The sequence below is a fragment of the Pseudonaja textilis genome, chromosome Z, assembly GCF_049901715.1.
Source record: "Pseudonaja textilis isolate UNSWEBS1 chromosome Z, rPseTex1.2, whole genome shotgun sequence".
Lineage (NCBI taxonomy): Eukaryota > Metazoa > Chordata > Lepidosauria > Squamata > Elapidae > Pseudonaja > Pseudonaja textilis.
The window spans coordinates 57,690,394-57,834,572 of record NC_142008.1 but is presented as its reverse complement, the minus strand read 5'-3'; the positions used below and the strand labels follow the sequence as shown (position 1 = coordinate 57,834,572).

Here is a 144,179-nt window from a genome sequence, read left to right as displayed (position 1 = left end):
ATAACCCTGTGTTTTGGTTCCCTTGTACATGCCAGCCCAACAACAAATCAGATAGATTTTAGATATTAGTTCTGTTGAAATCCAAATCATATCTATTCTGGACCATGATAAATGTCTATTTGAGTAAAAAGTGTATTGTTTGGTTTTAGCATTTCTTTCTCTCCATATATCTTTTAAGTTTATTTCATCTGTCATTTTAAAAAAGGATTTAGGGAGAGTCTTTCTATTTTGCTTTGTTGTTGTTGCTGTATAATCCAATTTGTTGTCTACAATTCCATTGAAATATCCCATCATAATTATATTAACATAGTCCAGTTCAATTATTTTCATATGTAGTTTTTTATAGAATTCTTCTTGTTTATCATTCGGAGCATAAATTGCAATCAGGAGTGTTTTCATATTATTGTCCAATGTTAGAAAGCAAAATAACAATGATGAAATTAACTGAAGCATTTAAGAAGCAAAATAATGGAAAGGCACCAGGCCCAGATGGACTTCCAGCAGAATTTTATAAAACATTACAAGAATCGCTGAACGTTCCATTGCTAGAAGTCATGAATGAAGTTATGTCAAAGAAGATACCCAAATCCTGGTCAGAAGCCTATATCACACTTATTGCAAAAGAAGAGGCTGATCCATTGCAAATTAAGAATTATAGACCTATTTCTTTTCTAAATGCAGATTATAAAATTTTCGCTTCAATACTGGCAGAAAGACTTAAAAAATATTTAATAACTTTATCCATCCTGATCAAAATGGATTTCTGCCAAAGAGACAAATCAAAGATAATATGAGAGTAATTTTGGACACTTTGGAATATTATGAGGCACACCCCGAAAAACAAATGGCTTTGATATTTTTAGATGTACAAAAGGCATTTGATAACATGAATTGGAGATTCGTGCTATTATTATTGGAACAGATGGGTTTCGTCAGAAAATTCATTCAAGCAATAGAAACCATTTACCATAAGCAAACGGCAAAGGTAATGATAGAGGGAGAATTGACAGACTCCATCAATATAAGAAAAGGTACAAGACAAGGATGCCCACTGTCACCTTTGCTATTTGTATTAACTTTGGAAGTGTTAAATAGAAATATTAGAGATGAAAAGAGTATAAAAGGAATGAAAATCAAAAAGGAAGAATTTAAATTGCAAGCCTTTGTGGATGATTTGGCTTTTATTTTAGAATACCCCTAAGAAACAGCACCAAAATTATTGGAAAAGATAGAGGCATATGGCAAGGTGGCTGGTTTGAAAATAAATAAAGATAAAACAAAGATCTTGACAAAGAATATGCTACTGAGGCAAAAAGAAGAATTGGCAGACCTATTGAAAATTCAAGTCGTGAACAAGGTTAAGTATTTGGGGATATATTTGACAGAAAGATGTAGTACATTAAAAGAGAACAATTACATTAAACTTAAAGAGCAGATAGCATTGGACTTGACGAAATACGAAAATCTACAATTGTCATTAATAGGGAGAATTTCAACAATCAAGATGAATATTTTACCCAGAATTTTATATTTGTTTCAAACAATACCAATTAGGCTTGGAAAGGACTACTTTGAAGATTTAAATAAAATTGTGTTGAAATATATATGGCAAGGTAAGAAAGCGAGAATAAAGTTAAAACTGTTGCAAGATGCTAGAATTAGAGAAGGATTTGGTTTGCCTAATTGGGAGTTGTACTATCAAGCTACAAACTTGATGTGGGCTAAGGAATGGATAACACTAAGAAATACTAGATTGTTGACATGAGAAGGACATGATTTGTTGTTGGGCTGGCATGCTTTTTTATGGTACAAGGGAACCAAAACACAGGGCTATTTTAGAAGACATCATGTACGGGAGACAATGTTATTTGAAAATTCCAGTCTGGTTATCGACTATTGAAGCATTTTCCTATCCTATAATATATAAGAAGGACAAACAGTTAGATTTGGGGAAATTTTGAATGAAAAGGGTGAACTTAAATCTATGCTAAAACTAGAGGAACAAGGTATAAAGATGAATTGGTTTTCATATGCACAAATACACTCAAGGTATGATAAAGATCTCAAAACAGAAGGATTCTATGACAAATTGACTGACTTAGATAAGATCTTGACAGGTACCGATGAAAAGGTGATTAAAAAACTGTATGGATATCTATTAGAAATAGAAGACTAGAAGAACAAGTTAAAGAAACTATGATTGCTTGGGGGAAGAACTTTGGATATGGGATTGATTTAGAGAAATGGCAAAAACTGTGGTCTCAAAATTATAAAATGACAATGTCAACAGCATTTAAAGAAAATTTGTATAAGATGTTTTACAGGTGGCATTTTCCCCTGACAAGAATAGGAAGAATGTTTAAGAATAAATCCAAAAAATGTTGGAAATATCATCAGATACCTGGCTCATACTACCATATGTGGTGGACTTGTGCGGATGCGAGAAAATACTGGACTAAAATCCACACGTGATTGGAAAAAATGACAAAAAAACATATAGATTTGAAACCAGAGATATTTTTATTGGGAATTTTACCTGATACATACAGTAAAGATTTAAAATATTTGATTGTAAATGTATTAACAGCAGCTAGGATTGTATTTGCTAAAAATTGGAAAAATGAGAAAATACCATCGCAGGAGGAAACCATTAAGAACATATTGGAATGTGCTGAAATGAGTAGATTGACATTTGAAATTAGAGAACAAGAGGATAAACAATTTTACAAAATTTGGGACCTTTTCTATCAATGGTTAGATAATAAAATATAATATTAAAATATGTAGAATTTTAGAAAACAATGAATATATAAAGATGTATTTCTTTTCTTTTTTTATTATTATATTTATAAAATGTTTTTAGGATATATTTGGAAGGATTATATGAATTGTTATAAAATAAACTAAGTAAATTATAGTTTTCTCGGAAAATATGAATGAACAAAATTGTAATCAAATGATTGATTAATAATGATACGAGGGTATTTAATCTTTGATTGATAATATGAGTTATTATGCAATGTAACTATAATTGTGACTATGAAATGGATGCACAAAAAATTTGTAAACCAACCGACACACTGCTTGTACACTTATGGAAGAAAGTTGGATGTTTTTATGTTTTGCTTGTTTTTGTTTGTCTTTAAAAACCAATAAAATTTACAAAAAAAAAGATACTAGAACAGTGGTCGCCAACGCCAACCAGTGGGCCGGGGACCACTGGTGGTCCACAATAAAATGCTGGTGGCCCGCAGATAAATGTCATTCCCAACATACCCCCCAAACCAATTAATCCAGGCTGCACAGGAACACAAGGCTGTGCCGCCCATATGGCCTATGGGAACACAAGGTTGCATCGCTTGCATTGCGAACATGAGGTAGTGAGGGGGGAAAGGGTGGAGGGGGGAACTTGCCTGGCCACTAGGCTGCTTCTTTCCACTTCTTTCTTCTTCTTTTGGTTGCATGCAAGGAAAGTAGCAAATATTTCTTTCTCTCTCCCAAAATCCAGCAGAAATGAGTCCTTGGGACCCTGCAAGGCATCCTGCTTCAGGAGGCTGCATTGGTGTGACAAATCTTACAAAGACTCATTTATGGTGGAGTTTGGGGGAGAGAAAGAAAGACTTCTGCCTCCTTTGCTGCTTTCCTTGCATGAAACCAAAAGTTTCTCTCTCTCTCTCTCCCTCTAAGAACAGAACTGGAGATAGTATCCTGTGATCTTAAATAAAGAATGATCAATCGGTAGGAAAATGGGGTGAGGAATTTCCCTGCAGACTTTTTTAGGGACTTTCCCAAGGTCTCTGGTCTGCGGGATTTAAAATTATAAGTTTGGTGATCCCTGAGGTCCAAAAGTGTTTGGCGACCCCTGTACTAGAGTCTGCCGGAATGGATAAGTTAACCATGGAGATAAAGGACAGAGAGGAAATGGATTATTATTTGACATGGAATCTATTGTATGATTGGCTAAATAATAGATATAAAGATGAATAGAGAAGACGATAATAGGATTATAACAGTTATAGTGGACAAAGATTAAGGAATATAGATAAATGTATAGATAGCTAAGATTTATGTAAAAGTATGTATATCATCACGGAAGCATTGTAATGAATGGAAATGATGTTGTATATAAGTAAAATTGTTTAATAAAAATTATTTCAAAAAGAATGACTAAGTATAGCACAGGTATTTCCTTTAAGACTGGGGATTAAAGATCCCTTTAAGAGGTGTTTATATATTGCAGCCATTAGAGGGCGTGGTCCTCTCTCCTTGTGTCTGGTATTCATTGCAGAAGTCTCCATATAGAGTTAAGAAGAAAGTTAGCTTGCTTGTAAGTTACTTTGCTATGGGTGGGATTCTACCGGTTTGGACCAGTTCGGTAGAATCAGTTGTTATAATTCCCAGCAGTTCGGAGAACTGGTAAATCGGGCCTCTGGCTGACCCTGACCCTCTCTGCCTACTTCTCTGCTCCCTGCTCCCTGCTCCCTTTCAATTCTTATTGTGCATGGCCGACATTGCACACATGCGCAACCATGGCTGACTGCGCAGTCTGTCTTCGCTTGCCCTCCAGCCATCGCTGTCTGCTTTCTGCCATGATCTCCCTAGGTGAGTGAGGCTCTGCAAGCCCTGGTTGCCTACATGCCACTGTTGCTGTCAGCCCCAGTTGAGTCCCAACTCCTGGACCAGCCTAAGCTGCCACCCCTGCACTACCACTGCCGCCACAAACCCCAGTTGAGTTCCAACTCCCAGGCTGGCCTAGGCCGCCACCACCACCCTCAGAGCTCATGGCCAAGCTAGCTTCCCCCTCAACCATCCCTGTCTGGCTTGCTTAGCTATCAGCGCTGCAGCTTCATCCCATGTGGCATTTGCAGCGTAGCAAGCTTCCCCCCAAACTGTCCTGGAGAAAAGGCTTGCTTAGCTACCAGCACTGCGGCATGTGGCACTTGTGGCCTAGCAAGCTTCCACCCCACTGTCGCCAGCTTCCAGCTTACCTGGCTTTCTGGTGGCAGAGAGGAAGGTGAGCCAGAAGGTTGCTGCTCAGGTCCCCACCAGCCTGCATCTCGCCTGGATGTTCCGCAGCTGCTGGGCCTTGCCTGCTAGGGGTGTGTGGGAGGGTGACCAGGAAGCACAAGGCTACTCCACTCACATCACCTTCCCTGTGCCAGGGGCGATGCAGACGGCGTAGCCTCGTGCTTCCTGGTTGCCTCTTGCACTTGGCTAAAATGCTTGCCCCAGTGAGGGAGGGGCAGCTAGCATAGGCACAATGAGTGTGGCATAGCCTCATGCTTCCTGGTTGCCTCCCACACACCCCGGCAGCTGAGAGCCCCAGCAACTGTGGAGAATCCGAGCAGGGGACGAGATGTGGGTTGGTGGGGAGCTGAATGGTGACAGCTCTGCCTTGGCGGCTCATCTTTTCCTCTGCCACTAGCCGTGGGAGAAAGGTAAGTTTTGCAGGCAGTCAGGAAAGCCAAACCACTGCCTAGCCCAGAGCTGGCGGCAGGATGGGCGCTTGAAGTTCCCAGCCTTTTCCCAAAAAAAGGGAGGGGAGGAAGTCCTGCCCGCAGCCCCTTTATTGGATCCGGAACCTTGCCTGCCAGCTTTTCCGGATGGAAAGGACAGAAAGAAAGAAAGAAAGAAAGAAAGAAAGAAAGAAAGAAAGAAAGAAAGAAAGAAAGAAAGAAAGAAAGAAAGAAAGAAAGAAAGAAAAAGGAAGGAAGGAAGGAAGGAAGGAAGGAAGGAAGGAAGGAAGGAAGGAAGGAAGGGAGAGGAGAAAGTGAACGAGGTATATGGATGGATAGATAGATACATGGAAGGAGGGAGGGAGAGAGAAAAAAAGGAGAGGAAGGAAGGATACAAACCTTGGCTTCAGAAGACTCTCGGAGGCCATCTTCTAATCCAACCCCCTGCTCCAGCAGGGTTAGAAGGGAGTGTGTGTGTGTGTGTGTGCGTGCGTGCGTGCGTGCATGGCTGTCAAAACTCCAAAAACAGGTCTAGTAGCTCTGGGGAGATCAGTCATAAATTAGAACACTTGCTAAGCAACCAGCCATTAAGCTGTATTTGGTTTGCCAGTCACATGGCCACCTGGCCATGACCATCCAGTCACATGACCACCAAGCCACATCCACAAATTAAGCCACACCCACAGAACTGGTTGTTAAAAAATTTGTATCCCACCCTTGTGAAGCAGAACATAAAAGAAGAAATGTATTGCTTTTAGGGAGATATTAACATGATTCTGCTTGATAGTGAAATGTGTATATTAAAGAAATGAAAAATGCCAGATCATAGGTTCATCTGTTGGTCACTCATTCATATTTGTCAAGCAGGAAACCTTGTCTCGCTTGCAACAAAACCACAAATGGAGGTACAGGAAGCTAGAGGGTTTAGCAAGATGGGTTAGCAAAGAATTTGTGAAATCCAGCCACTCTAGCCCAGGAACAGGGGATGGGGGAAGCTGGAATTCAAAGTAACCAATGAATGATTGACAAGATATATTTCTGTGGTTTGTAGCTTTTGGAGTGTATAAATGTAGTGTCAAATCTATAGGAAGTTGTTCAGATGTCACTTTGGCTAAAATGCTCTGAACCTTTGCACAAATAAGAGCAATTATTCTTGACTCCAAGGTCTGAGTCTTGTCATTTCCTGCAACATCTATAGCGATCGCGGCAGGAGTCAGAGTGATATTTCACTGAGGACGGCATGGACTGACCTGTGCCCAGCCGGAGCCATCTTGCTGAACCTTCAGCCGGCACAGAAGATTTCTCCAGAAGGAAGGCAGACAGCACCCTAGGGGTATTAGGTGCACAACCGACCGATCCAAGAGCCTGAACGGAGTCAAAAATAAGTTACGAAATAAACACCGGCTGGGAAGAAGATGCCTGCAGGCAAGTATTGGGGAAGTTTAGACCCACTCATTTTGAGAATGGAAGAGGGGTCTAATCACCCCGCTGAGCCTGGGATCTGTGAATCCTAACGAGGCCCAAGTATTGTGTGGGTGTTTAAGCCATTGCAGTTCCTGTTAGTGACTGTTGGAATGTCCGGCACCGCAGATCAGTGGCAGTGTCTAGAAATGGGTGGTGGAGGAAGTGTCCTCGGACACCTCTTCAGTGTATGCTGAGGAATTTTAAGAAGGGTTTTAGTGGAGATTATGGCCAATCCAGATGACTTAAAAAAATTCTGTGAAAATGAATGGCCAACTTTTAAAGTAGGTTGGAAGCCAGAAGGAAGTTTTAATCTAGACATCATTTCAAAAGTCCACCAGATTGTTACTGACCCAGATTATGGTCACCCAGACCAATACCAGTAGTAGTAAAACAGAATCCTGAATGGCTTTGCAAATGCCAGGTTGAAATCATAAGGGTCTATGTGGCCCGAATTAATGGAAATCCCAGATCTCAGGTCAAGAAGGATCAGATTGAAACCAAACCTGTCTTGAAAACTAAACCCTATGAAGAAAATAATCCTCCTCCATACTCCCCCATGTATCATCCAATGCCCAAGGCAGGCAAGGACCAGTCCCCATTCAACCAGCAAATGTTGATGGTGACAATAATCAAGTTCCCAGGGCAGGAGCACAGGGAATATGAAAGGAAATGCCAAAAATAGACCAAGGGGCTAAGGAACCTCGTCAGCCTCCCCTTGCACCTACTTTTTCTCCCCCTTCCCATTGGACTTCTCCCATTGCTGGTTGCACTAGAGCCCAACTCTTGGACTCCCTTCACCAAATGGACCAAAGGGTCATGGATGCCCAGGGCCAGGTTGACATTCAGCCTCTGTTCCAATACGTCCCATTCACTATGACATACCTTTTAAACTGGAAGCAACATTATGGACCCCTGTCAGCCAAACCCCAAGAGGTTGTTGACCTCTTTGGAACCATTATCAAGATGCACAATCCTACGTGGCAGGACTTAGAACAATTAATGAATACCCTCCTCAATGGTGAAGAGAGAGAGAGGTTGAGTCACACCATCCATAAGATCTTAAAACCCGGGGATGGAGGAAACCTTTAGGCTGTACTAAATCAGCAGTTTCCAAGAAGGGATCCACAGTGGGATCCTTATCAAGACATGACAGACCTCCAAGATTATTAGAGACTCATCCTTCAGGGATTAGACCAAACCGCTAAACCTCCAGTGAATATGTCCAAGCATCTTTAATCATACAAGAGGCTGTTGAGAGTCCCGAAGCCTTTTTCCAAAGACTGATTGAGACCTATAGGACATATACACCAATTGACCCCCTGAGCCCTGAAAATGCCCATATGTTAGCCATGGCTTTCATATCACAGAGTGCCCCTGATATCAAAAAGAAACTTCAAAAGCAAGAAGGGGCATTGGGCATGAATATGAGTCAATTGATAGAAATTGCACGTAAAGTCTATGTGAATAGAGAGAAGGTGGAGGAGAAAAAGAAAGATAGTAAGATGCAATGTAAGGCAGAACTGCTGGCAGCTGCACTATCAGGCAACTCCAGGGCCCTAGGAAGGAATCAGTGTGTTTTGTGTAAGGAAGAGGGACATTGGCTTTGGGAATGCCCTAAAAGGTTAGAACATGGAAGAATAGAACAGGGACATGGACAAAATAGAGGAAGAGGCCATGGACATTTAAATTAAAGCCCCATTGTACAAGCAATTCAAGACCAAATTACCAAATTTCTCAAGGCAGGCATTTTAACTACTATTCAGTCTCCTTGGAATACTCCAATCTTAAAGCCTGATGGGTCTTTTCACCCAGCCCAGGATTTATGAATTGTCAATAACTCAACAATTACTGTCCATGTAGTGGTGCCTAACCCATATACCCTCCTGAGCTTGATTCTAGCATCAGCTGTCTGGTTCTCTGTAGTTGATTTGAAAGATGCATTCTTTACTATCCCAATACATAAGAACAGTCAGAAATTATTCACGTTTGAATGGGAAGATCCAATAACAGGCCAGAGAAGACAATATTCCTGGATCAGGCTTCCCCAGGGATTTAAAAATTCACCTACTCTGTTTGGCAATGCCTTGGCCTCAGACTTAGAAGATTTCCAGCCATATGAGGAAGAAGATATACTACTCCAATATGTTGATGATGTACTCATATCTGGGCAGACAAAAGAAACTTGTTGGGAAAACACTAACCAACTACTTCATTTATTGATAGATAAAGGGTATCGTGCTTCAAGGAAGAAAGCCCAATTAGTAAAACCACAAATTAAATACCTAGGTTACACTATAAGTCAAGGCCAGAGAGCTATAGGTTATGAAAGAAAGGAAGAAAATTGCAGAACCAACTACAGGGTTTTTTAGGAGATATCAAACTTTGCCCTGCTAGCCAAACCACTCTGTGAGTCCATAAAGGGCGGGGGGGAGAGAGAAAGGGATCTCTTTATTTGGATGTATGAACAAAAACAGGCTTTTGAGTCTTTAAAACTGGCATTATCCAGAGCTCCTGTTATGAGACTTCCCAACCTAGAGAAACCTTTCAATTTATATGTGGACTCAAAAAGTAATATGGCTCTTGGAGCCATGACACAAGAAAAGGGAAGTTGGCAACAACCAAAACTTATTTGCCAAAACAACTTGATGGAAAGGATGGCCACACTGTCTTAAAATTCTGGCAGCCACAGCTCTCCTGATAGATAGAGGAAGCTAATACATTGACTTTTGGACAACCAACTACCATTTATATCAGTCATGCAATTCGTGGAGTACTAGAGACGAAAGGACATTTATGGATCACTAACTCCAGAATTTATAAGTGTCAAGCTCTCCTCATTCAAAACCCTCAAGTGATATTAAAACAGACAAATGGCCTGAACCCGGCCACTTTATTGCCTATACCAGGTCCTAAAGTTGAACATAACTGCATGAAAGTGCCAATTCTCATGCAGGCCTGATTTAACTGATGTGCCGCTAAAAATGGTGGCCCATAATTGGTTTACTGATGGGTCCAGTTTCATCGCAGCAGGAGAATGATATGCAGGATATGCAGTTGTCTCACTTGATAAAGTTATAGAAAGTAGGCCACTCTCAAAAGGCACGAGCGCTCAGGCAGCAGAAATGTGGACTCTAATATGGGCACTAGAGAGAGCAAAGGATGAAAGCATAAACATCTGGACTGATTCTAAATATGCATTCCTCACATTACATGTCCATGCTGCAGTCTATAGGGAGAGAGGACTCATAATAGCAGCAGGGAAAGAAATTAAATATCCTCTTTTGATTGACAGGCTTATAACAGCTGTGAAGGGACCAAAGAAAGTAGCTGATGAACTGCAAAGGACATCAAAAGGGACAAGATGAAGTAGCCCAAGGCAATAGAGCAGCTGATAGAGAAGCAAGGTTATCAGCAACCTGAGATAATCAAGCTTATCCTGACATGACAGTTTATGTAGCATTGGAAACACCAAGAGGACTGAGCCCTAGATATACTAAAGCAGAGGAACTACAGGCAAAAGTAGATTTGCAAGAACATAAGCAGGAAGATCGCATGTGCTCCCAGACGGGAGGATTTTTGTACCTGAGAATTTAGCCTGGCCAGTGGTAAAAGAAGCTCATTCAACTACCCACATGGACAAGAGTGCACTAGCAGAAGCCCTCCACCATACTGTATACATTAACCGCCTTCACTTGCTACATGCCCATGCGACTGAGAGATGTAGCATTTGTGCCCAGGTTAATCCAAAACAAGGACCTATTCTTCCACCAGGAAGTCAGCCTAAGGGATACTACCCTATGAATTCATTGGTTGTTGATTTTACAGAAATGCCAAAGTGTGGACTATATAAAGCAATGCTAGTCCTAATGTGCAATTACTCTGGGTGGCCTGAATGTTTCCCCACCAAGACAAAACAGGCACAAGAAGTGGCCAGAATCTTACTCAAGGAAATTATTCCCCGATATGGAGTACTCTTGTTCATATCATCAGATAATGGATCTGAGTTTGCACATCAAATAAATCAGGTACTAGCTAAGTCTTCAGGGACTTACTGGAGGTTCCATTGTTCTCTTCATCCTCAGTCTGCAGGGAGGGCAGAGAGAATGAACAGGAAAATGTGACAAAGGTATGCCTTGAAACTCACCTTAAGTGGATGGACGCATTGCCACTAGCACTCTGCTCTGTATGGTGTAACCCCCCCCGAAAGGGAATTAGGTAATCTCCTTTTGAAATGAGGTTTGGAAGACCCCGTCATAAATAATAGTTTGAAAAATCATATAGGGGACTTAAGCTAATTAGGGGACTCATGGGTGAGCCTGATGGTGGGAGAATTAAATAAGCAAATACAAGAAATCCAACAATATTGTGTGTCCCTCAGTCCACCATTTTTGAGTGCCCCCAGTCATAATATTCAACTGGGAGACAAAGCATGGGTAAAATACTGAAAAGGGGAAAACTTGAAGCCTAGGTGGAAGGGCCCATATACCGTGGTCATGTGTTCTCCACTTGCAGTAAAGATGCTGGAATCCAAATCTTGGATTCACTGGATTCGAGTTAAACCTGCAGCTGATGAATATTGGAAGGCAGAGCAGGACGAGGCCCATCCTTTAGTGGTACGCTTGAAGAAGCGCCCCCTATAACTGCCCTACTGGCAATGGGCAGGCAACATATGGGGCAGAAGAGGCCTTACTGGTGTCACTCTGGAAGCTGACCCTCTATCTATGGCTGAAAATAAGAACAAGTAAAACAGAAGTTAATGTGTTAGAAATAGAGTGTGTGGTGAGGTTGGACCTGTTTCAAGGAACTGTAGTCCAACAAATAATAGCCATAAGTGCAGTGGGTCTGGCCTTAGTGATTCTGATCACCCTAGTCATGACCTGCTGTATTGGACACCTGTTCTTTTGGAAACACCCCAACCCCAAGGAGACAGGTGTTACATCTGGCTACTGAGTATAACCAAAGACTGTGTGCACCTCCTGGGGACACTTATGTTTGAGGAACCCTAGGAGTGGGTCCTCTAGGAGTCTTGGGAGTGTGGGCATTATATCTAGCAAATGAGGCTCGACTTTGTGGCTCACCCCAGATTGACATCGTCCCTTCTCAAATCACATTTAATCCCATCCATCTTCCTGATGTGGTAATTTCATAATTGCAATTATTCCTCTTGTTGTGACTATGAGTGTGAAACTGAGTGAGACTTTGAAATAATAAGACAGAGAAGGACAGGAAGTTAACATTGACTCATCTAAATTGTCAAACATGAGTCTTCTATGGCCTTGGTTACTAATTGTAAGCGTTCTGTTGATGAGACCTTGAATGGCAATCCCAGACGTTGTAAGAATGGTCAGTTAACTTCTCTCACACTTGGAGGAGGCTCTGGGGAAATTGAGGATCTTGAGGAGTGAGGCAGAAACGGAACCCTGGGTTTGGGGTCCTTGGAGACACTAGATGAAGGAGGACTGGAGCAAGCCCACACCCGCCATCACCGTCTCATTTCCTGGTGGGGATGCTACCACAAACCAACTTTAGGTCCTGAGCCTGAACGTGTTACCATTAAGTTAAAACGTGGGTTGGGTCAAAGACAGGACATTATTAAGACAAAAGGAGGGCCTCTGCAACAAATGAGAGAAGGAAGCTATCTACTAAGAATGCTGGTCAAGCTTTGGTTAACCAATCTGACCCTACTTTAGGCCAAAGAGGCTGGCTGTGTTTGTCAGCATCCCCAATGGCCTATCATGCAGTCCCAGTTTCACCAGATCTTTGGACAAAGACCAAATGCCTCTCTAGCTGTTGACAGACGTGGCAGGTGGGGAGTTATAACAGCAGAAGCAAAATTACATGGTGATCTGTATAGTACCTTAGAAGAGTTGGGAGTTAGTCATCTTCCCATTGTGGGCCCAGTGGCTGTTGGTGTGGACCTACTAGGGCCACCCTCTTTATGTGTTAAAAAGAGTCAGAAATCTGGGGAGGGCACTCTAGTGGGATCAGAGACAGAGAGGTACTGGAAAAAATGTCAATTAGAATTAGCCATAAGCCGAACTTCCAGTTGCAAGGCTTCGGTGGCGGCAGGAATCCGCTTCTCTGCGGGTCCCTGCTGCGCTCGCCGTCGAGGTACCCCCGATCCAACTGGATTTGGGGGTTGTCGCTGCCCTGAAGGGGCAGCGGAAGATAGAGGAGATCTGGGCAGGGGTCTGGGGATATCACACCCCCTTTCCCCAGCTGGCTAGACTCCTTTTTCCTGAGGCAGTGGAGCAGCTGTCAGTAATGGCAGCCACAAAGAAATCTTCAACCGGATAAGATTGCGCAGGAGGAAGAGCCAGAAGGAGAAGTTTTCTTGGCTGAACCGGGACATTAAGTTACTTTAAAACACCCTGGAATCCTGACTTTGGATTGATACATTTGTTTCAAAAGAATTTGTTACATCGGCGAAAGTGCTGAAGGAAAGCTCACTCCCCTTCCTTACGGAGAAAGCAAAGGAGCACAGAAAAACCTGCTTTTTAAAGGTAAAAATAAGCTCTTTGTTACAAGTGGGAAGGAGAGGACTAAAAATTTTTTTAAAAAACTTTGTTGGAGGAGACGCCTTGAAGATTACAAGACCATCAATTAATTGTAATACGGCTTTTAAAATACATTTGGGATTTTGACCCTGGAGGAAAAACTGTAAAGAGAAGAGGAAATAATTTTTGTTTGTTTGGATTGTTTGATAACTTTGACATTTGGAAATTACTTTAAGATTGAAAGCATCTGGGTTGTTTTTAAAAACCTATAATGGTACCATCTGTTGATGAACTGAAAATGGAATATGAAAATTAAAAGAAAGACAACAAAATGGCAAGGATTCCTTGGGAGCTGCCTTCCATTTTTTAGAAATGGTGGTTTCTACGTACCAGCAAATACTGGAGGAAGGAGAAGAAGAAGAAGAAAAGGAAGAAGCCATCTTTAATGGACTAGAAAAGTCTGATTAAGAAAGAAAATGAGAAGAGAGGAAGGAAAAATGAGAATTTAAGATTTAATAAAACAACCAAGAAAAAGAAAAATAGGGTGAAAATAGGGTACAATGTTAGAAAGCAATTGAAAAGAGAATTACAAGAGAGAGGAGAAGTTAAAAAGAGGGAGGCTGGGGGGGGGGGGCAAAAAGACCAGATTGGAGAAGAAAGGGAGGGAAAAAGAAAAAAAAAGCCATGGGCTAGAACAAGATTTTAATAAGAAATTTTTTTAGAGATGAAGGATAATGGATAGTGCATAATTAAAGAAGATTCTGCAAGAGTGCATAAGATAGTATTGTAGTATTTGCATTTGAAATAGTTTATTGGAATATTTAATAAAATATTAATGTTTAATAATGACATGTTAATATTTAATAAAATATTAAGGAGAATGTGTAAAATGATTAATGCTTAGTTATAGTTTAATTTGTTATTGTTTTAATGTTATTATAACCTTAGTATTTTATTTTCTTATTCTAAAACAATGTACTTATCAGAATTAGAATTAGAATGGAAATTATACATTTAACTATACTATAAGTTTACTATTCTTTTATTTTAAGATTTAATATGTAGAATGTACTAAGCAGAATCAGGATGGAAATTATGTATTATTTTAAGTTTTACTTTAGGGGAAGGCGTCATACTTTAAAAGTGATTACAGGGGAAATTTTTTGTTAAAGAGAAGAGATAAATAGATGTTTGGTAAAGAACGGACAAAAGATATAAGCATAATGATTTTGAAATAAGACGAAATAAATAAAACATAATTAAGAGAGTGAAAAGATGGGAGAAGTTATATAGAAAATATAAAATATAAAATAAGATATGAAGGTTATATAAGGTGAGCATGAATTTGATTTAGGTCTGTCAAAAAAGATGTAACCCGGGGCTAAGTCACTTTTCAAAAGAAGTTCTATGTTTTATATTTTGTGTGTTGATTAGTTATGTTTGATGCTAAATTAATAAAATCTTGGAGGAATGAAACCAAAGGGAGAGAAATTGGGAAAAGACATGTATAAATGACAACTAAGGAGGTTGTTTTTTTTTTTTTAATGTTTTGCTTTAGGTTATGTATTTTGTGTGCTTATGACTGATTGAGAATTACTAAAACTTTGATAGAAAGAAATATAATTGAACAAAAGTGGAGGGAGAAATAATGAGAAATTTGGAAAAGATATATATGTGTAAATGGAAATGTGATAATGTGGAACTATGTTTTAAAAAAATAATGCTTTATTTGCCTTGTTAAAATTTATACCGTATTTATCGGCGTATAACACGCACAGGCGTATAACACGCATTCCCTTTAAGAGGAAATTTCAGGAAAAAAATATGCGTGGCGCAGCGCTGACATCACGTCACGACGCTGCGCCGCCGCTAGGCACTATTGGGAGCAGGATCCCTTAAAGAGGATTCCGCTCCTGGACATCGGCGTATAACACGCATACATCATTTGCCCCTATTTTCAGGGGGAAAAGTGCGTGTTATATGCCGATAAATCTGGTAAGTAATTCTTAGAAAAGAGGTTTTATACTTTTATGTGTTATGTTTTGTTTGTCTTCAAAAATCAATAAAACTTGTTCTTAAAAGAATTAGCCATAAGCCCTCAAAATAGGCTTATGGATGTTAAATTAACTCCCAGCATTTCTCCTTCTGCACACTGCCTCTTCCAAAAGAAGGTCACCTTCTCGACTCCACCACAACTGAGGTTTACAAAATGGGAAAGAAATGTTACCATGATAAGGTGACCAAGTAAGTTTGAGCCACCCAGATTCCCACTCTGGCTTTATAGTAAGTCAGTGCAGGGATTCTGTATTCCATTTCCACTTGGAAATGAAAGCTCCCGTTACCTCCTTGAGGCTCCCTATATCAGGGACAAACAAAGAAACCCTCGTCAAAAAACCCGACTACAACCTTGAACTGGTATATTCATAGCAGGAACCTTAGGGGGTTGAAGCAATGAGAACAGCCATCAATCTCATGCCTTCTCCTTGAAATGACAGTATGCTTAGAAGGGAATGGGGTCTTTTTCTTATGTGGGGAAAAGGCATATGTATGTTTACCAACAAATTTGATTGGAACATGTACTTTGGTACACCTCATCCCAAAGATGGGTGTTGTTGATGGGGAACAAGCCCTCCCTGTTCCTCTAGTAGGACATATACAGAAAAGAGTTCCCATAGTAATACCATTATTAGCAATCCTAGGGATAGATACTGCAGTTGGTACAGGTGTAGGTGGCTTAACCCATTCTGTAGTACATTTTAAGCAACTGTCTGAAGAATTTCAACAAAGCCTAAGCCAGATTGCTGTGACCTTGATAGAAGTCCACGATCAGATTGACTCTTTGGCTGCAATGGTTTTACAAAACCAGCATGCTCTAGACCTCTTGACAACTGAGAAAGGACGTATGTGTCTATTCTTAGGAGAAGATTGTTGTTTTTACATGAATAAATCAGGTGTAGTCAGAGAAGTGGCAAGGGATTTGCAAGATAGAGCATCCAAAATTAGACAAGGAATACAAGGAACTGACCTGTGGTTCTTGTGGCTAACTGATTGGGTTAAACAAATGCTGTTTGTGTTATTATGTGGAATAGCAGGACTAGTTTTCATCCCATGTGTAATACCTTTACTCAGACAATTGGTTATGAGATCAGTGAAAGAAATGACAGTTGAAAAGGAATTAGTTATGATGGAAGAAATGCAGATAGGACCCTGGGGATTGGAGGACGTGCCTGAAGAAAATGAGCCCTGAAAATTGTTTTGTAAGACATCTTCACTTGCAGGGAAAAAGTATACGCTCTAGTTACAGGCTACTATGATAAAGGATTTTATGCAGCAAAAGGAGGTTGGACTAAATGACCTAATGGATCCCATATTTGCAAACTGTTATGTTTAAATGCTTGTCTCAGTTGGATCTACAAGAAACCACAACTTGATTTCTGCCCAGTTGCCTAGCTAAGAGTTTCCTGTTCAGTGTGGTTAAACTTTCCTGTCTCAATAGAATACCTAAACTGCAAATATGCTTCAAAAAGGAAACAAACTATAAATTGTATTGTTTAAAGGAAATTCTTCGCTCTTATGACTCCGATATTTGATCTCTCTCTACATACTATAATTTTAAATTTGATGTGGCATGGGTTGATTTTTATTTCTTGATTTTGAAATTCGAATTCTGGCTAATGTGGCATCCCAGAGGGATTATGCTTCAAGATGTCCAGGATGCTCCAGTATCCACTAAAAATTCAATTTTGCAATTTCTTGGTCCCACTTGCAATTTTATCCAGTGTTCTTGGTGGAACCTCAGATCCAATGACTCCTGACATATTTTATTTTTCTATCATCTAATTTTCTCTGTTCCTCCCTCTCTCTCTAGCTTTAGTAAATCACACACATTTCTCCATGAGAGCTTTCTCATTTCCTCGTACATGCAATTTCTTTATATGAAAGTACTCTCCTTTTAATCTGGGATGGGTTCAATACACAAACCAATGTTTTTTTTCTTCATCATCAACATACTCACACATTTATACTCTAATCAGACTGTTTGCATAACCAATTTCTCACACAAAAATTTCATTTCATTCTTTCATTCTTTCTCCAAGCAGATCAATAATTACTTACAATTCTTTTCTTAGAGCTTTTCCTCACAAGCCAATGAGCTCCATTTTTTTTACTGTTGTTAGAGGACCTCAGCCTCCAGGTTTGGAAATGATTACACACAGACACATTCACACACACATTTCCAGACCTGCAGGGTTTTTGTCCCTTTAAATCTCCACTTTTTCTTTCTTTAGCAATGGGTTGTTGCCACTTCCCTTTTTCTTGAGTCAGGACTCCGAGAGCCATATTATTCTTTGAGTCCACATTCAAATTGAAAGATTTCTTAAGGTTGGGAAGTCCCATAACAGGAGCTTGAGATGCTTTTTTTTTTTTAAGTCTCAAAAACCTGTTTTTGTTCACATGTCCAAACAAAGGGTTCCCTTTCTCCCCTCTTTGTGGACTCATAGAGTGATTTGGCTAGCAGGGCAAAATTTCTACAGTAGCCTGCTGCTTAAAAAACTCCTGTCAGTTGGTTCTGCAATTTGGCACACAGCTTCCTTTTTCTTATGTCCTAGAGCACTGTGGCCTTGACTTATAGTATAACCTAAGTATTTAACTTGGGGTTTCACTAATTGGGCTTTCTTTCTTATTGCTTTAATGAACTTTTTTTTTTTAATAAACAATTTTATTGTTTTTTTAACAAACAAACAAACAGACAAAACATAAAAACATCAGCTCTCCCGTATTTATATACAAGCAGTGAGTCGGTTGGTTCATCAGTTTTGTGCATTCATTTCGTAGTCACAATTACAATTACCTTATATAATAACTCTTATTATCAATCCAAACTTATATATCCTCACATCATTATTAAAGAAAAAAAAATTTGACTATACTTTTATTCAATCATGCCTTATGAGATAACTATAATTTAAGTAATTTATTCTGTAACAAATCAAATAGTTGTGCCAGTTCTATCCTAAATAAAAGAAAAAAAGAAAAGAAAAACCATTATATAAATATATCAAATACCGAAAAAGAAAAAAGAAAAGTGAAATCAACATTATTCCTTATTGTCTAACATTCTAAATATTCTATTTTTGTATTTCATCATTCAGCCATTGATAGAAAAGATCCCAAATTATATAAAATTGTTTATCTTCTTGCTCTCTAATTTCAAAAGTCAATCTACTCATCTCAGCACATTCCAATATTTTCTTTATAACTTCTTCCTGCAATGGAATTTTCTCATTTTTCCAATTTTTTGCAAATACAATCCTAGCCGCAGTCAATACATTTACAATCAAATATTTCAACTCTTTACTATAAACATCTGGTAAGATTCCCAATAAGAAAAGCTCCGGTTTCAAGTCTATATGTTTCTTTGTCATTTTTTCCAACCACATGCGGATTTTAGTCCAATATTTTCTAGCATCCTCACAAGTCCACCACATATGGTAGTATGAACCAGGTTTCTGATGACATTTCCAACATTTTTCCAATTTGTTCTTGAACATTCTTGCTATCCTTGTCGGGGGGAAATGCCACCTGTAAAACATCTTATACAAGTTTTCTTTATAGGCTGTAGACATTGTCATTTTATAGTTTTGCACCCATAATTTCTGCCATTTCTCTAAGTCAATCCCATATCCAAAATTCCTCCCCCAGGCAATCATAGTTTCTTTAACTTGTTCTTCCTCTAGCTTAATTTCCAGTAAGTAACCATGTAATTTTTTAATCACCTTTTCATCAGTACCCATCAAAATCTTATCTAAATCAGTCTGTTTATCATAAAATCCCTCTGTTTTGGAATCCTCATCATACCTTGAGTGTATTTGCAAATATGAAAACCAATTCATCTGTATACCTTGTTCCTCTAATTTTTGTATCGATTTAAGTTCACCCTTTTCATCTAGTAATTCCCCATAGCTAACTGTTTGTTCCTTTTTATAAATTATAGGGTAAGAAAATGCTTCTATTGTCGATAACCAAACTGGAATTTTCAAATAACATTGTTTTTTTGTCTTCTCCCAGTTTAACCACAAAGACTCCCGTATATAATGTCTTCTAAAATAACCCTGTGTTTTGGTTCCCTTATACCATAAAAAAGCATGCCAACCCAACAACAAATCATGACCTTCTAGTGTCAACAATCTAGTCTTCCTTAATGTTATCCATTCTTTAACCCACATCAAATTTGCAGCTTGATAATACAACTCCCAATTAAGCAGGCCAAACCCTCCTCTAGTTCTAGCATCCTGTAAGAGCTTTAGCTTTATCCTTGCTTTCTTGCCTTGCCATATATACTTCAAGACAATTTTATTTAAGTCCTCAAAATAATCTTTTCCAAGCCTAATTGGTATTGTTTGAAACAAAAATAAAATTCTGGGTAGAATATTCATCTTAATTGTTGAAATCCTCCCTATTAATGACAATTGTATGTTTTCCCATTTCTTCAGGTCTTGGGCTATCTGTTGTTTAAGTTTAATGTAATTGTTCTCTTTTAATGTACTACATCTTGACGTCAAATATATCCCCAAATACTTAACCTTGTTTGTAACTTGGATTTTTAACAATTCTGCCAATTCTTCTCTTTGTCTTAGTAACATATTCTTTGACAAGATCTTTGTTTTATCTTTATTTATTTTCAGACCGGCCACCTCCCCATATGCCTCTATCTTTTCCAACAGCTTCAAGGCTGTTTCTATAGGATCTTCCAAGATAAAGACTAGATCATCTGCAAAAGCTTGTAATTTAAATTCTTCCTTTTTAATTTTCATTCCTTTTATAGTTTTATCTTCTCTAATGTTTCTATTCAACACTTCCAGAGTCAATACAAATAGCAAAGGAGAAAGGGGACATCCTTGTCTTGTGCCTTTTCTTATGTTAATAGAGTCTGTAAATTCTCCCTCTATCATTACCTTTGCAGTTTGCTCATGATAAATTGCTTCTATTGCCTGGATAAATCTTCTAGCAAAACCCATCTGTTCCATTAAAAGTAACATAAATCTCCAATTCACGTTATCGAATGCTTTTTGGGCGTCTAAAAATATCAAAGCCATTTGCTTTTCAGGATGCGCCTCATAATATTCCAAAGTATCCAGAATTACTCTCATGTTGTCTCTAATTTGCCGCTTTGGCAAGAACCCATTTTGGTCTGGATGGATAAAATTATTCAAGTATTTTTTAAGTCTTTCTGCTAGTATTGAAGCAAAGATTTTATAATCTGCATTTAATAAAGAGATCGGTCTGTAATTCTTAATTTAAAGTGGATCCGCCTCCTCTTTTGGAATAAGTGTAATATAGGCCTCTGACCATGTTTTAGGTATCCTCTTTTTTGACAAAGCTTCATTCATAACTTCTAACAATGGAATACACAGTGATTCTTGAAAAGTTTTATAAAATTCTACAGGAAACCCGTCTGGACCTGGTGCTTTTCCGTTATTTTGTTTCTTAAGTGCTTGACTTAATTCCATCATTGTTATATTACTTTCCAACATTTCTTCAATCTCTTTAGGTATCTTAGGTAAATTTGCATTCTGCAGGTACTGTTTAACTTTCTCCTCATCAATATCTTCTTTCTTATATAAATGTTTATAAAAATCATGAATAATTTCTTATTTCTCTTTGCTGCCATGACAAATTTGACCTTGGTCATCTATTAACTGCAATATTTTCCTCGACTTTTTCTCCTTTCTCAACTTATATGCTAGCCATCTACCTGGCTTATTTGCATCTTCAAAATAATTCTGTTTAGCATTCCTAATTTTCTGTGCCAGCTCTTCTTTCTCTATTAAGTCCATTTTATGTTTAGTTATATCCAGTTTCAGTTTAACGTCTTTTTTCTGTGGCGTTTTCTGCAGTTCTTTTTCAAGTCTTTTATAGTCATCCTCCAAGGCTTTGAAAGCATGCCTTTTCCTAATATTCTTTTTTCTTGTATAGTCTATTATCAAACCTCTGGCATAAGCCTTCATTGTATCCCAAACATTCTGAATTGAAGTGTCTTCTTTTCTATTTTCTTTAAAAAAAAAAAAAGGCCAGTTCTTTCTCCATCCATTGTATAAATTCTTTCTCCTTTAAAATAGTATTATTTAACGTCCATCTTGATCTTTTTTTTTTTGTCCCTTCCATTTAATTGTCAATGGGTTATGATCAGCCCAAGTACTTGTTTCAATATTTACTTCTTGAACGCTAGATATTAAGTCTGTTGAGATCCAGATCATATCAAGTCTGGACCATGATAAATGTCTATTTGAATAGAAAGTATATTGCTTAAGTTTAACATTTCTTTCTCTCCATATGTCTTTTAAAGTTAATTCGTCTATCATTTTAAAAAAAGATTTAGGAAGAATTTTTCTATTATACTTTGCTGTTGTTGCAATATAATCAAGTTTATTGTCCACGATTCCATTGAAATCTCCCATCATAATTATATTAACATAGTCCAGTCCAGCCATTTTAATATGTAATTTTTTATAAAATTCTTCCTGTTTATCGTTCGGGGCATAAATTGCAGTCAAAAGTATCTTTCTATTGTTGTCCATTATTTCCACCATTAATATTCTCCCATCTTCATCAGCATAAATCAGTTTTGCTGGGGTAGCCTCTTTGATATATAAAACCACCCCTCTTTTCTTACATTGAGTCAAAGAAGTAAACAATTTCCCTAATTTTGGTTGCACTAACAGTTGTTCATGTTGCTTTTTAATATGTACTTCTTGTAAGCAAATATATATCAAACTTTAATTTCCCTAATTTATGGAAAATCTTCCTTCTCTTAGCAGCTGAGTTCAGTCCATTTATATTTATTGTAATCAGTTTTTTCTCTTCCATGGTTATATTTTATATTTAGATTTAACCACTCTCGTGGATCTTAATTCACGCTGATCTTTGATATCCACCTGTCCACCTACTGCGCCTTCTTCTTTTCCAATCTCCATTTGTTCCTCTTGAGGTTCAATTAATGAGACCTCCTTTTCTGCCTCTTCTTCTCTCCCTCCAAAAAATTCTGCGTGGAACAGTTCTGCTTTCTCATTTGAATCAGTTCTATGTCTCTGTTCTTGCCATGTAAACATCAATCCTTCTGGCATCAGCCATCTGTAAGTCACCTCCTTTTTCAATAACATTTTGGTCAGGAATCGATATTCTCTTCTCATCTCTCTCACTCTTCTAGGTATTTGTTTTAAGACCAAAATTTCTTTACCTTTATATTTCAACGTCTTCTCTCTTGCCGCTTGTAAAATTTGTGTCTTCATAGATTTTTTAGTAAATCTAATATGAACTTCTCTGGGCAGATTATTTCTCATCGCGTATCTTGTAAAAACTCGATATATCTCATCTATTCTATCCATCATCTTCTCTTCTGTTATTTCCAAGGCATCCGCCAAGATTCCTATCATTATCGCAGCCAAATCTTGCCCTTTTTCTTCTTCTATATTTTGAAATCTAAGATAAAATTCTGACCTCTCCATCTCCCACTTCAGCATCCCACTTTTTTCTTGTTCAATCACTGTTAATCTGTTATCAATATTTCCAATCTTCTCCTCTCTTCGTTTACCCCCTTCTTCAACTTTTTGAAGTCTCTCCTCATACTTTGCCATCATCTGTTGGATATTTTCCACTTTTTCCTCCATCCTCCCTGTTCTTTGTTCAATGGTATCTGTTTTTATCTTAAGATCTTGAATTCCTTGCATAATCATCTGTAAAGTTACTTTTTCTTGTTCTTTTTCTTTATCTTGCTTTAACATTGCCTGAATTGAACGTTGTCCAGATGGTGGGGAGGCAGAGGTGGACACAGAGGCACCCGAAGGTATAAGTTTCCTACTCATTTTAGATGGTTCCAGATCTTCAAATTCTTTCAAATTTTAATCCAATTAAAAAAAGAGTGGCCAATTATAATCCAAAATGAAAAAAGCCAATAATAAAAAACCCAATAATAAGGGAAAAAGAAGAAAAAAGAGAAAGAGGAACAGAAAAAAAAATAAAAAGAAATTCTTCAAGTTCTTCCTGACCTTAATCCAATTGTAGAGTAATCCACAAAAAATAATAATAATAATAATAATAATAATAATAATAATAATAATAATAATAATAATAAAACCCAGTAAAAATAATAATAAACAAGACTAAAGCCAAAAAGAAGAAAAAGAAAAAGGAACAAAAGGAATAAATTTCTTCAAATTCCACACCTTAATCCAGCCAGGAAAATCTCAGTTGAGAAAAGAAAAAAGAGATAGTCCACTGGTATATATTAAAAAGAAAAGCAAAAGTCCCAATGGAAAGGAAAAAAAAATCAAAATAAAATAAAAATGAAAAATTCAAAGGCTTCCCCTTGCAAATAAATAAAACTTAAAAATAAAAACCTTACTAGAATAAAAATATAGAGTAATGCTGATGGAGGGGTGGCGGAACTAAAAAAAGATTAGAAAGAGAAAGTAGAAAACAATACACTGCACTCTGCTTAGTTGTCCAAGGCTCTAATTATGACTCCCTTCTCTTTCCCACAAGCTTCAAAGCTAAACCATAAATATTTAATTATAGACAAAAATCCAGAAAGGCACCTGTAATAATATTCTACAGGGCTCTTCCCTCTATCTTATCAGGAAATGTCCTTGAGAAGGAGTCTTTCACATCTCTCTCCAGTTCAAGTAAAATATTTCCAAGCCTCTAGTTGGCAGTGTTACAAAGTTTCTTAGTTCTCACTTTCCCCCCTCCTCTCAGGACAGCATAATTAAAATAAAAAAAAAGCCCACGGGAAATATATACATATATATAAAAAGCAAAAAAGGAGAAAAAAAGAAAAAATAACCAAAGGGAGCCTCTAGCCTTAAAAAATTAGAATATAAAAAATCCAAAGGGAGAATAAAATATATATATATAAAAAGGAACAGTCCAGTTATCCAGTAAATAACAATAAAGTCCGGTAGCAAAGAAAAAAAAAAAACACCTCGCTTTGACGTCTCCTTGGAAAAAATGCCGCTTAATCAGTTTTGTCAAAAAAAATCACACAGGTTTCTTCTAATAATCAGAGTGACCTTTCAAACCTCAAAGAATTAGAAAAAAAAAAGTTTCTCACCCAACCGACAGACTTTCATTCAGACCCGTTCTTTCTGGAGCTGCCCCGACTTCAGCAGCATGGGGGCTGCCTCTCCGCTGCCAGCAAAAAGAGCTTCTCCCGGGTCATCCAGCGACTTTGCGGTGTCCCTGGAGTCCACAGGGTACGCTCTTCACGATAGCCGTCCCTACGGGACAGTTTAGGTCCGTTTGGACCGGCCAGAAAGCGAAGATATTGGCTGCAATCGAAGAGCTCGATTGCAAGCCGTATCGTCACGGCGCCAGCTCCTCCCTTCTTCCACTTTTACTTGAACTCATTGTTAAGCACTAGATTTTTACTACCTGTCTCTGCCCTGGGTGTTCTGTCCCTTATCTTTCTAGTTTGGATCTCCCAGCTGACGCTGGCTTATTTTTAAAGATACAAATTGTTATCTATCTTATCTTAGAATCTCCCAGACCACACTGGCTTATTTTTAAAGATCAAGATCTATAGAAACCTTCTTTCACACATTATTTGCAGCTGGCCAGGGCTCTCATGAGCAAGTTTGAACTCCACTTTTCTTTTTAAAGACAACTTTTACTGTTTAACATGTCCCCATGGGCTCCATGGAGAACACGGCCCTAATCTTACCAGTTCCAGATAGACACTCCTATGCTTGTTTCCAAATATAACACCAACCTTACTTATTTCTCAGTCCTTAAGGAGTTTCATGTTTCCTCTTCTTTAGCCAAAAGTATTTTACTATCTGCAGGGGGCTCAGGTATTTCCCAATTTATGAAATACCAGGATTTAAGATACGGTATTTCAATTTTTTTTAAAGGTAGGTCTCTTGATTAAGTATTATTCTACTTTACCCAACCAACATTTGCTTGTTTCCCCCAGATGATCCTACCTGTATTGTGGTTCCTCAATTATGTATTTTGCCATTTTTCAATGCACAAAATTATCATTCTGTTTTTACTTAAACTTTTAGTCCAGGGGAGTAGGTTTTCCTCACTCCACTGGCTCAATAACTGCTCTAAAGCAGCAGTCGCCAACCAGTGGGCCTTTTCACTTTTACCTGAAGTTACACTCATTGTTAAGCACTAGTTATGAGGCATTCTCCAAATGAGATGTGGCAAGTAATGGTGGCCCAAGATGTTTGAGTCTATGGGGTTCAGGTCAGGTAAGTTTGCTGGCCAATCAAGCACAGTAATCCCATGGTCATTGAACCAGGTTTTGGTCCTTTTGGCAGTGTGGGCAGGTGCCAAGTCCTGCTGGAAAATGAAGTCAGCATCCCCATAAAGCTCGTCTGTGGAAGGAAGCATGAAGTTCTCCAAAATCTCCTGGTAGATGGCTGCGTTGACCCTGGACTTAATGAAGCACAGTGGACCAACACCAGCAGATAACATGGCTCCCCAAATCAACAGAGACTGTGGAAACGTCACACTGGACTTCAAGCATCTTGCAGTGTGTGCCTCTCCATTCTTCCTCCAGACTCTGGGTTCTTGGTTTCCAAATGAGATGCAAAAGTTGCTCTCAGGCTGCTCTCCTCTCCAGGCTGCGGTCATCCCTGCTGCTTGTGCACCTTTTTCTTGCACACTTTTCCCTTCCACATAACTTTCTATTAAGGTGCTTTGATACAGCACTTTGGGAACATCCAACTTCATTTGCAATTACCTTTTGAGGCTTTCCCTCCTTACGGAGGATGTCAATGATGGTTTTCTGCACAACTGTCAAGTCAGCAGTCTTTCTCATGATTGTGATTCCTACTGAACCATACTGAGAGACCATTTAAAGCAGGGGTGGGCAAACTATGGCCCGCAGGCCACATCCGGCCTGTTGGTCTGTCCAATCCGGCCCGCCCCTGAAAAAAAATCACTGGGCGTGGCGTATTGCCCTGCGCCGCGTGGCCCCCAAAGCTGCAAAACAGTGTGGAGTGCTCTTGGGGTAGGAAAGAAAAGAAGAACTTTGCAAAGGCCTCGGCTGGGAGTTCAAAATCACCTTCGAGTGTGACCTCTCCAAAGGTGAGTCCCTGCTGATCCCCCCTTTTTTTCCGGGGCTCCCAGGCTTAAACTTTGCAAAGGCAAAGTTTGCAGGCGGGAGCATCTTCCTGCCAAGGAGCGGGAAGGGTCCCACCCGGTGGGCAGGCGGGCTGCTTGGAACGGGCTGCTTGGATCCACCTAAAGCTAGGCCGCTGCTGGTGGAGCCTTGCCCTGCTTTAGTGCCCCATTTCCCAGCTTGGCGGTCCTGCTTGGGCGGCACTTTAAAAGCCCTCCACTTCCGGTGGCAGGACAGGGACGTCCAGAGGTGGAGAAGCCCAGCTGTGGCCTTTGAACACCTCTTCTCGCGTTTGGAGGGATCCCCAGTGGATACACGAAACCTGTAGATCTTCGTGTCAGAATAGAGGACCCCGGGTTGCTGTTTGGGGGAAGGCAACTCCCCAGCAACAAAGGAAGAGCCTCTGAGACCAGCGCAATTGAGCCAGCTGCCAGCTAATGGTGGCTCCAAAGTCCGGTCTGTCACTGAACTGACGAAGCAAAAAGTGACAGCCTGAAGGATCTGAGCAGAAAAGGGCAGAAGGACTACAAAAGCCGTGAGAGAGATCGGTCTGACTCTCCCTGTTTCATTGTGAGTAACAGTGGGGGAAGCTGGAGATAAGCGGCTAGAAAAGCAGTTTGAAAAGTGAAAGGGGGATAAATGCGGATAGAATGGCTCGACACTTAAAGTGAAAGTGTGGATTGGAGCATTTGGAAGAAGATTGTCGAGGAGAGAAAAAGGCGGTGGGAAATTTAAGAAGCTCGGGAGTGGATTGCCATCTGGGATCAGCGCCTGAGAAGACTAGAAGACTAGGAGAGGACTATAGCTGCAAAGGAGGGCAGAGCGAGCGGTAGAGAGCGAGATAGCGACGCATTGACTTTTATATACAAGGTCCTTTCCTTTTAGCATCATTGCCTACAAAACTGATTTCTAAAGTGATCGATCTGAGGCGGACGCCCAAAGTGACTGTGGACTGACAATTGCTGGCAGAAGGGAAGAAGAAGAGGGAAGAAGAAGGAAGAGACAGACGGAAGCCTGGCAAAGACTGATCGCTGAGCGCTGACAGCAATTAGTCAGCACTTCCTCCCCCTGCTCCTTTGGTGCACCCAGGAGGAAAGACTATAAGACTAAAACGCCAGCCCCAACTCAGACTTGTTTTTCTATGGAACTAATCCCACAGATACGTGTCTAGTGATTCCCCCAAATTGAAAAGACCCTTTCCCTCCTGCACTCTTTCTCTCTCTCTCCCTTTCTCTCTTGGTCTTTCCTTTCTTTCTATAATAGTTATAAATACAAGTATAAAGGCAAACTGCTTGTTATAGTTATTAGGGTTTACTGATTAGACTCTCTTGGATATACAAAAATTTTAAGGTCTGTTAAATAGGGTTGTCTCAGATTAATTGGAACCTTAAATATTAATATACATTATAGGACAAAGGTATATATAAAGTGAGAAATTCAAGAGTTGGTTGTTTGCTTTAAACAAGTTTGATTTGATAGGGTAATGATTTATTAGGGGTAAAATACAATTAACTCTGGTATATGAACTTAATATAGAGAAAAATATATAATACATAATACATAATATTTGATAACATTCTATTGTATAGTATCTATTGTATAGTATTGTATAGTATCTGATAACACTTTATTGAATTGGAATTTAACTTGCCTAAATGACAGATTGGGCCGAAGAAAGAGATCTAAAATAACTTGGTGTGTAAGCTTAGCAAATAGACTTGTAATCACACTTAAAGGGCTATTACATCGAATGGTGATTTGGGATAATATTCTTAACATTGTCCAATTGCAAAAACAAATCTTATCAGAGATGACTTCCACAACAACCTGAAAATGGGAAGGAAGAACACCCAGACCTTGATGACAACTTTGGCAACTGCCTCCCCAACAACGCAGAAAACTATAGAAGAGACCTTGACAGGAGAAAAACAACCGACTGTCACTAATGCCAATCTACAAGCGACATTATTATCCCTGCAAGAATCAATGTCTAGAATGCAGGAGATTATGATTAGGAATCACAATGAGACCAGAGCTGATATTAGTGAACTGAAGGAAGAAATGGGTAAATTAAAAGAGGAGATGAGAGCAGATATACAGAGAGTTGAAGATAAGGTTGGGACAATGCAATTGGCCATGGAAAGAACTGAAATAAAAATAAAAGAAATAGAGAGGAGGACAGAACAAGTGGAGAGGAACCTAGAAAGGACTGAGGAAGACTTTAAAAATGTTAATAGAGAAATGGAAGATTCCTTGGTCCAACTTGAGATGGACAGAGCAGCTGCATACCTAAGGTTCCAAAACGTGGAGGAATCCAAAAATGAAGAACTAGAGCAATTAATGGCAGGTTTGTTGGCTGAACTAGTTGAAAAAGAGAAAGATGACTTACTTAAAGAATTCGACGAAGTCTATAGGGTGAACACCAGTTACGCAAGGCGTCACAATTGCCCAAGGGAGATCCATATCCGCTTTTCAAGAAGATGCATGAGACACCTAATAGTTAGAATGGCCAGAGATGAGAGAATATTATATAAGGGCAAAGAGATCATAGTTCTTAAGCAGATTCCAAGAAAAGTGAGGGCCATAAGGCAAGAATATAAATTTTTAGCCAATTACTTAAATAAAAAAGAAATCTCATTCAAATGGCTAATCCCAGAAGGGATGCTAATATCGTGGAAGGGAAGAAAAATTAAAATAGATTCAATAGAACAAGCACAAGACTTCCTAGAACAGCTAACAACCACGGAGGATCAACACACTAGGGAGGAAACCCAAAGGAACATGCAGGAAGACCGTAACCGCCATTGGAACAAAGAAGAAAGATCTGTCCAAACTCAAGGGAAAGACAACTTACAACAAGAAAGAGAAGAAACAACCCCATATCAACCACAAGAAGAGAGCCGTATAGTTACGAGACAAAAAGCGAGGCAGACTTAAGTAAGGCAGACTTAAGTAAATGGACGAAGGAAGGAAAATTCTTTCCATCAATATAAACGGCCTAAATTCAAGAGCTAAAAGGAAAAGGATTCTAACCAAACTAATAAAACAAAACGTTGATATAATTTGCATACAAGAAACACACATTAGGAAAAGTGAGGAGAAATTCCTAGATTGTCCGAAACTTGGAAAATTATTCACAGCACCAGCAGATAAACACAAAAAGAAAGGTATTGCAATCTATGTGAGAGATGACTTAAAAGCGGAGTTAATCTGGGCGGACCCTGAAGGAAGAACTCTGGTGGTACAAATCTCAATTAATGGCATTACATTTTTACTGGTAGTAATCTATGCCCCAAATGATGATCAAGGTAAATTTTCAAACATCTTCACCAAAAAACAATAGATTTTGAAAATGGCAATATTTTCCTGATTGGCGATTTTAACTCTATTGCTGACTACGGAAGGATCATAGTAACAGGAGTAAGAACAAAAAGGAAAAGAGAATTTTCTAAGCCATGTAAGGATATGATGAATGAAATGAATCTGGTAGATATCTGGAGAAAACTAAACCCCAAAAAGAACAGTTTACTTATTATTCTAACCCACACAAAATTTGGACAAGAATAGATATGGCTTGGATAAACGGTGAATTAATTAATGAAATCAAAGATAGCGAAATCTTGCAAATGACTGGGCTGACCACAACCAATTCAAATAACCTGGAGAGGTAGAAGAAAACCAAAGAAAAGATGGACTCTTAACACTCATTTAATAAAAGAAGAAGAATATACTAACAAACTGAAAGAAGAACTGAACTTCTTCTTAAAGGAAAATAATAATGATCTAACTTGAAACAAAATATATGGGACACATTGAAGGCATTTATAAGAGGAATAACAATCTCTTACAATGCTATGAGAAATAAAAGAAAGTATGCCCAACAAAGTAACCTACAACAAGAAATTAAGGATTTAGAAACAACTACAAAAAGAACCCCAAAAACCAAAGAATACAGAACCAGTTAACAACAACTAAACACAAACTAAATTTACTGGAACAAGAAAAATTGGAGATTAGTCTGAAAATGACTAAACAAATCTACTTTGAGCATGCAAACAAGCCAGGAGATGGTTAGCCCACAAACTTAAGAAAACGAAAGAAAAAGACTGATACACCAATTAATGGACAAGGGGGCAATTTGCAAGAGGAGATAGAGAAGAAAAAAAGAGATCACTTTTAAATACTTCGGAAATTATACAAAAGAAGAAGTCTGTGAGGATAAAATAATGAAATACCTGGAGGAAGCGAATGATAAAGCAATTGGAGAGGAAGAGATAGAATTATTAAACAAAATATAACATGGTCCGAACTGAAGTCAGCAATAGAGAAGCAAAGTAACAATAAAGCGCCAGGACCGGACGGGATACCAGTAGAACTTTACAAAACAATCATAGAACAAATTGGACCACTGATGCTGGAAGTATTTAATGAGGTACTCTTAGCAGCCAAGATGCCGGACTCATGGAGGGGAGCCTTAATTTCGCTGATCCCGAAGGAGGACCTAGACCACAGACTTATTAATAATTATAGACCAATTTTGGTCCTGAATGCAGATTACAAACTATTCTCTTCTATAATAGCCAATAGATTAAAACAGGTTTTAAACACATATATCCATGAAGATCAAAAGGATTTCTCCCATTTCGACAAATTAAGAATAATTTAAGAACAGTGATAGACATTTCAGAATTCTATGAAGCCCATCCGGAAAAAACAATTTGCATTTATGTTTTTGGACGCTGAAAAAGCATTCGACAATTTAAATTGGCATTTTTAATTCAAAAAATATATAATATGAACCTCGGCACCAGATTGAAAGCGTCATCACTACAACTTACCACACCCAACAGGCAAATATTCTAATAAATGGAGAACAAACTGGCCCGATAAAAATAGAAAAGGGTAAGACAGGGTTTGCCCTCTCTCCCCTCTGCTTTTCATATTCGCCCTAGAATCTCTTTTGACGTACATTAGGCAAAATTCGAGGAATTAGAGGACTGAGGGTCAAATCAGAAGAGTATAAAGTACAAGCTTTCGCTGATGATTTGGTTTTTTTTCTGGAGGAGCCTATAGAAAAAGGACATAACTTATTAGAAGAACTAGAACGATTTGGAGAAGTCGCAGGATTTAAAATTAACAGGGGAAAAAGCGAAATTAATGACTAAAAATTTAACAGGAGACCAGAATAAAGAGCTAGAGACAACAATGGGAATACGGGTGACAAAAAAAAATTAAATACTTAGGAATTTGGCTAACTCCACAAAGCAAATCATTAAAAGAAAACAACTATGACAAACTTCTCCAACAATCCAAGAAAGACTTAGATTCTTGGAGTAAATTACAACTTTCCTTATTGGGCAGGATTGCTTTGATTAAGATGAATATTCTGCCAAAATTTCTATATTTATTCCAGACAATTCCAATCAAATTAAATAAAAAAATTTTTATAGAATTAAACAAGATAATGTTGAAATTTATTTGGCAGGGGAAAAAGCTAGGATTAATGTAAAAGCCCTACAAGATTCGAAAGCGGTGGAGGGTTAGCCCTGCCAAACTGGGAAATATATCATACGGCAGCCATCCTACTATGGATAAAGGATTGGGTGAATCTAACCAACAAAAGAACACTAGTATTAGAAGGCCACGATATGCAGAAAGGATGGCATGCCTTTCTGTGGGAAACTGGGAAACCCAGGCAATCATATTTCCATAGGCATCTTATCAGGGACTCTTTATTAACTAATTGGAAAAAAGTACATAAAAACTCTATCTAAAAATACCGATTTGGCTATCTCCAATGGAAGCGATAGTACACCTAATAATTTGGACATAACTAAAATGATTAAGTACGAAAATTTATTAGACCCAAAAGGAAAGCTGAAAACACGACAAGAATTACAAGAGCGAGGATTTATAATTGATCAGTGGTGTACCTTCAAATTCATAGTAGATACAAACAAGACATTAAGGAATTTGGAATCTACAATAAATTACAGACTTTAGACAAAATTCTATTAGGACCGAGTAAAAAAAAAAAAATATCTAAATTTTACAAACATTTATTAGAAACAGAACTAGAACAAGAAATTGTCAAAGGAAATATGATTGCGTGGAGCAGAAACGTAGGTCGGAGCATTACCCTAGCAGAATGGGAAAGGATCTGGAACAGGAACATTAAGATCACGAAATCAGCAGCTTATAAAGAAAACTCATATAAAATGTTTTATAAATGGCACCTGCCCCCTTCGAGATTGGCGAAGATGCACCCCAACACGAGCCCCAAATGTTGGAAATGTCAAACATAGAAGGTACCTTCTTCCACATGTGGTGGTCATGCAAGGAAACCAGAAGTACTGGCAAAAATTAGGCGCTGGCTAGAGGAAATAACCAAGGAACAAATTGAGTACAAACCAGAGTCCTTCCTTCTAGGAATTTTTGATAAACAAATATCCAAAAAATCAAAGTATATTACAATCCATATCTTAACCGCGGCCAGACTGGCATTTGCCCAGTGCTGGAAACTACCTTCTATCCCCACTGAACTTATGGTTATTCAGAAAATTTTACAATGCGCCCTAAATGGACAAACTAACCCAAGCATTAAAAAATAAAGAATCCTCAACCTATTATAACAATTGGAATCCGTTGTATAATTGGCTAAACCAAAGATAGATCACCTCTAGGAAAATTAAGGCCGAGGGCCTCCGAAGCAGAGATAAAGAAAAGCACCGCCGACGATAGTTTTGAAGAAGAAAGGACCTTACAGACAGTCACAAAAATATGGTTTTATTATAATTGTTTTCCCTACTCTCCCCCACCTTCCCCTTACCTTTTTCCCTCTTTCCTCTCTCAAGCCTTCCTCTCTTTCCCTCTTGGCCTATGCCAAGACATGTTTGTCTTTGTTGTACATAATTTGTAGCTGTGTTGTTTTCTTTTAAAAAGTAAAATTAATAAAGTTTTTCCTAAATAAATAAATAAATAAATAAATAAATAAATAAATAAATAAATAAAGTCCTCCTCCTCGTAGCGCACCCGGGTGAGCCGCTCACCGCAATGGCGGCTCCCAGCACCTGAGCAACTTCCAGCAACTTGCGGCATCCTTTTCCTCATGGGCGCTCGCACCTGGCCCCGAGCCGTGTGGCGGAGAGGAAACCAGGAGTGCCCCCGGTCGTCTCCTCCAAGCAGCCTGCCACCCGCCAGTGAACCCTTCCTGCTCCTCAGCCGGAAGATGCTCCCGCCTGCAAACTTTGCCTGTGCAAAGTTTAAGCCTGGAAAGCCCGGAGAAACCGAGCAACTTCCCAGCAACTTTCAGCTTCCTTTTTCCTCGTGGCGCCGCACCTGGCCCCGAGCCGCATGGCAGAGGGGAAGCCCGGCGGCGGGCGGGCTGCTTGGAGGAGCGACCCGACAGCGCTCAGGGCTTTCCCTCGGCCGTGCGGCTCAGGGCCAGGTGCACGAAATGCGCCCATGAGGAAAAAGGATGCCACAAGTGCTGGGAAGTTGCTTGGGTTTCAGGGCTTCCAGGCTTAAACTTGCAAAGGCAGGCGTGCTTCCCGCCGAGGAGCGGAAGGGCTCCGCCCGGCGGGCGGGCTGCTTGGAGGAGGCGACCCTGCAGTGCTCCGGGCTTCCCCTCTGCTGCGCCGCTCGGGGCCAGGCATGAGCGCCCGAGGAGAAAAAGCAAGCCGCAAGTTGCTCAGGAAGTTGCTTGGGTGCTGGGAGCCGCCGCCGTGGTGAGGCTGCTCATCCGGGCGTGTACGTGAGGAGGAGGGCTTTTAAAGTGCTGCCCGAGCAGGACCGCTGAGCCGGGGTAATGGGGCACCAAAGGCAGGGCAAGGCTCCACCAGCAGCGGCCCTAGCTTTAGGTGGGCTTGGATGCCCCTGAGTGCGGTTTGCTGTTTGTTCTCTCCTGGGACTCGCGTTTTGAAAGATTGGAAAGTAGTAGCAGGAGCAGCCAGCGGTGTTATATAATATATATATATATATAAAGGGCTCATTATAAAATGCAGTAAATTGTATATAAGAATATTTATATATATATATATATATGTATATAATATTATATATAATTGCTTTTATAATGGGCCCCTTTATATAGACCTTTACTAAAATTGGTTCCTTCGAATGCAGATTGTTTTCATGTGGCCCCGACAGAAATTTATAATGGAGGCCCTTTAATGTTATGGGCTCTTTAACCAGTTCCAAAAATTTTGGCCCTTCGCAGGGGCTCAGGTATTTCCCAATTTATGAAATACCAGGATTTAAGATACGGTATTTTCCATTTTTTTAAAGGTAGGCCCCTTGATTAAGAATTATTAATTTTTACCCAACCAACATTTGCTTGTTTCCCCCAGATGATCCTACCTGTATTGTGGTTCCTCAATTATGTATTTTGCCATTTTTCAATGCACAAAATTATCATTCTGTTTTTACTTAAACTTTTAGTCCAGGGAGTAGGTTTTCCTCACTCCACTGGCTCAATAACTGCTCTAAAGCAGCATGCGCCAACCAGTGGGCCTTTTCACTTTTACCTGAAGTTGCACTCATTGTTAAGCACTAGTTATGAGGCATTCTCCAAATGAGATGTGGCAAGTAATGGTGGCCCAAGATGTTTTGAGTCTATGGGGTTCAGGTCAGGTAAGTTTGCTGGCCAATCAAGCACAGTAATCCCATGGTCATTGAACCAGGTTTTGGTCCTTTTGGCAGTGTGGGCAGGTGCCAAGTCCTGCTGGAAAATGAAGTCAGCATCCCCATAAAGCTGCGTCTGTGGAAGGAAGCATGAAGTTCTCCAAAATCTCCTGGTAGATGGCTGCGTTGACCCTGGACTTAATGAAGCACAGTGGACCAACACCAGCAGATAACATGGCTCCCCAAATCAACAGAGACTGTGGAAACGTCACACTGGACTTCAAGCATCTTGCAGTGTGTGCCTCTCCATTCTTCCTCCAGACTCTGGGTTCTTGGTTTCCAAATGAGATGCAAAAGTTGCTCTCAGGCTGCTCTCCTCTCCAGGCTGCGGTCATCCCTGCTGCTTGTGCACCTTTTCTTGCACACTTTTCCCTTCCACATAACTTTCTATTAAGGTGCTTTGATACAGCACTTTGGGAACATCCAACTTCATTTGCAATTACCTTTGAGGCTTTCCCTCCTTACGGAGGATGTCAATGATGGTTTTCTGCACAACTGTCAAGTCAGCAGTCTTTCTCATGATTGTGATTCCTACTGAACCATACTGAGAGACCATTTAAAAGCAGGGTGGGCAAACTATGGCCCGCAGGCCACATCCGGCCTGTTGGTCTGTCCAATCCGACCCGCCCCTGAAAAAAAATCACTGGGCGTGGCGTGTTGCCCTGCGCGCGTGGCCCCCAAAGCTGCAAAACAGTGTGGAGTGCTCTTGGGTAGGAAAGAAAGAACTTTGCAAAGGCCTCGGCTGGGAGTTCAAAATCACCTTCGGGTGTGACCTCTCCAAGGTGAGTCCCTGCTGATCCCCCTTTTTTCCGGGGCTCCCAGGCTTAAACTTTGCAAAGGCAAAGTTTGCAGGCGGGAGCATCTTCCTGCCAAGGAGCGGGAAGGGTCCCACCCGGTGGGCAGGCGGGCTGCTTGGAACGGGCTGACTTCCAGTGGCAGGACAGGGACGTCCAGAGGTGGAGAAGCCCAGCTGTGGCTTTGAACACCTCTTCTCACGTTTGGAGGATCCCCAGTGGATACACGAAACCCGTAGAGCTTCATGTCAGAATAGAGGACCCCGGGTTGCTGTTTGGGGAAGGCAACTCCCAGCAATGAAGGAAGAGCCTCTGAGACCAGCGCGATTGAGCCAGCTGCCAGCTAATGGCGGCTCCAAAGTCCAGTCTGTCACTGAACTGACGAAGCAAAAAGTGACAGCCTGAAGGATCTGAGCAGAAAAGGGCAGAAGGACTACAAAAGCCGTGAGAGAGATCGGTCTGACTCTCCCTGTTTCATTGTGAGTAACAGTGGGGAAGCTGGAGACAAGCGGCTAGAAAAGCAGTTTGAAAAGTGAAAGGGGATAAATGCGGATAGAATGGCTCGACACTTAAAGTGAAAGTGTGGATTGGAGCATTTGGAAGAAGATTGTCGAGGAGAGAAAAGGCGTGGGAAATTTAAGAAGCTCGGGAGTGGATTGCCATCTGGGATCAGCGCCTGAGAAGACTAGAAGACTAGGAGAGGACTATAGCTGCGAAGGAGGGCAGAGCGGCGGTAGAGAGCAGATAGCGATGCACTGACTTTTATATGCAAGGTCCTTTCCTTTTAGCATCATTGCCTACAAAACTGATTTCTAAAGTGATCGATCTGAGGCGGATGCCCAAAGTGACTGTGGACTGACAATTGCTGGCAGAAGGGAAGAAGAAGGGAAGAAGAAGAAGGAAGAGACAGACGGAAGCCTGGCAAAGACTGATCGCTGAGCGCTGACAGCAATTAGTCAGCACTTCCTCCCCTGCTCCTTTGGTGCGCCCAGGAGGAAAGACTATAAGACTAAAACGCCAGCCCCAACTCAGACTTGTTTTTCTATGGAACTAATCCCACAGATACGTGTCTAGTGATTCCCCAAAATTGAAAAGACCCTTTTCCTCCTGCACTCTTTCTCTCTCCCCTTTCTCTCTTGGTCTTTCCTTTCTTTCTATAATAGTTATAAATACAAGTATAAAGGCAAACTGCTTGTTATAGTTATTAGGGTTTACTGATTAGACTCTCTTGGATATACAAAAATTTTAAGGTCTGTTAAATAGGGTTGTCTCAGATTAATTGGAACCTTAAATATTAATATACATTATAGGACAAAGGTATATATAAAGTGAGAAATTCAAGAGTTGGTTGTTTGCTTTAAACAAGTTTGATTTGATATGGTAATGATTTATTAGGGTAAAATACAATTAACTCTGGTATATGAACTTAATATAGAGAATAATATATAATACATAATACATAATATTTGATAACATTCTATTGTATAGTATCTATTGTATAGTATTGTATAGTATCTGATAACACTTTATTGAATTGGAATTTAACTTGCCTAAATGACAGATTGGGCCGAAGAAAGAGATCTAAAATAACTTGGTGTGTAAGCTTAGCAAATAGACTTGTAATCACACTTAAAGGGCTATTACATCGAATGGTGATTTGGGATAATATTCTTAACATTGTCCAATTGCAAAAACAAATCTTATCAGAGATGACTTCCACAACAACCACGGCCCTGAAAACGGGAAGGAAGAACACCCAGACCTTGATGACAACTTTGGCAACTGCCTCCCCAACAACGCAGAAAACTATAGAAGAGACCTTGACAGGAGAAAAACAACCGACCGTCACTAATGCCAATCTACAAGCGACACTATTATCCCTGCAAGAATCAATGTCTAGAATGCAGGAGATTATGATTAGGAATCACAATGAGACCAGAGCCGATATTAGTGAACTGAAGGAAGAAATGGGTAAATTAAAAGAGGAGATGAGAGCAGATATACAGAGAGTTGAAGATAAGGTTGGGACAATCCAATTGGCCATGGAAAGAACTGAAATAAAAATAAAAGAAATAGAGAGGAGGACAGAACGAGCGGAGAGGAACCTAGAAAGGACTGAGGAAGACTTTAAAAATGTTAATAGAGAAATGGAAGATTCCTTGGTCCAACTTGAGATGGACAGAGCAGCTGCATACCTAAGGTTCCAAAACGTGGAGGAATCCAAAAATGAAGAACTAGAGCAATTAATGGCAGGTTTGTTGGCTGAACTAGTTGAAAAGGAGAAAGATGACTTACTCAAAGAATTCGACGAAGTCTATAGGGTGAACACCAGTTACGCAAGGCGTCACAATTGCCCAAGGGAGATCCATATCCGCTTTTCAAGAAGATGCGTGAGAGACCTAATACTTAGAATGGCCAGAGATGAGAGAATATTATATAAGGGCAAAGAGATCATAGTTCTTAAGCAGATTCCAAGAAAAGTGAGGGCCATAAGGCAAGAATATAAATTTTTAGCCAATTACTTAGATAAAAAAGAAATCTCATTCAAATGGCTAATCCCAGAAGGGAAGAAAAATTAAAATAGATTCAATAGAACAAGCACAAGACTTCCTAGAACAGCTAACAACCACGGAGGATCAACACACTAGGGAGGAAACCCAAAGGAACATGCAGGAAGATCGTAACCGCCATAGGAACAAAGAAGAAAGATCTGTCCAAACTCAAGGGAAAGACAACTTACAACAAGAAAGAGAAGAAACAACCCCATATCAACCACAAGAAGAGAGCCGTATAGTTACGAGACAAAAAGCGAGGCAGACTTAAGTAAATGGACGAAGGAAGAAAAATTCTTTCCATCAATATAAACGGCCTAAATTCAAGAGCTAAAAGGAAAAGGATTCTAACCAAACTAATAAAACAAAACGTTGACATAATTTGCATACAAGAAACACACATTAGGAAAAGTGAGGAGAAATTCCTAGATTGTCCGAAACTGGGAAAATTATTCACAGCACCAGCAGATAAACACAAAAAGAAAGGTATTGCAATCTATGTGAGAGATGACTTAAAAGCGGAGTTAATCTGGGCGGACCCTGAAGGAAGAACTCTGGTGGTACAAATCTCAATTAATGGCATTACATTTTTACTGGTAGTAATCTATGCCCCAAATGATGATCAAGGTAAATTTTTCAAACATCTTCACCAAAAAACAATAGATTTTGAAAATGGCAATATTTTCCTGATTGGCGATTTTAACTCTATTGCTGACTACGGAAGGATCATAGTAACAGGAGTAAGAACAAAAAAGGAAAAAGAGAATTTTCTAAGCCATGTAAGGATATGATGAATGAAATGAATCTGGTAGATATCTGGAGAAAACTAAACCCCAAAAAAGAACAGTTTACTTATTATTCTAACCCACACAAAATTTGGACAAGAATAGATATGGCTTGGATAAACGGTGAATTAATTAATGAAATCAAAGATAGCGAAATCTTACCAAATGACTGGGCTGACCACAACCCAATTCAAATAACCTGGAGAGGTAGAAGAAAACCAAAGAAAAGATGGACTCTTAACACTCATTTAATAAAAGAAGAAGAATATACTAACAAACTGAAAGAAGAACTGAACTTCTTCTTAAAGGAAAATAATAATGATCTAACTTCGAAACAAAATATATGGGACACATTGAAGGCATTTATAAGAGGAATAACAATCTCTTACAATGCTATGAGAAATAAAAGAAAGTATGCCCAACAAAGTAACCTACAACAAGAAATTAAGGATTTAGAAACCCAACTACAAAAGAACCCCAAAAACCAAAGAATACAGAACCAGTTAACAACAACTAAACACAAACTAAATTTACTGGAACAAGAAAAATTGGAGATTAGTCTGAAAATGACTAAACAAATCTACTTTGAGCATGCAAACAAGCCAGGGAGATGGTTAGCCCACAAACTTAAGAAAACGAAAGAAAAAAGACTGATACACCAATTAATGGACAAGGGGGGCAATTTGCAAGAGGAGATAGAGAAGAAAAAAGAGATCACTTTTAAATACTTCGGGAAATTATACAAAAAAGAAGAAGTCTGTGAGGATAAAATAATGAAATACCTGGAGGAAGCGAATGATAAAGCAATTGGAGAGGAAGAGATAGAATTATTAAACCAAAATATAACATGGTCCGAACTGAAGTCAGCAATAGAGAAGCAAAGTAACAATAAAGCGCCAGGACCGGACGGGATACCAGTAGAACTTTACAAAACAATCATAGAACAAATTGGACCACTGATGCTGGAAGTATTTAATGAGGTACTCTTAGCAGCCAAGATGCCGGACTCATGGAGGGGAGCCTTAATTTCGCTGATCCCGAAGGAGGACCTAGACCACAGACTTATTAATAATTATAGACCAATTTTGGTCCTGAATGCAGATTACAAACTATTCTCTTCTATAATAGCCAATAGATTAAAACAGGTTTTAAACACATATATCCATGAAGATCAAAAAGGATTTCTCCCATTTCGACAAATTAAGAATAATTTAAGAACAGTGATAGACATTTCAGAATTCTATGAAGCCCATCCGGAAAAACAATTTGCATTTATGTTTTTGGACGCTGAAAAAGCATTCGACAATTTAAATTGGCATTTTTTAATTCAAAAAATATATAATATGAACCTCGGCACCAGATTCGAAAACGTCATCACTACAACTTACCACACCCAACAGGCAAATATTCTAATAAATGGAGAACAAACTGGCCCGATAAAAATAGAAAAAGGGGTAAGACAGGGTTGCCCTCTCTCCCCTCTGCTTTTCATATTCGCCCTAGAATCTCTTTTGACGTACATTAGGCAAAATTCGAGAATTAGAGGACTGAGGGTCAAATCAGAAGAGTATAAAGTACAAGCTTTCGCTGATGATTTGGTTTTTTTTCTGGAGGAGCCCATAGAAAAAGGACATAACTTATTAGAAGAACTAGAACGATTTGGAGAAGTCGCAGGATTTAAAATTAACAGGGGAAAAACGAAATTAATGACTAAAAATTTAACAGGAGACCAGAATAAAGAGCTAGAGACAACAATGGGAATACCGGTGACAAAAAAAAAATTAAATACTTAGGAATTTGGCTAACTCCACAAAGCAAATCATTAAAAGAAAACAACTATGACAAACTTCTCCAACAATCCAAGAAAGACTTAGATTCTTGGAGTAAATTACAACTTTCCTTATTGGGCAGGATTGCTTTGATTAAGATGAATATTCTGCCAAAATTTCTATATTTATTCCAGACAATTCCAATCAAATTAAATAAAAAAATTTTTTATAGAATTAAACAAGATAATGTTGAAATTTATTTGGCAGGGGAAAAAAGCTAGGATTAATGTAAAAGCCCTACAAGATTCGAAAAGCGGTGGAGGGTTAGCCCTGCCAAACTGGGAAATATATCATACGGCAGCCATCCTACTATGGATAAAGGATTGGGTGAATCTAACCAACAAAAGAACACTAGTATTAGAAGGCCACGATATGCAGAAAGGATGGCATGCCTTTCTGTGGGAAACTGGGAAACCCAGGCAATCATATTTCCATAGGCATCTTATCAGGGACTCTTTATTAACTAATTGGAAAAAAGTACATAAAAAACTCTATCTAAAAATACCGATTTGGCTATCTCCAATGGAAGCGATAGTACACCCTAATAATTTGGACATAACTAAAATGATTAAGTACGAAAATTTATTAGACCCAAAAGGAAAGCTGAAAACACGACAAGAATTACAAGAGCGAGGATTTATAATTGATCAGTGGGTGTACCTTCAAATTCATAGTAGATACAAACAAGACATTAAGGAATTTGGAATCTACAATAAATTACAGACTTTAGACAAAATTCTATTAGGACCGAGTAAAAAAAAAAATATCTAAATTTTACAAACATTTATTAGAAACAGAACTAGAACAAGAAATTGTCAAAGGAAATATGATTGCGTGGAGCAGAAACGTAGGTCGGAGCATTACCCTAGCAGAATGGGAAAGGATCTGGAACAGGAACATTAAGATCACGAAATCAGCAGCTTATAAAGAAAACTCATATAAAATGTTTTATAAATGGCACCTGCCCCCTTCGAGATTGGCGAAGATGCACCCCAACACGAGCCCCAAATGTTGGAAATGTCAAACATAGAAGGTACCTTCTTCCACATGTGGTGGTCATGCAAGGAAACCCAGAAGTACTGGCAAAAAATTAGGCGCTGGCTAGAGGAAATAACCAAGGAACAAATTGAGTACAAACCAGAGTCCTTCCTTCTAGGAATTTTTGATAAACAAATATCCAAAAAATCAAAGTATATTACAATCCATATCTTAACATGACCAGACTGGCATTTGCCCAGTGCTGGAAACTACCTTCTATCCCCACTGAACTTATGGTTATTCAGAAAATTTTACAATGCGCCGAAATGGACAAACTAACCCAAGCATTAAAAAATAAAGAATCCTCAACCTATTATAACAATTGGAATCCGTTGTATAATTGGCTAAACCAAAGATAGATCACCTCTAGGAAAATTAAGGCCGAGGGCCTCCGAAGCAGAGATAAAGAAAAGCACCGCCGACGATAGTTTTGAAGAAGAAAGGACCTTACAGACAGTCACAAAAAATATGGTTTTATTATAATTGTTTTCCCTACTCTCCCCCACCTTCCCTTACCTTTCCCTCTTTCCTCTCTCAAGCCTTCCTCTCTTTCCCTCTTGGCCTATGCCAAGACATGTTTGTCTTTTTGTTGTACATAATTTGTAGCTGTGTTGTTTTCTTTTAAAAGTAAAATTAATAAAGTTTTTCCTAAATAAATAAATAAATAAATAAATAAATAAATAAATAAATAAATAAAAGTCCTCCTCCTCGCGTACGCACCCGATGAGCCGCCCCAGCACCTGAGCAACTTCCCAGCAACTTGCGGCATCCTTTTTCCTCATGGGCGCTCGCACCTGGCCCCGAGCCGTGTGGCGGAGGGGAAACCCGGAGTGCCCCCGGGTCGTCTCCTCCAAGCAGCCTGCCACCCGCCAGGCGGAACCCTTCCTGCTCCTCAGCGGAAGATGCTCCCGCCTGCAAACTTGTGCCTGTGCAAAGTTTAAGCCTGAAGCCCGAGCCAGAGCAACTTCCCAGCAACTTTCAGCTTCCTTTTTCCTCGTGGGCGCTCGCACCTGGCCCCGAGCCGCATGGCAGAGGAAGCCAGGCGGGCGGGCGGGCTGCTTGGAGGAGCGACCCGACAGCGCTCAGGGCTTTCCCTCGGCCGTGCGGCTCAGGGCCAGGTGCGGCGCCCATGAGGAAAAGGATGCCACAAGTGCTGGGAAGTTGCTTGGGTTTCAGGGCTTCCAGGCTTAAACTTTGCAAAGGCAGGAGCGTCTTCCCGCCGAGGAGCGGGAAGGGCTCCGCCCGGCGGGCGGGCTGCTTGGAGGAGCGACCCTGCAGTGCTCCGGGCTTCCCCTCTGCTGCGCAGCTCGGGGCCAGGCATGAGCGCCCGAGAGGAAAAAGCAAGCCGCAAGTTGCTGGGAAGTTGCTTGGGTGCTGGGAGCCGCCGTCGTGGTGAGCGGCTCATCGGGCGTGTACGTGAGGAGGAGGGCTTTTAAAGTGCTGCCCGAGCAGGACCGCTGAGCCGGGCAATGGGGCACCAAGGCAGGGCAAGGCTCCACCAGCAGCGGCCTAGCTTTAGGTGGGCTTGGATGCCCCTGAGTGCGGTTTGCTGTTTGTTCTCTCCTGGGACTCGCGTTTTGAAAGATTGGAAAGTAGTAGCAGGAGCAGCCGCGGTGTTATATAATATATATATATATTATAAAGGGCCCATTATAAAATGCAGTAAATTGTATATAAGAATATTTTATATATATATATATATGTATATAATATTCTTATATATAATTTGCTGCATTTTATAATGGGCCCTTTATAATGGCCTTTAATAAAATTGGTTCGGCCCTCGAATGCAGATCTGATTTTCCATGTGGCCCCCGACAGAAATTAATTGCCCACCCCTGATTTAAAGGCTCAGGAACCCTTTGCAGGTGTTATGGCTTAATTAGAGTGGGATACTTTGAGCCTAGAATATTTCACCTTTTCACAATATTCTAATTTTCTGAGATTGTGGATTTGGGGTTTTCATCAGCTGTAAGCCATAATCATCACAATTATGACACATCACGGCTTGAACTATATTGCTTTGCATGTAATGAGTCTATCTCACATATTAGTTTTACCTTTTAAGTTGCATTACTGAAATAAATGAACTTTTGCACAATATTCTAATTTTTCGAGTTTCACCTGTATTCCAAATCCTGGCTGACTGCTTCAGCCCATAAATGGCCTTGTTCAATTTATATACTATGTTAGGCTTTTTGCTTTCATACCCTGGTGCTTGAAGCATGTAAATTGCTTCCTCCAATTCTGCATTGAGAAATGCAGTGGTTATGTCAAAATGCCAAACTTTATGGCCATGTGCTGCTGCCAATGCTAGAGCCAGTCTGATGCTCTCACTCTTTACAGTTGGCGCAAATACCTCATCATAGTGCACATTTTTCATCTGTGAAAATCCCTGTGCCTCTAAACTTGCTTTATATTGTACTTCATTATTGGATAGTGCCTTTTTCTTGTATACCCTCTTGCATCCTACAGCTTTGTTACCCTGTGGAAAAGACATAGATGTGAGCACTTCATGTTCTCCCATGGATTTCATTTCTTTGTCCATGGCTTCTTTCCCCTTTACTTGTTCAATTTTAGGTAATGCCAATATTTCTTTGTAGGTCTTTGGCTCATACCATACATTATACATTTTAACTTCACTAGCAGAATACCTGTGAGGTGGAATCCCCTTGTTCCATCACTCTGACCTGCGTAGACTGCCTCAGCCCTCCGAAAGCATCTCCAAGTGAAATGGAGACTTCTGGGGTGGGGGGTGCTCAAGGTCCCCTTGCAGTTGCATGCCACCCCTTTCTCCCCACTTTCTTCCTTTTCCCGCCCCCACTGCTGACTGGAGCTTGCAGGATCACAGTTCATCCCAGACCAGGTGTGTGTGTATGTGAGTGAGGGGGGGGGGGAAGAGAGCGGGGAGAGAGAAAGAGAGGGGGGGAGAGAGAGGGAAAGAGAAAGAAAGAAAGAGCGGGAAAGAGAGAATCCCACCCCTGGGTGGCTGCCCCCAGAATGACAGAGATGGAAGGAATAATGGGTTCATATAGAAAGTTAGCATACAGGCATCTGATCCTGGTTGCATTAGAAACCTTTTGCTTATATTTGTAAATTTGGAATTTTCCCTTCTGTGCTACAAATTCATTTTTGTTAAGAGCATGGGACGTTTGAATGTTACATTTCTGAAATGTTTTTTGTGTACATTCATGGAAGTTGTCAACTTTGATTTGTCAGTCTTGGGTTGCCTGATTATTACCTTCAGGTGAATTCTTGAGGTTATATAGAATCTAAGTAAATAATAAAGTTTCTCCATTCACAGTTCCTAATGTCTGGTTTTTTGAAGAAAAGATCATTTCTAAAGATGTTATTTTTCTTGTAAAGTTTGTTTTGTAAGTTCTCTACAACAATGCCACATACAGAGACACAAATGAAGAGAAAGAATATCTGGCTTATGAGTGTCAGGGGATAAAAGTATTGAGCCTGAGGCTCCTGTTTTGCCTGTGATCTTGGATTGGGGTTTGAAGGCTGTAAAGTCTGCAGTCTCTTTTACATCTACATAACTGCAATTGTTGCTCTTGGTTCTGATCTGGTTCAATAGCTTGTGTTCCAATGTAAGAAGGATGTTGAGGAACAAAGAGTGAAAGATTGCAGAAGTATTCACCCAGAATTGAAGGTTGGGCTCCTGGGGGGAAGGAGCATCTTTGGGACTGAAACTCATGTGTTGTAGAGCGATGGTAAGGAAGAGGCATGAGACCAGAGCATACAACTAACAAGGCTTTATTGCAAGGAATAAAGGGTTGTCGCATCTGCTTGCTAACTTGCAGACTAGCGGGCGACAACAGGCTGGCTCTGCCCGACAGCCGGCTTATATAGCCGACTGTCAAACGGAGCCAACCAATGGGAGCGGCTGGTGCTCCCGCTCAAACAGCGGACCTGATTGGGAACCCCCACCAGTTCCACGGACATAACACTCCTTTCCCCCAGCTGGGAACATGCGTAGTCCTGTAGGTAAGTTGGCTGTCTGCGCTGGCGACCAGAACGTCGCAGTTCGGGTGAACTGTTGGCTGGTGACAAGTCCAGGCCCTCGGGACGTGCCTCGACGGTCGTTGGGGCATGGGCTTGCCCTGGTGTGGTGTTCTGCGAAGTCGGCTAGTCCCTTTGCTCGGGCTGACCCGGGCGAGTCTCGAGTCCGGTTGGCAAACTGGGGCGCTCGGCTGCTGAGTCGGTGATCCTGGCCGAAGCTTGGGTCCTCCAGTAGACCTTCCTGTTCGTCGGGAAAACCGGGTCCCACAGGGAGCTTCCGTCTGGCACCGGCAGGGAGACATTAGCGCTGGCAGGTCGGGTTGGGTTGGTATCAGCCGCGTCGCCTTCTGAGTTGGTCCACGTGCCTTCGCCTGGCGTCCATCTTCCAGGAGGACCCTGTAGGATCTTGGAACTGTGACTGACACGATTTGACCTGGTACCCACAAAGGATCCCCTGCATAGTTCCTGGCGTACACCAGGTCTTGCAAGGCAAAGTCTCTGACCCGACTGTCAGACCCTAAAGGGTGTCTGGGCAGTAGTGGGGTGTAGCCTGTCCAAGGTGGTTCTAAGGCATCTCCCATTAAAAGTTCGGGGAGATTTGTTAGTAGTGGTGCAAGGCGTCGTATGTTGGCTGAGCAGGAAACGAGACAGTTTAGAGTGCCAGTCTTCCTGGCCAAACCTGGCAAGTGCCTCCTTGGCTGACCTTACTGCTCTCTCTGCCATCCCGTTGCTAAGCGGGGTGAAAGGGAGCTGTGAGGACATGTCTGATGCCCAAATTAGCCACGTACATACTGAACTCACATGATGTGAACTGCGGGCCATTGTCAGACACCAGCGTGTCTGGAAGTCCATGGGTGACAAACAAAGCGGGTCAGGGCTTTGACTACTGCTTGGGTGGTGGTCGTGGGAAGCAAGGCTACGTCAATCCACTTGGAGTAGGAATCCACGACCACCAAGAAAGTCTTGCCATGCACTGGTCCGGCCAGGTCGATGTGCAGGCGAGACCAAGGGGCACTAGCACTTTCCCACCTGGTGGGCGTGGCGGCTGGCGGGCAGCCCTGGTTTCTTGGCAAGGTTGGCAAGAGCTTACCCAGTTGGCGATTTGAGCATCCATGCCGGGCCACCAAACGTAGCTGCGGGCCAACGCCTTCATCCTTACGATGCCGGATGGCCCTCGTGAAGCACCTTCAGGATGGGTACTCGAAGGGTGGCTGGGATGACTACTCTTGTACCCCACAATAGACATCCCTGTAGCCTCGACAGTTCCTGCTGGCGGGTTTTAAAGGGAACAAAGTCAACTGTACATTGAGTTTCCGCCACCCCTTCCCACCCAGTCCAGAACCTGGGCGATTATTTTGTCTTTTTAGAGTGCGCCGCGATGTCTTCGGCTGTCACTGGAAGTTTGAGTTCGTTGACCTCAAAAATGGCGTGAATTGGTGCAGGGTCCTCGACTGGGACTGGCAGGGGCAGCGACTGAGGGCATCGGCATGACTCAAGTTCTTGCCAGGACGATGCACCAACTTGAATGAGTAGGCGGCCAGAAACAAAGTCCATCTGGTCATTCTGGGTGAAAGTACCTGCGGGGGTTTGCTTATCTCCAGATAAAAGTCCTAGGAGAGGTTTATGGTCAGTCACAAGTTCAAAATGGTGGCCAAATAAGAATTTGTGGAACTTTTTAACTGCAGCAACCGCAGCCAGGGCCTCTTTATCGATTTGGCTGTAGTTCCTTTCTGCCGTGGAGAAAGTCCTAGAAAAGAAGGCAATTGGTGCCTCGGAGCCGTTGGGGAGTCTGTGGCTTAGGACAGCCCCAATCCCAAAAGGGGATGCGTCAGCAGCCAGGACCAGAGGAAGGCGTTGATCGAACTGGACTAAAACCACTTCCGATGTGAGTAGTGATTTGACTGATTTGAAAGCGTGGGCTTCTTTGGGTCCCCAATGCCAGGGTGAGTCTTTATCTAAGAGTCTATGTAGGGGTTCAGCGACTGATGCTTTGTGCGGGAGGAATGAGGCGTAAAAGTTTAGAAGCCCCAGAAAGGCTTGTAGTTCAGTCTTGTTGGTTGGTGTGGGTGCCTCGTGGATGGCCTTCACCTTGGACTCGATTGGGTGGATGCCAGAGGCGTCTATCCTATAACCCAGAAAGTCCACCTGCCTAGTGGCGATGGCGCATTTCTCCCTTTTAAGTTTGAGGCCATGCTGCCTAAACTTCTCTAGCACTGTCCTGACCCTCTGAATGAGTTGAGGTCGGCTAGTAGCTGAGACTAAGATGTCATCGAAATACGGAACAACTCCTGGGAGACCTTGGAGAATCCGTTCCATGAGTGATTGAAAATACCCAGGGCCACACTGACCCGAATTGGAGGCGCTTACATTTGAATGCCCCTCTATGCGTGACTATGGTTTGTAATTCAGCTGTCTGATCATCAACAGGGAACTGTTGGTATGCCTGGGACATATCTAACTTGGCGAAAATGGTACCGGGTTCGAATGTGTGTAACAGGTGCTGAATAACAGGGACGGGGTATGCGCTGACCTGTAAATAACGGTTGAGCGTGGTTTTATAGTCTGCGCAGATCCTTAAACTGCCATCCTTCTTGAGTGGGGTGACTATGGGGGTCTCCCATTTGGCAAAATCAGTAGGTTCTAACACCCCTTGTTTAAGTAGTTTGTCTAATTCTGCGTCCAATTTAGGACGGATGGCGAAAGGCACCCTGCATGGCTTAAGGCAGAGAGGAATTGCCTGGGGATCTACGGAAAACGAGATGGGGGTGCCCAAATAACAACCCAGCTCGCTGCTAAATACATCAGAAAAATCAGAAAATAATGTATCTACATCAGAAGTTGAGACAGCATGGATCCCAGTTACACTAAGGCCAAGGGAAGGAAACCAATCAAGTCCCAACAGGCTGGGGAGGGCACCGTTAACAACCACTAAAGGCAAATGGCCTTTAAAGGCGTGGAATTGAACGAGGAACTTGCCTTTCCCGAGGACAGGAATGTTCTTGCCCTGGTAGTCCCGCAGTGTCAGGTGGCATCTTTGGAGCTGTTTCCTTGACAGTCTGGGCTGGATCTTCTTCAGAGTGTCCCAGGAGATGATTGAGAGCGCAGATCCCGTGTCTACCTCCATCCTGCAGGGTTTACCTTCTAGGAAAACAGAAATTTTAATTTTATCAGGGGTTTGGGAAGTATGGTTAGCGTGGGAGCAGGTATAGCAGTCCTCCACTTGCCTTTGGGAAATAGAAGGTGGTGGAGGTCTTTGAGGCAAGGAGCGCCCTGCTTGGCATACTCTAGCGAGGTGACCCTTCTTTTGGCAGTTCAGGCAGATGGCGTTTCTAAACCTGCAGGACGCCCTAGAGTGGGAGCCTCCGCAGGTTAGGCACAAGGGCGGGTGTTTGAAGTTGTTTGTCTGTCCCGCTCCTACATGTGAAGGCTTCTGATGCTTAAGGCGGTTAATGTCTGATGAGTCTGTGGGGTCTTCTTCACTGAGCACTTCTTCAGAATGGACGGTTGGACTGCTGGGCTTTAATGGCGTGCCCTGAGTCTCAGCTGCTGACTGGGCAGAGAGCTCAGCAGCCAGGGCTTCCTCCATGGCTAGGGCCAGATTCAAGTCCTTTTTTGCCAGCAAACGTCTTTGGAGTCTCAGGTCTCTAACCCCACAGACGATCTGGTCCAGCAGCATGTCTTCCAGATATTCTTTGAAACCGCACTGTAAGGCAGCTGTCCTCAGGGCAGCCATGTATTCGTTGATCGACTGCCCCACTGCCTGCTTCCTGATTCTGAAGGCATACCTTCTAACGATCTGGGATGGTTTTGGCGCGTAGTGATTGGAGAGTATTTCTTGTAGTTCATCCCATGGGACGCTTCTGATGGCATGTGGTGCGACTAACGCTGTAGCGGTGTCAAAAACGGCAGCCCCACAATAGCTGAGGAAATAAGACTTCTTTCTATGTTCCGCAGCATCAGCTAACCTGATGGCATCGAGGAAATGGCTGAAGCGATTCTTGTAGGAGTCCCACGTTTCCTCGTTTGGCTTGAATGGTGGGAATGCTGGATTAGCATTCATCGTGGGTAGTGTCGGGTTCGTCTTCTTCAATCGTCTTTGAAATCACGCTCTTAAAAGAGCGCAGGCTGTGACTGTCTCTCTGGGCTACGTAGCTCTTTTTGAATTTTGCGCTCTTGGAGAGCGTTGGCGGCCGCGGCTACGGTGCCGGCGGCTCGTTTCAGTGACTGCGGCTCGAGTAATGGTGGTTTGAATTTCGCGCTCTTTGTGAGCGTTGCGCGGCTGCGGCTACAGCGCTCGTGACTTCACACTCAGTGATTTACAGCTCTTTGAATAGACGCGTCTGGCTAGCCTTCGACCATCCCACCTTCATCGCCAGTGTTGTAGAGCGATGGTAAGGAAGAGGCATGAGACCAGAGCGTACAACTAACAAGGCTTTATTGCAAGGAATAAAGGGTTGTCGCGTCTGCTTGCTAACTTGCAGACTAGCGGGCGACAACAGGCTGGCTCTGCCCGACAGCCGGCTTATATAGCCGACTGTCAAACGGAGCCAACCAATGGGAGCGGCTGGTGCTCCCGCTCAAACAGCGGACCTGGTTGGGAACCCCCACCAGTTCCACGGACATAACATCATGTATTGTAGATACAATAAGAAGCATCAGTTGGGTCTAGGAGGGGTCACCAATCTGAAACATTAAAGGCTGCATGATTCTGCAGCCCTCAGTAGGGTGGTTCCTTCCTTCCTTCCTTCCTTCCTTCCTTCCTTCCTTCCTTCCTTCCTTCCTTCCTTCCTTCCTTCCTTCCTGCTGTTGCCTTTCTTCTGGGCTGTTCTTATTCTATGATACTGTAGAACTGTGGTTGCTCTGAGCATCCTCTTGTTTACTAAGCTGCCTCGTTTGTTTCTGTTGATTGCATGTATTTTTTTTTCAAGACCCTGCACAAAGATTAAAAAGCACAGTCCCTGCCTGCAGGCTTATTCTCTGATAGGCAGAGTACAATAGTACTGGGCAAAAACTGATAGAATCCCACCCCTGGGTGCAGGGGTGGGAGTAAAATTTTTTAACAACCAGTTCTGTGGGTGTGGCCTAATTTGTGGGTGTGGCTTGCTGGCCATGTGACTGGGTTGGCATGGCTTGCTGGGCCATGTGACTGGCAAACCAAATATAAGTAGTCCTCACTTAATGGCCAGTTGCTTAGCAAGTGTTCTAATTTACGACTGACCTCCACAGAGCTACTTGACCTGTTTTTGGTGTTTTGACAGTGATGCACACACAGATATGCACGCGCACACACACACACACGCACGCACACACACACACACACACTTATGACCAGTTACAACATCCCACGCAGCCTTGTGACTGAGGTTTTTGTTTTTTGCCAGTTTCCAAGGCTTGGGGAGCTGTGGAGAGGGCAGGGTGAGGCCCAGCAAGCTACAGGGAGAGCAGGGCAAGGCCCAGGCAACTATGAGGAGTTATGGAAAAGGCAAGGTGAGGCCTGGGTAACTGTGGGGAGCTATGAGGAGGGCAAGGCAAGGCCCAGGCACCTACAAGGAGGGCCAGGAAGCTACGGGGAGGGCAGGGCAAGGCCTGGGGAGCTATGGGGAGGCTCGCAGAGGGCATGATGTTGCGTGTGTGCAAGAGGGACTGACTGAGCAGGGAGCGGAGAAGTGAGTGGAGAGGGGCAGGGCCAGCCAGAGGCCCGATTTACCTGTTCTCCGAACTACTGGGAACCGTAACAACCAGTTCTACACACACACTCCCTTCTAGCCCCGCTGGAGCAGCAAGTTGGACTAGAAGATGACCTCTGAGATCCCTTCCAGGCCATCCCTAGATTGCTGTGCTGCTTCAAAGAGTCTTCTGAACACAGGGTTTGTATCCTTCCTTCCTCTCATTTTTTTCCTCTCTCCCTCCCTCCCTCCTTCTATGTATTTATCTATCCATCCATATATCTCATTCACTTTTTCCTCTCTCCCTTTCTTCCTTTCTTTCTCTTTCTTTCTGCCCTTTCCTTCCATCCCCCTTTCTTCCTTTCACTTCCTTTCTCTCTCGCTTTTCTTTCTTTCCCTTTTTCTTTTCTTGTCTTTTCCTTCTCTCTCTCTCTTTCTTTCTCTTTTTCGCGCTCTCTCTTTCTGTCTCCCCCTCCCTCTTTCTGTCTCCCCCTCTCTTTTTCTGTCTTTCCGTTTCCCCCTTTTTCTTTTTCTCTCTCTTTCTCTCTCCCCCTCCCTCTTTCTCTCTCTCTCTTTCTGTCCCTTCCCTTCCTCCTTCCCTCTCTCTTTCTAAAGCTAGTAAGCCCACCTGAAACAAACACATACACGCACACCTTCCATTCCCCACTACCTGCCAGAGCTGAAGAAGCTTGGATGAGAAGCAAAATATGATCAAAACATAAAAACAAGGAAGTCCAGTTGCCTCCTGAAAAAGCATCTTTGGGACAAGTTTTACTATCTGCTGAACTAAATAAATGGAAAAGGATTAATCCTCCATTATCTAATTCTAAAGAATAATGTGATTTAAGAAACAGGAAGAATTTGAAATGACTAAAAAACAAAAGTCAATATCCAGATCAAATGTGAAATTGAAAAGGTCAAAAAATGCATGAGTCATTCACAAAATGCAGAATATCTGAGCAGTATCACCAGTTACAAAGCATGAATTAATCAGAATGCAAATACAGGTCTAATTTGCAGGATTTTCAATACTTCCCTAGTTCCTCTTTGTTCTACAAAGATGAATAGTCCTTGTTTGCATTGCTTTCTTTAAAAAATAATAAGGGTACCTTTCTTAATATAAAAATGCAGGTGGAATACAAAAGTGGTACATACCTAATGAAGTAGCCACATGCATCCTGGCCTTCTTTCAAATTGAATTGTTCTATAGTACTCAGAACATTCAAAATTACAAAAGTTTATATGTAAGAGGTTTATACAATACATCTTGTCCATAGCCTATTACCATAGATAAATGTAGCTTCTCTAGTTCAGAATACTTTTATTTAGGATGTTAAGCCACCCACAATCCTATCCAGACCAAAATATCTTGCTTTTATTTCCAATATAGTAAATTCAGTTACAAATTAGTAATTTCATTTTGGATTACTCTGATGTAGTATAGATGACCCTGTCTTTAAAAAGTGTCCAGAATCAATAATTCTAAGAATTGGCCAAGCTTATATTAAATAAGCCTGGACAATCATTTATGTCAGTACTTCACCATCTATGTTAAGTTTCTAGGGATGTCACACTGGATTTCTTTGAGGGCCGGATCAGCATTGTAGTTCTCTTGTGGGCTGGCGGGGGGGAGGGAATGACAGCAGGGGGGCAGGACAGATACCTTCTGCAGCACCCTGCCAGCCAAAATGGGGTGTGGATGATTTGCACGTGGCCCCCCGTGCCTTGTTGTTGCCTTCCATCACCTCCTGCAACTCTCTGCTGGATGAAATGGGCCAAAGACCATTTTTCAGCTGTTTTTCAGCCATTTTTGGCCTGTTTGGGGCCTGGGATTTTTTGGCCATTTTCACCCATTTTTGGCCCATTTTGGGGCTGTTTTTGACCTGTTTTGGGCCCAGTTCCGGCAGGCAGAGTGCTGCAAGAAGTCATGAAGGGTGAAAATGAGGTGTAGGGCCCCCACATGTGGGCCTCTAGTTTTAGCTGCCAGAGGCACTGTGAGCCTATCCCTTGATATTTCCAGGCCAGCCCTACAGGCAGGATTTAAGTAACCCATGGGTCGTATCTGGCCTGTGGGCCTTGAGTTTGTCACCCCTGTTCTAGTCCATTTTCAGGCCTAATTAGCAAAGCAGATATAATCCTGCTTTGAAAATACATCCTGAGTCTTTGTATATTCCTTTTTTGTGATGAAGAAAAGTTATATCTGCTTTTTTTTTGTCCTCATAATTTTGATTTCATCTTGTCTCACCAACAGGTGTAGGAAAACCCTAAATCAGGGGTGTCAAACTCAAGGACCACAGGGCGGATCCGGCCCATGGGGCTTAGATCTGGCCCATAGGGCCTCCCTGGAAACAGCAAAGGACCCACCTGCTGTCCTGCCCCCACATGCCAGGGTTAGTGTAGAGAGCTTTATTCAGTCTGTTCCTGTCATGCCCCCATTGGAGTCTGAATCGGCGGGGGAAGATGAGATGCAACGAGAACTGACAGAGAGCGAGAGGGCAGCTCCGTTGGCCTTGGGAGAAATTGGGGAAGGGCAGAGTCAGTACAGGCAATGCTTTTCGGAATTAGTTAGGCCTGCAGGCAGGAAGCAACAGAGCTCAGATGAGAGGCAAGAATCATCCCCTACTGATGCAAGGGCTTGGAGAGTGCAGAGAAGGCAGAATCAGCTCAGACAGAGCAGGCCACTGTCAGGCTACAGAACTTTTCCCATTCACTCAACTAGAATGAACTTCTGAAAACGTATCAAAACGTATCAAAAAGGAATCCTTTATTGAGATGAGACAATTCTGTAGGAGTTCAAAGCAGCGTCTGAGGTCTCTCAGGCATACAGGGATACATAAGGGAGTTTAGAACCCCTCCCCTTATCTCGATGTCTATTTAGTGAAACAAAAGTCACTATGTTAATTCCTCTCCACCCCTTTTTTTTAAAGGAGCGATCTTTTTCATAGTTTCCCAGGGCATACCTAATTTCCCCCACCCGCTTTTTAGAAATAACTTTTCAAGAGATTCCCAGGACACATCTCATTGTGGAATTTTTATGATCTCCTCATCTCCTGGCTGTGCCTCTCAGAGGTGATAGTTTTGGCCATCTGGCTTTTCTCCCTCCATTGGATCATGTGTGGGTTATACAAATTCAATGTAAGATAAAATATATTCAGGTTACATCAAGAAAGGATTTCTTTATCACCCTCCCTCCCCCTTTTCTTCTTCCACTGAAGAAATGACAGATACATGGATCTGACATCCTGCCCTCCTTAAAAAACAGATAGGTCTACCTGGAAAAAAAAAATCATGCATTACATTTGCATTTCAGGATGGTTTATCCGGCTATTTTTGGTGGAACTTCCATAGTAATATAGGTGCTTTTACGTGTTGTTTGGCTACCCACTCATTTTCTGAGGAAGGAAGGTGTTTCCAAACTACTAAATATTGTGTGGATCCACGGTGAGTGAGTGAATCAAGGATATCTTTAATTTCAAAATGTTGTTCCCCATGTACCATGATGGGGGTTGGAGGTGTGGGAAGGGGGGGTCTGAGGTTTGAAGTGATCTCTGGTTTGATCAAGCTACAGTGAAATACTGGATGACTCTGCCTAAGTGTTTTTGGAAGTTGAAGCTCTATCGTCACAGGGTTAATAATTCTGGAGATGGGGAAAGGGCCAATGAATTTTGGTCCTAATTTCTTAGAGGGCTGTAATGATTTTAAGAATTTTGTGGACAAATATACATGGTCCCCAATCTTGAAAGGTTTAGGTTCGCAACGTTTTTTGTCTGCTTGAGTTTTGTAAACTGCTCTAGCTTCCTGTAAAGATAATCTTACCACTGGCCTCATGGCTTGTAAGTTATTTATCCACTCCTTAAGGGAGGGGATTTCAGGTTCTTTGGTGGGTAGTTCCGGCATGGGGTTGAATTCTTGGCCCGTGTCTACCTGGAATGGGGTGAATCCTGTGCTACTATGGACTGAGTTATTGTATGCTACCTCTGCAAAAGAAAGAAGGTCAGTCCAATTGTCCTGTTGGTGATTAATAAAACATCTTAAATATTGTTCTAATATGCTGTTCACTCTCTCCGTCAATCCATCAGTTTGGGGGTGATTTCCTGATGACACCCCCTGGGTGGAGCCTAATACATTTAAAAATGCCCACCAAACTTTGGATGTGAACTGAACACCCCTATCTGAGATAATCCGTTGGGGAGCTCCATGAAGGTGATAGATGTGTATCAGAAACATCTTTGCCAATGCCTTGGCAGTTGGGATCTTTTGGCATGGAATAAAGTGAACCTGTTTGGAAAAAAGATCAGTTACAACCCAAATGACAGTATTCCCAGCACTTCCGGGAAGCTCCACTATAAAGTCCATAGAGATCTCTTTCCAGGGTGCAGAGGGTCTGCTACTGTTTGTAACAGTTCAGGATATTTTCCTTGTCTTCTCTTTGCAGCAGCACAGATGGGGCAGCTCGAAACATAGTTTTCAATGTCCATTTTGAGGGATGGCCACCAAAATTGTCTTTTGATAAGGTGCAGAGTTTTTACAAACCCAAAGTGTCCTGCTATTTTGGAGTCGTGGCAGCATTTCATGAGGTCCATTCTCTGGCTTGCGGGGACATAAAGTTTGTTCTCTACCCAAGTCAGTCCATCTTTGAGTAAACAAGTGTTTTGTTGGCCTGGAGCCAGTCATCCTTAAGTAGTGCCTCCTTAAATATTGACGTCATTGTGTCTTCAGTCAGGGATGATTTTTTTTTCTCTTGTGCCTGGGTGATTACTTTGGCTGCTAGTTGGGTCGGTTGGATCATTGGTTTTATAACCTCAATCTTTTTGCTATTGTGTTGGGGTTTTCTGGACAGTGCATTTGCTAAGAAGTTCTTTCTCCCAGGAAAACATTTGAGAGTGAAATTAAAACATTTGAGCTCACCTTGCTTGTTTTTCAGAGAGTTTCCATGGATTTTTCAGGGCTTCCAGATTTTTGTGATCAGTCCATACTTCAAAGTATTCTTCAAAGATTCAAAGTATACTTCAAAGATTTGGTTTCCTTCCAGGAAATGTCTCCATGTGAGCATATGCCTCTTTCTCCGATATGGCCCATCTTTGCTCAGTTTCCATCAGTTTCTTGGATATATAAGTTGTAATTGTCCACTTCCATTCTTTTGGAGGAGGATTGCTCCAACTGCAACATTACTAGTGTCTGCTTGGATGAAAAAAGGTTGTTCAGGATCTGGGTGCTTAAGGACCAGTTCTGCTGAGAATAGATGTTTGAGTTTCTCAAATGCCACTTGGCATTCCATTGTCCAGATGGGTTGCCTTGGTTTGGGTTTCTCCCCGCCCCCTTTCATTTTTAGCAAGTTCGTGATAGGGAGGACAATGTTTGCAAAAGCTGGAATGAATTGGCGATAAAAGTTTGCAAACCCCAGGAAGCTTTGCAGTTGTTTGCAGGTGTGCGGTGGGTCCCAGTCCAGTACAGCTTTTACTTTCTGTGGGTCCATCTTTATTCCCTCGTGGGATATTCTATACCCCAAATAGTCATTTTTTTCTTGATGGAATTCGCATTTAGAGAGTTTTGCATATAGTTTAGCATCTAAGAGTTTTTTGAGGACTGCATGGAGTAGCTTGATGTGTTCTTCCATCGTTTCCATGTAGATTAAAATATCATCAAGATACACTAGAACCCCTTTATATAAAAATTCATGAAGGGTTTCATTGATCAATTGCATAAACATGGCAGGCGCTCCTTGCAGTCCAAAAGGGAGCACTTTAAATTGGTAGCATCCCAATGGTGTGTTAAAAGCTGTCTTCCACTCATCCCCTTCCTTTATTCTGATGTGGTAATATGCCTCTCATAGGTCTAACTTTGTAAAAAAATTTCCTTTAGAGAGGTGGGCTAACATGTCCTTTATGAGGAGGAGTGGATACATTTTCTTTATGCAAAATGCATTCAATTTTTTGTAATTAATGCACAAGTGTGCTGAGCCATCTTTCTTTTCTCAGAATAACACTGGGGCAGCTATTTTTGGTCCGGTCGGTTCAATGAAACTCCTTTTTAAATTTTTATCGATAAATGCTCTGAGTTCTTTCAGTTCTCTGGGAGACATGCAGTACATTTGTGGTTTTGGGAGTTTAGCTCCTGGTAGGATTTCGATAGCGCAGTCTGTGGCTAGATGGGGTGGGAGTTCATCACAAGCTTTCTCACTAAATGCTTGGGCCAGATCCTGCTACTCATTGGGGATGTTAACGGGTTCAGCCGACTGTCCGGTCATGGCTGATTCTCTGTTCTCTGTCCCTTTCTTTATCTTTTCCTCTGAGCTATTTGCAAATATTACGTCTCTCTGGAATTGTATGGTTCCTGTCCTCCAATTTATTTTTGGATTCCATTTCCACAGCCATGTGAGACCTAGGACTAGTGGCTCTTCCATTCCTGGGATTACAATGAATGTGAGCATCTCCCTATGGTTCCCTAGTCTTATTTTCAATGGTTCTGTGGTAAACCTGGCTGGCTTCCCCCCCGCTATAGTTCCATCTAATTGGCAGAAAGCAATGGGATTTTCCATTTCTTTCAGTTGGATCCCCAAGTTCTCTGCAAGGGAAGGATTTATTAGGCATCAGGTGCATCCCGAATCCAGCAATGCTGCAACTTCCTCCCCCTTCCCTTGGCTGGGGATAAACAGCCTCAGGGGTAGGATGATTGGTTCAATTGGATTGCTTACCAGAGGGTCGTCTTCTGGATCGCTTTTGGACTGGCTCAGGTCCCCTCGGAGCATTGGGGGTTCTTCCTCTGGGTTGGTGGGGGTTCTTCTCTAAGTGAGGGGGTCCTCGAAGCGGTGGTGTAAGGCCATCATGAAGTGATTGAGGTTCCTTAATTCTGGGGCGTTGACGTTGTGGAGCGTCATCATCCATCTGGCTGCTGCCCCTTCAAGGGCCAGGGTGACGATTCGTACTCGGGACCCCTGGATTGGGAAATCCCACCCATATTCTTGCATGTAGGTGAGCACTTGTGCCAGGAAAAAAACCCAGTTTCTGGGGGGTCTCCATCAAATTTTACCCCCAAGGGTGGGATCTTCCACTGCAGTTGGATGTCTCTGGGTTGGCCAGGGTTAATCCCCTGATCTGGGGTGTTTAGGGGTCAGGTACCTGGTATGGCTGCTGGTTCTTCAGTTTGTCCCTCTGCCCGCTCAATCTCCGTTGGATCTGGGTGGCGGCTCAGGTTCTCTCACTTCCTGGTTCCCTTGCTCTCCTGAGTTGTCGCCCTGGTGCATCCCTCACCTCGAGGTTCTCCAGGGCTTCCCTCATGAGGCAATTTATGTACCACCTCATTTGGTTGTTGGCCAGTGGCTCCTCGTCCCATTCTTCCTGATTCAATAGGGCCTCCAGCTCCAATTTCCACCCAGGTTTAGGATTGCCCCAGATGAGGGTTACTCCTCTGGTTCTTCCGTCCCAGCTGTCTTTTTTTCCTACACCTATAGATCACCAGAGCTTGGTGGAGGTTTCATAGGCAGCCTTGCTGTCTTCGAAGGGGTGCACCAAGTCAGAATCTGGCTGGGTAACGGTTGACGTTTCTCCCCAGCATTTGGCTTCCCCTTGGTCCTTGCTGTACTCTGAAATTTTCCTTTCTTGCAGGGTGCCCTCGGCAGAGTGAAGGTTTTTTGTTGTTGTTTGTTTTAAATTCCTCTCCAGGCTGACCTCTATTGCAGACGCTGCTTTATGTCAGGCTACAGAACTTTTCCCATTCACTCAACTAGAATGAACTTCTGAAAATGTACCAAAATGTATCAAAAAGGAATCCTTTATTGAGATGAGACGATTCCTGTAGGAGTTCAAAGCAGCGTCTGAGGTCTCTCAGGCATACAGGGATACATAAGGGAGTTTAGAGCCCCTCCCCTTATCTCGATGTGTATTTAGTGAAACAAAAGCCAGTATGTTATTTCCTCCCCACCCCTTTTGTAAGGAATGATCTTTTTCACAGTTTCCCAGGGCATACCTAATTTCCCCCCACCCCCTTTTTTGAATGAACTTTTCAAGAGATTCCCAGGACACATCTCACTGTGGATTTTTTATGATCTCCTCATCTCCTGGCTGTGCCTCTCAGAGGTGATCATTTTGGCCATCTGGCTTTTCTCCCCCATTGGATCATGTGTGGGTTATACAAATTCGATATAAGATTAAACATATTCAGGTTACATCAAGAAAGGATTTCTTTATCAGCCTCCCCCACCCCCTTTACTTCTTCCGCTGAAGAAATGACAGATACATGGATCTGACAGCCACTCATGAGGAGAGTGCCCCACCCAGCTTCACCAGGCACACCTGGGGGATGAAATTTAAGGAGATGCTATGGGGAGGGGCATTTGTCCCTGACAAATTCCGGAAGTGTTGAGTTCTGGAAGTGTTGTATGCTGATGTTTGAATGTGCCAAGAATCTTTGCATTCCTGTGTGGCTTTCTGGACTGAATTTCTGGATATTTTGCTCCCTGAATTCCTTGCTTTGCTCTTCTTTTACCAAATACATTTCCATACATTTATTGTCATACAGCCTTGGTGCAGACAGCACTGGGCTGGACTAATTGCAACCAGAGGCTGCTTGAGGCTTTGTGTGTGGGTTTATTATCCCCCTGCTCAGGGACTTGTCAGCAATGTGGGAGCATTTGGGGGAAACTTGGAGCACAAAAGAGCCAGTTTGAATTGCCAGCTGTTAGAGTTATCTGTGTGCCATGCCCTGGGTCATCACAGTTCCCCCAACAGTTCTATTTCAGGTTTTCAGTCAACCCCCAGCTGCAAGCTTAGCACAGTCATTGGCTCCCGACCAACTAGATAACCAAAAGCAAAACAAACTTATAGCCAAACCTAAAACAGTCTTGGAAATAAAGGCTTTGTCTGGGTAGGTTCCAAAAATAAACAGCTCATATCCGCTCAAGGTCAGGGGCTTCCACTGAGGTTTGTCAACCAGTCCAGTGGTCCAGTTTCAGGCCTTGCAATAGGAAGTCACAGGAATTGTCCAGGCAGGAGTTCAGGGGGCCATTCTCAGTGAAGCCAGCCACGAACGAACTCCAGACTACTCTTCCAGACAATGGCCAATTAGTCCACCAGATAGATAACTGGCTACTCCAAACACAAACATAAACACCCTGTGCAACTGAATTAAATCCACGAGTTGCCGAGTTCCAGAAACATAAACAACCATCTGGCCATGTCCCACATACATTTCCAGCAATGCCCACCTCTGCCTGCCATGCTAAATAGCCCCTCCCGATGCAGCTTATTAAGAGGGGCTGGGACTTTTCCCCATCAATCTGGCAGAACTCCACCTGACTGCCCTGCACACTCTAGCTTCCATCAAGGCCAGCAGCTCCTTCCTCTCTTCCTCATTGGCCTGCAAGATCTTCCCAGCCAAGCCATGTTCTGCTGGCAGTTCAGGGTCAGCAATATTGGACGTGCCAGGAATGCTCACATTCTCCTCAAGGCCTCTGAGGAAGACGTGGATGAGTCTTTATCCACAGGAGACATCACATTCACAGTACCTCTGCCAGAAAAAACAGATCTCAGGAGGGCCATATGCGGCCCTCCTGGGCCCTTTTTTCAGCCATGATAGCCTACAGCCATCTGCCAGTGAAAACGGTTCCATTTTCACGGATCGTCGCAATTGAAAATAGGATCTGGGGACTTCTACTGGTGGCAGGACAGGGAGAATGGAGGTGAAGAAGGCTGTCGCAGTCTTTGAACACCTTTTCTGGTGCCAGGAGCGATCCCCCGGGGATACACGAACCCCGGAGAGGTTCGTGTCAATGTGGAGAACCTAGAGCTGCAGAGGGGGGAAGGCAACCCCCCGACAGTGAAGAGGGAAGCTCCCGAGCCCGGCGCAAAAGAGTAAGCTGTCATTCTATGGTGGCTTCAAGTCCGGTCTGCCACTTGAGTGAATAAGCAAAGCAGTGACAGCCTGCGAGGCCGAGAGTAACAGGAACAGAGAAACGGTTTATAACTTGGATCCTCTGAAGACTGAAGAGAGCAGAATGACAGAAGAATGACAGCATAAATTCTTCTCTCCTGGTTGTGATTAGCACCTCTCAGAAGTCGGGCGGAAAGCGGCCAGAAAAGCAGTTGGGAAAATGAAAGGATTATAATGGAGAGCAGAAAAGCCTAAGCACAAAAGGAAAGCACAGAATTACCCTGTGAAAGGGAAGCGCTGGGGAAAGAGGGAGATTGCTAAAACCAGGAGATCGGAGGTCCGGAATTGGTGAGGGGCTTCATCTGATTTTTGGACCTTTCTTTTTGACTTTACTTGAGAAAAGGGAGGCGATGGAGGTGGAAGAATACTGACTTTGATTGAGTCTTATGAATCCTCAGATCTGAGCACAACATGACTATTATATCTATTTAATACTGTGGAGAAGACAAACTGAGCGTTATATTGGACTTTGGAAGATTTGTATGTTGATTTAAAAGTTGGAAAGCAAAGAAAGAAGAAGCAGCAAGAGGAAGAAGGCAGAGGCGAACAGAAGGCTGGGAAAGACACTTTTGGGACTGTAGATTAGTCAGCACATTACACCATTTGCTGATTGGAAGGCTGAAAAGAATCCTCTAGCTGGAAGATGGACTTTTAGCTCACCCAACTTGCTTTCTTTTACGTGGTACTACTTAATATTACTAGTTTGGCACTACTCTCTCCTTAAGATGACTTCCTTGCTTTTTGTTTGTTGATTCTCTGAAGCTGTGGTAATCTCTCTCCTACCCTTTCTCTTATTGTTTTGCCCCCTGCCTCCCTATTGTATCTCCTAAATAGCTTACATAATTCTACTTATTTGGGGGAAAGAGGGGGTATACTATTATTATAGAGTTAAGAGATTACTGTTGTAAGTATTAATAGTAAAGAGGGATAAACTCTGTTGATATAAACTATTTATAAATTATTTAGACTACTTAAGACATTTAAGATTAATTCCTTAAAGTGTTAATTGATGTACTATTGCTGACCAATTTTCTTATTACATAGACTAGAATACTGTAGTAGATATCTATTTATGATATAGGGAAAAGACTGTGGAGTGAGATATTAAATTGAAATACGCGAATAGATTTTCAAATACAAGACCCAAACACTGAATGGTGATTTGGGATAATATATCTAAAATTGTGCATCAACAAAAACAAATACTTAGAGAGATGACATCCACGACAACTATGGCCTTAAAAACAGGAAGGAAGGCTACCCGACCCTATCGACTACGTTGACACCCACCCCACCAACAACTCAAAAAACTATTGAGGAGTCCTTAACAGGGGAAAAGCAGCCTAATGTCCCCAACATTAATATACAAACTTCCTATTATCCTTGCAGGAAGCTATATCTAAAATGCAAGAAATGATGATTAAAAATTACAATGAAACTAGAGCAGATATAAGCGAATTGAAAGATGAGATGGGGAAACTGAAGGCTGAAATGAAAGCGGATATATCGAAGGTGGAGGGTAAGATAGGGTCTCTACAGCAGGCCATGGAGAAAAATGAAGTGAAAATAAAAGATATGGAGAGTAGAACAATACGCATGGAGACTAACTTTGAAAGGATGGATGAGGAATTTAAAAATGTACTTAGAGAAACAGAAGACTCACTGGTCCACCTCGAGATGGACAAAGCAATGGCGTATTTAAGGTTCCAGAATGTGGCTGAAGCAAAAATGAAGAATTGGAACATTTGATGGCAGAAATATTGGCTGAATGGTTAGGAAAGGAAAAAGATGATCTAATTAAAGAGTTTGATGAGGTATATAGGGTTAGCACAAGCTACGCCAGACGCAACAACTGCCCAAGAGAAATCCATATCCGCTTCTCTAGGAGATGTCTGAGGGATTTAATTTTGAAAATGTCTAGGGAGGAAACAATATCATATAAAGGCAGAGAAATTATGATTTTAAAACAAATTCCAAAGAAAGTGAGGATGATAAGACAAGATTATAAATTTCTAGCTAATGATTTAAATAAAAAAGGAATCCAATTTAAATGGTTAATCCCGGAAGGGATGTTAATTACGTGGAAAGAGAGGAAAATCAAAATAGAATCGATAGAACAGGCCCAAGATTTTTATCAACAGCTCACGGATACGAATGGTCAATCCACTAAAGAAGAACTTAAAAGGAGACCACAGGAGGACCGATATCATCACAGAACCCAAAAGGAACGACTTTCTCCAATTTCAGGAAGTGATAAACCACAACCTGGGAGAGAAGAGCAAATCCCACAACAACAACAACAAGAGAATCGAATCATTACTAGGCAAAAATCTAAGCAGACGTAGATAAATGGTGGAGGGGAAGAAGTTGCTCTCCATCAATATAAATGGATTAAATTCAATATCAAAAAGAAAAAGGATATTTTCAAAACTTATTCAACATAACGCAGATATAATATGTCTTCAAGAAACACATATTTCGAAAAATGATGAAAGACATCTAATTTGTCCAAAATTAGGGAAACTTTTTACGGCACCGGCCGATAAACAAAAGAAAAAAGGAATTGCAATTTACGTAAAACAAGATGTAAGGGCAGAATTAACCTGGTCGGATCCCGAAGGAAGAACTCTGGTTATACAAGTTTGGATAAACCACATCACATTTTTACTTGCCCCAAATGAAGACCAAGGGAAATTTTTTAAACACCTCCACCAAAAAATAGTAGGCTTTGAAAAAAGGAACATTTGCTTGATTGGCGATTTTAACTCCATTGCAGACTACCAAAAAGACCATAGTAATATGGGAAAAAACAAGAAGGGGAAAAGGGAACTTTCTGCGGCATGTAAGGAAATGATGAAAGAGTTAAATTTAAAAGATTTATGGAGGGAACGGAATCTTGAAGAGAAACAATTTACATACTATTCTAATCCACATAAGACTTGGACTAGAATAGATATGGCTTGGATGGATTTGGATTTGGCTAATGAAATAAAAGAAATTAAATCCTACCAAATGAATGGGCTGACCACAACCCAATACAGCTAATTTGGAGAGATAGGAGAGGAATAAAAAAAAGATGGACACTCAACACCCAAATAGTAAATGAAGAAGAGTATATTAATAAGCTGAAAGAGGAGCTAAACTATTTTCTAAAAGATAATAATAATGAAACAACTTCAAAACAGAATATTTGGGATACTATGAAAGCAATTATAAGAGGTACAACAATTTCCTATAATGCTATGAGAAACAAGAGAACTTATGCCCAACAAAACGTATTACAACAACAAATCAAAGATTTAGAAATACAATTACAAAAAACCCCTAAGATCCAAGGAATACAAAACCAGTTAATATTAGCCAAACATAAGCTGAATTTAATTGAACAAGATAAAATAGAAGTTAGCTTGAGAAGGTCCAAACAAAATTATTTTGAACACGCCAATAAACCAGGAAGATGGCTATCTTATAAACTTAAAAAAGAAAAAGAAAAGAGACTGATACACCAACTAATAGACGAGAAAGGCATACCACAACATGAGATTGAGAAGAAAAAAGATATTATATTAAACTATTTTCAAAGATTATATAAAAAAGAAGAAATCAATGAAGACAAAATAAGAACTTATCTGGAGAATACGAATGATAAAACAATAGGGGAAGGAGAGAAAGAATTATTAAATAAGGATATTACATGGTCTGAGTTGAAATCTGCAAGGGAGAATCAAAGTAATAATAAATCCCCTGGTCCAGATGGGATTCCAGTAGAATTGTACAAAGCCACAATAGAGTTAGTAGGGCCACTGATGCTGGAAGTGTTTAACGAAGTACTTTTGGCAACCAAAATGCCAGACTCATGGAGGGGGGCGTTGATTTCGTTAAGTCCGAAGGAGGATGTAGATGCCAGATATATCAACAATTATAGACCAATCTCACTTTTAAATGCTGATTATAAATTATTTACCTCAATTATAGCGAATAGAGTAAAACAAGTTTTAAATTTATACATTCATGAAGACCAAAATGGTTTCCTTCCATCCCGTCAAATCAAAAATAATCTAAGAACCGTTATTGACGTCTTAGAATACTATGAAGTTCACCCAGAGAAACAATTTGCACTCATGTTTTTAGATGCGGAGAAAGCATTTGATAATCTACATTGGCACTTTTTAATACAAAAAATCTATAACATGAGTCTGGGCACTAAATTCAAGAACATTATCACAACAATTTACAATACCCAACAGGCCAATATACTAATTAATGGTGAACAAACAGGCCCATTAAACATTGAAAAGGGTGTCAGACAGGGTTGCCCCCTCTCACCCCTCCTATTTATACTTGCTTTAGAATCACTGTTAACGTGGATAAGACAAAACTCCGAAATCCAAGGAGTTAGGGTCAAAGCAGAGGAATATAAACTACAGGCGTTTGCAGATGATATGGTTTTCTTCCTAGAGGAACCCATGGAAAAAGGACATAACCTAATAAAAGAACTAGAACAATTTGGTTCAGTAGCAGGATTAAAGATCAACAGAAATAAGACAAAATTACTGACTAAAAATCTAACAGAGAATCAGAGGAAAGAATTAGAAAAAACCATGGGGATACAGGCAACAAAAAAGGTCAAATATTTAGGCATATGGTTAACACCACATAGTAAATCGCTCAAAGAGAATAATTATGAGAAACTATTACAGCAAATTAAGAAAGACCTAGAATCTTGGAATAAGTTGCAGCTTTCTCTACTGGGCAGGATTGCCACGATCAAAATGAACATCTTACCAAAACTCCTTTACTTATTCCAGACAATCCCAATTAAATTACCCCAAAAATTTTTTGAAGATATAAATAAGGTAACACTTAAATTTATTTGGCAAGGGAAAAAAGCTAGAATCAATATTAAGGCTTTACAAGATGCAAAAAGTAGAGGGGGGCTAGCGCTCCCAAATTGGGAATTATATTATTGGGCAGCCAACTTATTATGGTTAAAAGACTGGGTCAATTTACTCAATAAAAGAACTTTAGCCTTGGAAGGGCACGATCTTCAGAGAGGGTGGCACGCATTTCTATGGGATGTGGGGAAAACTAAACAGTCGTATTTTCATAGACACCTCATTAGAGATTCATTATTAACTAATTGGAAAAAAATATGCAAAAAACATTATTTAAAAATTCCGATTTGGCTTTCAACAATGGAGGCAATGGTTCATCCCAACAATTTGGATATAACAAAAATGACTAAATATAAAGATTTATTAGACCCTCTAGGAAAATTAAGAACTCGACAGGACTTACAGGAACAGGGATTTAAAATTGACCAGTGGTTATATATACAAATCCATAGCAGATACAAACAAGATATCAAAGAGTTTGGAATTTAGAGCAAATTACAACACTTAGATAAAATCTTATTAGGATCAAATAAAAAGAATATCTCTAAATTTTATAAATATTTATTAGAGGTAGAATTAGAGCAAGAGATAGTGAAAGGGAACATGATAACGTGGAGTAGGAATATTGGAAGAAGCATTACATTAACAGACTGGGAAAAGATCTGAAATAGAAACATCAAGATTACGAAATCAGCGGCGTACAAAGAAAATATGTATAAAATGTTATATAGATGGCACTTACCCCCTTCGAGGTTGGCGAAGATGAACCTAACATGAGCTCAAGGTGTTGGAAATGCAAAAGCACTGAAGGAACATTTTTCCACACGTGGTGGTCTTGTAAAACTACCCAAAAATTTTGGCAAAAAATTAGAAAATGGTTGGAGGAGATAACTAAAGAACAGATAGACTATAAACCAGAGTTCTTCCTGTTAGGGATCTCTGATAGACATTTATTCAAAAAGACAAAATATGTAATAATCCATATTCTAACCGCAGCTAGATTAGCGTTTGCTCAATGTTGGAAATTACCTCATACACCTTCAGAGCAAATGGTTATTCAGAAAATTTGTGAGTGTGCTGAAATGGATAAATTAACGATAGCATTAAAAAACAAAGAGTCCTCAACATTTTACGACAACTGGGACTCATGGTATAATTGGCTTACACAGAGACAAATTATGTAAATGATAAAAAGTAACTTAAACATAATGGAAAAGAGGAGTAGATTGGATATGATGAAGAGAAATGATCCTTACAGACTGTCACAAAAAGATATCATTCGTTTTTAATTGTATTTCTACCCTATTCTCCCTCCCCTTCCCTTCTCTCCCTCTATATCCTTTCTCTTTCCCCCAACCAGCCTTTATCTGATGTGCTAGGCCGGGTGTTTTCCTTCTTTCCCCCTAACCGTTTTTCTTTCTACTTTGTAAATGTATTGTCGATGTGTTTTTAAATTGTAAATTTAATAAAATCTATTTAAAAAGAAAAAAAAAGAAAATAGGATCTGGGGGGGGGCACACACATCCCCCGAGCTTCATTTTTGCTGGCAGAGGGCTACAACAGACTATTACAGCAAAAACCGGGCCGGGGGGTGCATGTAGTCCCCCCCCGGCTGTGTTTTCACTGGCAGCGGGTTAGCAAAACTAAAAACAAAACAAAATGAGAAATGTTTCCCCTTTTGCCTTTAAGCATGCAAGAAGATACTGGAAAGGTGAAAGGGAAAGAAAGAAAAAGAAGGAAAGATGGGAAAAGAGCAAGGAATGGAAAATAAGAAAAGATGGGAAAGAAGAATGAAGAGGGAAGGTAAAAGAAGAGAAGGAAGGAGGGAGGGAGGGAAGGAAGGTGATTATAATGAGATTGAGGGAAGTCCTGCCTTAGAACTTGGCCACCACAGGTGTCCCCAAAACGAATGTCAAGCTGGCTACACCTACCCTGGCCGCACACCCCACAGCCCCCCCAGGTCAAACCTGATGCAGCCCTAATGAAATCAAATTTGACATGCTTGCCCTAAATCATCCTTAGCTATATCAGTATTCTGAAACTATCCAAGGACATTCTCCAAGTATATAGTATCTGTTATGTCTTTGGAACTGGTTGGAGTCCCCAACCAGGTCCGCTGTTTGAGCGGGAGCACCAGCCGCTCCCATTGGCTGGCACCGTTTGACAGCCGGCTATAAAAGGCAGCTGTCGAGCAGTGCCAGCCCCGTTGCCGCCAGCTAGTCTGCCTAGTGAGAAGGCAGACGCGGCAACCCTTTATTCATTGTAATAAAGCCTTTTACATTGCACTCTGGTTCAGCCTCGTTCCTCCGCCGCCCCATAACAATGGCGACGAGGGTGGGATGCGATCAGAGGCTACCAGTAGTGCGATTCCGAAGAGCTGAAGCCACCGATGCTCACAAAGAGCGCGAAATTCAAAAAGCCTCCGGGTTTTGAGCTGTAGTCACTAGAGCGAAGTCACGGGCGCTGAAGCCGCAGCCGCCGGCGCTCACAAAGGGTGCAAAATTCAAATAGCCTCCCTAGCCGGAGAGACAGACACCGCCGGATATGCGCAGCCGCAAGCGCTCTTCTAAGAGCGCAAATTTTGAATCAAGACTGAAGGGACGAGCCCTGCCGTTTCCAAAATGAATGCCAATCCGACATTCCCGCCATTCAAGCCAGCCGAGGAAACGTGGGACTCATACAAAAATCGTTTCAGCTACTTCCTCGATGCCATCGGTTTAGCAGATGCTGCTGAGCACAGGAAAAAATCCTACTTCCTCAGCTACTGTGGGGCTGCGGTTTTTGACACCGCTACAGCACTAGTCGCCCCTCGCGCTATCAGGAGCATTCCGTGGGATGAACTCCAAGAGATCCTCTCCAACCACTACTCACCTAAGCCATCCCAGATAGCCAGGAGATATGCTTTCTGAACCAGAAAACAGGCTGAGGGAGAGTCAATTAATGAGTATGTGGCAGCTCTGAGGACAGCTGCCTTACAGTGTGGTTTCAGAGACTACCTAGAAGACATGTTACTGGACCAGATCGTCTGTGGGGTTAGAGACCTTAGGTTTCAAAGACGATTGCTAGCAAAAAAGGACTTAAACCTAGCCTTAGCCGTGGAGGAAGCCCAAGCTGCTGAGCTCTCTGCCCAATCAGCAGCTGAAATTCAAGGAACTCCTGTAAAACCCAGCAGTTCCATCATCCATTCAGAGGAAGTTTTCATTGAAGAAGACCCCATAGACTCAACAGACATTAACCGCCTTAAGCAACAAAAGCCTTCACAGGTAGGAGCAGGGCAGAGAAACAACTTCGCCCCCAAGCAACCTCCCATTTGCCTAGCTTGCGGGGGCTCCCACTCTAGGGCATCCTGCAGGTTTAAGAACACCATCTGCCTGATTTGTCAAAAGAAAGGCCACCTCGCTAGAATCTGCCAAGCAGGGTGAACTTTTCCTCAAAGACCTCCACCACCTACTACTTTCCAAAGGCAAGAGGAGGACTGCTATACCTGCTACCACGCTAACCAAACTTCCCAGACTCCTAATAAAATCAGTATTTCTGTTTCTTTAGAAGGTAAGCCCTGCAGGATGGAAGTAGACACGGGATCTGCACTTTCAATCATCTCCTGGGAAACCCTAAAGAAGATTCATCCCAGATTTGCGAAGAAGAAGCTGCAGAGATGCCACCTGACACTGCGGGACTACCAGGGCAAGAACATCCCTGTCCTCGGGAAAGGCAAGTTTTTAGTTCAATTCCAACCCTTTAAAGGCCATTTGCCTTTGGTGGTTGTTAATGGTGCCCTCCCCAGTCTGTTGGGGCTAGATTGGTTCCCCTCCCTCGGCCTTAGTGTAACTGGGATCCATGCTGTCTCAACTTCTGACGTAGACGCCCTATTCTCAGATTACTCTGATGTTTTTAGCAGCGAGCTGGGTTGTTATTCTGGCACCCCATCTCCTTCTCTGTGGACCCCCAGGCAATCCCTCTTCGCCTTAAGCCACGCAGAGTGCCTTTCGCCATCCGTCCAAAGTTGGATTTAGAATTAGATAAGTTACTTAAGCAAGGGGTGTTAGAACCAACTGACTTTGCCAAGTGGGAGACCCCATAGTCACCCCACTCAAGAAGGATGGCAGTTTAAGAATCTGCGCAGACTATAAGACCACCCTCAATCGTTATCTACAGGTCAGCGCCTACCCTGTCCCCGTTATTCAACACCTGTTACACACCTTCGAACCCGGCACCATCTTTGCCAAATTAGATATGTCCCAGGCATACCAGCAGTTCCCTGTGGATGATCAGACAGCTGAGTTACAAACCATAGTCACTCATAGAGGGGCATTCAAGTGCAAATGCCTCCAATTCGGCGTAAGTGTAGCCCCGGTATATTCCAATCCCTCATGGAAAGGATCCTCCAAGGTCTCCCAGGGGTTGTCCCTTACTTCGATGACATTTTAGTCTCAGCAATTGACAGACCCCAGCTCATACAGAGAGTCAGAGCAGTCCTAGAGAAGTTTAGGCAGCATGGCCTCAAACTTAAAAGGGAGAAGTGCGCCATCGCCACTAGACAAGTGGACTTTCTGGGGTATAGGATAGATGCCTCTGGCATTCACCCAGTCAAATCCAAAGTAAAGGCCATCCATGAGGCGCCTACACCAACTAACAAGACGGAGCTCCAAGCCTTTCTGGGGCTACTAAACTTTTACGCCTCATTTCTCCCGCACAAAGCGTCTATTGCTGAACCCTTACACAGACTGTTAGACAAAGAATCCCCCTGGCATTGGGGACCCAAGGAAGCCCATGCCTTCAAGTCAGTCAAATCCTTACTCACATCTGATGCAGTTTTAATCCAATTTGATCAAAGACTTCCCCTGGTCCTAGCTGCTGATGCATCCCCCTTTGGGATTGGGGCTGTTCTGAGCCACAGGCTTCCCAACGGTTCCGAGGCACCAATCGCTTTCTTCTCTAGGACCTTCTCTACTGCAGAAAGGAACTACAGCCAAATTGATAAGGAGGCCTTGGCTGCAGTAGCTGCAGTGAAAAAGTTTCATGAATTTTTGTTTGGACACCATTTTGAACTTATAACTGACCACAAACCACTTCTGGGGCTGTTATCAGGGGATAAGCAAACCCCACAGGTACTATCACCTAGAATGACCAGGTGGACTTTGTTCCTGGCCGCTTATTCATTCAAGTTGGTGCATCGCCCTGGAAAAAACTTGAGTCACGCCGATGCCCTTAGTCGCTGCCCCCTACCAGTCCCAGTTGAAGACTCAGCACCTGTTCATGCCATTTTTGAAGTTAACGAACTTAAATTGCCGGTTACAGCCGAGGACATTGCTGCGCACTCAAAAAAAGACAGAATAATTGCCCAAGTTATGGACTGGGTGGGAAGGGGGTGGCCGGAAACACAATACACCGCTGACGTTGCTCCTTTCAAAACCCGTAAGCAGGAATTGTCGAAACTACAAGGATGTCTGCTGTGGGGGACAAGGGTAGTCATTCCAGCCACTCTTCGTGTACCCATCCTGAAGGTACTTCACGAGGGCCACCCGGGCATCGTAAGGATGAAGGCTCTGGCCCGCAGCTATGTTTGGTGGCCCGGCATGGATGCCCAAATCTCCAACTGGGTAAGCTCATGCCAACCTTGCCAAGAAACCAGGGCTGCCCCACCAGCAGCCACGCCTACCAAGTGGGAGAGTGCTAGTGGTCCTTGGTCTCGCCTGCACATCGACCTGGCTGGACCAGTACATGGCAGGACCTTCTTGGTTGTAGTAGACTCTTATTCCAAGTGGATAGACTTGGCCCTACTACCCTCTACAACCACTCAAGCAATTGTTAAGGCTCTGACCCGTTTCTTCATTACCCATGGACTCCCTGACACACTGGTGTCTGACAATGGCCCCCAGTTCACGTCATGTGAGTTTAGCATGTACGTTGCCAACTTGGGCATCAGACACATCCTTACAGCCCCCTTTCACCCTGCTAGCAACGGGATGGCTGAGAGGGCAGTCAGGTCAGCGAAAGAGGCACTTGCCAGGTTTGGCCAGGAAAACTGGCATTCCAAACTGTCACGTTACCTCCTGAGCCAGCATACGACGCCATGCACCGCTACAAATAAATCCCCTGCCGAACTCTTGATGGGGAGACGCCTTAGGACCACCCTGGACAGGTTGCACCCCCACTACTGCCCAGACACCCCTTTAGGATCTGACAGTTTGGTCAGGGACTTTGCCTTGCACGACCTGGTGTACGCCAGGAATTATGCAGGGGATCCCCTGTGGGTACCAGGTCAAGTTGTGTCAGTCACAGGTCCTAGATCCTACAGGGTCCTCCTGGAAGATGGACGCCTGTGGCGTAGACACGTGGACCAGCTCCGAAGGCGATGGAGAAGCACAACTGATACCAACCCAACCCAACCTCCTAGCACCGGGAACTCCCTGCCGGTACCAGCCTACCCAGACGGAAGCTCCCTGCAGGATCCGAGCTACCCCATCGACCAGGAGACTTTGCTGGAGGGTCCGAGCTGTCAACAAGGGACACCGAGCCAACAGCCAAGCGAACCAGCCTGCCGGCCGGACCAAGCAACTCCCCAAGGTCAGCCCGAACATGGGGGCTTACCTAATTTACAGAGCACCACACCAGACCGAACCCACTTCCCAACAACCTCCGAGACGATGCCTGGGGGCGAGGACTTGACGCCAGCCAGCAGCTTGCCCGGGTTGCGACGTTCTGGCCGCCAGCGCAGACAACCAACTTATCTGAAGGACTACGCATGCTCCCAGCTGGGGGAAAGGAGTGTTATGTCTTTGGAACTGGTTGGAGTCCCCAACCAGGTCCGCTGTTTGAGCGGGAGCACCATCCGCTCCCATTGGCTGGCACCGTTTGACAGCCGGCTATAAAAGGCGGCTGTCGAGCAGTGCCAGCCCCATTGCCGCCAGCTAGTCTGCCTAGTGAGAAGGCAGACGCGGCAACCCTTTATTCATTGTAATAAAGCCTTTTACATTGCACTCTGGTTCAGCCTCGTTCCTCCGCCGCCCCATAACAGTATCTATTAAGCTTTTTCAACCAATCTATTTGGCAAAACAGGAAGGACAACAATACTAGAGAATCCAATTTCATCTTGGGATAGTTTTGCACCCTCCTCCCCAAGTATGTGGATGGCATATTGATTCAGCAGTGTGGGAAAGCCATTACAATAATGAGATGTTTTGCTCAATCAAGATTTCAACAAAACATGATGAAACTTTGAAGTGGTTGTTGGAAGAAAAATCCTTCTGGGTTCAGATCCAAGTGGGGAAAAAGACACTGGAAACATGGAGGCTGTTTGGAAGGTTTAATGGTGGACAGGAACCCATGGACTGGAGCTCCAGAGTGAAAAAGGATGATCACATGCTTCAGTGTGAAGGAAGAGATCAAGAAAAAAAGGGCTGAGGTACTGACAGTGCCTGAGTTTTATACCCTCTACTGGGATTTGAATTGGAGCTTGTATTCTCCCCCCACCCCACCCCCATGGGGCCATGCAGGGGCAATTCAGTAGGCTGTCCTGAGTTCCAGGCTTGGTTGAGCCTTGCTGGATGATTTATGCCCTTAAGAGGGCTTTTGACAATTGCTATAGCTTTATCTGGAGATTTTTGTTATGTATAGTATTCTGGCCCAGGCCTTAATGGCCCATCCATTAACAAAGGTGGGGGTGAGTTTCTGCTTCTTAGGTGAGTTTCTGCTTCTGAGTTTCTACTCTTTTTAGAGGAAATATTCTGCCTTTTTAATAGTTCCTAGGCTATTTCAATTTTCTAGGAGAGGGGTGAGTGCTAACTTCCTACATGGTGTCCCAGACCAAAGTTGCTGCACTCTACAAATTACTTTGTACATCTTCAAGGATCTGCATGTGTGCATATGTTCCATAAAATCAAGGGTTTCCTGAGTTTTGTGGCCTTGGAGATGTCATGACAGTTCATGACAGATTACTTTCCATACTGTGATGCAGTTTCACTCCAGATTTTAACATTAGAGAAAAATCTTTACCTTCCATGATTTCTAGTGTAATGGTTTTAAAATTATTTCATGTATAATAATTAACCCACTATCATTTTGTCTTCAGACAAAAGTTTAATAAGACAAGATGCTGAATATTATAAGAAATTTACAACAATCCTCGTTCTGGCTTTTATTTTTGGATAGGAAGGGCTTCCTTAAGTGCATACATTATTCTTGGTTGCAGTTATTTATGCATTAAACTCAACTTTTCTCTGCAGTTTTAAAACAATGGAACAAAGATATATGACTCCTTTTTATTCCAATCCATAGTATCTCTACTAGAGACTATTATTACAGCACAACTTCAAGGTCACCTTTATAAGATTTCTGACATTTAAAATAAAATAGAGAGCCCTGCAGACATCTGAGGAGGTCTTACAATGCAATTTCCATAGATAAGTATAGTAAAGCTTTAGCAGACTACTTCTCTTGGAGAATAACTACAGCAAGGCGGAGTCACATTGTCACGTAACAATTCCTCAGTCGAATGCGCGAGCGCCGTCTTTTCGAGACTCCCGAAACTGAAGCGGTGGGCCTATGCCGCTGGCGTTAGGGGCTACATGCGCCATAACTGCTGGCCTGCTGGGGGCGCTGGCTGCTTCCTCAGCAAAGCTGGCTTTGGGCGATGATTACTTGAAGATTGATTGCCAAGCCGTCCTCGGGGAAATCGCCGGAGAATGTGTGTGGGTAAGAGGCCGACTTTGCTGCGGAAAAAGCTATTGGCGCCATGATTCTTTTCCACTGGGGGCTGCGAGACCTTTAGTCCGGCAGCAGCTTGGAAGGCCGAATGGCCTACGAGGAAAAGATGCAGGCCCGCATCAGAGAAATTCGTGGGTCTAATAAATGTAGCATATTTTAAGGGATCCGAAGCAAGATCGGGCAGATTTTACCCTCCCCTCAAATTCTTTTGCAGGAAGGAAAATAGCCCATACTTCTGCCTTGGAACTTTTGGGGGCTGATATACAAAAGCTTATACAAGACTCCTTTGTGTGGTTTATATATCTCTCTTCCCATTTTTATTATTTTCACAAATAACTCAAGGCAGCAAACATGTCCATCACAGCTCCCTCCTCCTATTTTCCTCACAGCAATAATCTTGTGGGGAAGGTTGGGCTGAGAGAGAACGCCTATTTCGAAATCACCCAATGAATGTCTGGCTGAGGATTCCATTTGAACTGGTTCTTGTTCGTGTAATCCTTCAAAAATAAAATAGAATATTTTTAGTTTACGGTTGAAATGAGGGATCTGCCTCTTTTACAGAAAACAAATATAAATAAAGAGGCTATTAAGCAGAAGTCACAAAGGTGACTTCTACCGTACTGTATGATTCTCTGTCATCAGAAGGAAGCCTTGCTGTGCTAAACTTACACTGTGTTTTGATAGTATCTGCATTCTGGAAATTCTCTGACCTTTTCTAGACAATGATTGTGATACGAACTTAATTTTTTTTAATACGCCTGAGTGTGTTTGTGTGAATGATACCGTTTTTGTGCATAAGGTTAACATACTGTGGCAATCATTGGCAACGGAATCCAATCTGATGTATTTATTAAACTATTCATGATGTGTTTCTCATTGGAATTGATTGTTAAACTGGTTTTTTTAAAAAAAACAGTTTTATTGATTTTTAAAAACAAACAAAACAAACAAAACATAAAAACATCAGCTCTCTTCCATACATATATACAAACAGTGTGTCGGTTGGTTCATCAGTTTTGTGCATTCATTTCGTAGCCTCAATTACAGTTACATTACATAATAACTCGTATTATCAATCCAAACTTTTATCTCCTAGTATCACTATTAGAAAATCATTTGACTATAATTTTATTCATTCATGCTTTATGAGATAACTATAATTTAGGTAGTTTATTCTATAACAAGTCATATAATCATACCAAATCTATCCTTAAAACATTTATAGATATGATGTCAAATAACAAAAGGAAAAGAAAAAGCAAAGATATTCCTTGTTATCTAACATTCTAAATATTCTATTATTATATTTTATCATCCAACCATTGATAGAAAAGGTCCCAAATTTTATAGAATTGTTTATCCTCTTGCTCTCTAACTTCAAATGTCAATCTACTCATCTCAGCACATTCCAATATCTTCTTAATAATTTCTTCCTGCAATGGTATTTTCTCATTTTTCCAATTTTTAGCAAATACAATCCTAGCCGCTGTTAATACATTTACAATCAGACATTTCAAGTCTTTACTGTATGTATCTGGTAAGATTCCCAATTAAAAAAACTCCGGTTTCAGATCTATGTGTTTCTTTGTCATTTTTTCCAACCACATGCAGATTTTAGTCCAATGTTTTCTAGCATCCTCACAAGTCCACCACATATGGTAATATGAGCCAGGTATCTGATGACATTTCCAGCATTTTTCGGATTTATTCTTGAACATTCTTGCTATCCTTGTCAGGGGAAAGTGCCACCTGTAAAACATCTTATACAAATTTTCTTTATAAGCTGTTGACATTGTCATTTTATAATTTTGCGACCATAGTTTTTGCCATTTCTCTAAATCAATCCCATATCCAAAATTCTTCCCCCAAACAATCATAGTTTCTTTACCTTGTTCTTCCTCTAGTTTAATTCCCAGTAAATAACCATATAATTTTTTAATCACCTTTTCATCAGTACCTGTCAAAATCTTATCTAGATCAGTCTGTTTATCATAAAATCCCTCTGTTTTAAAATCTTCATCATATCTTGAGTGTATTTGCACATATGAAAACCAATTTATCTTTATACCTTGTTCCTCTAGATTTTGTATCAATTTAAGTTCACCCTTTTCATCCAATATTTCCCCATATCTAACTGTTTGTTCCTTCTTATAAATTATAGGATAGGAAAATGCTTCAATAGTCGATAACCAAACTGGAATTTTCAAATAACATTGTCTTTTTATCTTTTCCCAATTTAACCACAAAGACTCCCGTATATAATGTCTTCTAAAGTAACCCTGTGTTTTAGTTCCCTTATACCATAAAAAAGCGTGCCAACCCAACAGCAAATCATGACCTTCTAATGTCAACAATCTAGTCTTTCTTAATGTTATCCATTCCTTGACCCACATCAAGTTTGCAGCTTGGTAGTACAAGGCAGGCCAAAACCTCCTCTAATTCTAGCATCTTGCAATAGCTTTAGCTTTATTCTCGCTTTCTTACCTTGCCATATATACTTCAGCACAATTTTATTTAAGTCTTCAGAATAGTCTTTTCCAAGCCTAATTGGTATTGTTTGAAACAAATATAAGATTCTGGGTAAAATATTCATCTTGATTGTTGAAATTCTCCCTATTAATGACAATTGTAAGTTTTCCCATTTCTTCAAATCTAAGGCTATCTGTTGTTTAAGTTTAATATAATTATTCTCTTTTAATGTACTACATCTTGATGTCAAGTATATCCCCCAATACTTGACCTTGTTCGTGACTTGGGTTTTCAACAGGTCTGCCAGTTCTTCTCTTTGTCTTAGTGGCATGTTCTTTGTCAAGATCTTTGTTTTATCTTTATTTATTTTCAGACCAGCCACCTCGCCATATGTCTCTATCTTTTCCAATAGCTTTGGAGCTATTTCTAAAGGTCTTCCAAAATAAAGCCTAAGTCATCTGCAAAGGCTTGCAATTTGAATTCTTCCTTTTTAATTTTCATTCCTTTTATGCTTTTATCATCTCTAATATTTCTATTCAACACTTCCAAGGTCAATACAAATAGCAAAGGAGATAGGGGACATCCTTGTCTTGTGCCTTTTCTTATATTAATAAAGTCTGTAAGTTCTCCCTCCATCATTACCTTTGCCGTTTGCTTATGATATATGGCTTCTATTGCTTGAATAAATTTTCTGGCAAAACCCATCTGTTCCAGTAGTAGTAACATAAATCTCCAGTTCACATTATCAAATGCCTTTTGAGCATCTAGGAATATCAAAGCCATTTGCTTTTCAGGATGTGCCTCATAGTATTCCAAAGTATCCAGGATTATTCTCATATTGTCTCTAATTTGTCTCTTTGGTAGAAATCCATTTTAGTCTGGATGAATGAAATTATTTAAATATTTTTTAAGTCTTTCTGCTAAAATTGAAGCAAAGATTTTATAGTCTGCATTTAATAAAGAATTAGGTCTATAGTTCTTAATTTGCAGTGGATCAGCCTCTTCTTTTGGAATAAGTGTAATATAAGCCTCTGACCATGTTTTGGGTATCATCTTCTTTGACATAGCTTCATTCTAACAATGGAATGCTCAATGATTCTTGTAGTGTTTTATAGAATTCTGCCGGAAGCCCATCTGGACCTGGTGCTTTCCCATTATTTTGTTTCTTAAGTGCTTCAGTTAATTCCATCATTGTTATATTGCTTTCTAGCATTTCTTCAGTCTCTTTAGATATCTTAGGTAGGTTAGCATTCTGTAAATACTGTTTGACTTTTTCCTCATCAATATTCTCTTGCTTATATAGTTGCCCATAGAAGTCTCGAAAGGGAGCCTCTAGTCTAAAAAAAATAAAGAAATCAAGAAGGAGAATAAGAAAGTAAATATATATATATATATATATATAAACACTTCTGGTTTGTCGGCTTCGGTGACAGCAGGGATTCGCCTCTCTGCGATCCCTGCTGTGCTAGCCGCCTTGGTGCCTCCGATCCTGACGGATTTGGAGGCTAAGGCTGCCCTGTTGGGGCAGCTGAAGAAAGGGGGGATCCGGACGGGGGTGAGGGGCGTCGCAACCCCCCAGCCGGCAATAACCCCCTTCTCTCAAGACGGTGCAGTGGTGGTCTTTATGGCCACCATAAAGAAGCCGGCAACTGGACAAAGAATGCGCAGGAGGAAGAAGGAGTTTTTTTTTTAGAAAGTTTTTCTTGGTTGAACTGGGACCTTAAGGACATATTTAACACCTGGGAAAGTAATGACTTGGAAGCTATAATGTTCCCGATTGATGTTTTCAGCTGCGAAGAAAAGTGACGAAAAGGGGAAGTCACTCTCCCTCCCTTATGGAATTAACAAATGGACAAGGGAAACTAGCCTTTTGGTAGAAGGTAAAACCTAAACTCCTTTGTTATAAGTGGGAAGGGAGAGGCTTGGGAAAACAAATCTTTACTCTAAGATTTTGCTGGAGGAGATGCCTTGAAGATAAAGAGAATAGAAATTAATTCTAAGAAAGATTTAAAGCACAGATTGGACGTTTCTTCTTTCCCTAATTTGACTTCACTCCTAGAAGAGAAACTGTAAAAAGAAGAAGCTTGTACTCTGCCTGGACTGTTTGATGACTGTGGGACTTTGGGACTTTTGGGAACTGTTTTAAGTTTGGAAATAATTGATTGGCTTAACAATAAGAAGAGGATACAGAAAGAGAAGAAGAAACAGTTCAAAATGGCTCTATCTCTTGATGAATTAAAAAAACAATATTTAAAAATAAAGAAAGAAGGCAAAGATGTTATGGGAGAAGCCCTTTGTTTTCTAGATATGGCGCTTGTCATGTGTCAGCAAATTAAACAACAGCTGGAAGAAGCCGAGGAAGAAGAAGCCATTTTTAATGAACTAAACGGTGTGACTAAGAAAGAAAGGAGAAAGAGAGGAACGAAAAGGAAGGACTTAAGAAATAAAAAAATGTTCATGAAAGAGAAAAAGAAGATGCAAAAACAACAGAATGCTAGAAAGCAAAAGGAAAGAGGAATGCAACAGAAAGGGGAAATCAAGAAGGCAGAGGTTTGGAGAGGAGGGGGTAAAAAGTTTAGGCGGGCTAAGAAGGAAAGGGAAAAGGGGGAAAAAAAGTTACAAAGATATAAGACAAGATGGAGAAAAGGAAATTTTTTTTAGGGATAATGGGTAATATATGGGATTTTTTTTTAAAAAAAAGGGATTCTGCAAAGTACACATGAGTATTGTAATAGTGGTATTTGTATTATAAGTAGATAATCATAACTTTTTAAGATCTAATAAAAGACTAAAATATCAAGACATAACTTTAAAAGATTTAATAATGAATGATAATAAGTTTTAATAAAATACTAAAGGGAATGTTTAAAATATTAGTTTGAATATAGAGTTTAAAGGATTAATGTGTTGATTGTTATGGATTTATTATTGTAGTATTGGTTTCTGAAATAGTAGAATGTACTAAGCAGAATCTGATTGGGATTTAGGTGTTATTTTAAATTTTAATTTAGGGGAATGGTAGAAAGGCATCATACTCCGATTAGTGATTCCAGGGGAAACTATTCTTTTTTAAACTGGAAATGAGACAGATGTAAATGGAGAAATGGACAAAAGATATAAAAATATTTTTCTTTAAAGCAAGATTAAATATATAAAACAGAATTAAGATGAGGCAAAAGTGGAGAGGAGTTATATAATAGATATAGAATGGTAAATAAGAGGGGTAATGGTATATAAGAAGAGCATGAATTCAATTGAAGTCCATACAAAAAGAGGTAATCTGGGGCCAAGTTACTTTCTAGAAGAAAGTTTTATGTTTGTATGTCTATGTCTTATGTGTGTGTGTTTAATTAAGAATTAAATAATAAAATCTCGGAGGAAGACTAGATGAGAATAATTATAAACAAGCCAGAGGAAAATATAAATTTGATGACTGAATAGCAGATAAATCAGAAAGGAAATATGATTGAATAATGATTAAAGAGAAACAATGTGGAATTTGGTAACGGGAATTTACGTGTTTATATGGAAATGGGATAAATTATAAGTACGTGATATAAAGCAATATGTTACCTGCCTTGTAAAGATCTACAATGGAAAGAGGTTTTATGTTTTTAATGTTTAATGATGTTTTGTTTTGTTTGTTTGTTTGTAAAATCAATAAAACTTGTTTTAAAAAAAAAAGGAGAATAAGAAAGTAAATATATATATATATATATAAAAGAAAATTCAGTCCGGTTAACTGCAAAGTCATGATAAAGTCCAGTAAGAAGAAGAAAAAAGTAAGGAAAAAAAAAACCAAGCCTCACTTTGACGTCTCCCTTTAAAAGTCGCCGCTTATTCAATTTTGTCAAAAATCTCACAGGTTTCTTCTTATATTCAGAGTGTCCTTTCAAGTCTCAGAAAGTTAGTTAAAAAAAAAAGATTCTCACCCAGCCGACACACTTTCTCTTTCAGCCTCTTCCTTTCCGGAGCTGTCCCGACTTCAGCAGCTTTGGGGCTGCCTCTCCGCCGCCGGCAAAAAGGACTTCTCCCGGATCAACCAGGGACTTTGTGGTGTCCCTGGGATCCACAGGATATGCCCTTCACGATCACCGTCTCTACGGGACGGTTTAGGTCTGTTTGGACCTGCCAGGGGCGAAGATATCGGCTGCAACCTTAGAGCTCGATTGCAGACCATACCGTCGCGACTCCAGCTCCTCCTCTCCCCCGGAATTGATTGTTATACTGTTGTTCTCCCAATTAAGGATAATGTAAGTGAGTTTGATGTAGTGGTTAAGGAATCAGACTAGAAACCAGGTATCTTGAGTTCTAGCCCAGTTTTAGGCATGAAAGCCAGTCACTCTTACCACCCCTAGGAAGGAGGGAACATTTGAAATCTTGCTAAGAAAATTGCAGGGACTAATCAAGAGTCAGTTGGTGATTAAACTGATGCTGTAAGTCAGGGATGAGTAATTGATATTTGCAATGTCCCAGAAATCTTTTGCATCATTTTATAGGATACAGACAGCTCCAAATTAATATTGCAAAATTTAAAAATTATCTTAGTTTTATGATTGTCCAGTTCTGAAGAGAGTTTATTGAATAATATTTGTGTTGTGATGGCTACATTGAAATATTTTTGGTTAATTTGGGAAGCAAAGAATCTTCAAAGGTTATGAATCAAATTGAATATACAGATAGTCTTCAACTTACGACTACAGTTGAACCCAAAATTTAGGTTGCTGAGACAGTTGTTAAGTGAATTTTGACTCATTATTTTTTCCTTGCCATAATTAAGTGAATCACTACAGTTGTTAAGTTAGTAATTCAATTGTTAAATTAATCTAGCTTCCTCATTGTCTTTGCTTGCCAGGAGGTTGCAAAAGGTGATCACATGACCCCAGGAAATAATAAATATGAGTCAGCTGCCAAGCATCTGAATCTTTATCATGTGACTATAGGGATATTGTAATGATTGTGTGAAAAACAGTCATAAATCATTTTTTTCAGTACTGTTGTCACTTTGAACAATCTTTACATGAACTGTTGAAGTTGACAGTGCATTCAGAAAATATTCAAACCCCCTTCACTTTTGTCAATTTTACTATGCTGCAGCCTGATTCTACAGTTGTTGAAATTTGTTTTTTCTCATTAATCTACATTTAGTACCCCCATAATGACAAAGTGAAAACATAATTTTAGAAATGTCTGTAAATTTATTAAAAAGAAATGTTAATTTTCAGTACCTTGGAGAACTCTTCTTGAAGTGATTGCAATTTCTCCTGTTGAAGTCAATTGTATCAAAAGACAATTGTTAGGATTATTGTAGGGGAGCCAGGATGCCATTAACACTGACCATATATGTATATCCAGTAGAGCCAAATCTATTACTGAGTGTCCATTCAGTTTGTAGTTGGATATTTTTCAGATCTATTTCTGTAGTTCTCAATTATGTCTACCAGCAGGAAAGCAGATTCCCTCCCCAGATATGGGGTGTGCAAACCTCTCTTTGCTAAGCATTGACCAGAAGAGGGTGTTATGCCCTTGTTGGAGTCTGATTCTGAGGGGGAGATTGAGCAGCTGACAGGGATGGAAGTGTGGATTCGGTGGCTGTAGAAGAAACGGGGGAGGTCACAGTCCTGATGGGCATTCAGAGGAAGACCCAGGACCGTCCCCTCTTCATCATAGGGTACACAGGGAGGAATGGAGAAGGGAGCAACGTGGCTTAAGAGAGAGAAGAAAGCCCTGATCCCTTTCATTAGTTGCAGCTGGGAAAACAGGATATAAGTGGGGCATTTGCACACGGCTCCTTGCTGGAAGCAAAGCATGTATTATCTTGGTCTAGGCTTATCTGGGTTTTGGCATCTTCCCAACTGTGGGTGCTGCGTTATCCTTTGAAAGTTTGCAATTTATCATCCTGGCCTGCCGTGTGGTTTGTGTTGGTTTTTTTATTTCTAATTATTTTTACTTTGGGTTTGGACTGCATTTCTGCCCTTCGTAGACTGTTTTTTGAAGAATTTGATATCCAGCTGAGGATAATTGGACAATGGATTGGAGGCATTAAAGGGAATTTATTCTACTTTGGTAACTTGGTTATTTTTGTGTCACGCCCCGGTCATCACAAATCATTGATTGAAGTTCAAAGTTGTTTCCACTCCCACGATCAGTAGGAGTGATTGTAAAAAATACTTTAAAAATCATCAGTGCTATAACTAATGGACCCCTCTCTAATACTCTCCCAGAAGGCACTGAAGACCTGCTTCTACCAGCTGGCCTGGGGAACCCAGAGCGGGATGGAGTCCTTCAAATGGCTCATGTGATCTACTGTCATTGGGGCAGGAGTGGGAGTTGGGGGTGATTTTTTTATTTATTGTTTTCCAGATTTTGTTCTATTGTACTTTATTAATTTATTTGATTCTTTTTGTTAGTTTTTATTGTTTTTTATTTTAAATGTGGTTTTACATTCTGTAAGCCGCCTCGAGTTGCTATGGGCAAATAGGCGGCAATATAAAATAAATAAATAAATAAATAAATAATGCTCAGAATCTGTAAGTCTCCTGTCTTATGCCTTAGCTCTGTTCCCAACATAATGATATAGGATTATTTGCATTCACATATATTTGAAGGCAAAACTTGACCTATCCTTTCCTTAAACTATAGAGGTTTTTAATACTTTCCCATTTCTTAATAATTATCCCAGAGTAAGATTTTGTAACACTAGGCAGGTACCTGAAAATATATTTATTTTTTATATTGCAGATAAACTACTTGATCTGCAATACAGAAAGTTTATTGCAGATAAACTATTCCTGTCTATAGAGCTTAATGAATATTTTTCCTCCTTCCTTTCACCTTTATCAATTGCCATGTTAAGGAACAAAAATGAAACTCAGTAAATATGCTCTCATAACCCATTTTGGATTTTTTTTTAAAAAAAGATAAAACATAGGTAAAAGATAAAGTCACACACCTTTAGTTTTTTTTTTCCTTCACTTGCCCACATGGAGTCAACAATGCTGAAATGTTCCTGTGTAAGGCAAGTGATGGATTATTGATACAGGCTGAAATACAAATTTGTCTTGGAGACAATCCACCAGATTAGGCAACAATACAGCAGGTTAAGCAATAACAGATGGGAATTTAAAAAGTGCCTTTTTCCTATGGCTAACAGAAAATGCCCTGCCCAAAGTCATCCAGGCCACTTTCATGGCTAAGGTAAGACTTGAAGCCACTTTTTTTTTTTTTACTTTTTAGCTTGCTGTCTTAGACTGGTTCCCATCACTAATTTGTTTACCTTACCTTTTATTGGTACCGTGAAAAATAGATTAGGGATACAAGTTAAAATAGGCAAGAAAATTGTAAGAGAGCAGCTTCAAGCCACTAGGACCAGATGGATTACACACGAAAGTTCTGAAGGAACTGGCAGATGTGATCTCAGAACCACTGAACTATATCTTTCAAAGATTCTGGAGCAGCAGGGAATTACCAGAGTATTGGAAAAGGACTGATTTAGTTTCCATTTTCAAAAAAGGAAAAAAATATGGATTCAGGAAGCTATCAGGCTGACACCAATAGCTGAGAATATTCTGGAAAAGATAATCAAACAACGAATTTTCAAACACCTAGAGCAGGGGTGGTATTCTACAGGTTCGGTCCAGTTCTATAGAATCGGTTATTACCGTTCCCGGTAGTTCAGAGAACCGGTAAATCAGGCCTCTGACTGGCCCCACCCTTCATTGTCTGCTTCTCCGCTGCCTGCCCGTCAGTCTTTATTACGCATGTGCAACATTACACGCATGTGCGACACTGCTGCCTGGTCTTATGTGTCTGCCAGGCCAGCCACTGCTGCCTGCCTTCTGCTAAGGCCCTGCCTTTGCTCATCTCCCAGGGTGAGTGAAGCTCTGCAAGCCCCGGTCGCCTTCCCCCCACTTGCCTTTTGCTGCCACCACCAGTCGACTTTCCCCCTCCCCACTTGTCTTTTGCTGCCGCCGTCAGTCGCCTTTCCCCTACCGCTTGCCTTTTGCTGCCACCGCTGGTCGCCTCTCCCTTACTGCTTGCCTTCTGCCGTGGAACATGTGGAGAGGCTTGCTTTTCTCTGTTTACCCGGCAGCTGCTTCTAATGTGCGGGGGAGCTCCCATTAGAAATGGCTGCCCTAGCAGAGAGAAGCAGGATTCAATTTAGCTTGCAGAGAAGCAAGCCAGGTTGAATCCTGCTTTTCTCTGCTTGCTCGGCAGCCATTTCTAATGGAATGGGGGCTCCCATTAGAAACCCTGCCTAGCCCCTCCCTGGAGTTCGCACAAGGCCTGTCTGGCTACCAGGTAAGTTTAGGGTAGCCTCCTGGCAGCAAAAATGGGGAGTTAGGAGGGGGTCCAGTGCCACTCCCCACCCCGTGTTTCCTCCCAAGAGGCTTCAGGGAGGCTTGCTAGGGCCAAAAATACCACCCCATCCGGTTTTTGATCCCAAGAGGTTCCAGGGAGGCTTGCTAGGCTGAAAATGGGGTGTGGCCCTGCCCCTACCCCCACCTCATTTTTGTTCCCAAGAGGCTCCAGGGAGACTTGCTAGGCCCCGTGTTGCAGGATTACCGGGCGTAATTCCGTATTTTGATGACATTTTAATATCTGCCCCTGACAAGTCTCAGTTACTGCAAAGAGTCAGAGGAGTCCTCGATCATTTCAGAAAGCATGGTCTTAAGTTAAAGAAAGACAAGTGCACTATTGCCACCCCACAGGTAGAATTTGGGGGATACAGAATTGACGCCTCTGGTATTCACCCAATCGAATCCAAAGCAAGGGCTATTCACGAGGCACCCACACCAACTAACAAAACTGAGCTCCAGGCCTTTTTAGGACTTCTTAACTTTTACGCTTCATTTTTGCCGCATAAAGCTTCTGTTGCAGAGCCTCTGCACAGACTCTTGGATAAGCAATCCCCCTGGCACTGGGGACCTAGGGAAGCCCATGCCTTCCGTGCTGTCAAATCATTACTTACATCCGATGCTGTCCTGATCCAATTTAATGAGCATTTACCTTTAGTTTTAGCAGCAGATGCTTCTTTTAGCATAGGTGCTGTTTTAAGTCATAGACTGCCTAACGGTTCTGAGGCACCCATTGCCTTTTCCTCCAGAACGTTTTCCCCAGCTGAGCACAACTACAGCCAAATTGATAAGGAGGCTTTGCCTGCAGTTGCTTCTGTCAAAAAATTCCATGAGTTTCTATATGGACACTATTTCGAGTTGATTATGGATCACAACCCTCTGTTAGGCCTTCTGTCAGGCGAAAGACAAACTCCTCAGATTTTGTCTCGAAGGATGACCAGATGGACCTTATTTCTGGCTGCCTATTCCTATACACCGGTTCATCGACCTGGCAAGAGTCTATGTCACGCTGATGCTCTTAGTCGCTGCCCCCTGCCTGTTCCTGTGGAGGATCCTGCACCAACCAGTGCTGTTTTCCAGATCAATGATCTCAAACTTCCCATCACTGCCCTTGATATCACTGCCCACTCTGCCAGGGACAAGGTAATCGCCCAAGTTCTTGACTGGGTGGGGAGGGGGTGGCCGGCAATTCCTTATGCCCCCGAATTCGTGCCTTTCAAAACTCACCAGCAAGAACTATCTTCTTTGCAAGGCTGTTTACTTTGGGGAACTAGGGTAGTTATCCCTTCCAAGTTGCAAGACTCAGTTTTAAAGGTCCTGCATGAGGGCCATCCCGGCATTGTCAGGATGAAGGCCCTAGTTCACAGTTATGTATGGTGGCCAGGCATGGATGCTTAGATTACAAGTTGGGTGCTTGTCAGCTATGCCAAGCTACCAGACCTCCTCCACCCACATCCACTCCAGGCAGGTGGTAAGATTCCATGGCCCCTTGGTCCCGGGTGCATATTGATCTGGCTGGCCCCGTTCATGGGCGTACATTCCTTGTGATAGTTGATTATTTTTCTAAATGGGTAGAGCTGACCTTGATGACCACCACAACTTCAGAAGCTGTCACAAAGGCTCTATCAAGGATATTCGCTACCCATGGCCTCCCTGACACCATCGTGTTTGATAACGGCCCCCAGTTTACTTCCTGTGAGTTTGAGGTCTTCCTAGCCAACCTAGGAATAAGGCACGCACTTACAGCTCCTTTCCATCCTGCCAGTAATGGCCTGGCTGAAAGGGCAGTCAGATCGGTTAAGGAGGCCCTGGCAAGGTTTGGGCCCATAGATTGGCACTCTAGACTCGCTAAGTATCTCTTGACCCAGCACACAACTCCCTGTGCCACCACTAATAGGTCTCCGGATGAACTTCTCATGGGTAGACGTCTGAGGACCACCCTAGACAGACTCCATCCACATTACACCCCAGTCACACCCCTAGGGTCAAATAGCCAGGCAAGGGAGTTCACTGAAAATGACCAGGTCTATGCCCAGAACTATGCAGGACACCCTTTGTGGATGCCTGGGCAGATTGTGGTGGTAACCGGTCCGAAGTCTTACAGGGTCCAACTGCAAGACGGGCGCATCTGGCGCCGCCATATCGATCAACTTAGAAGGCGTTGGAGTTTGTCTGCAGATGGCCCTCAAGATGTTCCTGCAACAGAGAAACTGCCGGCGCCTGAAGAAACTTCCCACGAATCTGACAGGAACGCAAACCTACCTGAACAGCTATCTGTCCCTCGCCCAGAGATGCCTGAAGCCAAGACGCCAGCTTTGTCGGCACCAGAAGTTGCCCAACAAGCAGAAAAGTTTCTTCCAGCAGCAGTTTCATCAGAACTTAGAAGATCTGGCCGCCTGTGCAAGCTCCCGAGTTATCTGAAGGACTACGCATGCTCCGTTCTGGGGGAAAGGATTGTGGCATTCGGAAAAGACTGAACTGAAGTCTTCACTCCGGTCCGTGTTTCCAGCAGGAACACGGACTGTTCCTATTGGCTGATGCCGTTTGACAGCCGGCTATAAAAGGGAGCTGTCAAACGGCATCAGCTGTTGTCCGCCAGCTGGCTGCCTTGTTAGCGCGGCAGCTGCGGCAACCCTTTATTGTTACAATAAAGTAAAAGCTGAAGTTCGCTCCGTGTTTGCCTCAGGTTATTCCGCCGCTTCACAACAAGACCCTCCTGGAAATTCCTGAGCTCTTGCTGGGGTTTCTCTCTGCTGACTGAACGGTTGCATGCCAAAAATAACAGTTGGCGCCATTTTGTTAAGTATTTGATAATTACAATAGCCCTCAGAGATCTATTTAAGAAACTTTCAGGGCTAATTAGGCTAATTACATAGGCTGGTGTGAGGAGTTAATCCCTAATCAGGCTGATCCAGCACAGCTTTACAGGGGTTTCAGCAACAAATTACAAAAATTAGAGGCTTGCTGAAACATTTAATTGGCAAACCCTCACACAGAATAGCAGCTAACACCCAGACCTGTGACCACCTGTGCACTAAAGCTGTTGCAGGCCCAGTGTCATACAGTTGAACCACTCTGGGCAATTAAGGTGTTTCTTAAATTAATTTCTTTTTAAAAAAATATTTTGTTTAATTTTTATAACAACAAAAACAAATAAAACCTTTCTGTTCATCAGTGTGTCAGTTGGGTACACATTTCTTTGTGCACGTAACACTGTTATTATATTTGTTTATAATCCTTCTAATCAGTATTTTATATCACATATATCATTTGTTATGTTAGCCTTAACATGTTTATTGATTTTCAATAATATATTTCACATTCATTTTCTTTGTCTAACTAATTCGTTTATCAGTAATAAATATTATACCGTACTTACATATTTCAATTTCTTACTCTTCTATCTAGCCATTCATAAAATAAATTTGAAATTTTATAATAAACTTTTTCCTCTTGTTCTCTAATTGCCATTGTCAATCTACTGATTTCTGCACATTCCATTATTTTCTTAATTATTTCCTCATCCATCAGAATTTTCTCATTTTTCCAATTTTTTTTCTCATTTTTCCAATTTTGTGCAAATACAATCCTAGTTTTCAATTTCAATTGGTTTCAATGGCATTAATCAAATAACAATAACATATAAAATATAAAAAAGGAATTAAATCTTTCACATTTGAAGGATCCCTTCCCATTCCTGGAACTGGCCCCTGGGTGTGCCAACCGCCTCTTAATATAAGCCTCACTATATTACAAGTCCTGTATCCAGGGGTGCAATGGCAAGTGGCAGTTCTATCAATTCCACTGCCTCAAGCTCTAGAGCAGCAGCCAGGAGGGCCATGACAAGAGCAAAACAATAGGTTCAAGGAAGCCTTCCAAGGCCGCTGAGAAAGTCGCCAATAGGTATCATAGGGCGCTAGACAAACACATGGAAAAGTGCCTTCAGGAGGCCGAGAAGAATAAACAAGCAACATCTCCTCCAAGAGCTGCCCCTGCACAAAACTCCATTTAAGATTCTCCCCTGGATCTGTCAGTGCAATCCAGGGGCAGCATCAGCTTGCCAGACCAAGCAAATACCTGCACTGCGGAGGATTCCTGAGGCTACATCCACCCCCACAGCAGGACTTCATGCAGAAGTTCTTCCATAAGAAATTCCTGCACAGATGAGGGCTTGGATGGAGCTAGCTATTAGACAAGGTATAGCAGCAGGGGTGCAACAAACCTTCATAGCAAGGCGACACCAAGCAGCTCCTGACATGATAATTAGTCACTATGGTCACAAAGCAGGGTGGAATCCATTCTATTTCAGGTACCTCCCCAAGGGGAGAATATCCCAATACCTCACATGCCCGATCAGGTCATACAATACAGGGAAGACCAAATAGACGAGTTGGAACAAATTATGTCAGTATCCTCCCAAGGCAGTGATTTGTCCTTGTCCAAGGCAGAACACCTAGAGAAGGATATGTCAGAAGATAAGGGCTTAGCCCCTGATCAACTGACATTCACAGAGCTGTTCCACCCTCACCTATTTAAGTCTTTATTATTCAAGGCGAAAAACACAGCACGCCTTGACAATCTGACTTCCACCTCCCAACCATCTTCAGCGCAGGAGAACTTGGATGACTTTATATTTTCACAGCTGGTAACCGAAGCGGAGGTCATATCAGTTCCACAGATGTTCACTGATTGAGTTCAAAAACAGTGGTCCACTATAGCTGCTTATCCCAATCCAACGGGACATGACAAAAAGTTTTATAATCTAGCACCAGAATTTTCTAACTCCCTGCTAACCCCCAATGTACATGAACCTATGATAGCTCTAGCATCTTCCTCCACTATACCTAGCAAAACGGAGGAAGCTCTCAAACCAGAGGACAAGAGAGCAGAGTTAGCACTTTGCAGGGCACATCAAGCAAACACATGGGCCATCAGAATGGCTACAGCCACCTCATTCTTTACCAGATTTTCTCTAAGGTGGCTCCATCACCCAAGACATTTCATTCCTTCATCAAACACCAGGGCGCATCAGGACATAGCCAAATTGATGGCGGCTGCAGAATTTTCTGCAGATGCAACATTTAATTTGGTAAAATTCTCCTCAAGAGCCATAGCATTCCAAGTCACTGCACAACGATTACTCTGACTCCGCATTGGCAAGTGGACAACAAACATAAGTGGAAACTGGCCTCTGCCCCCTTTACATGGGACAAACTATTTGGAGCTGCCCTAGATCCACTCTTGGTGGAATCTCGAAATAAGAAAAAGATCCTCTCCCCCCCCCTTTTCAGAAGCCTGACAGTAGAACTCCCCAATCCTTTCAGAGGAGTTCCTTTCGACCCTTCTACCAAGGATCCTATTCCCAAAGATCCCAAAGGCCTTTTGGGTACAGAAAGGAGCAATAGCAAAAAGATCTGACTTCGGGGACAGAAATAGGAGGGGAGGGCAGACGAGGAGGCCTTCTTGTGGGACAGGAAATAAGTCCTCTCATTGCCCCAAGTAAGACCACTCCCAACTCTCCCATTGAAGGCTATTCACAGATCAGTGGGAATCTTCAACATCAGATGCCTGGATCAGAGAGACGATTAGATCAGGTCTCCTTTTAGAGTTTCTGTCCACACACCCCCAAACTTTTTTATGGTGTGCCCTGTTTCAAGGGATCCTACTAAAAGGACTCTTATGGAGACTGCAAACCAGCATTTGCTGGAGATCTGTGCATTCCAACCTTTTTTTTCCCCAAAAAAAACCCATATTCCTATCATACCCACGCATAACAGATTCCTGAGATTCTGTTATAATCACCACCACTATGAGTATGTAGCCCTTCCATTTGGTCCACCTTCTGCTCCTGAACCTTTACAAAGGTTCTAGCGGTGCTCGCAGGCCATCTTAGGAATAAGCCAGTTCAGCTACAATGCTATCTTGATGACATTAATTTTGTCATTGTCCAACCGGCAGGCTGAAATAAATACTCAGTTCACCCTACAGGCTCTCCAACAGCACGGATTTTCAATAAACTGGGCCAAGAGTCATTTAACACCATCAACTTGCCTCCTGCATTTGGGAGCCATCATTGATACAGTGGCTGGGAAAGTATCCCTGTCACCGGATCAGCAGAATAGTATTAGGCAGTTGTCAAAAGAGGTTAAGACTCTCAAATGAGTACCTCTGGCCCAAATATCCAAAGTATTAGGGAAAATGATCTCATGTATTTCTATTGTTCCCTGGGCCTAGCTTCACACCAGAACTCTTCAATGGTTTCTGCTTCCATATCAGCGGTCAGGAAGGAGCAATGCAAGGTCCAAGGTCACCACTCCATCAAAGGTCCTCATATTGCTTCACTGGTGGACTACAACAAACATCAGAAAGGGTTGTCTTCAAGAACCCTCACAGACATATTATCACAACGGACACAAGTCTGTTTGGACTGGGGGCACACTGTTAGTCCCTTACAGTTCAGGTTCACTGGTCTCTGACAACAGGCCTTGCAGCATAAACTGGCTGGAACTGAGGAGAGTCCATCTGGCCCTCCAAAGATTTCTACCACTGATTCAAGAACAGCATGTCCTCATCCTGACTGACAACGTGGCCACAAAGGCCCACATAAACAGGCAGGGGGCACCCATTCAAGATCACTAATGAGAGAAAAAGAGAGACTGTGCCACTGGGCAGAAAGAAACTTGATCTCCATCAAAGCGGAACACATCTCGGGACTGTCCAACATCCAGGTGGATTGGTTGAGTAGGGCCACTGTCGACCATTCCAAGTGGCGACTGTACCTGGGACTGTTCCAGGAGATGTCACTTCTGTTTGGCCAGATGACCATAGACGTCTTTGCCTCACCGCTCAATGCACAGCTCCTGAGATTCATCTCCAGATTTCCAACACAAGAAGCAGAGGGGAGTCAATGTTCTACACTGCTGCTGGCTTCGAGGTCTCTTGTATGCCTCCCCTCCCCTCCCTCTGATTCCCAAGGTGGTTCAGAAACTTCCTAGTGGAGAAGATGGAACTATTGTTGGTGGCACCATACTGACCCAGATGTCCAGGATTCACAGATCTCAGGGATCTATCAATCACAGATCCATGGAGAATCCCGCTGGTCAGAGTCTCGCTCACACAGGGTCTAATTCAACATCCAGATACACAATGGCTGCACCTAGCCATATAGTGCTTAAGCAGAGACATCTGAAAAGCGAGAAACTCTCCAGTAAAATCATCTTTACAAGCCAAGTGGCCAGACATCTCTCAATGAACCATATATACAACACCATCTGAAACATCTGCAGGCGGTAGGACAAGGTGAAAATAGACCCCACCTCTCCATCAGTGGCACAAATACTGAACTTTCTTCAGGAAGGTTTGGACAAAGAACTCTCACCAAACACTTTACATAGACAGGTGGTGTCCTTAGCATCAGTCATTCCCTGAGGTGATCTAGGAACCCTTGCTTATCACCTGAGAATACGCAGCTTTCTTCAGGGGGCCACTAATCTAAGACTCCCATGATAGACTCCCAAGATACCCCATTTGGGATCTAAACAAGGTTCTCACGGCGCTCACAAAACAGCCTTTTGAGCTCTGAGAACCACGGGTCTCCACCTACTTACATACAAGGCCATTCTTAGTAGTGATAACATCTGCCAGACGAATCTCTGAGCTAGCCACTCTGTCTGTGAGACAAGATCTCTGCATTTTCCATTCTGATAGAGTTTCCCTTTGCTTAGATCCAGCCTTCATTCCCAAAATTACTTTGGCCTTCCACAGAGCACAGGACTTGATACTCCCCAACTTCTGTCCTAGATCATCTCACAGTCTAGAGTGACAATGGCATCTATTAGATTTACGACATGCTTTCCGAATCTACATAGATAGGACTGCCTCCTTTAGGAAGACAGAGGCGCTATTTGTTTCCTTTCAGCCTGCTACTCAAGGAAGAAAAGTCACATCATCAACAGTTGGCAGGTGGCTGCGAGCCACAATTGCAAAGACTTACGAGACTCAATCATTGCCCGTGCCTATTAGTATTACAGCACATTCAACTAGGAATGCTGCAACATCAGCTGCTTGGGCTACTAAAGCGTCAATCAAAGAAATATGTAGGGCGGCTCTGTCGCCTTTCATAAGGTACTATAAGCTTTAGTTTTTGCTTTTGCAGAAGCAGCCTTTGAAAGAAGTTTTGCAATGAGTCCACACATAACAAGGGGGGACATACTCCCTGTAGGACATGTCAAGCTTTGGTATGTCCCATGCCTGGATGCTCTGAACAGCTCATCTGGAGAAGGGGCATTGGTTCCTCCTTGATATGCCCGTTCTCTGTGATCTGTGAAGAGCATCCAACCCCACCCAGAGTCCATCTGGTGTGAGTCCAATTCCAGCCAAGTCTACAGAGCAAGGTGAAGAAGAATGATGATGAACTTATCACTTTGACTCCGCCAAAAACTGGGGACACTAAGGAGGAGCCTCAAGGAGGAGGAGTGTCCTCAGAATTCAGCTCAGCCTATCGATTGAGAGACAGAAGCACCTCCCATGGCTGGATGCTCTTCACAGCTCACAGAGAATGGGCGTATCAGGTAAGCACCAACGCCCCTTCTCTACATTGAATTTCATTTTGTTAGATACGGCTCAGTGTTCTAGTCTCTCAAGATCCATCTGGATCTTTAGCCTATCTTTTTGGATGTTAGCTATTCCTGCCAGCTTAGTCTCATCTGCAAATTTTGTAAGTTCCCCTTCTATTGCTTCATCTAAGTCGTTAATGAAGATCTTGAAGAGTACTGGGCCCAAGACAGAATCTTGTGGCACCCCATTGCTTACTTCCCTCCATGTAGACCCATTAAGGACTACTCGTTGAGTACAGTTTGTCAGCCAGTTGCAAGTCATGTAGTGGTGGTGCTATCTATTCACTTTTTCTAGCTTACCAAGAAGTAGGTTATGGTCTACTTCAGTGGTTCCCAAACTTTTTCAGTCCACCACCCCCTTGGTGCTACAAACTCATCCTCAGTGCCCCCCACACGGGTGGGATTCAAATTTCTGTGGGTGTGGCCTAATTTGAGGGTGTGGCTTGCTGATCACATGACTGGGTAGGCATGTCTTGCTGGTCATGTGACAGGGTGGGCATGGCTTGCTGGTCACGTGACCGGGTAGGTGTGGTTTGGTGATCGTGTGACTGGGTGGGCATGGCCGGGTGACAGGCAAACCATTAAGTGGTCCTCACTTAATGGCCGGTTGTTTCACCAGTGTTCTAATTTATGACTGGCTGCCCAAGAGCTACTTGACCTGTTTTTGGAGTTTTGACAGCCATGCACACACATATACACACACTCCCTTCTAACCCTGCTGGAGCAGGTTATTGGACTAGAATTGGCAAAGCATCTCTGATTAGATTCTAGTAGTGAATAGAATCTAATCAGAGATGCTTTGCTGATTCTTGTTGATTTGTTTTATTTGTATTTATTTTATGTTGCTGAATTGCATTGACATGTGTGTCCCTTCTTGTGCATAGCCCAGAAACTTTTGAGATTCTTTGCAGCAAAAATTACTGACCTCTGGCTTTGCTCTACTTTTCAAATGTACCGCCACTGCCGTGTTCTAGATGCCGGCCCCGCAGGTCCACCCCATTGAGCCCACTGCACTGGAAAGACCTGCCCAAGCAAGTCCGAGCAGAGCAGTGTACCAAGTCAATGGGGTGAGCCTGAGAGAGGGAAAGAGAGAGAGAAAAGAGAGAGAGAAAGAGAGAGAAGAAAAGAAAGAGAAAAGGGAAAGAAAGAAAATGAGACAGACAAAGAAAGGGGGTGATGGAAAAAAGGGACAGAAAGAAAAAGAAATAAAGGAGGGAGGGAGGGAGGAGGAAGATAATGAGATATCTATTCTGGTCCAAACCCCTGCTCCAGCAGGGTTAGAAGGGAGTGTGTGTGTGTGTGTGTTCTCCTTGTAATTTGCCAATACATTTTGGTTTTGCCTTCTTCAGAATTGGCACTGTAATACATTGGGGAAAAGTAATTTTTTAGGGTGGAGATCTAGTCCAATGGATCCTGTTTAAAACCTCAACAAAATGTGAGAGCTTCTGGATAGTTTTGACCATGTTTCATCCACAAAACCTTTAATAGAAGCCAGAGATGTTTCAATGTGCTGGCAAAGATGCTTCAATGTGGAAAAGGATCTCAGTCTTAAACTAGGCCTCATTTCAATCTGATGCATCAGGTCTCTCTCTCTCTCTCTCTCTCCCTCCCTCTCTCCCTCCTTCCCTGCCTTCCAGACTGGCTTTGTTCTACTTTCCTGATGTGCCTGTGGGGCTGGCGCTTCGAACATGGATGGATGGATAGATAGGTAGGTAGGTAGGTAGATAGATAGATAGATAGATAGATAGATAGATAGATAGATAGATAGACAGACAGACAGACAGACAGACAGACAGGCAGGCAGGCAGGCAGGCAGGCAGGCAGACCTTTTGCATGAATGTATGGATAGATCGGTGGTAGGTAGGTAGGGCTGATGCCTCGAACGCCCTCTGCCACCTCTTAGTGTCCCCAAGGGGGCTGGCGGGGGGGCACTAAGTGGAGGCAGGGGAGCATTCGAGGGGCCAGCTCCAGAGCGGTGCAACAGTCAGTGGGTGAGCCTGTGGGGCCGGTGCCTTGAATGCCCCCCTGCCGCCTCTTAGTGCTTCCCTCTGGCCCCCTTGCCTCTTTGCAACCCCCTAAGGCATCCCACCGCCCTTCAGGGGGCGGTACCACTCAGTTTGGGAACCACTGGTCTACTTTGTCAAATGCCTTGCTGAAATCTAAATATATTATGTCCACAGTGTTTTGCTGATCTACTAATTTAGGCACTATGTTGAAGAATGAAATAAGATTGGTTTGGCATGATCTGTTTTTAACAACCCATGCTGACTGCTAGTTATTACTTTACTTGTTTCTAGATGTTGGCAGAATTGTTTTTTTTATTATCTTTTCCAGTATCTTCCCGGGTATTGATGTTAGGCTGATTGGTCTATAGTTTCCTGGGTCTTGTTTTTTTCCTTTTTTGAAGATGGGAACCACATCATCCCTTTTCCAATCCTCAGGTACTTTCTTGGTGCTCCAGGATTTTTGAAAGATACAGTGCATAGGTTCTGAGATGACCTCTGTCGGTTCCTTTAAAACTCTGGGATTTAATCCATCAGGCCCTGGTGATTTGTATTCATCAAGATCAGACAGGTGTTCTCTTACTATTTTTTTTTTTTTTTTTGCTTATTTTAACTTTTATTTCTGGTGTGTCTTTTACAGTTATGTTTTTGGTGGGTTGAGCTATAGTTTGTTTTTGCATGAAGACCGATTCAAAGAATGAGTTAAGCAACTCTGCTTTCTCTCTATTGCCTGTTACTTCCTTGCCATCTTCTCTCCTTAGTGGACCGATGGCTTCCTTGATTTTTTTCTTGTTATTTATACGTTGGAAGAAACTTTTTTTATTATGTTTGACTTTTGTTACAAGTTTTTGTACATTGTGAGACTTTGTTTTTCTGACTAGCAGATTCTGGCTATCTGCTGATATTCTGCCTTAGTTGTATGTCCCTCTTTCCATTTTTTGTACTTGTCCTTTTTGTTTTTCAATTTGTCAGACAAATCTTTGTGCAGTCATGCTGGTTTCTTCTTGGATTTCTTGTTTTTCTTTCTCAGTGAAGTGATATTGTGCTGGTCTGGGCTTCTATGATCATACTTTTCAGAGTTTCCCAAGATTCTTGAGTTGTTTTCCCCCTTAAGATTTTAATCCATGGAATCTTTCTCTCTGAGTTTATTAAAATCAGCTCTTTTAAAATCCAAGACTCTGGTGTCATTATGTTCTGTTGCTTCTGTTTGGGTTATGTTGAATTCGAGTATGACATGGTCACTCTCACCCAAGAGAGTGGGTTTCAACTCCCTCTATCACTTCTTCTCTGTAAGAATTAAGTCCAGTATGGCTGTCCCTCTAGTTCCATCCTCTACCTTTTGGACAACAAAGTTGTCAGCTAGGTTGGTTAGGAACTTATTTGATTTATCACTTGATGCATAATTAATTTTCCAATTGATATCAGGATAATTGAAGTCCCCCATTACTATCGTTGTGTGTTTCCTGCATGTGTTTGTTAGTTGGTTGGCAAAAAGGACATATATTTTTCCTGCTTGATTGGGTGGCCTATAATATATAGCTATGGCCATGTCATTCTTTTTTTTCCTTTATATTGACCCATATACATTGATATATTCTGAAAGCGTATTTCTATTTCAGTAGCTCTAACATTAGTGCTATGCTTACAATGATACCATTTCCCCCAAAATATGATCTACCCCAAAAGTAAGTCCTAGCTTGATTTTTACACGTGCGCCCAATATAAGCCCTACCCCAAAATAAGCTCTAAATAAGACCCCACCCACTCCAGAGTGCACAGGTAAAAATTAAGCTAGGCTGGGGATGGGGGTGGTGGAACTGCCCTACTACTTACCTTTGGACAGTTGTAGCCAGGCCTCGCACACCCGACACCTGCCTTGCCAGCCCATTTCTTCTGCAGCCGGCAAGGCTGGTGTCAGATCCGTGTATTTGTCATTTCTTCAGTGGAAGAAGAAAAGAGGGAAAGACTGATAAAGAAATCCTTATTTGATGAATACATTCAATCTTAAATTAAATTTGTGTAACCCACAAATGATACAATGGAGAGAGGAATCCCAGATGTCTGGAACCTATTACCTCTGAGAGGCACAGCCAGGAGATGAGAAGACCATAAAAATTCCACATGTATGCTTGGGAAACTGTGAAAAAGATTGTTCCTTCAGAAGGGGGGGGGGGGAATAAACATACTGGTTTTTGTTTCACTAAATACACATTGAGAGAAGGGGAGGGGTTCTAAACTCCCTTATCTATCCCGGTATGCCTAAGAGACATTAGATTTGAACTCCTACATGAATTGTCTCATCTCAATAAAGGATTCCTTTTGATATGTTTGGTTTTCAGAAGTTCATTCTTGTTAATTGAATGGGAAAAAGTTCTGTAGCCTGACATAAAGCAGCGTCTGCAATAGAGGTCAGCCCGGAGACGAAATTTTTAAAAAAACAAAAACCTTTCACTGTACCAAGGGGACCCTGCAAAAGAAGAAAAATGTCTGAATACAGCAAGGAGCAAGAGGGAACCAAATGCTGGGGAGAAACATTGACACTTACCCAGCCAGATACTGACTCGGTGCACCCCATCAAAGACAGCGAGGCTGCCTGCGAAACCTCCACCAAGCTCCGGTCTATAGGTGTAGGAAAAAAGAGACAGCTGGAACGGAAAAACCAGAGGAGTAACCGTCACCTGGGGAAATTGTAACCCTGGGTGGAAATTGGAACTGGAGGCCCTATTGAATCAGGAAGAATGGGACGAGGAGCCACTGGCCGGTGACCGAATGAGGCAGTACATAAATCGCCTCATGAAAGAAGCCCTGGAGAACCTTGAGGTGAAGGATGCACCAGGACGACAACGCAGGAGAGCGAGGGAACCAGAAAATGAGAGAACCTGAGCCGCCACCCCGGATCCAGCAGAGATTGAGCAGGCAGAGGGACAAGCCGAAGAACCAGCAGCCATACCAGGTACCCGACCCCTAAATGCCCTGGATCAGGGGATTAACCCTGGCCAATCCAGAGACATACAACTGCAGAGGAAGATCCCGCCCTTGGGGGTAAAATTCAGTGGAGACCCCCAGAAACTGGGATTTTTTTTCCTGAGTGCTTACCTACATGCAAGAATATGGGCAGGATTTCCCAACCCAGGGGTCCTGAGGACCAGGGCTCATCACCCTGGCCCTTGAAGGGGTAGCAGCCAGATGGATGGTGATGCTCCACAATGTCAACCTCCCAGAATTAAGGAACCTCAATTGCTTCATGACGGCCTTATGCCACTTCGAGGACCCCCTCACCAATAGAAAAGCCCATGACTGCATTAGAGTCGTAAAACAAGGCCGTCACCCGGTAGCAGAATACACCAAGGAATTTTGTGACTTGGCTGGCCGGGTAGACAGGCCAGAGGATATCCTAGTATGTTGGTTCAAAGATGGACTAAATGATGACCTATATGCTGCCTGCCTATCCTGTGGGGCCCCAAACCTCTTGTACGAATGGTACATGATGGCAGAGGAGATGGAGATAGACATGACTCGAAACCGGTACCGCACTGGCAAGTTTTGGAAAAGATCCCACCCCAGGAGAAACAGGAAGTTTTCAAACCCCAATCCACCATGACTCCAAGAACGTCTGGTTGCTTTAAGGAGGGACACCACGCAGCAGAATGCTATTCAAAGACCCCTGCAAGAAGGCTAGACCACCCATTGGGGGAAACCCAGAACATCCAGCCCTCAAGGAAAGGAGACTGGCCTGAGAGGCCGAGTAGATGTGGGATTTCGATCCCCGCGAACCCTGTGGGAGAATCCCAAATGCTCCGAGGGGACCTGAGCCAGGCCAAAAGCGATCCGGAAGATGAGGCATTTCTTAGAAGGGGCAAAACACCCATTTGAGGTGTGGACGGATCATAAAAATTTGGAGGCTTTCAAAAACGCTTTGGAAGCTGTCTCCCAAACAAGTTCGCTGGGCACAGTACTTTAAGCGCTTTAATTTTTCATTGAAGTACATTCCAGGGGGAAAGAATTTCATGGCGGATGCTTTATCTAGATTACCTCAATATAATAGTGCTCGCCAAGAAGTGGTACGGTCTATTGTCCCAACCAAACAGTTGGCAGCTCCAGTGATTACCAGAGCCCAGAAAAAGAAGGAAGTTGATTTAACTGCACAATTAAAAGACGCTCTAAAACTTGATGATTGTTTCCTTGCTCACTCAAATAACTGTATGGTTAGAGATGGATTGGCATGGGTGGGGGCCAAATTATATGTGCCAGCAAAGCTGAGAAACCAAATATTACAGCAAGCTCATGACTCTAAAGCTGCTGAACATTTTAGATTCATGAAAACCTTACACTTGGTTAAAAGGCAATTTCGGTGGCCTACCTTGAAAAAGGACATTGAGACTTATGTGGCTAGCTGTCCTATTTGTGCCTCAGCCAAACGGCCTCCTGGTAAACCAGCAGGCTTACTACAAAATGTAGCTAGACCAACTGCTCCATGGAAGGAAATCTCTATGGATTTTATAGTGGAATTACCTGAAAGTGGGGAAAGTACAGTTATTTGGGTGGTAACCGATTTGTTTTCCAAACAGGTACATTTCATACCTTGTCTGAAAATCCCATCGGCGAAAACGTTGGCTAAACTGTTTATTTTACATATCTACAGGTTACATGGGGTTCCTGAACACATAATCTCAGACAGGGGTGTCCAGTTTACCTCAAACTTTTGGAAGGAGTTCCTGAAGTTATTGGGCTCTGCCCAGGGCTTAAGTTCCGCCCACCACCCACAAACCAATGGGGCTTGTGAGAGGACTAACTCGGTATTGGAACAATATCTTCGATGTTATATAAATTATCAGCAAGATAATTGGGCCGACCTATTGCCATTCGCTGAGGTGGCATATAACAATTCAGTACATAGTAGTACTGGGTTTACTCCATTTAAAATGGCTTTGGGACAAGCATACCCAAGCTTCCACAGGAGAAACCTAACAGTCATTAGATGAATGGATTACACAGCTCCAGCTTACCTGGCTGGTTACCCGTAAAGCAGTAGATGATGCTCATCAAGCTCATAAAAAATTTACAGATAAAAAGAGAAGTCCACAAAAACCATATCAAGTTGGTGACAAGGTCTTTTTATCCACCAGATATTTGCAGACCACACAAAAGTCAAAAAAGCTTGGACCTAAGTATGTCGGACCTTTCTCAATTGAAAGAATTGTAAACAGTGGCAGTCCAACTGAAATTACTTAAAACCCTCTGACGAATCCACCCTGTTTTCCATGTTAGTTTATTAAAACCTGAACATACCTCCGACTTGAGACCAACTCAGGTTGATCCCCCTATGCCATTGCTAATTGAAGGTGAACAACATTTTGAAGTTAAAGAAATTTTGGATTCTCGAAAACAAAGGCGTCGACTCCAATATTTGATGGTTTGGAAACATTTTCCTCCTTGGAAAATGTCTGAATGGGTGAATGAGAAGGATGTTAGAGCTCCTAAGCTTATCAAGGCATTTTGTAATAAATATCCTGATAAACCCTAAAAAAATAATAATATGGTGTTACATGTATATTTTCTGTTACCTTTTATTTTTATCTTTTCTAGGATTAACGTCTCTTTTGCAGGAGGACTGAATGTCAGCCTTCAAGATTTTCTCCCTTTGCTTTACATCTTTTGGCTGTCATAAGTCACGGGGGGGGGAGGAGGGGGATTTGGTTATGGGAAGTGAGCTGGAGGTGTTACAAAACAGAACTGTATAAGCTGGGGGGTAGATTCTTGCTTAGGCTTCTATCCTATGCTATGCACAGCTGCAACTCTTTATCAAAATATGTCAAGGTCAACGGACAGAGGCCTCATCACCACCTGGAGATGCCCACATGATGATATACACAACTTCTAATTGCATGAGCCAATTGAATTATTGGGGGTGGGAATGTTGCCAGTACTTTGTATATGTGATTTACACGCCCATTTTCTCAGATTCAGAATTCTTTTGTTGCTACCACTTGGAATGGAACACCAGCTGACATCTGGTAAGAAATCCAATTGAACCAATCACCCTACCCCTGAGACTGTTTATCCCAGCCGAGGGAAGGGGGAGGAAGTTGCAGCGTTGCTGGATTTGGGATGCACCCAATGCCTAATAAATCCCTCCCTTGCAGAGAAATTGGGGATCCACCTGAAAGAAATGGAAAATCCCATCGCTTTCTGCCAATTAGATGGAACTATAGCGGGGGGGAGGGAGAGCCAGCCAGGTTTACCGCAGAACCATTGAAAATAATCTAAGGAACCATAGGGAGATGCTCACATTCATTGTAGTCCCAGGAATGGAAGAGCCACTAGTCCTAGGTCTCACATGGCTGCAGAAATGGGATCCAAAAATGGAGGAAAGGAACTGTACAATTCCAGAGAAACGTAATATTTGCAAAAAGCTCAGAGGAAAGGATAAAGAAAGGGACAGAGAACAGAGAATCAGCCATGACCGGACAGTCGGCTGAACCCGTTAACATCCCCAATGAATACCAGGATCTGGCCCAAGTATTTAGTGAGGAAGCTTGTGATGAACTCCCACCCCATCAAGCCACAGACTGTGCTATCGAAATCCTAACAGGGCTAAACTCCCAAAACCACAAATGTGCTGCACTCAGAGCTTTTATCGATAAAAACTTAGAAAGGGACTTCATTGAATCCACCCGACCAAAAGTAGCTGCCCCAGTATTATTCCACGAAAAGAAAGATGGCTCCATGTGTCTGTGTGTGAATTACCAAAAATTAAACACAATTTACATAGAGAATATGTATCCACTCCTCCTCATGAAGGACATGTTAGCCCAGCTCTCGAAAGGAAAAAGAAATTCCAAGTTAGACCTACGAAAGGCATATTATCACATCAGAATAAAGGAAGGAGATGATTGGAAGAGAGCCTTTAACACACCATTGGAATGCTACCAATTTAAAGTGCTCCCCTTTGGACTGCAAGGAGTGCCTGCCGTGTTTATGCAATTGATCAGTGCAGCCCTTCATGAATTTTTATATAAAGGGGTTTTAGTGTATCTTGATGATATCTTAATCTACACGGAAATGATGGAAGAACACATCAAGCTACTCTGTGCAGTCCTCACAAAACTCTTAGATGCTAAACTATATGCAAAACTCTCTAAATGTGAATTCCACCAAGAAAAAATTGACTACTTGGGGTATAGAATATCCCACGAGGGAATAGAGATGGATCTACAGAAAGTAAAAGCTGTATTGGACTGGGACCCACCACACACCCGCAAACAACTGCAAAGCTTCTTGGGATTTGCGAAATTTTATTGCCAATTCATTCCAGCTTTTGCAAACATCGCCCTCCCAATCATGGGGGGGTGGGGTAGAAACCCAAACCAAGGCAACCCCTTATCTGGACAATGGAATGCCAAGCAGCATTCGAGAAATTCAAACATCTATTCTCAGCAGAACCGGTCCTTAAGCACCCAGATCCTGAACAACCTTTTGTCCTCCAAGCTGACATTAGTGATGTTACAGTTGGAGCAGTCCTCCTCCAAAAGAATGGAAGTGGACAATTGCAACCATGCGCTTATACATCCAAGAAACTGACGGAAACCGAGCAAAGATGGGCCATATGGGAAAAAGGCATATGCTGTGCTCACATGGAGACATTTCCTGGAAGGAAACCAAATCCCCTTTGAGGTATGGGCTGATCACAAAAATCTGGAAGCCCTGAAAAATCCATGGAAACTCTCTGAAAAACAAGCAAGGTGAGCTCAAACGTTTTAATTTCATTCTCAAATGTTTTCCTGGGAGAAAGAACTTCTTAGCAAATGCACTGTCCAGAAAACCCCAACACAACAGCAAAAAGATTGAGGTTATAAAAAAAATCATCCCTGACTGAAGACACAATGACGTCAATATTTAAGGAGGCACTACTTAAGGATGACTGGCTCCAGGCCAGTTTACTCAAAGATGGACTGGCTTGGGTAGAGAACAAACTTTATGTCCCTGCAAGCCAGAGAATGGACCTCATGAAATGCTACCAAGACTCCAAAATAGCGGGACACTTTGGGTTTGTAAAAACTCTGCACCTTATCAAAAGACAATTTTGGTGGCCATCCCTCAAAAAGGACATTGAAAACTATGTTACGAGCTGCCCTATCTGTGCTGCTGCAAAGAGAAGACAAGGAAAATATCCTGAACTGTTACAAACAGTAGCAGACCCTCTGCACCCTGGAAAGAGATCTCTATGGACTTTATAGTGGAGCTTCCCGGAAGTGCTGGGAATAGTGTCATTTGGGTTGTAACTGATCTTTTTTCCAAACTTTATTCCATGCTGAAAGATCCCAACTGCCAAGGCGTTGGCAAAGAGGTTCTTAATACACATTTATCGCCTTCATGGAGCTCCCCAACAGATTATCTCAGATAAGGGTGTTCAGTTCACATCCAAATTTTGGCGGGCGTTTTTTAAACCTATTAGGCTCCACCCAGGGGTTGTTGTCACCAAGTCACCCCCAAACTGACGGATTGATGGAGAGAGTGAACAGCGTATTAGAACAATATTTAAGATGCTTTATTAATTACCAACAGGACAATTGGACTGACCTTCCTTTTGCAGAGGTAGCATACAATAACTCAGTCCATAGTAGCACGGGGTTCACCCCATTTCAGGTAGCCACGGGCCAAGAATTCAGCCCCATGCCGGAACTACCCACCAAAGAACCTGAAATCCCCTCCCTTAAGGAGCAGATGACTAACTTACAAGCCATGTGGCCAGTGGTAAGATTATCTTTACAGGAAGCTAGAGCAGTTTACAAAACTCAACCAGACAAAAAATGTTGTGAACCTAAACCTTTCAAGATTGGGGACCATGTATATTTGTCCACAAAATTCTTAAATCGTTACAGCCCTCTAAGAAATTAGGACCAAAATTCATTGTCCCATTTCCAATCTCCAGAATTATTAACCTCGTGATGGTAGAGCTTCAACTTCCAAAAACACTTAGGCAGATTCATCCAGTATTTCACTGTAGCTTGCTCAAACCAGAGATCACTTCAAACCTCAGACCCCCCCCCCTTTCCCACACCTCCAACCCCCATCATGGTACATGGGAACAACATTTTGAAATTAAAGATATCCTTGATTCACGCACTCACCGTGGATCCACACAATATTTAGTAGCTTGGAAACTCCTTCCTTCCTCAGAAAATGAGTGGGTAGTCAAACGACACGTAAAAGCACCCACATTACTACGAAAGTTCCACCTAAAATACCCTGATAAACCATCCTGAATTACAAATGTAATGCATGATTTTTGTTTTTTCCAGGTAGACCTATCTTTTTTAAGGAGGGCAGGATGTCAGATCGGTGTATCTGTCATTTCTTCAGTGGAAGAAGAAAAGCGGGGGAGATTGATAAATCTTTTCTTGATATAACCTGAATACATTCAATCTTATATCAAATTTGTATAACCCACACATGATACAATGGAGAGAGGAATCCCAGATGTCCAGAACCTATCACCTCTGAGAAGCACAGCCAGGAGATGAGAAGACCATAAAAATTCCACAGTGAGATGTATGCTTAGAAACTGTGAAAAAGATCATTCCTTCAGAAGGGGTGGGGTGGAATAAACATACTGGCTTTTGTTTCACTAAATACACATTGAGAGAAGGGGAGGGGTTCTTAACTCCCTTATCTATCCCGGTATGTCTGAGAGACATTAGATGCTGCTTTGAACTCCTACATGAATTGTCTCATCTCAATAAAGGATTCCTTTTGATACATTTGGTTTTCAGAAGTTCATTCTTGTTAACTGAATGGGAAAAAGTTCTGTAATTGATAACAAAAGCTCCAGATCGATCCAGAGCTCTTTTATCGGCTGCAGAGGCCTTCAGGAAAGCCTTGCCGGCCATAGAAGTCAATGTTCCTGAAGGCCTCTGAGAGCGAAAAGGAGGCTGAGGGGAAGCGCACAAGAGAGGTTAGTCAGTAAATGACATCCCCCCAAAATAAGACGTCGTGCCTTTTTTGGGTCGTATTTTCAGGGAAACACGGTATTAAAATTATTAAAATATGGTTAATGAGATACTATTTCCATTTCAGTGAGGAATTTTGGCACAATTTAGCACAATTTAAAGTGATTATTCCTTTTAACCTCCAGAACTAAATACAAGTAATCCTTGACTTAGAATAGTTCATTTAGTGAATGCTCAGTTACAACAGCCCTGAAAAAATTATTAATAAATGTTAATCGCTTAACAAATGTGTCGCTTAACAATAGAAATTTTGGATATCATGGTTGGCTATAAGTTGAGGACTACCTCAACAAGATGATGGATGAAATATTGATCTGCCATTTGCAAAGCAAATCTGAATCATGACCAGTGCCTTTCATAAGTTTGCCCACTGCAACAAAATCCTTCTCTGTAAAAAAATGTATTTAATAATGTAATATTCAGAGCTGAATTCTACTCAGTTCTGCATATCTGCTGTTTCTTGAAGTGAATGTTGAATTTGCTTTGAAGTGAATGTTTGAAAGTATATAGAAAAGATCATAATTTTTGTCTCCATTTGTTCTGCAGGTATCTGTAATACTTCAAATAGTTTGTGGTGGCCTAGTGTTTGTGTGCAATGCCATAATGTGGACTTTCTTTGCTAAAGCTTTAAGACATTCCTTCTCCTCAGCTACAGTAACTGTGACATCAACAGCGTCCAACTTCATCTTTTCAGTGAGTATAGTGAGACCATATGATTGATGAAAACCTCAAAAGGGCACCCCCACTTTTGTTTAAGGCAGAATATTGTAGTAGCCTTATATCACTGTTTCACTAGTTGATTGTTCTGAATGGTCTGCAAATAGTCCAAAACCAAATTGTTTGTCCAGACTTAGAAAATCCATTTTGGTATCAGAACTTTCTGGAACTGGAACATTTAACACACTAGTACTCCAAATGCATAAATAAGGAGATTTTAGCAAGCATGTGTGAGTTGATAGTATTGGGTGATTTCTTTTGTTAGTCCCTAGCTATTTTCCAAATAGTATATTTAAATACTAAACTATTTGAATATTATACACAAAGAACCTTTTGAGTATGTTCAAAATACTATTTTTCTGCATATGTCTTAAAAATAATTGTGCATCTTCAGTTTACTGCAGCTGAGAAATTTACGCACTGATCAGAGTACAATTTTACTGTTGTTTATTCTTCTTCCTGTCTTATAGGCCTTTTTAGGAAGGTTGTTGTTTGGAGAAATAGATGACTTGTTATGGTGGATTGGAATATCCATTTCTCTCCTTGGACTTCTCTTACTTCACACCACACCATTAAAACAGCAAATCTGTCTGAAGAAGAAAAAGAAATAGAATGCAATAGACTTTTAATTCATAACACAGGAAAGGAATAAACAAATAAAACAGGATTCCAGGTTTGGTGGAAATACAGAATTGCCATGATACAGATATTGTTGTGCTGGATACTCAAAATACTTTAATCACACTGAACTCCTGCGGAAAGGACCATAAACAGAATTTTGATAAAAAGAACAGCCATCATACCTGTGACATTTGAGGATATTTGGTAAATAATTATCAGACAATTTACCATGACCAACTGGAATAAAGGATCTTTCACAATTCTTAAGAAAGATATGGTTCTAAATGCAATAGGTTTTCCCCTTTAAGCTGTTAAGCTGACTAATCACAAAGAGAGAGTAAGAAATATAAATTGATTTGTTCTTTTCACATTACAAAATATGTAAACTGTACATTGTATGTTGATGGTGTTGGCAGTGTGGTATCTGTGATAATGCAGATTACCAAAATATATATCAAATACAAATTTTAAAAATATATCAATAAAAATATAAATGTGATGACATCAATTTGATTAGACATGCTTTGTAATGCCACCACTTTACTATAATCAACTAATTATGGATTAATGCAAAATGGGTATACTTAACAGAAAAATTCCTAACAGAAAAATGGGTTGTTTTTATTCAAAGTCAAAGCTACACATTCAATTAAAACAATATGCAAAGTCAACGGTAAGAATTTAAATTTTGTTTCCATTTTATAATATGAAAGTACTCAAACTACAAAAATTTCAGTGCAGAAGATGAATTTCAATATAAAATACATTTGTTTATTTGATAATTCATCCATTATTGATCTTTTTAATATCTCAACAAATGTTTATGAGTTTTTAGTTCTAGTCCCATGATTAATAACACCCACAGGGTCATAGCTATTGGGTATTTCTCCATCTGTCAGTGAGGCCAACTTAATAGGATCTGATTTCGGTTTGTTTTATTGTTAATTTTTGCAAAAAAGAACTTTCTTCTTCTAGGATAGGTTCAAATATGGACAAGAGAAGTCTGCCTCTTGACAAACTTCTTTATGGGGTTCCCTGAGTCAGCTTTCTCCATTTTACATAAAGCTGCTAGATTGAGTTATAGATATGGGGTTACGTATACTCCTTGTATATCTCTACTTCTGACTGTTGGATTCAACTCTCAAAATCCTTTATGGTTCACCAATCTAAAAGTCATTAGTCATAGGAAATGTATTTACTTCCTAACTGTAAATATAATATTGTTGACAACACCTATAAATCAGTGGTGGGTTTCAAATAATAATAACCACCGGTTTGCCAAAAATGTGAGTGCGTACACACAGCTTCTGCGCATGCGTGGCTTTTGCCACATGGCGAGGCTCACCTGAGCAGCCTTTCGGGACCTGCTCCCCTCCATCTCTGCTTTCCGGGGCATCAGCTGCTTCTCTCTGTTTCTGCTCTTGTTGGGAGAGCGTCTTGTCAGACGCCGCTTTGGGTCCTTTAAGTCCCATCCAGAAAGTACTGTGGCACAGAGAAGCAGCATATTGCTGTTTCTCTCAGTTGCAGTGCTTTCTGGATGGGACTTAGAGGGCCCAAAGTGGTGGCTCACAGCTGCTCACAAGATGATCTCCCAGCAAGAGCAGCAGTGGAGAGAAGCAGCTGCTGACCCGGAGAGCACATGGAGCTCTCTGTGAGCGAAGCCTTGGTGGCAAGGGACAGAAGAAGTGGCTGCAAGATCTCTGCTGCAGCACTTTCCAGATGGATCTTTTTAAAGGTAAGAACTGTCTGATCCATTCCCAAACTGCTTTGGCCCCCCTGTGTCCCCACCCCCATGGCCCTTTGGTCTAGTGCAGCAGGTCGCAGGCCGAATAAATTGCTTCAGTAGTGTGAGGCCAGAGGGGGAGGTGGCATGCAGGCAGAGGTCTGGGGCAAGGCTGGAGCTGGGGAATGGTGCATTCCCCAGCCAAGGCAAGTGGTGAGCTGGCGGAGGCTCCAGGACAAGGCTGGAGCCAGGGAATGGTGTGTTCCCCAACCCAGCCAAGGCAGGCGGAGACTCTAGGGCAAGGCCAGGGCTGGGGAATGGCACGTCTCCGGGCCCCAAGGCGGGCTAGCCTGCAGCATGCTTACATTTAGTGAGCAGAACAAGCATGGATGTGAGGTACAGAGATCAGCTGGGCCACGTGCCAAAGACAAGATATATTGGGCAGGGCCAGCCATGATGCAATTGGTTTTTATGAGAGCGCATTTTGTACAACACTCGAAAGACCACCCTTGGTGTCAGTACTAGTGAGGTGAGCTGTTTTTTTAGCTCAGCTGAGGCGCAGCAATCTTTTCTCGGGTGTGAATCAGCTGAGCTAAAAAAATAAGGGAATTTAGGACAGGAAAGGGCAGGGGTAGGTGGGCGGGGCCAGCCAGAGGTAGTATTAGCTGGTTCTCCAAATTACTCAAAATTTCCGCTACCAGTTCACCTGAACCAGTCTGAACCAACTGAATACCATCTCTGCTATAAATCCTTGTACAGACATCTGTACAGCATCAGTCGTGGTAAGGTTTCTATGTCTTTACATTTTTGAGAATTTTCTAATTTATTACATCCTAAGATACAGCCACAAGTTTTTAAAAGCTGAGTTTTATTCTGTGTTAGTAGTTACAGTCAGGTTAATGTATTTTAATGGTTTGATTTAGATACAGTTAGGTTATTTAATAATTTCACCTTCAGTGTCATGAAATATGTGATATTTTGATGGGCTGTGGGAAATATGTCAAAGCTCTGTGAGAGATGCAGATCACCTTTTTTTGCTCTACGCTGCAGCCTTTAAAAAAGCCTTCACTTTTCAGAATGTCCTCTGAGGTCAAGATTCCCTATATAAAAACAAGTAAATTTGATGTACCAAATATGTACTTCAACAACATTTATTTGGAGGGTGTGTTTCTTTATCTTCCTAATGATAGTATTGCTTATCCAGGGTAGGAAATCGTGTAGTTAGGCAGGAAAGTCCCAATATTTATCTAAAATAAATGCAAACTTGCACATCTATTCTAGCAGTTCCTAAGAAAATCAAATATAAATATATGAACTGCACATACACAATGTTTTTTGTCATTCAATCACATCCAGTTCTCAGAGGTTGCCAGAACAAGTCCTTGAAATTTTCTTGGCAAGTGTTTTCAAAGGGGTTTGCTATTGCCCCCTACCTAAGGCTATAATAATGTGATTAGACCAGGGTCACCCAGCTGGCTTCATACCTAGGGCAGGACTAAAACTGATGCAGTAATTAAGGCTTCATGGTCTCCAGCCTGATGCCTTAACTACTAGATAAAACTGGCTCTACACATAATATAGTGAAAAATCTAAAAGACAGAAGTAAAAAGGAAAAGAATAAAATAAATAGAACTAATCTAGTTTACCCGAAAACAACTCACTATGTCTTTCCATACTTCGTTATCTATTTTTCGTTCAGCCATATTCAAACATTGCTTTGTATATCTCCTCTTGTTCTTGAAACATCTTACTATTCTTTGAGAACCTTCTCAACTCTCCATTACAAATTTCTCATTCCTCTTTATCCCTCCTGGGTATTCATGATTCTATCTTCATTGTGTTTGACCAAATACAATGACTTGCTTTTGCCTCCCACTGGTCATTCACTTTTGTTTTTTAATTTATTTCTTAAAGTGGCATTTGTTTTTTCACCCATTTCTTGATTTTACCAAACATATTTCTTCAATACTCGAGAAACTAAACAGGAAGAGGGTCCATGTAAGAATATATTGTATAACCTTCTTCAACCTCTTTCTCCGCTGGCTACAGTATGCTTTAGTCCAGGGGTGTCAAACCACAGGCCAGATGCGTCACATGCTGGCCCCACCCCTGCCTGGTTTAGCAAAAGGGGAAAATACATCATGGGATGCCGCCATGACGATGTGAGTTTGACACTTCTGCTCTAGTTTAAAGAAGATAAGACTGCATGTTGGTATGAATTATATTAAATCTTAAAATGTATAAATTGTGTGGTATCAGAATTGCCTGGGGCTGTACAATACCATTCATCCTTTCTTCCTTGATAGGGCTTCCAAACATTTGTGAATTTCAGGGTTAAACAGGTAGAGAAGATAATTATGGCTTCCAAATCATACTGGCTCATCATCCCAGACTAAAAATCAAACAAGAGGCAATATTTACATTAAGGGTGAAAATATTTTCATTCATTAACAAATAAATGTGACTTCACTTCTGGAAATGTTTGACAATTGACAAATATACTTACATGGGATCAGAATTTAGGCCATTGGGTTCAATCTGTTAAGTGCAAGAAGTGTCCACAACAGAGGGCTGTCTAGGTTCTGCTTGAATACATTTATTTATCAAATTTATATGTTCACTTATCTCATGCAAAATGACTTGGCTTACAATTGCAATGACTTATCACTGTAATTCAGGGTTCAAATACAATTGTAACTCAAGAACTATTTGTATTACCGGGGAGAAAAATGTGGCTGCTTTAAAAAGTTGCAGAATGATGCTACATATGGAGCTTACAAAGTGAGACATGGCTTTCCAAAATCTGAAATGTGTATGGCTCTGCTGTTAAACCTTTGGCCTATGAGAGAAACTATGTTTCTATAAGGAATAAATGATTTGTGACAATCGTTTGCTGGAATTAACATATTGCATTCTACATTCTTTTCATGTAATAGCGTCCTTTTATGAATAAAAACTGGCTTTCTTTTATTTCAGAAAAGCCATTTATCTAAATGATCTTCATATAATCTCCTTAATATGTTTAATGTATTCTATAAACTTTTAAAGTCAATCTTATGTTTCAATTCCCTCATTCTATCCCCACCCATAAGCAGTGTACACAGACACCACAGCAAACATGATCAAAGGAGAAAGGTTCATTGGCCCATTCAAAAACAACACCAAACCTGTTACAGTTCTTGACAAACAGTCCAAATCATATATGGTTAAAGCAGTTACTTTCAGTCCAGGGATAATCCAAAAATGAAGTCAAGTATAAACAAAGTTCAGTAAACAGAGTTTGCTAACAGTTGCAAGACTCACAACAATCCAAGCAGAATGACCATCAGGCAATACGGCAAATCAGGAAATGCAAGGAGAAAGAAACCAGGTTTCTGGCTCCATCTTATGGCCATTGGAGGAACCTCAGCCAATCACAATTACAGCATTCTCTTAAAGATACAGTATTAAATTACTATCCTAGTTTATATATTTCCAACCCAACTGTTAGGTGACCATCATTCTGAACATTCTCCCCTTTGGGTAGGACAATATATAAAACCTTACAGTTTAAGTCCATATTCATCACAGCAAGCCTTATGTTTTACAGTGCCTTGGGCTTTCATAAAATGATCTGCAATCTTATTCTCTGACAAGCAATACTCCAGTTTAATCATTTTAGTTTGCACACATTGTCTCACATTTAGATATCTTAGATCAGTGTGTTTTGATCTTGTCTTTACAGCAAGATTGGAAGCCATCTGAATTGCTGATTGATTGTCTTCATACACAACAATAGGTTACTTTACATTAATTCCCATATCTATCAATAGTTGTTTATAACAAACTAAATCCGTACATAATAGAGACAAACATGAGAATTCAGCCTCCATTGTTGATAAGATGTTTAGATGTTTGTTGATTAGATGTGTTTGTCGAATAGACCGCCATCCAATTAACACCTTTCCTAATAACACTACAGTACCTGATGTTGATTAATGTGTAGGTACGTCTGTAGCTAAACTTTCATCAACATATGCAGTTAAACTCAGTTCATCTTTAGGCTCCAAATACAATGCATAATGCATTGTTTGTTTCAGATATCATAACACACGTTTAGCAGCTTTCCAGTGCCTTTCAGTCGGCTCAGCATTAAATTTCGCTAATTAGTTAACACTATATGCTATATCTGGCCATGACCAATTACTAAGATAAGATAAACCACCAATTAAAGATTGATAAATATTTTTATCAAAAACAGGACTCTGTACATCACTGTGGCTAAACTCTTGGCTCATTGGTGTTTTAGCTGGTTTACAAAGTTTCATTTTAAAATTCTTCAGTAACTGGTTAATTTTATCTGCCTGTGAGATTTTGTATCCTCCCCTAGTTTTATCTATTTTTAAACCAAAATACTGTTTAATCTCTCCTAAATATTTTATTTTAAATTTCTTCTCTAACAGTGAAATAATCTCATGAGCTTCTTGCTCGGTCTTTGTGATTAATGCCATGTCATCAGTGAACAATAGCACCAATGAAATTACACTATCACTTTCCTTTTTGAATAAACATGGATCAGCCATGCCAGCTACAAAACCTACCTTTGTTAATTCCTTAACTATACACTGGTTTCACTCATATCCTGATTGCTTCAAGCCATAAAGACTCTTTTTTAATCTCCAGCAATCAGTTTTGTTATCAGTTTTTATACCCAAAGGCTTCTTTAAATATATAGTATGTTGCAATGGTGCATGAAGATATGCCATCTCCACAGCTAAATGGCTTATTATGTATTTGTTCCTAGCTGCCCACACTAACATTGCTTGTAAAGTGTTAGCCTTCAGACTAGTTGCAAACACCTCATTGTAGTTGTTGGCTGACTGATCAAACCCTTGTGCTACTAACCTGGCTTTATGGGTAACAGTCCCATCCACACCTGTCTTAATTTTATAAATCCACTTACACCCTATGGCATGCTTACTTGGTGGTAATCTGACATTTTCATATACCTCCAAACTTTGTAAAGATTTCAGTTCCTTATCCATTGCTTCCTGCCAAGCAGCCTGATTCTTAGCAGGATACAGTTTCAGTTCATTATAGTTACTAGGAACTGTATTTATTTGGCATATAATACTAGCCTGATATCTATCTGGTGGTCGTGTTACATGGGTAACATCTAAGTAACTTAGGGCTTACTGGTGGACTCTCCTGTTCCACCTGTTCCAGTTCTTCTACCTCCTCCTGTGCCTGTTCTTCCTCTTTAATGGCTATTGATGGTTTAACTATCTCATCATTAGGGACTATTTGGGTGTCAATAATAACATCATTGTTAGATTCCTGTTCTAGTTTATGCCACCCAACATGTTCAAAAAATTTAGCACTAGCGCTACAGTAAACATTAGCTGTGCCTGGATCCCAAAATCTAAACGACCTATGGTTGGCCTCATAACCAACGAAAATTAATTTCCTAGCTCTATGTTGCCCTTTCAGTCTTACTTGTGAGGGAATATGCACCCATGCTGGAGCTCCAAATGTGTGTAGATAACTTAAATTTGGCTTTCTGCCATGCCAACGAGTGAATGGCAATTCTCCAGTTGATGTATTAACTACATTGTTTAAAACATGGTTACTACACATTATGGCCTCACCCCACAGTGTTTCAGGCAAATCTGAATCAGATAACATAGTGCGAGCCATGGCTTGTAACATTTGCCCTCTTCGTTCTATAAACAGGTTATGTTGTGGCCTGTAAGGTGTAAGGTGGCCTGTAACGCTTATGCTCAATACCAGCCAATTTTAACATCGTTTGGAATCTATTGTTAATAAACTCAGTCCTGTTATCTGTTACTACAGTAATTACCTTATGTTGCATTTTTCTCGCTGAAAACCTTAGCCAGTTAAAGAAATGTTAATGTTTCTGTTTTTCATTAAATAGCAGAAACCGTACCATGAGTAATGGTCCATTGTACTCAAAACAGAGCAGGGACCTCCCAAACTGGGTTTTTTAGGACCAATTATGTCAGCAAACACAACCTCTAAAGGTTCTTTGGTCTTAAACCCATTAAGTCTGTTTGCAGGAGTAACTTTGCTTTTCTCCTGACTAGAGGCATTGCAGTTTAAGTACTTGCTTCAGGGTTTTAATTTTACTCCCTCTGACAATTTAAGTTTGTTTCAGCATTTTGAAATTTATGTGCCCTAGACGTCTATGCAGTAAATGTACACATTCATCATGTGGCTTAACATTGTTGTAAACTGAGTTAGCCATCTGCAACTGATCATCATGTATCATGTATAAATCATTCTCTAAAGTAGCAGTAACACTTTTACCCTCTTTTTCTATTATACAGTTATTTCCCCTAAAGGTTACTACATAACCAATATTAACTAAAGCCCTTACTGATAACAAATTAAATTTCAGTTTAGGTACATATAACATAGTTAAATGCTCATTTATACATGAACAATATGCAATACCTTCACCAGATGCTTTAATCTTCCATCCATTTGCCAATGCTACATGTTGCTTACTCATGGACATCTTTACAAATCTCTCTCTATTTCTAGTAATGCACTGTGATGATCCACTATCAACTACCCACAAATCATGGTTTACAGTTGAATTGCTAGACATAGCTAAATTAACATTCTTCTTAGCCTCCTGGTGATTACTAGTATTCTGTCATTTTCCCTTCTTACAGAATCTAGCTATATGTCCCCTAGCCCCACAAGGAAAACATTTCCTAACAGTATAGGCAGTTGAAAACAAATCCTCTTCTTGTGGTTGTTTTTCTCTCAGTTGGTCTCTTTCCAGCCATCTTGCCTCTTCTAACAATTGTCCAGTTATGTCAGTCAATGTCAGTTCATTTCTGGTCAGGACTTCCAGTGAAAATATGTAATCATCATAACTTTAATCCAATGATGAAAGAATGATGTAAACTTGATGCGGCTCTGAAAAAATCAGTTCCTATTCATGTAGCTCTTGAAGAATTCTTTTCATGAAGTTCAAATAAGCTAACATATCTCCACCTTTCAGAAGACGTGCTCTAAACAGTTTACGTGTAAGATGTATGTGTGCACCTACACTGTCACGAACATAAATCCTCTTCAAATTCTCCCAACACCTAGCAGCAGACTCTTCTCCACAAATATGGACTAGCTGCTGGTCACTCAGTGTTAGTCCAATTATACAAAGAGCTCTTTGTTGTTCCATTTAAAGTCAGCTAACTTTTTGGCATCATCCTCATTATTTGGATCCCAAGCATTTACATCTGGTGGATCTTGAACTGCAGCCCATAACCCTTCCCTATGCAGAAGTTGATTGCACTTCATAAACCAGGAAACATAGCTTGTTCCATCCAACTGGGTTATCAGTGATAGACTTGTTGATGGGTCTTGTGCCATCTTTACCAGGACAGTAACCCACAATTAAACAGTAAACAGCTGTCTGTATACAGTACTGTGTATTCACACTAACTCTCAGTTATCTGAGCCTGGTATGTGCTGGGCCCATAACCATTGTTGAGGTATTCTCTATTAGGAGAATGAGTGCACTCAGGGAAACATAGTGAGAGTGGTGTTGAATAACACATGACCAGCATACAGATACACTGAATAATAAAATGTAGGTTTTACTTCCAGTAAACAGTTAAACAAAGTCCAACAAACAGTCTAAATCATACACGGTTAAAGCAGTTACTTTCAGTCCAGGGATAATCCAAAAACGAAGTCAAGTATCATAAACAAAGTTCAGTAAACGGAGTTTGCTAACAGTTGCAAGACTCACAACAATCCAAGCAGAACGACAATCAGGCAATACAGCAAAACAGGAAATGCAAGGAGAAAGAAACCAGGTTTCTGGCTCCATCTTATGGCCATTGGAGGAACCTCAGCCAATCACAATTACAGTATTTTCTTAAAGTTACAGTATTAAATTACTATCCTAGTTTATATATTTCCAACCCAACTGTTAGGTGACTATCATTCCAAACATATTATTTTATAAATATAAATCTTTTATAAATTTATAAAAGTATATAATACTTTTTTCCCAATTTGTGCTTTTTTTAAAACCATTTGTTAGGGTTCTTCTATATTCACATCTATGTCTATAAGCAATATCATTCTCTATAATCCTTTATCACTTTCTCCAAAATATATTTAAACATCAATAACATTTCTTCATACAGTGTATTTGCTGTCTGCTGCTGAATCACTAATATTTTACTATTTTAAATATTATTCAATATCCCACCATAATTCCAATATCTCAATTTTCTCAAAATACCAATAAGACCAATTCTTAATAGGATTTAATCAATCCTGGGATTATATCTCTAAAAGCTGTAAATTTCAACATATTTTTTACACCCTGTTAATAATAATAGTACATTTAAATGTACCTAACCATAGTCTTCTATCTCCTGGCCTTAATATATTTATAGTTATAGTAAATTCTATTATATATAAATATATGTACTACTATTTTCCCAATCTATACTTTCCATTTTTTTCTATTAATGTTTAAAACAGTCACCATATTGCAAGATATTTTATCTCTATCCATCATCTCTTAATCTTTTTAGAATTTAATCATTTATTGACTTTTTGATAACTCTTCTCTTGGAATCTTTCTTTCTAATATTTTTATACCAGCTGAATGTTCCCTCTGCCTTACTCCTTGTCTCCTGCATCATTTGCACCTCCATCCACAATCCTTTCATTGTTTCGGGGAGATCTTCCTTTTTTTATCTCTGTTCTATTGTAAACTCTTAAAGGCTTGTCTATTTGATTCTTGGTATTTATTTTTACTATTTCTTCAGTTTTTGTCTTTTTGTATCTTGTTTTGATTTATCTTCTCCTCCACTCCTTCTAGTTTCTCATCAGTCTTCTGAATATTATATTCATCTTTTTCCACCATTTGTTGAGGATCTTCTACACTCATATCTTTATCTTTGAACAATCCCATCATATCCTTATGATTCTTTATGATTTTCATAAAGGCTTCTAAGCGTCACTAACATTTCTTCATACACCTTTATTGTCTTCTGTTGAGTCATTTTGTAATTGTTTAATATATTAAAAATTACTCAATATACCAATAAGATTCCAGTGTCCCAATATCTAAAAACTCCAAAGAAGCAATTAATGAAATTTAGTCAGTCCCAGAATTATACCTCCAAATCCCTTATATTTATAGTCCTTAAAAGCTATACATTGTCGATCTACAATCTTTTTAATTTCCTGGTTTATGCCTTCCTAATTGTCTGGATTTTAAAGTTTTATTTTTTTTTTCTTTTCTTCTTTTTTCTCTTTTTTTCTTCTATAGCCTTTCCTCTTTTACCTCATAGGATGTTCTATCAAGTAGCATCAGTAAACCATGGCATTGGAGACAACAAATTTCATGGCAGAATAGTTTTGTGCCAATTCAAGAATAGCACGTTAACTCAGTTATGAAAGAAGGCTCAAAGAGACTTGTGGCTTTTTAGAGATAAATGTTTTATTTTATAAGCTGTTGAGGATCTAACTCGATACATGACTTGCACACACACATAACAAATACAGTTTCACTACACCTACACCTACATTCAAGAGTCATATGCTTGTTTATATATTTAATAATTTAATGGATCAATATAAACCCATAACAGGGATATTTTTCAAAATTCATTTGCTCAATAATAGAAGAATGCCATAATTAGAAAAGGAAGATATCATGTACCAGTATGACCATTAATAACAGATAAGGAGATAAACCAAATGAATGTGGTTCAGGAATTCCTAAATTTCCTAATGCATAAAACTTGTAGAATACTGGTTTGGACTTTATTCAATGGCACTTAAGCCTTAAAACTACATCTTGGGATTTAAAGCAGGGGTGGGTTTCTACCAGTTCGCACTGGTTCTATAGAACCAATTGTTAACATCACTGTTAGTTCTAAGCACTGGTAAAACCAACCCCTGCTTGGCCCCACCCCTCTCCACCACTCCTACGGGCCAAAAACCTAATTTTTATTACTGCGCATGTGTTAAAATCCCTTCCTCATTCTCCCTCACCTGCCCCTCCCTACACTGCCCTGGCCCATGCCCCTATCTGCCACTCCAAAATTAAAAAAAAAACAGTTTTTTTAAAAAACGGGGGGGGTTACTGTGCATGCACGAAAATCCCTTTGTCATTCTCCCCTGCCTGCCTACTTATAGCGCATGGTAGCGCTAACTACAAAAATTTTCCCACTCAGCACCATCGCTCACACCAGCAGCAGCAGCAGCAGCAGCAGCAGCAGCAGCCGAGCCAGCCAGCTGCTGAGCCAACCAGCCATCGCTGCCTACGTTCTGCCACCCTGCTGAGTGAGGGAAAGCCACAGCCCCAGTCACCACCGCTGCTAACTGTCCTCACCCAGCTGGCCTGCCTTCCAGGCCCGCCTTGCCTCCTGAGTCCGACCTGCCTGCCTTACCTTAAAGAAGACACAAGCCTCCGCCGCCACCACCACCACCACTAGCCGTCCTTGCCCACCCTGACTGCTTATCCCACCAGCATCCAAAGATGCAGATCGGTGGCACGACCTCCAATCCGGTCGCCTACCTACCGCCGCCAGTCCTGATCGATTGCTGACTCCCGGGATGCCCACCGCCCTTGCTGACGCTTCCTGCCTCGCCTGCTCCCACCTTCCCTCACCCACCACGGGCCCAAGGGTTGCTGCCTTGCCTTCCCACCACCAATTGGTAGTGAGGAGGCAAAGCAGCAGCTCCTGCTGGTCTGGTCCCCTACCTCCTCTTGCCGCCACTGCTGCCAGCTGACTCCTAGGCCCGGCGCTGCTGCCTTGCCTGCCATGGCCCAAGGGTTGCTGCCTTGACCTCCCATAACCAATTGGTAGTGAGAAGGCAAAGCAGCAGCTCCTGCTGGCCCAGTCCCCTACCTCCTCTTACTGCTGCTTCCGCCAGCTGACTCCCAGGCATGGTGCTGCTGCCTTGCCTGCCATGACCAAGGGTTGCTGCCTTACCTTCCCACCACCGATTGGAGGAGGCAAAGCAGCAGCTCCTGCTGACCTGGTCCCCTACCTCCTCTTGTCGTCACCATCAGCCGACTCCCAGGCTAAAAAACTTGTGCTAAGATCAATTAGATCATTTGAAATGCTTATAGAGGAAAAGGGTTCCTATGAAGATAAGGTTGGTGAATTAATTACTTCAGAAACCTTTAAAAATATAAATTTTATACAAAATCATTGATTTGTGGACTTCCTTGTGAAAAACTTATACAAAGCTTTGTGACTAATTTGAATAAAAGATTGATGGATTGCGAACATTTAAAAACAGGCTGCCAATTTAAAAACATTGATCAATTAAAATTTCTAAATTATTTGGAGCCAGATTATTGGAACATTGAAGAAGTGGTGGTTCCATGGAGAGCAGCTGAAGGACAATTGGTTGCATTTGGTCAAATTTTCAATTATGAAATCAATATTAATGATTATTGTGATTTCATAGAAAATGTACAAAAAGATTCTAAAATTTATACAATTCCTTGCAGGATTAAAAAGGCTAGAGATATTATTAAAACTATTGCAGTCAGTTCAGCAGAGGTGGAAAGGGGCTTCTCGCAAATGAACCATAATATGTTCAGAAGCAGAAGTCGCCTTACAGTTTCCAGTATTACAAACCTCCTGACCATCAGTCTAATTGGCTTACCAGTGCAAGAATGGGACCCTGTTCCTATAGTAAAGAAGTGGTTACAGGCACATCATCACACAGCTGATGATGCTCGTGTTAAACACAAGAATACTGTAACTTGGGATGATAATAGAAACGCAATTTGGGAGTACTTTAAATAAGTTTTATTGTTTTTTGTAAAGTTTTGTTATGTAATAGTTTTTGATTAATATTTTAAAATGTTGTAACAATATAGTTTTGTGTACCTTTTTATTATTTAAGTATTAAAGACATGACATAATAAATTACCTTTTGTTTTGGTATATCTTAGTCATTAGGGCAAAGAAGTGATGTTGAGTTGGCCTCGCAAAGCCCTCTGCAGCCCTCCGCGTAGCTGCCCGCGCCTCACCTTGCCCTCTCCAGGGTTCACCAGGCCTTGGAAACTGGCAAAAAGCACTTGCTAAGCAATTGGCCACTCAGCGAGCACCTGGTCATTAAGTGAGGACCACTTAAATTTGGGTTGCCAGCTACATGGTCACCTGCCCAGGCCTTGCCTGGACCTCCCCAAGTCTTGGAAACTGGCAAAAACCATTTGCTAAGCAATTGGCCATTAAGCAAGCACCTGGTCATTAAGTGAGGACCACTTAAATTTGGTTGCCCACCCCAGTCACATGACCACATAGCCACACCCACCCCAGTCACATGACTATGTAGCCATGCCCAATCAGCAAGCCACTCCCACCCAGTCATATGGCCACCAAACCACATCCACAAATTAGGCCATGCCCACAGAACCTGTTAAGAAATTTGAATCCCACCCCTGGAAATGTCAAGTATGATTTATAGGAAACTTTATGTCTATAATAGATATTTAATACATTAAGACTCTTTTTAACGTACTGTGATTATGTCTGCATAAAATGATTTCTACAGTGATGAGTATTTCTATCATTAAGTATTATTCATTGTGGAATACTAATACTAATAACAATAGCCCTAACTCTGACCTAAACAACAACAACAATAAATTTATTACAAAGCTAGACCTGACCGAGTTGCTAAATTAATCCACTGATTATTGTGTAAAAATATGCCTTACCTGTATCCAAAGAGTCATGGGAAAAGTGGAAAAAGTTGTCGAAAATGAGAAGGTGAAGATCTTGTGGGAGTTCTGAATACAGACAGATTGTCATTTAGAACACAACACAACAGATATCACAGTTGTCAAAAACTGAAGTGTGTAATTTATCGATATTGCTGTACCAGATCAAATGGATGGAAAGCCAAAGCTTTGCATGGACAGCACTTGGAAAACATTGAAGGAAAATGTGATAACAACCTGACATAGACATGGCTTAAGAGAGGAACCATCAAAAAAGAAATGGAAGGTTTAATATTTGCTGCTCAAGAACAAGCATTACAAACTAATGCCATTTATTTATTTATTTATTTTATTTGTCAAACACGTATAAGATAATTATAGGTATGAACATAAACATGAACAATGAAAGTAAATACAAATAAATGGGGACAGTAAGACAGGGATGGTAGGCACACTGATGCACTTATGCACCCCCCCTTAACAACCTCTTAAGAATGGGATGAGCTCCATGATAGACAGTTTGAAGTTGAAGCTGTGAGAGGTTGAGGCTATAACAATGGAGTGCAGTAGGATGTTCCAGGCATTGACCACTCTGTTGCTGAAGTCATATTTTCTGCAGTTGAGTTTGGAGCAGTTTATCTTGAGTTTGTATTGGTTGTTCGTTTGTGTGTTATTGTGATTGAAGCTGAAGAAGTCGATGATGGCAAGATGTTATAGCAGACAGTTTTGTGAACTATGCTTAGATCGGACTATAGGCGGAGCAGTTCAAGATTGTACAAGCCCAAAGTGTCAAGCCTGGAGGCATAGGGAATACTATTGTGAGTAGAGGAGTGGAGTACTCTTTTTGAGAAATACCTTTGAACCTGCTCAAGCATGTTAATGTCCAATATACAGTGTGGGTTCTAGGCGGACGAGCTGTATTCGAGAATTGGTCTGGCAAAGGTTTTGTATGCCCTAGTGAACAATTCAATATTATCAAAGCTTCACAAAATAAGGTTAACAACTCTTAATGCCTTTTTGGCAATGCTGTTACAGTGAGCACTGGAGCTTAGACCATTTGAGATGAGTACTTCTGGGTCCTTACAGAGTGAGGGTTGTCTACAAGATCATTTCCACCCAACTTGTATTTGTATTTTATTGCCAATGTGTAGGACAGAGTATTTATTAGTTGAAATTTGGAGTTAAAATTTGTTATAGTACGACTAGAAAATGGGGGGCAGCAGCCATTGCTGTCAACAAAGATTGAGCTGAAGAATGTATTAAAGAGGTTGGCCTTAACAGCTTCATCGTTACAGTCTTTCCCATTAGGCCCTATTAGGGGTGTGATAGATTTCGAGGCTTTAAGTTTGGCATTTACAAAATTAAAGAAGGCTTGGGTGGATTTCGAATTTAACAACTCTTCCTCCAGTTTGCAATGTTAATTGGTGCATTCTGCCTTTATCTGGCAGAATAAGACTTTTTAACGGTTTTTTAAATTAGCTACGTAGCCAGTTTTGGTTTCTCGCCAAAGATATTTTTTATTGTAACTTTTTTATTGTTATGGGTAATTTGTTTTTGTTTGCTTTAGGGATTATTTTTGGAATGTATAGGTTAATGACTCTATTGATTTCAAGCAAAAAAGTGTTATAATTGTTTTCTGCAGCAGGGGTGGGATTCAAATTGTGACTGGGTGGACGTGGCTTGCTGACTGGGCATGGCTTGGTGATCATGTGACTGACTGGTTGTGACTAGTTGGCCATGTGACTGGCAAACCAAATATAAGTCGCTTCGCTTAATGGCCAGTTGCTTAGCAAGTGTTCTAATTTACAACTGACCTCTCTTTGACCTATTTTTGGTGTTTTGACAGCCATGCACACACACACACACACACACACACACACTTATGACCAGTTACAACATCCCACATAGTCTTGTGACTGAGATTTTCTATGTTTTTTGCCAGTTTCCAACGGTTTCCTTCTGGTTTCTGGTTAAAAATGCCCAATGGGGAAAATGGACTTGTTTAACAAACAGTGTTTGCTTAATAACCACAAAGTTCACTTAATGACCATAGTGTTTGCCTAACTCAGGGGTCTGCAACCTTAAACCTCAAAGAGCCATTTTTTATATTTTCTTTTAAACGGGTATCTCTGTGTGTGTGTCTCTTTCTTTCTCCCCTCCTCTCTCTCTCCTCTCTCTCTCTCTTTCTTTCTTTCTTTCTTTCTCTCTCTTTCTCATCTCTCTTTCTCCATCTCTCGGTTTCTCATCTCTCTTTCTCTCATCTATAACTGCTAAGATTGGAAGTTGTTTTTTTATAATCCTATTTCTTTGCAGTTTTTTTCACACAGATATGTGCATATGTATCCAATACTCTTTCTTCCTTTCTGCTATGTATACAAAATGGGCAGTGATTATGTGTGTGTGTATGTGTAGCATGTGTATATGTGGGTTATGAATGTGTATGGATATGTATATATATTTCATTTTTAATGTGTGCCAGTGTACTTACAATAAAAAAATGACAATAAAAGTTACCTTATCCTATCTTTCTTCCTTCCTTCTTTCCTTCCCAACCCCATTCCTCTCCAAGCCCTATTTTGTGTTGGTTTCCCTGCCAAGTACTTACCAGGTCTGATCCTGTTTAGCTTTCTAAAATCAGTTTACTGAAATAAATACCAAACTAAACTGCCTAATAATTTACCTACCATCACTATCTTGCACCTGATAGGCATCTGCTGCATGTTATTCTATCTTCCTTGATAAGCTAGTCTTACCTAGGCAAAACAGTCTGAAGTCACTGGCGAGAGCAGCTCAGCACAGACAAAAGTCATGCATCTCCGCAAGCAGCCTCGTCCCTTCCTCCTCATTTGTGAAGCACATTAAGTTTAAAGGTGCTGCAAGAGATTGCTCGCGGAGAGAGGAATATTTTAATTTATTTGATTTGATTTGTCAATCACTTACAAGATAATAGATATAAGAATAAACATAGTTATGAGTACATAAAATGGATACATATAAGAAAAATAAAAGAAACAATAGGACGGGGATAGTAGGCACGTTGGTGCACTTATGCACGCTCCCTACAGACTTCTTAGGAAAGGGGTGAGGTCAATAGTAGACAATCTAAGGTTAAAGTTTTTGGGGTTTGGGGAAGAAACCACAGAGTCAGGTAGAGTGTTCCAGACATTGACCACTCTGTTGCTGAAGTCGTATTTCCTGCAATCAAGTTTGGTGCGGTTAACCTTGAGTTTGTATCTATTGTTTGCTCTTGTATTATTATGGTTGAAGCTGAAGTATCCATTGACAGATAGGACATTGCAATGTATGATTTTATATATTATACTTAGATCAGACCGAAGGCGGCATAGTTCTAGGTTTTTCTAGGTCTAGAATTTCAAGTCTGGTGGCATAAGGTATTCTGCAATGAGTAGAGGAGTGTAGAACTCTTCTTGTGAAATATTTCTGGACTTTCTCAACTGTGTTAATATCAGATACATAATATAAGTTCCAGACTGATGAGCTGTATTCGAGTATTGGTCTAGCAAATGTTTTGTATGCTCTATTTAGTAGTGTGATATTACCAGAGAAAAAGCTATGTAGAATTAGGTTAACAACTCTTAATGCCTTTTTGGCTATGTAGTTTCAGTGGGCTCTAGCACTCAGATCATTAGAGATGAGTACTCCAAAGTTCTTGACAGAATTTTGATCATCAACAAGGTCTTGACTATTCAGCTTATATTTTATTTTCTGATTTTTTTTGCCAATATGTAAGACAGAACATTTATTTGTTGAGATATGAAGTTGCCATTTGTTTGACCATTCTAATACATAGTCAAGGTCTTTTTGAAGGGTAGCAGTATTTTCTGTGGTGTTGAATAGCTTTACATCATCAGTGAAGAGAATGCAGTTGTTCTTAATATGATCACAGAGGTCATTTATGTAGAGTATGAAGAGAATTGGTCCTAGAGCAGTGGCTTGGTGGACACCACTGTTGACAGGTACAGAATTTGACAAGACGCTCCCAATTTTGACCATTTGTTGTCTGTTTGACAGGAATGCTTCTATCCAGTTATGCAGTTGTCCAGAGATACCATAAAATTTGGGTTTTAGGAGTAGTTTGTCATGTACCAATGAATGTTTTACTGAAGAGTATGTAGACTGCATCTATTGCTTTGCCCTAATCGAGTTGTTTAGTCCATATGTTTTTGCAGTGTAACAGTTGCAGATTACAGGATAGTTTTTTTCTGAAACCAAATTGTTTATTAGAAAGTAGGTTGTTTGTCTCTAAGTGGAGGATAATGGATTGGTTAATAATTGATTCTATGACTTTACAGGTAACGCAGCATAAAGAGATTGGTTTGTAATTTTCAACTAGGCTGGGGTCTCCCTTTTGAAGATGGGGATGACCATGGCAAGTGACCATAGGTTAGGCAAGGAGCTGGTCCTGAAAGATCTTTCAAAGATTATGCTTAGAGGTTTGGCTATGACAGTGGATAGCTTTTTAAAGAAGTAGGCACATATTCCATCCGGACCAAGAGATAGAGGTGGTTTTGGATTGCATAGTGCTTTCAACAGTGTCTTCTGTAAAATTGATTTGTATTAGATCATTGTAGTTGTCTGTGGTTTGACTAGGAAATACTGGGCATGATCCATTGCTGTTTACAAATACTGAGCCAAAGAATGTGTTAAAGAGGTTGGCTTTAATAATGTAGTCATTGCAGTCTTTACTATTTGGTCCTTTCAGGGGTGGGATGGACCTTGAGTCTTTTAGTTTGTTGTTTACAAAATTGTAGAAAGCGTGGGTGGAATTGGTGCGTAGAAGTTTTTCCTCTTGTTTAATGCGATAATTGGTGCATTCAGTCTTTATCTGGTGGCATAAATTTTTGTATCCGCTTTTGAAGTTGGCAATGTGACCAGATTTATTTTTCTGCCAAAGTTATCTCTTTTTGGATTGAAGTTTCCTTATTGTTATGGGTAATCTGTTTATTCTGGTTTTGGGAGTTGCTATTGGTACATATAGATTGATGACTCTTTTGACTTCAAGTAAAAATATGTTGTATTGGTCTTCAACAGTATTGCATCCAGTGAATAGAAATTGCCATTCAAGGGATGAGAGATCATTGTCTATAAGATCATAGTTGCCTTTTTTGTGTGGACGTATGTTGAGACAAAAGTCAATCATGTTGTGGTCACTGTTGGAAAAGTGTTCTTTAATTTGTATTCCATAAATTGAATTCAAACTATTGCAGAAGATGAGATCGAGGCAGTTGTTCAGTCTAGTATTGTTGGTTACTAGTTGTTCCAGTCCCAGATTTGTTACAGCATTCTAAAAGGTTGCATGTATGGGTTCAGTTTTACATTCGTTTAAGGTCCAGTTAATATGAGGTAGACTGAAGTCACCAAGAAAGATAAAAGCATGTGGGCAGGATGTTGCCCATATTAGTAGTTAATTTAGCTTGTTTACATGTTCAATGTCATAATCAGGGGCTCTGTAACATAGTAAGAATCAAAATGTGATATTTAAGGACAGTTCACAGACAATGGTCTCAGTAAGAACAAGCTCCTGGGTAACTTGGATGTTTTTTAAATGTAAGGAGTTTTTATAGAAGATAGCAACACCAACTCCTGTATGGATTTCACCATCTGATCAGTAAACATATTCATGAAAATATGAATATGGGGAGATGTGTGACTTTTTCCCACACCAAGAGGGCTGCTCTCTTGGTTGCTCACCTCCACTCTTGGCATGGAGAAAAGTCGGTGGGAGGAGCAGTTGAGGTGGTCAGTCATCCATCCTGGGACTTATATTCACCATACCTGCGGGGGTGGGGGATGCAGTGGCAACGAGACGGCAATGGCAATGGCGGCAAGGAAGGCAATGGCAATTCTGGTGGCATCAGGGCTTTGGGGACCAGCTTCCCCACTGCCATCCACGCAGCCGCACACATGGTGCATTGGAGCTTCCAGGCTCTGCTCCCTGCAGCTGCTGTCAGCTGTTCTGGACTCGATCAAGGGGCACTTTGCCAACACGAGCCTCTCCACGTGTTCCTTCCTGTTGCTCCAGCTGGGAGAGCAAGAGAGTCTTTCCTGGCACAGCAAAAAGCCTGAAATCCTCCCTCCAATTGGGAAATAGCTCAGGGCAGCAGAGAAGCAACCAAGTTGAATCCTGTTTCTCTCTGCTGCCTGAGAGCCATTTCCCGATGGGAGGGGGACTTGCAAGCTTTTTGCTGTGCCAGGAAAGACTCTCTTGCTCTCCCAGCAAGAGCAGCAGGAAGGAACATGTGGAGAGGCTTGTGTAGGCTCCAGCCAGGTCAGCGGCTGCTTCTGTAACCTTCTGCTCCAGCTGGGAGAGCAAGAGAGTCTTTCCTGGCATAGCAAAAAGCTTGCAAGCCCCCCTCCCATTGGGAAATCGCTCCTGGGCAGCAAAGAGAAGCAGGATTCAACCTGGCTGCTTCTCTGCTGTCCACAACCATTTCCCAATGGGAGGGGGACTTGCAAGCTTTTTGCTGTGCCGGGAAAGACTCTCTTGCTTTCCCAGCTGAAACAGCAGGTGAGAGAAGTAGCCGCTAACCTGGCCGGAGTTGACACAAGTCTCTCCACATGTTCCACAGTGGAAGGCAATTGGTGGGGGAAAGGTGACTGGAGCCAGCGGCAAAAGGCAAGTGGTGGTGGTGGGGGGAAAAGGCGACTGGCAATGGCTGATAGGCGATCAGGGCTTGCAGAGCCTTACTCACCCAGGGAGAGCAGATCAGGCAGAGCTGCAGAGGAAGGCAGGCAGCCATAGCTGGCCTGGCAGGTGTGCAAAAGCAGGCTGCAGGCAGTGATGTTGTGCATGCGCACGATGTCATGCATGCGCAATAAGGTCTGTCTGGGCAGGGAGCAGAGAAGCAGGTGGAGGGGGCAGGACCAGCCAGAAGCCCAATTTAGCAGTTCTCCAAACTACGAAGAATCATAACAACTAGTTCTACTGAAACGGTTCAAACCAGTAGAATCCCACCCCTGTTCTTCAGTATTACAACCTGTAAACAAATGGTGCCAATCAAGAGATGTGAGGTCGGCAGCTATGAGATCATAGTTGGCTTTTTTAAAATTATAATTTAGAGTCACATCATTAAGATCCTCTTTGCAAGGACACACAAAAATCAATCATACTGTGATCACTGTTGGAAAAAGGTTCTTTAACTTGTAGGCCCTAAACTGAGTTTAAACTATTGCAGAAGATGAGATCTAAGCAATTGTTGAGCCTAGTGTTGTTTGTTAACAACTGCTCCAGCCCCAAAGTCGTAACAGCATTGTACAGGGTTGCATGTATAGGTTCAGTTGTACATTTGTTTAGGGTCCAATTAATATGAGGCAGATTGAGGTCACCAAGAAAGATAAAGGGATGCGGGCAGGAAGATGCCCATGTTAGTAGTGCAATTAACTTGTTTGTATGACCAAACTAGTAATCAGTGGCTCTATAACATAGCAAGAAATGAACTGTGGTATTTAAGGACAGTTTGCAGGCAGTGGTCAAGCTCCTGTGTTACATTAATCTTTTTCAAACCTAGGGACTTTTAATAGAAGATAGCAACACCACTCTACGGTTTTCATGGTCAGGCCGGAAAACATGATAGTCACTTACTGTAATAAAAGCAAAAAGCCATGAAAGCACAGATACAAAAATCCACTGACAATCCAAACTGCCAACTTTGCAATGACAAAGTTGAAACTCTTTCACACTTAATATGTGAGTGCAGCAAAATCAGGCAAACTGACTACAAAGCTAGACATGATCGAGTTGCGAAATTAACACTGATCATTGTGTAAAAAATAGGCCCTACCTGCATCCGAAAGATCATAAGAACATACAGTGGAAAAGATTGCCGAGAATGAGACAGTGAAGATCTTGTGGGCCTTTCAAATATAGACAGATCACCATTTGAAACACTACATGCCAGATATTACGGTTGTCAAGGACCGAAGCATACAATTTATTGATATTGCTGTACCAGGAGATGCCAGAATTGAAGAAAAAGAACTGGAAAAAAAATCATGAAATATTGCGACCTGGCCATTGAAACTATGCAATTATAGATATAATATGTAACATTGATACCCATTTTCATTGGGGCACTTTGTACCATGTCCAAGAATTTTACAAAACACATTGAGAAATTGCAGCTTCCTGCAATAACACCAGTGGAACTGCAAAAAACTGTGCTACTTGGAATATCATATATTTTAAGAAGATACTAGGTTGATACCTAGGATGCTGGCAGCCACCCATATCAACCATTACACCAGTCACTGATATTTGTGATACATTTTTAAATGTTCAGTTGACTGAGTTTCATGTTTAATGAATAAAAGAAATAATAATAATAAGTTGAAGATCTTGTGGGACTTTCGAATACAGACAGATCGTTTTTGGAACACAACATGCCAGATATCACAGTTGTCAAAAACCAAAGCATACAATTTATTGATATTGCTATACCAGGATATGCCAGAGTCAAAGGAAAAGGCCTGGAAAATATCACTATATATTGAAACCTGGCTATCAAAACTATGCGATTATGGATGAAACATGTAACAATGACATGTAACATTTTCATCAGGGCACTTGGTACTTTAATATTACCGTCGGCGTACACCAGGGCTCTGCTTTCTCACCACTGCTGTTCATTCTGGTGATGGACACAATTACACACGACCTGTACACGCCCGCCCCATGGACGCTGCTCTACGCCGATGATGTGTTCCTGGCCAACCTGTGCAAGGCTGAACTAGAGCACTGAGTCCAACAGTGGCACGACCGCCTCGAGCAGTTCGGGCTCCGGCTGAACCTAAAGAAGTCCGAATACCTGACCACTGACAATGAAATGACAGGCTCCATCCACGTGAACGGGCAGGAGCTACCGCGCGCCTCCACCTTCAAGTACCTGGGAACTACTCTTGGGGAAGAAGGCCTACTACAAACTGAGGTGGCAGCCAGGATCAATGCAGCGTGGGGCAAATGGAAGTCCGTCACGGGCGTCCTCTGTGACAAGAAGATGCCGATGCGCCTGAAGGCGAAAATCTATAACTCTGTGGTGCACCCGTGGCCATATACGGCACAGAGTGCTGGCCGGCGACCAAAGAAGTCGAAAGCAGACTCCAGATAATGGAGATGCGAATGCTCCGATGGTCGGTAGGCCTCACCCTACTCGATCGCGTCAGGAGCGAAGAAGTGCGTGAGCGGTTCAACGTCGTGCCCATCCCCACGGTCATGAGGCAGTCCCGGCTACGATGGTTCGGCCACATGAGCCGCGCCAAGGAAGAATCCATCATCAAATCTGTAATGAAGGTGACTGTCGGAGGAGCGAGACCGCGTGGTAGACCTAAACAACGCTGGATGGACACGATCAAGGCCGATCTAGAGATCGCGAAGGCAGACCCGACACACGTGGCAGACAGAGAGGTGTGGAAGCAGTACTCAAGGACATTAGCGGACCTCGCCCGAGCGCGAGACAAACGCTGAAGGAAAAGAAGAAGAAGAACTTGGTACCATGTCCAAGAATTTTATAAAATACATCAAGAAATTGTAGCTTCCTGCAATAACACCAGCGGAACTGCAAAAAACTGTGCTACTCGGAACATCATACATCTTAAGAAGATGCTTGGCTGATACTTAGGATACTGGCAACAACCTGTATCAACCATTAACACCAGTCAGTTATATTTGTGATACATTTTTAAATATTCAGTTGACTGGGTTTCATGTTTAATGAATAAAAGAGATAATAACTTAATCAAACTACTTTTTTACTGATTGTAATAGAGCAGACGTGACATTTGAAACTTATGAAGCTGTTGATTGCATTGCATTAAGAAATTATTTTTCCAGTAGTGAAGAATGTCAAATAATCATTTGCCTTTTTTCATTGTTAGTGTTGAATTTGTTTTTCTGTTTTGTATTTTTTTTCTTTTTGATAAATGAAAATAGATACGTTAAAAAATATATTTTTCCAGCAGTGAAAAAAATCAATCGTACTTTGCCTTGTACTACAAAATAGTTTGAAGATGATATTTTGGATTGCTGTATGTATCTTCTGGACAAAAGTCAGCTCAAGGCGAATGCTAAAAAGGATCCAGTGATCATCTCCAGGGTCATGTCAGCTTTGGTATGTCATTAAAAATGTTTTATGCTAATCTGTATATCGTAAATCACAAAACAGAAATCAGTAAAACTAATCTTCCTATCAATCTAGTCTATAAAGTGTAAAATCTAGTGACTGAGAGTTATTTGAGCCTACAACTCTTGGATTCACTTCTCTATGGTCCTATTAGCTGGGGCAGAGAATTGAAGTCCAAAGCATCGGCATGTAACCCTCAACATACCATTTTATGGTCTCAGGTGCCCTATCACAATTGTCAAAAATTGGTGACATGTTTACTTGAGGTAGTAAATTATAAAACCTGTAAGAGAACATTATGGTATCCAAAAATCCATTGGGGAAATATCTCTTTAAAATAATACATGTTCTGTCGACATAAAATCAGGGGTGGGATTCTACTGGTTCTGACTGGTTCCTTAGAAGCCCTTGTTAACTTTCTAAGTAGTTAGAAGAAATCTCCTTTTGTTTTTTTTTTCACCCTTATATATTCTTGGCATTATGTCTAGACTTACTATCTCCAAAGGAGTTGTTTTTCTTTCCTGGTACTTTCTTAAAGGGGAAGGGTTGTTTTAAGCTTTTTACACTGCTGTTGGGAGGAAACACTGCCCTGGAAATACTTTCAGCCACCATGTAATGATCAGCACTTTGAAGAAATAATTGAATAATTGAGAAAGGAGAGTCCTGTGAAAGACTTTGACAGAGGGAGTCTCTGGAGAGAGTGAGTACAGCAGCTAATTGGTGGGAGATAGCGGAGCGAAAGGGAGAGGAGGAAACAGAACAGTTTGACAGCTGAGAGAGAGCACCAGAGAAGAAAAGATCGAGACTCTGTGAATAAAAACTTAAAATTTCTATGATTTGGATTGATTACTAGCAGACCAGAAAAGAGACATTAGAGAGAACAATTGGAACTTGAATGGAGAACTGTAGCTGAAAGGAGAGTGGAACCATTTTGATAGAAAGCTGTGACTGTGCAATTTGAGAGTGAAAGTGACTAAGTAGTTACAGATGACTGAGGAAACAGGAAATGAGGAAAGTATTGTGATGGTGTGCAGAAGAAAGTGAAAAAAAGAGGAAGGAGGGAAGAAGAAGAAAGCTGAATAATTTATGTATTAAATTCAAAAGTGTATATTAAAAAAATCTAAAGCAATATATATACATATGACTCACAGTCTGACTCACAGATGAACACAATACAGAAGCCTGATGATGGCAGATGAGATTCTGCCGAAACGTTGCTGCAACTTTAAAAGCACAACTATCATGACGTGGGAAAATACCCGAACAAAGCTGATTACCATACATATATACATATACATATACATACACACGCACGCACGCACGCACACACACACACACACACACACATGTTTTCTTAAGTTTTCGCGGGTATCTATATGTATAGTATTCAGCTTTGTTCGGGTATTTTCCCACGTCATTATAGTTGTGCTTTTAAAGTTGTAGCAATGTTTCGGCAGAATCTCATCTGCCATCATCAGGCTTCTGTATTGTGTTCGTCTGTGAGTCAGACTTTCACAGCCGTTTCTGTTTTAAATTAGGGGCTAGCCTACTGCTGTGCCAGAATGTTTTTTTCTTCATCCTGATTGTTTGGGAGTCTTGGTCTGTGTTTATTGGTTTTTGAGTTTGCTGTGTTCTGCTTGATTGGTGTTTCTAATATCTTCTGTTTTGTAGCTTTTTTTGTCTTGATTGGCTGGCAACATTGTGTTTCCTGTATTGGAGGCTTTTAGTGTGGCTTGGCTTCGAGTAAAAGGACGGCTATCATTTATTAGGAAGCTAGGTTTCATCTGGGTGCCTGGTTGGGGTGTGTTTGAACTGGAGGTATCGGAGGGGTGTCTGTTTGTGCCCAGGTGTTTGCCTGGCTTGTTGTGTGGAGAGTGTGGAGATTTTTTTGTCTGTGAGTGCAGGCTTCCAAATAATTGACACAACTAACAAGGCCATCACACAGCCCATTATACCAACATCAACTCCATCAATCAAGAGGCAGCAGCGCAGCCAAACAGCCCAGGACACCAGCCCCCCCACCAGTATTTATAGAGAGACAGCAGCTCTGATCACACACTGCTTGCATTGGCATGAAGCCAAAAGCCCCAGCCTGAGGATGGTGAGTGAGACCTCACCGAAACGTCACCAAGATATTCTTAATCTTACACAGGAAAAGACCCGAACACACATAGACCTACATATGTATGTATGTATGTATGTATGTATGTATATATGTATATGTATATGTATCTCTATCTCTATCTCTATCTCTATCTATCTATATGTATGGATCTTTGGTTATTCGGGTTTTCTCCTGCGTAAAGTTGGAAGTATCTTGGCGATGTTTCGACGAAATCTCCTTCGTCATCTTCAGGCTTGTGTCTTCGGCTTTGTGCTTCTCAGAGTAAAACCTCAGAAAACAAATATATATATATAAATATATGTATGTATGTATGTATGTATGTATGTATGTATGTTGTGGCTCCGGGCTTGGATTCAGCTCCTGTGACTGATATGAGTTCAAGTGAGGAGTACATGGCAGAAAAATATGAGCCGGCATGGCTCAGTGATTGGACTGGTAACCAGGATGAGGAGATGGACGTGACAAAGGAAGGCAGACCTGATGTATTAGAATTGTCAGGACCTTTGACCTCCTCTGGTTCCTTATCTGATCAACAGCCGGGAATGGCTGACAGGGAAGTTTTGAGAGAGTCTTCTAGTGGAGATGAGAACTTGGAAAATTTGTGGTTAAATGTAAGGAACAGAAGACGGTTGAGAAGGCAAAATCAGCTGGAGCGAAGGAGGAGGGCGAGTCAGTAAATTAGCCCGTTGCCTCAATGAGTATAAAAGGACACAGCTGGGCTGGTACAATTTGCCAGGAACAAAGTGACTTATTGAGTGAGGATGTTACAGCAAGAAGCTCTGAGACTTGAGATTTATTGCCAGGACTGGTTTGCTGGACAGAGTAAAGATTTATGCTGGGGATTGAGATTTCTGCCAGCCGTTATCTTGTAAGACTTCTTTCTGTTTGATTTAATTGTGAAACGGCTGCTTTCTGTTTTGTTCGTTTGAATTTTGAAGGGGAGTCATAACATACATACATACATACATACATACATACATACATATTTTCTTAAGTTTTCGCGGGTACTTACATGTATGGCATTCGGCTTTGCTCGGGTATTTTCCCACGTCATAGTAGTTGTGCTTTTAAAGTTGTAGCAACGTTTCAGCAGAATCTCATCTGCCATCATCAGGCTTCTGTATAGTGTTCATCTGTGAGTCAGGCTTTTATAGTGGTTTCAGATTTAAATTTGGGGCAGCCTATTGCTGTGCCAGAATGTTTTTTTCTTCACCCTGATTGGTTGGGAGTCTTGGTCTGTGTTTATTGGTCTTGGAGTTCGCTGTGTTCTGCTTGATTGGTGTTTCTAATATCTCCTGTCTGTTTTTTGGCTCTTTTTGTCTCTTGATTGGCTGGCAACATTGTGTTACTTTATTGGAGGCCTTTAGTGCAGCTTGGCTCCGAGTAAATGGACGGCTATCATTAGTTAGGAAGCTAGGTTTCATCTGGGTGCCTGGTTGGGGTGTGTTTGAGCTGGAGGTATCAGGGGGGATCTGTCTGTGCCCAGGTGTTTGCCTGGCTTGTGGTGTGGAGATTTTGTTTGTTTGTGAGTGCAGGCTTCTAAATGATTGACAGTCTGGTGGAATCATCTCTTCTATTCATGCTTTCTGGTCTTTTTTCAATCTCTATGGCTTCTCTGATGATTCTGTGGCTGGGGTTTTCTATAGTGGCAAGGGTTTTGGTGCCATTGAAGTTGATGCTCTGACCTGTGGCTTCCATGTGTTGGACTAGTGAGGAAGTGTGTTCCAGCTTTTTGACTGCATTTTTGTGTTCATCCAGGCGGGTACTTATTCTTCTATTGGTCTGTCCAATGTATGTGGCCGGGCATGATGCACAGGGGACTTCGTATATGCCTTGGTTTTCCAGGCTGATTTTATCTTTGGGGTTTCTAAGGATGGCTGCTATTTTTCTGTCTGTTTTGAAGGCAGTCTTGATGTGATGTCTGTGCAGTATCTTACTAATTTTGTCTGTAGTACCTCTTATGTAGGGCAGGACAGCTGTTCCATAGATCTGTTCATCTTCTGGGTCTCTATTATGTCTCAGAGTGTTTTTGTGGATCAAGCCAGTGATTTTGCTTTTGTGGAAGCCGTTGGCTGTCAGTACCTTAGTCAGGGTGCATAGTTCAGTCTTGATGTGTGTCCTGTCTGCCAGGCGTTTGGTTCTAGTAATTAGTGTTTTAGCCACGGAGTTTATCTGTGCTGGGTGGTGGTGGGATTGGGCATTGAGGTAGCGGTTAGTGTGTGTTTTCTTCTGGTATATGTTGTGTCCTAGTGTGCCATCTGTTTTTTTGTAGATTAGTACATCTAGGAATGGTAGTTGTTTGTTTGTTTCCGTTTCCATGGTGAACTTGATTTTGGGGTGTGTGCTGTTAGGAAATTGTTTAGGTTTTCTTTTCCATGGGGCCAAATCACAAATGTGTCATCGATGTATCTTAACCATAGTTTGGGTTTGTGGATGGCATTGGCCAGGGCTCTGGATTCAAATTCTTCCATGAACAGGTTTGCAATGATGGGTGACAGTGGTGATCCCATAGGGGCTCCTTCAATTTGTTTGTATCTTTGTCCTTTGTATATGAAATATGTGTTGGTTAAGCAGTGTTCTGTTAGTTCCATGAGGTGTTTAGCTGGTTGGTATTTATTTTTGATGATTTCAAGGGTCTCTTTTATCGGGACTTGAGTGAATAGTGAAACCACGTCAAAACTTACAAGCAGATCTTCTTGCTCCACATGTAGATCTTTGATCATTTCCAAGAAGTGGTATGAGTTTTGTATATGTGAAGCTGGGGCTGTAGCTGTTTTGCTAAGTATTTGGCTAGGTTTTGTAGTGGTGCTCCTCTGGAGCTGACTATGGGTCTGAGAGGTATGCCTTCTTTGTGTAATTTTGGGAGGCCATATAGTTTGGGGTATCTGGAAGATTTTTCTCTTGGGATGATTGTCTGTTGGATCTCTTTGCTCATGTGGCTGGTTATAATTTTCTTCTTAGTTAATTTTTCCAGGTATGTGGTTGGGTCTGTGTTTATGGGTTTGTATGTGGAGTCTTGGAGTAGGTCTGTCAATTTTGTTTCATAGTCTTTTCTGTCCATTACTACTGTGGAACAAAATTGAGTTTCTAGTTTCCTTAGCACTATGGTACACAGTTGCCCCTGCAGGTTTTGAAGAAACTCATCATCCTCTTTCAAAAGGCTCCTTAGAAAACCCTACATTTTATTGCACAAAAGGTTCATTCAAAATACTCAAAACCATTTTGGTATCAGACTAGAGAAAGACCTAATAATGCTGTCCATATGTGCTGGGTTATAATTTTCATCAGGCTGGGCCATAAACCTCTTATAACTTCCAATGCATCTGGAGGATATTAGTTGAGGGGAAAACTGTTCTAAGAAAGAGTGGCATATGTAAGACCTGCTGATATTCTCTGCAATTTATTAAATAAATGTAATGGGTATTTTCTATATTTTTTTGAACTCTAATACTTATCGACATGTAGGAACTTTTATGTATGGAATGAGGTCTGGATAAAAAGACTGGACTTGCCCAGTGACTTTGATGGATGGCAGGCAATTGATGCCACACCTCAGGAAACAAGCCAAGGTAGAACTCTAGATACATGCACAAGCAAATGAAAAGTTAACATTTAGTTATATTTAAAATCTACTAAGTTTGTCCTCTCACAATTCATCTACTTTATGCCACATGCATGCATAACACTCTGGATAAATTGTGCATATTTTACTTATATGCATGAAATGTGCTCTTAACTTTAGCTTTACAGATAACCATAAAATGAAACTATGGAAGGATTGTGCCATAATGAATGAGGCAAAACAGATCTAAGTGACTTGGTCCCCATGGGGAAAAAAAAATCAGAAATGTAACTTTAGATCTGAGGAGTGAAGAATGTGAAGCATCTGAACATCATTCATGCTGACTTGGACTGCTGGGAGTTGCACTTTAGCATCAGTTGTGTAGAGCCCACTGTAATTGGTCCTCACTTAATGGCCAGTTGTTTAGCAAATGTTCTAATTTATGACTGGCCTCCCCACAGCTACTTGACCTGTTTTTGGAGTTTTGACAGCCATGCACACACATACTCCCTTCTAACCCTTCTGGAGCAGGTCATTGGACTAGAATTGGCAAAGCATCTCTGATTAGATTCTAGTAGTGAATAGAATCTAATCAGAGATGCTTTGCCAATTCTTGTTGATTTGTTTTATTTGTATTTCTTTATTTTATGTTGCTGAATTGCATTGACTTGTGTGTCCCTTCTTGTGCATAGCCCAGAAACCTTTGAGATTCTTTGCAGCAAAAATTACTTTGTTCTACTTTTCAAATGTGCTGCCACTGCTGCATTTTAGGTGCCGGCCCCGCAGGTCCACCCCATTGGGCCCGCTGCACCAGAGGGACCTGCCCAAGTAAGTCCGAGCGGAGCGGTGCACCAAGTCAAAGGGGTGAGCCTGAGAGAGGGAAAGAGAGATAGAGAAAAGAAAAAGAGAGAGAAAGAGAATGAAAAGGGAAAGAAAGAAAAGGGGACAAAGAAAGAGGGGGGGGGGGAATGGAAGGGACAGAAAGAAAAAGAAATAAAGGAGGGAGGAGAAAGATAATGAGATATCTATTCTAGTCCAATCACCTGCTCCCGCAGGGTTAGAAGGGAGAGTGTGTGTGTGCGTGTGTGTGTTCTCCTTGTAATTTACCAGTATATTTTGGTTTTGCCTTCTTCAGAATTGGCACTGTTAATACATTGGGAAAAGTAATTTTTTAGGGTTGAGGTCTGGTCCAATGGATCCTGTTTAAAGCCTCAACAAAATGTGAGAGCTTCCTGATAGTCCTGATCATTTTTCATCCACAAAACCTTTAATAGAAGCCAAAGATGTTTTAATGTGCTAGCAAAGATGTTTCAGTGTGGAAAAGGGCCTCAGTCTAAACTAGGCCTCATTTCAATCGAATGTATCAGGTCTCTCTCTCTCTCCCTCCCTCCCTCCCTCCCAGACTGGCTTTGTTCTACTTTCCCAATGTGCCTGCGAGGCTGGTGCCTTGAACATGGATGGATGGATGGATAGATAGAGAGACAGATAGGTAGGTAGGAAGGTAGATAGATATATTGATAGATAAGTAGGCAGGCAGGCAGGCAGGCAGGCAGACCTTTTGGATTGATGGATGGATGGATAGATATACTGGTAGATAGATAGGTAGGAAGGTAGACAGACAGAAAGAGAGATAGGTAGGCAGGGGAAGGGGGGCTTTGACCACATGCCCAATATCCAGGATCCCTCTCAGCCAAGCCCATCCCCCTTTTAGTTGCCATGCCTGACAGAAAGTTCACAGGCTGCCCCTCCTGCCAGGGATCAGCCTCCCAAACTCCCCCCCTCCTGGGGCACTCACGTTGTAGAGGGCTGTGCTGTTCCCTCCTTCTTGGAGCCAGTACAGGGCAGGATTGAGGAAGCCCAGGTAGGCAGCAGTGGCACATTGGGAAAGTAGAACTTTCTGATTTGCCTGTGGGGGCGGTGCCTTGCAGCGGCAAACACCATCACTCTGCTAAACAAACAATTCCCACAACACTGCCCAACTATTTACTAAGTCTGCATTACTATCACTATTAATCTTCTCATCCTATCACCCATCCCCTCCCGCTTGTGACTATATGACTGTAACTGTTTTGCTTGTATCCTTATGATTTATATTGACTGTTTCCTAGTATGATTTGATTGCCTATTTACACCCTATGACTCTATTAAGTGTTGTATCTTATGACTCTTGATGAATGTATCTTTTCTTTTTATGTACACTGAGAGCATATGCACCAAGACAAATTCCTTGTGTGTTTAATCACACTTGGTCAACAAAGAATTCATTCATTCATTCATATTGACAACACAATATTCTCTGCAATAGATGATTGACTAGCTACATGGGTTATTAAAATAGAGTTGAATTTATCTTTGCTGTATACTGCAAGACTTGTTTGCATCAGCTGTTGAAAAACTGATATTTATTATTCAATCAAATTAAAAAAGATTTGGAAAAATGGGGGACTTTACAATTATCATTATTAGGAAGAATAGCAACTATAAAAACGAATGTCCTGCCAAAGATTTTATATTTATTTCAAACAACTCCAACAAAATTAGATAAGAATTTTTTTAGAGAACTTAATAGAATAATCACAAAATTTGTTTGGGCAGGCAAAAAAGCCCGAATAAAGTTAAAAGATTTACAAGATAGTAAGAGTAGAGATGACCTTGGGCTTCCAGATTGGGAACTATACCATAAGGCAGCAATACATGTATGGATACGAGATTGGATCAATCTAAGGAAAAAAAGAATATTAACCATAGAAGGGCATGACATACAAAGAGGATTGGCATGCCTTCCTGTGGGACAAAGAAAGCAAACCCTATCTATACATTTATAGACATAAAATAAGAAATGTGCTGATACAATCATGGAAACAAATAAAGAATAAATATTATTTGAAAATTCCAAACTGGGTATCTCCCTTGGATGCAGTAATTCACCCCAATATAATGGAGGTTAAGAAAACGACTAGGTATAGGGAAATTTTAGATGACCAAGGGAACTTAAAAGAGCAGAGAGAAATTGGAAGAGCAGGGAATAAAACTAGATTGGTAGACCTATATGCAAATTCAAACAAGATATATAAAAGACAGTGAGGAATCTGGAATAATGAAATACAAAAACTAGATAAAATCTTGATTGGCCCAGACGAGATATTATTATCAAAGTTATATAAACATTTATTAGAATTTGAAAGAGCGGAAGAAATTGTGAAAGGAACGATGATTGATGGGGTAGGAACGTTGGACATACTATTGATCTGGAAGAATGGGAAAAGATTTGGAATGTGAATTATAAAATAACAAAATAGGCGGCATGTAAGGAAAACCAACATAAAATGTTCTATCGTTGGCATTTGGCACCTTCAAGACTGGCTAAGATTTACCCAAACTTAAAACCAAATTGTTGGAAGTGCGGACAACAAGGTACCGTCTTTCATTCTTCGTGGACATGCCCCAAAGTGAAAAAATACTGAAAAATGAGTCAAATGTAGTTAGAAGAGTTAACTAAAAATAAAATAGATTTTGTCCCAGAATTATTCCTCTTAGGAATAATAAAAAATTAAAATAGAAAGATAAAATACATTCTACATTACATATATTAACAGCAGCAAGATTTTCATATGCTCAGTACTGGAAGGAAAACTATACCACCTGAAGGCTTAATAATCAAAAATTTTTTAGAGTGTGTGGAAATGGATAAATTAACTATGGAATTAAAAGGGAAAACAGACACAGAATACAACACAGTTTGAGAAACATGGTTTATTTGGATAGATAATAGATATAAAAATAGAAAATGTAAATAATGTATATATAATAAATAAGAGGGTATGAAAGTATTATGCATTGTAGGCTTTGATAGGACATATAAATGTATAATGTCACAGCGCTGTTTAATAACTATTGGTATTATGTATAAATGGGAAAAATTCAATAAAGCATTATTTAAAAAAAACCCAGATTGTGCTGCGTATTATGCTTTCAGTAACAGAGACCCTGTTTTCCTTATCAGGAATTGTCAGACATATGTAACCAAATATGCTTCTCTAAGAGGGAAGTGGAAGTCAAGTAAAACCCAAATAAGATGATAGATGATAGAGATAGATGGATAGATAGACAGACAGACAGACAGACGGCATGACATAATGTAGCATCTGGGTTTCTCTGTTCCAACAGCCAATCAGAAGCCAGATGTGTGGATAGTCCATGTGAAAGAAGTAAAAGCTTAAATATGATGGATTTTTAAACTCATTTGACCTCCAGTCACTGCAAGGACTTTGACTGCATAAAATTATATGAAGGGAGAAAACAGTTTAGATAGTAATTGAGTTCTAAAATATCCTTACAGAACAATCATTTTAAAGGGACTGCAAGCACTAAACATGAGCAGACAAATATGAGATGAAAAAGACAATCCTTTAATAAGTACCATTAATCTGGAATACAGAAAATAAGATACAAAAGAGCAAACAATAGAACACAAACATTTGTAAATGCTTACATTCTTTAATTGTATAGGATTGGCCAGTGTGCAGCCCTACAACTGTTCATGAACATACAAAATATTTATTTTCCCACATGCTAATTCCCAGCCCACTGTTAATAGTCAAATTATTTGAATTATAGCACCTTTTGGCTTTCTTAGCATCCAGAACAACTGCATGTCTTGTTAAAACACACAGTTGCTTTGAACATAAAAGACTAACTGGTTGCATAATGTCATGGCTAAGGGGTGAGATGAAAAACAAAAGAGCACTTGTTCCTTCTATATTATCAGAACCTAAAGTTTCTGCTTGTGCAAATACATATATATTTAATGCCAGATGAGGTCTGTGCATGCCAAAACAGAGCTTTGGAGGGGTGTGCCTGCCCCTCCAAAGCTCCATTTCAGGCTGCAAAGTGTGGGATAAGGCCTGAACCCACCAAAATGGAGCTCCGGAGGGGTGCCCCCGCCCCCCAAAGCTCTGTTTTGCACAGCAAAGTGCCAGACGACATAATGCCAACATTCATTTAAGGAAGGTCATCAAACAAAATTATTTGGTTAATAGCAGATAAATTTTAATATGGTAGAAAACATTTGATCACAGCTGATAACATAAAAGCATTATGAAACAGACTGGATCCAAATAAGGCACTTATTTAATGTAGAAGAGTCCTTTAAAATTATTCCAGTAAAACCTCAGTAAGTATCGTTCCTCACTTTTTAATGCCATTTCCTTCCTTTTTTTCTATGAGATACAAAGAGCTTGAAAATAAACAGAGTATAACTAACATGTAGAAATGTATGTCTGTGGAGATTCTCAATCATCCAGATTCTCAATCATCATTATTTTCCCCAAAGATGCTTTTCTAAAAGGCAACTTTTAGAAAACTGGACTTTCTTGATTATTTTTCCTTGAAAATGTTTCGCTTCTCATTCAAGATGCTTCTTCAATTCTGACTGAATGGTGCAGAAGGAAAGAAATGACCAGATAACAACAAAGAATATAAATCCTTTCATCCCCCATCATTCAGTCAGAACTAAAAAGCTTATTGGATGGGAAGCAAAAGGTTTTCAAGAAAAAACTTAACATAGTCCAGTTGGAAAAACAGTTTGGGACATATAGAAATGTACAAATGTACAAATACAGAAAATCTATGACCACATTTCTCTCAACTAAATGCTATCTCAAGTGAGAAGTAGCATAAGGCAGGTTTC

At 41.3% G+C, this 144,179-nt stretch overlaps 2 protein-coding genes across 5 annotated transcripts in view; one reads left to right on the top strand and one right to left on the bottom strand.

Moving 5' to 3' along the window:
* The first annotated feature begins 75,032 nt into the window (after positions 1–75,032).
* On the top strand, positions 75,033–108,728 carry TMEM42 (transmembrane protein 42). The gene is made up of 3 exons (XM_026717818.2): positions 75,033–75,416; positions 107,429–107,575; positions 108,070–108,728. Exons 1-3 carry the CDS (start codon positions 75,267–75,269, stop codon positions 108,208–108,210), a joined length of 438 nt encoding a protein of 145 aa, XP_026573603.1. The 5' UTR covers positions 75,033–75,266; the 3' UTR covers positions 108,211–108,728.
* A 34,150-nt stretch (positions 108,729–142,878) lies between these two features.
* The window catches only part of ZDHHC3 (zDHHC palmitoyltransferase 3), a 138,716-nt gene continuing 137,415 nt past the window's right edge, over positions 142,879–144,179 (bottom strand). For all 4 annotated transcript variants that reach the window (XM_087916757.1, XM_087916758.1, XM_087916759.1 and 1 more), the window contains one exon: positions 142,879–144,179. This exon is cut by the window's right edge and continues 1,444 nt beyond it. The gene's annotated coding sequence lies outside the window, so the exon portion shown is untranslated.

Bases quoted from the DNA above. Each gene is read 5' to 3' on its own strand.
- TMEM42 (XM_026717818.2), top strand. From the start codon at position 75,267: ATGCCGCTGGCGTTAGGGGCTACATGCGCCATAACTGCTGGCCTGCTG. The intron at 75,417-107,428 runs GTAAGAGGCCGA...TTTGTTCTGCAG, and splicing joins TCGCCGGAGAATGTGTGTGG to GTATCTGTAATACTTCAAAT. The intron at 107,576-108,069 runs GTGAGTATAGTG...CCTGTCTTATAG, and splicing joins CGTCCAACTTCATCTTTTCA to GCCTTTTTAGGAAGGTTGTT.